The sequence below is a fragment of the Neovison vison genome, chromosome 2, assembly GCF_020171115.1.
Source record: "Neovison vison isolate M4711 chromosome 2, ASM_NN_V1, whole genome shotgun sequence".
In the NCBI taxonomy this organism is placed as follows: domain Eukaryota; kingdom Metazoa; phylum Chordata; class Mammalia; order Carnivora; family Mustelidae; genus Neogale; species Neogale vison.
Window position 1 is genome coordinate 182,643,446 of NC_058092.1, and position 121,572 is coordinate 182,765,017.

The 121,572-nt window shown below is 39.6% G+C and overlaps 2 protein-coding genes across 2 annotated transcripts; one reads left to right on the forward strand and one right to left on the reverse strand.

Moving 5' to 3' along the window:
• Positions 1-605: 605 nt before the first annotated feature.
• Positions 606-86,397, forward strand: MYPN (myopalladin). The gene is made up of 19 exons (XM_044236564.1): positions 606-1,513; positions 27,434-27,609; positions 30,231-30,282; positions 34,047-34,161; positions 35,264-35,335; positions 43,455-43,596; positions 46,210-46,233; positions 48,946-49,062; positions 49,432-49,804; positions 57,637-58,221; positions 58,569-58,707; positions 73,031-73,252; positions 74,467-74,616; positions 75,891-75,973; positions 77,182-77,308; positions 78,499-78,706; positions 80,406-80,571; positions 82,968-83,101; positions 85,987-86,397. The coding sequence occupies exons 1-19, from the start codon at positions 612-614 to the stop codon at positions 86,154-86,156; spliced, it is 3,957 nt and encodes a 1,318-aa protein (XP_044092499.1). The 5' UTR covers positions 606-611; the 3' UTR covers positions 86,157-86,397.
• Positions 86,398-98,468: 12,071 nt separating this feature from the next.
• ATOH7 (atonal bHLH transcription factor 7) lies at positions 98,469-98,927 on the reverse strand. The gene has a single exon (XM_044236565.1). The coding sequence runs from the start codon at positions 98,925-98,927 to the stop codon at positions 98,469-98,471; it is 459 nt and encodes a 152-aa protein (XP_044092500.1).
• Positions 98,928-121,572: the final 22,645 nt, after the last annotated feature.

Below are 121,572 nucleotides of genomic sequence, written 5' to 3' on the forward strand. Positions count from 1 at the left end.
AAGAATGCTCCAGGTACAGGCAACAGCAAGCAAGTCAAATGTTCTGAGGCATTTCAGATGTAACTTTAGAATATTTCAGAAATAATAAGAAACCAGTGTGGGTGAAGTTGAGTGAAAAAGTCTTGAAACCATAGGAGATAATGTCAGTTTATTTAGAGCTTTTAATGAATGAAACAGAAAACTGTTGTTGTCCGTATTTTTTAATGCCCATTGTTTTATTGCATTCAAGGTAATGGGGAGAGTATGGACAGAAAATCTCTGTGTAGGAAAGGTCTTTATAACAAAAAGTCCTTTATAGATATCATCAATTAGAAATTGTATTTACTATCACTATGGTTACATCATAGCTTTCACAATTGAACTTGTATTAAAGAACTTAATAGAGTGGTAATTACCCATGTTTTTATTTTATATTTCAGGGCAGTCTCATTCAGTTCATCTTCATTTTATAATTTGAGGTTCGTCTTTAATGTAAATTTTGTAGAAGTATCAAAATTAGGCAACTTTTTATTTTAAGCTTTAAGATCTTAAGACTCCATCATGCTTGTAGACCTATTATTCTTCAGAAATGATCAAACTTTTTGTTATTATTATTATTATTTTGTGACAGCATGCAAGACGACAGCATAGAAGCTTCTACTTCCATATCTCAGCTTCTAAGAGAGAGCTATTTAGCAGAAACTAGACACCGGGGAAACAATGAGAGAAGTCGAGCAGAACCGTCCTCCAACCCTTTCCATTTTGGCAATCCTTCTGGAGCTGCTGAAGGAGGAGGAGGCCAAGATGACCTTCCAGATCTTTCAGCCTTCCTGAGCCAAGAAGAATTAGATGAAAGTGTCAATCTGGCAAGACTGGCCATCAATCACGACCCTTTGGAGAAAGCAGATGAAGCTCAAGCCAGAAAACGTCTTTCATCTGATCAAATGAAACATTCATCTAAATCAAGTTTTGACCCCAACTTCTGTCAGGATAACTCTCGAGGTCCTACCAGCTCTAAAGAGAGACCTCATGAGGCAAAAAGGCCACAGTATAGCTCTGAAACCCAGTCCAAAAAAGTATTCTTAAATAAAGCTGCCGATTTCATTGAAGAGCTGTCCTCCCTTTTCAAAGCCCATAGCTCCAAAAGGATTAGACCTCGTGCCTGCAAAAACCACAAGAGTAAACTGGAATCTCAAAACAAACTTACGCAGGAAAATAGCTCCAGTTTGTCAGATATCTCAGAAAGAAGAGAAAGATCTTCTGTTCCCATCCCTATCCCTGCAGATACTAGGGATAATGAAGTGAATCACGCCCTTGAAAGGCAGGAAGCTAAGAGGCGCGAAGCTGAGCAGGCTGCCAGCGAGGCCGCTGGTGGAGACACCACCCCAGGCTCTTCACCTTCATCTTTGTACTATGAAGAACCTCTGGGGCAACCTCCTCGGTTCACTCAAAAGTTACGGAGCAGAGAAGTTCCAGAAGGAACCAGAGTACAGTTGGATTGCATAGTGGTAGGAATTCCACCACCCCAAGTAAGGTAAAAAATATCCCATTAGTAATGCTTGGTAACTGCTTTCCATCTACCCTGATCCTCTCACATATTTGTCTTTTAAGTATGTGGTTTCAAAAACTATGTACTCTTTTTGAGAAAAAGTCAGAGTCTAATGTAGCACTCTCCAATAGAAATATAATATTAGCCAAATTATGTAATTGAAATTTTTCAAGCAGTCACATTTTCTTTTTTTTTTAAGATTCTATTTTATTTATTTGACAGAGAGAGAGATCACAAGCAGGCAGTGAGGCAGGCAGAGAGAGCGGGAGAAGCAGGCTCCCCGCTGAGTAGAGAGCCCGAAGTGGATCTTGATTCCAGGACCCCGAGATCATGACCTGAGCCGAAGGCAGAGGCTTAACAAACTGAGCCACCCAGGCACCCCTTCAAGTAGTCACATTTTTGAAAAGTAAAAAGAACTGGGTGAGATAAGCTTTTAAAATATGTATTATTTTATCAATATATTAAAATATTATTATTTCAACAGGTAATCAATATAAACTATTAATAAGATATCCAGTGTGAATTCTACATTTAGAAAGTAGCTTAACATACTCAACTTGTTCCAAACATACCTCAAAATTTCATAACAGCAAAATTATCAGTTTTTAAATTTAAATTAATTAAAATTAAATGTAATTTGAAATTCAGGTCCTAGGTTGCACCAGCCACATTTCAAGTGCCCAATACCACATGTGGTCAGTGACTAAGTATTGGACAGCATAAGTCTACAGCCTGAAGATTAAGACAAGAAAGTATTTAAGACTTATACTCAATGAATACCTGAGGTATTTTTTCAGTTTTAAAGAAAGCCAAATGATAGAATAAAGACAATAGAATAAAGATAGAATAAGTTCGTAGCTAAGTAAAATCAATTTAAAGATTCATTTTACATGTATTATATTTATTATAAACTTTTTATAACAGCATAATGAATACTATTCTCCCTAATGCCCAAGTCTTTCCCTAATATGACTAATGAGTAGAGAGGATATCAATTTTTTTTTTAAGATCTTATTTTTGTTTATTTGACAGAGAGAGACACAGCGAGAGAGAGAGAACACAAGCAGGGGGACTGGGAAAGGGAAAAGGAGGCTTCTCACTGAGCAGGGAGCACAACACGGGGCTCCATCCCAGGACCCCTGGGTTCACGACCTGAGCCAAAGGCAGCCGCTTCACTATTGAGCCACCCAGGTGCCCCTGATATCAATTTTTTATGTGCCTACCAGTTATCTTTTCTTTGAAGCAAATGAAGCTTAAGCCTCGGGGTTCCTCATTTGCATAAACTATGCCTAATTTTGTGGTCTTATTTTATTTCATTTTTTAATATCCTTCCACATATCTGAGCTTCAGGTCCCACAGCCTGGACCTGACCACAGCCCCATGGTGACATTTGCACACTCTAATATTACAATGTAATAATATGTGAATAAAGAGCTTTAAGTGTGTTGCTTATGTAGAGAATTACTGGTATTTAGAGTCCTGTAACAATCACTTTGCCTTCCTAACAATTTATTTACTAGTAGAATGACTTCATTACTATTTAACATTTATTCTAGGTGTGTAAATAGGGGCTTGTCTTTTTCTCACACAGTATTCATATTATAGGACAGTAATACTATTAATAATAATAGTTTTATTTATATTTACCTATTGATTCAAGAGATTTTAACCCAAAGACGTACTCATATATTGAATTTTGGTTTTCAAAGGCAACAGAATGCAATGTTAAATATTATTTCTACAATGTCATATACACTACTATCCAGTTATGCAAATGAGCTCCTTGAGGGTAGGGGTTCTCCTTTGTATCCTGAACACCTTCATATCTCCTTTGTTTATTTCTGGCTCATAGTAATCACTAAGAAATGTTAAGTAAACTAATGCATAAAGAAACAGGAAAACAAGAAACTCAATCAGTTTAAATCAGGATTCGGTCATATGGCATAAGATATGACAAAGGGTTGAAACTGTATGACACAAGTCAGTATCTAACCTTCTATTCTAAGCATGCCTGATGACACTCCCGGGGAGTATTGTTGGTAATGCTGGTGAGATGTCATCACAGAACCATGATGGAAATCACCCAGTGACATTTGGGCAGTCTAAGTAAGCTGGTGAGTACTCAAGTTATAATACACACACAACTTACTTAGATTAGTCTTGTCCAACCTATGTTAATTTCTAAACATATCATGGACCCAAAAAACCCAGAAAAACTAGACCAGATTGTTCAGGACTGATTCTCCCCATTTCTTGACTGTGACAATCTCAGATATGAAAAAGAATTCAGTATTCCTGTGAGAAAAATGAGCCAGGAAGAATTATAAGATACCGATCCCCCCCCAACACAAAGTAATCTAGTGGTCCCTCAAAAACTACTTAATCAACCAAATACAAATTTATACATTTTAAAGTGGAAAAAATATACACAGCTTCTATGTAGCAATACTAATTTTACCTGGAAGAATTTCTTTCCTGATAGAATTCATGCCTGTATTCCAACCATTGGTTTGGTGCCAGAAAATTTCTAGGTATTCATTAATTATTTTCTGGATGAACTAGTATTTAATTTATGGCAGCAATTATATTCCAAAAAGTTTAGAATTTTCTATTAGCTGTCATTATTGTCTTAAGCCCAGAGTTTACATAACTCTAATTAATTGGACAGCAAATATATTTTTACTATGTGCTCTGCACTTTGATTATTGCAGTGATAGAGACCATATAAGATGTGTTCCTGTCCTCAAGGAGCTTGTGATTCAATTAAAGAAATCATCCAAGTTTATATAGTACAAAACCATAAGAACTATCAGGCTTCAGAGAAGGGATGGAGGACTAGAAAGATCAAAGAAGACTTCAGACATGTAGGATGAGAAAGATTGAGAGGATTTAGGATTTAGGATTTATTCATTCAATCATTCAACAAATACCTGTTGAATTACTAAAGTGACTTACTGGGAGTACGAAACAACTGTGAGCTATTGGAGGTCAGGGACCTTGTTTTGAAACCAAGTCTAACACTGTTCTGAGAGGGTAGCTCTCATAATCTAAAAGGCAATCAGACAGGAATGTAGTCAAAACGGTGCAATATTGTATAAGGGCTATAACAGAAGTAGATCTAGAACACAACAGCAGCTCAAAGGAAGATGTGATTATTTTGCCTCGAGTGCAGGAGGAAGGAAGCATTCACAAAGGAGGTGACTCTAGTTTGAAGAGACCAGGGGTGGAGGAGGAAGCAAGTGCAAAAGTCTTAAGACAAGTGTTTTTTTTCAAGGAACTGCAAGTTCCTTGGCTGTGTGAAGAACATGGGGTAACAGGTGAGCCAAGACAAGAGAAAAGCTTTTGGGTCAGGTCAATTTAACATGTTCATATAAAGGCACAGACGCTGGGAGAGGAATATTTTTATATGACAGGGAGGAGACTGGCCTAACCTGAAAAGATAGTAGAGCCAAATGATTTTGCAGAGCCTTGAAAGCAAAACAGAATAGTTCAGACTTGGTTTCAAAACCGCCTAGAAGCCACTTACAAGGTTGTGTATCGAGAAGTACCAAGATGAAAGGGAGCATTTAAGGAGAATTAGTGTGGAAGGAGGAGTTCGACTTGAAAAGAATGAAGAGTGTAGGCCACTTAGGAAGCTGAGGGAGATATCCCAGGCGTCAGATACTCTGATCAGATTTGAATGGGGGCAGTGGGAGCAAAATTTAGAAGAAAAGAAATCAAGCCAAACATGGTGGCTGACTGGATAGGAAGGATGAGTAAAAAATCGTTACTCTGCACGTTTGAAGCTGGGTGCCTGAGAGAATATTGCGGCCACTGCCAAGGACTAAGAAAATGGAAGAGGTGACGGACGAATGTCGGAGTTGATGATTTGAGTCTGAGGAGACCAAGGGATGATTTCCAATAAGCAGTTGGAAATGCACGACTGAAGGTCAAATGAGAGGGTAGTGGAACTGGAGACATTCCAAGGAATGACCTGGACAGTAGGAAATCTGGACACAATATCTCTGTAATTACAAAGGGACTATATATAAACTTGGAACTAACTTCTACTAGTGCCCAAAGAAGGTTTTCCAACCTTCTTTTAGCAGTAATTCCCTCCCAGTTTTCTCCCAGCAATGAATCTGTTACATGTTATCCCAACACTCTCTCTCTCTTTCTCTCTCTCTTTCTCACACACACACACATTTTTTAAGGATAAAATTAGAGCTTTTGAGACTGAAGAGCGTTGGAGTGGAAGGAGCCTGAAACTCCTAAGGCATCCCCGTAGAACCCAGGAGTACAGATTTTGATCCAGAGAATACCTTAAAAATACATTAAAATAATGAGATATTTTGGCTTGCCATGTAGGAACGTGGCAGTCAATAAGAAACGTATCCTTTTCACTATTTTTGCAGGAAAATGCAATAAGCCTACCTGGCAACTGAGGTCTAACCTTGGATCTGGGCGCCCCTCTGTGTAATCAGTATGTTATCCATGCTCTTGTAACTCTGGTTTAGCAAATTGAAAAATTGTTTTTGGTGTATTTGTTGATTTCCAAGTTAATTGGGCAGAAATTGCTTTGTTTTGTAGAGGTGAGATCCCACGTCACTGAAGGTAGCCTTTTGAAAAAGCTTGTTAATCTTGGACATAGCTTCATGGGAGGAGGGGCCTTAGAAAATGAAACACATTCACGCATCACCCACAGATGAAAGCGTCTATTGGAATTCACAGCAAATGGCTGTGATCCCGTTTTGTATCCTGACTTCAAATTCTTTTCCCAGGAATGTGCAGCTGGGTCACACTAAGTATGTTTGCTTGTGCACAATCTTCTGAAGCAGCACAAATTTACCCTTTATAGGCATCAATGCCTGCTTTGGCTGCTCGGTTTTGTTTTTGCTGCTTCTGGACAATAGCCTACAAGTGACATGATCAGGAAATAAATTAGTTACAAAAACAGAGGATATTTTAAATGACACAGGGGAATTATAAAATATTATAAAGAATTGTATTTGATGTATACACATTACACATATCATGTATAAAATGTTGTACAAATATTTGAAATATTACATTATTTATGGGCTTTTTCTTCTACCTTTTGGGAAAATCTAGATGCCGTCATTCATTTATCCAACCAATAGTAAGTGCCTACTATGTGCCATGTATTGTTATAGGCACTAAGAGTAAAACAGCAAAAACAAGAAAAATTCCCTGCCTTCATGGAGCTTAGGGTCTAGTAAGGAACACAGATAATAAACAAAAATTCCCCAAATTATTACATAATTATAATTGTGATAAATGTGACAAAGGAGGGTGCATGTAGTAAATGCACCAAACCTTATAGGTAGGCTGAAGAAGGTTGTATTAAAAAGCGGTATTTAAGCTGAGAAATAAAAGATCTCTAGGAGTTAGCCTGGCAAAGTGGGGCTTAGGAAGAAGTGTCTCAGAGTGAGGGAACAGAAGATTCGAAGCTCTTAAGGCTACAAGATCATCATTGACTTTAAGGAACTGAAAGAACTGATGTCACCAGAACATACAGTGAGAAGGTAATGGTTTGAGATTAAGTCCAGAGAGGCAGAGGAGGCTACGTTTTGAGAGGCTCCTAGAACTCGATACTCAAAGTGGGTTCCTGAGCCAGCTGGTCAGCATCATCGGAGACCTTGGTGAATATGCAGATTTGTAGTTCCACCTTATACCTACAGAGCTGGGGTCTCTAAAAATGAGGCCCAAACACCTGTGTTTTAACAAACTGCTGTCTGCTGCCGTGCTGAGAACTTTTGCAATTTCTTCGGAAACTACCTCAGAGGGAGGGACCTTCCCCACACTCTGTTCCTTGATCCAGAGGCTGCAATCTCCAGGTAACACTTTAGGACCTGCTGCTCAGTTCTTACTCCAACAATACACTTCTCACACTCTCTCTGATGGAGTCACCTCAGCCTCGTAGGCGGTTCTTTGAAGCGAGTTCTGTTTTGAGGTGGAACGCCAGGCTAGTTTTTGTGGTGTCCACTGGGTCCCTGGGAAAACTCACATCTTCCTCTCATAAAGTTTGGAAATCGAGGCTCCTTCCATTGAAGCTCTTCCTATTGTCCTTCTCTCTTGGGCAAAACTAAATATCCTGTCATCTTAAAAGTTTCTGAGGCTGGGGGCACCAGGGTGGCTCAGTGGGTTAAGCCTCTGCCTTCAGCTCAGGTTATGATCAACAGGTCCTGGGATTGAGCCCTGCATCAGGCTTTCTGCTCAGCAGGGAGCCTGTTTCCCCCTCTCTTTCTGCCTGCCTACTTGTGATCTCTGTCAAATAAATAAGTAAAATCTTTAAAAAAATAAATAAATAAAATAAAAGTTTCTGAGGTAAGAATTGGGTATAAGCCTCTGTACCCCCACAGACTCCCGAGGCTATAAGTCAAGCTCTCCAAGGGCCTCTACATAAGTTTCTGCGATTGCCTACCAACTTTCTTTAATCAAACTCTTGACTTCACATACACTCCCAAAATGGACACGGATCATCAGACTGAATTGCCTGAATTGTTTTCTAAAGTATATTTTGACTAGATACTAAAGAATATGTGTGTGTGTGTGTGCGCGCGCGCGTGCGTGCGCACACGCACACCCATGCTTATGTTCATGGGATAAAAATGATAGCACAAACATCTGTGTGCCCACATTACCATTGTTTTTAAGACTGCTGTCTTCCTAATCCTGTCCCTTCCTCCCCTTTCAGAAGTAATCACTAGTTCAAATCTTGTGTTTTCTCTTTAAATTTTTCTTAATGATTTTTCTTCATAGTTTTACAACATATTTTTATGTCCCTAAACAATATTGGTATGGAAGCATTTACAGATGAAATAATACAAAATCCTGGACTTACATTAAAATAATTCAAAGTGGGAAAAAGTGGAGAATATAAAAAAATACATATTGTTGATAATTTATTGAAGCTAAGGGATATGTGCATGGTGGCCCATTATACAGAGTCTCTACTTTGTATATGCTTGACAGTTTCCATAATAAAAAGTTTTTTAAAAATTAGTAAAATTTACATATTTAAAAATTTTTATATAAGTAGGATCATGTTTATATTCTTCTACTGCTTGAATTTTTTTCTCCAAAAACTGTATCCATGATGTTGCATGTAACTCTAATTCACTCATTTTCATTTCTATATAGGATTTCACTGTATGGCTAGAGGATTGTATTTGTTGATGTACATTTGGGTTGTTTCTAGGTTTTTTTCTTAAGATGAACAATGTTGTTATAAACATTCTAATATATTCTCCTGGTACATGAGTATGTCTAGGCATGGAATTGCTGATGGAGTTAGTACAACTTCAACTTTATGATAATATCAAATTTTTCCAAAGAAATTATTTCAACTTGCATTCCCATGAACATTTATGAAAGCTCTGGTTGTCCTACATCATTGCCAATATTGATATTACCAGACTTCTAAATTTTTGCCAGTCAGATAGGTATGAAGTGTTAGCTTGTTGTAATTTTAATTTTTCATTTCTGTAATTACTGATGAAGCTGAGAATTTTAAAAATTGTGTTTATTGGCCATTCAGGATTCACTTATATGAAGGACCTCTTTACATCTTTCATTCATTTTTCTGTCATTTTGTTCTTTTCTTATTGAATTGTAAGACTTCTAAAAAATATGATTAAGGTACTGATCATATGACATATTGACATATAGATTATGAAAATATTCTTTCCTACTTTGACTTGCTTTCTTATTTTTTCTATGGTATCTCTAATAATTAAATATTTTTAACTTCAGTATAAAAAATTTTTTTTGTAGTTTTGGTTTCTATAGTGTGTGTCTAGCTTAAGAAATTTTTCCTTACCTCAACATAAAATATTCTTATATATTGTCTTCTAAAAGCTTTGTAATTTTGTCTTTCACATTTAATTTCTTAATCCATTTAAAGCTGATTTTTGTGTATGGTGTAAAGCAGAGGATCCATTTATATTATTTTTAGATTGGGTAATCAACTATTTCAGCTCCTATTGAAAATATATCCCCCCTCAATTGATCTATAATGCCAGCTCCATCATAAGTCTGAATTCCATAAATATGTGGATCTAGCTCTGAGCTTTCTATTCCTTTCCTGTGGTTTATTAATCTCATTGCAATAGAGTTTTCATAATCCTTATTTCCAGCTTTTTCATTTTAAGGAATTTTAGTTCTTCTTGGCCTTTTGCTCTACAATATAAATTTTAGAATCATCTTATCAAATTTCACAAGAATTTTTTAATTTATTAAGATTTTGGAGATTGCATTGAATCTGGAGACCAATTTAGGGGGAATTTGACATCTTTAAAATATTGAGGCTTCAGGGCACCTGGACAGTTGTGCGTCTGACTCTTGATTTTGGCTCAGGTCATGCCCTCAGGGTTGTGAGATCAAACTCCGAGTTGGGGGTCTGCACTCAGCAGGGAGTCAACCTGAGATTCTCTCTTTCCTTCCTACCCCCGCCCCATGCCCTACTCATTCTCTCACTCATTCTCAAAAAATATATCTTTTTAAAAATAAAATACTGAGGTTTCATATTCAGGATCATAATATGTTTCTCTATTTATTTAGATTACCTAAACGGTAAGCTTAAATGATTTTTTTTCTCGGAGTCATACAAATATTTGGCTAGATTTATCCAACAGTATCTCCATTTCACTCTGTATAAATGATAGCTTTTTAAAAAAAATTTCATCCTATGATTGTTACATAGAGAAATGCAATCAACTTTTGTATATTTTTTCTTTAGCTTTTTTAAATTTAAATTCAATTGGCCAACATAGAGTACATCAGATGTACATCAGTACATTAGTTTCAGTTACAGTGTTCAATAATTTATCAGTTACATATAACACCCTGTGCTCATCACATCACATACCCTCCTTAATGCCCATCATCCAGTTTTCCCATCCCCCTACCCACCTGTATATTGGTTTTTCTAACCAACAATGTTGCTATAATCTAGAGATTTTCTATAGATTTTTGGATGGGTGATCTTCCTTTCCAGTCCCGTATCTTATGTTTCATTTTCTTGACTTATTAAACTAGTTAAACCCTCCAGTACAGTGTTAAAAAGAAATGGTGACAGTGGGTATTCTAGTCTTATTTATAATCTTAAAGGGAATGCTTTCCATTTCTCACCCTTACATAAGATTTTGTTGTTGGTTTCTTTTGTTTAGGAAGATTAAGATCTTTTAAATTATGAGTGGATGTTGAATTTTATAAAACATTTTTCTGTATCTGTTGAGATTGTTGTATGAATTTCCCCTTAATTTTTTTGATATGGTAAAGAATATTGATTTTATAATGTTTAGTCAAACTTGAATTCTTGGGATAAACAAAATCAATACCATCAAAGTGGTTCCAAACTGAATGGAGAGAAGAATTTATTCTGAAAGAAAACTAACATAGTGTAACAGAAGTAAAAAATTATACTTTAAAATATCAATATTGCAAAGATTCAAGTACATTGCATCAACAAAACTAAAAAATTTAATATGTTGATTTGTTCATTCACTCAATAAAAATTTATTCAGCACTCACTATGCATCAGGAACTATTCGAGGCACTTGAAATTCATTAGTAAATAAGGCTAAGTTTCCTGCCATATTCTGTTACAGTTGAGGTGAAGGAAATAGATGACAAACCATAAATTTAATAAATAAGTAAATTATGTAGTAATTTAGTAATAAGTACTATGCAAAAAAGAAAATGTAAGAGTTCTAGAAGGAGACAACAGAAAGTTTCTAGTCAGCCCTATCCAAAGTAATGTACTCCTTTAAAAAATTATTTAGGGGGCGACTGGGTGGCTCAGTGAGTTAAAGCCTCTGTCTTCAGTTCAGGTCATGATCCCAGGGTCCTGCGATTGAGCCCCGCAGCAAGGTCTCTGCTCGGCAGGGAACCTGCTTCCTTCTCTCTCTCTGCCTGCCTCTCTGCCTACTTGTGATCTCAGTCTGTCAAATAAATAAGTAAAATCTTTTGAAAAAATAAATAAATATTATTTAGGAATTGTTTTCATTTTCACTTTATTAATCTTCACTCTTAGTATTAAAACTAGCTAGATCTTGTTATCTTGATATTAACCAAGTGCTTATTTATGTTTCTCTTAAGTTTCCAAGAAGTTTCCACCTCAAAGAACTCAGTAAATTTTTTTTAAATATTTTATTCATTCTTTTGACAGACAGAGAACTCAGTAAATTTTAATAAAATTTAAAGCATAGACCTATGCCCTTCCTTGTACTCCCACAACCCCATGATTGAAATACAGCCACTGGTCATGAACACTTGAGTTTGTTAACTCAGTAGCAAACAGGACATACAAAACACCAAATTCTGTTGCAAAAATCCAACATAACTTTGAGTTTTGTTAGAAAATGTCTATTATTATCTTATTGTCCCATAGAGTCCAGAGGCCAGTGCACTCTGCCTAGGGAAGAGTCCCTCCGCGGAAGGGAGAGAGCCGAGGACTCATGAAGTAAACTACTTTCGTCTATTTTAGGCCCTCCACCCTCCACAAAAGAGATCAAGCATTGTTAGACAAAGCTGGTTAAAGGCAATTCAAGGAAAGTTCTTCTTTAGCCACCAAACCTTCCTGAAGAATGAAAACAAAACAGGCTTGAGGCGCTAATAATCCTAATATGAATTCATTCATTTACCATCCATCCAGCAAACATTTTTTGGAGCAGCTCTGATGTGCCATACACTGTGCCAGGAACCAGATAAACAGGTGATAAACAAAACAAACATGATTATCTCCAACCAGTAGTGTTTGCTGTTCTGTCAGAGTGAGAAATACTAAACAAATAAACCTCCAAACCACTGTATAATTATAAGTGATAGATAGGTCAGTAAAGAAAACAAACATGGAGAGGCAGTAATAGGAGGTAGGATAGGGACATTGGAAGGGCTGGGACAGGGCTAAAGAAACGCTCTGAGTAATCGTTCTTTTAATGAGCATTATTGCTGGTGAGTCAGAATAACACATTCAAATTACATTTAGAAGTCGTTAATGTGCTAAAGCAATGAGTCATAACATTTATCCGAGCCATAGTTTTGATAAAATAGTAACCTAACATCAGTAACCAAAAATCCAGTTAAATCTGAAAAATGTGTCTCTTCGGTGTCTTCATTCCCAGGCTTGGTAGCCAGCCAAATTAGCAGATCTGGCAAGCTGTCCTGAGTGCACAAAAGCCAGGTCCTTCTTTTTCATTTGGACCTGCCTTATTTTCCCAGATCACTGACTCATTTCTGCTGAGCCATGAATCATGTCTGGCACCACTGTCGTTCTGTGTCATGAGGCTTTGGCGTCCTAAGACACACACCTTGGGCAGGGCGTCTCTGTGAAAGCATTCCCTAACATGGATAATGTTTGAAGAGAGTGTGTTTTCCTCCTTATCTTCAAAAGTCTTCAGGGAAGCTGGATAACGTTTAATACTTTTTAAGAAGGCAGCCTGACCAGTGTGTTATTTCTGAGTGGGTCACGGTGTTAAAAGTCAGAGTGACGGTTACTGATTTTTTCTTTGGGACTGGCTGAAGCTATCCTTACCATCTGAGTAGCAGCACATAAACGCTTCTGACAGAGAGTTTGGGCATTTGAATCATTCCACTTATCGCCTTCTGGCTGTCCAATTGTTCTCGATGTTTCCACTCCCATTTTGGTAAGGAAGAAAAACATTAAAGAAATGAGGTAACCTCATAACGTTTATGTAAGGGAACGTACTTGTTTATTTGTCTTGAAATAGTTATTTCTGTTTGCTTTATTAAATTAATACAGGTACAGGGCTTAAAAAGTCAAGTAACATTAAAGAACAGACCAATTTCAACTCTTTTTTGCAGTTTCCTATCTATTTACCTCTGTATTTCCAAATCATACTCCAGCAGTTCTGATAATTTTTGTTCTCAGGACACTTTTACAGTCTTAAAAGTTATTGAGGCCCAAAAGAGGTCTTGTCTATGTGAATTACATCTGTAATTATCATATTAGAAATGAAAACTGAGAAATGTTTTATTTTTTTTATTTTTTTTTAAAGATTTTATTTATTTATTTGACAGAGAGAGATCACAAGTAGGCAGAGAGGCAGTCAGAGAGAGAGGAGGAAGCAGGCTCCCTGCTGAGCAGAGAGCCCGATGCGGGACTCGATCCCAGGACACTGAGATCATGACCTGAGCCGAAGGCAGCGGCTTAACCCACTGAGCCACCCAGGTGCCCCTTTTTTTTTCTTTTTTTTTTTTTTCTTTTTTTTTAAAGATTTTATGAAAACTGAGAAATGTTTTAAATAGGCATTCTTATTCATTTTTAAATAACAATAATGAACATGCTAATATAAATAATTTCATGAAAAATAACTATATTTTCAAAAAAATTTAGTGAGAAGAGTGGTACTCTTTTACATTTCTTTTTTTTAAATATTTTATTTATTTATTTAACAGAGAGAGAGAGAGAGAGAGAGAGAGAGATCACAAGTAGGCAGAGAGGCAGGCAGAGAGAGGGGGAAGCAGGCTCCCTGCTGAGCAGAGATCCGGATGTGGGGCTCCATCACAGGACCCTGAGATCATGGCCTGAGCTGAAGGCAGAGGTTTTACCCACTGAGCCACCCAGGTGCCCCCTCTTTTACATTTCTTGTAAATCTCTTTAATGTCTGGCTAAATAGAAGACTGCTAAATTCTCGTGTCTCTGCATTCAGTTTATTATAAATATGTTGTTTGTGTTGAAGCAAATTTTTAAATTCTGGCCTTATAGATATGTAGTTGAAAGAGGAATATTTCAATAGCCTTTTCAGGTAATATGACTATTCCTGTTTGGTACTACATCAAAATTCAGCTAGCAGTGCTTTCTTAAAGGTTAGTTGCAATATGAAATCTGAAACCCTATTAATAAATTTCCATACTCTGCTATACTAAAACCCTTTGTCCATCTTGGACTTTAATTTTTATTTATTTATTTATTTAAGATTTTATTTATTTATTTGACAGAAAGAGAGAGAGAGATCACAAGTAGGCAGAGAGGCAGGAAGAGAGAGGGCAGGGAACAGGCTCCCCACTGAGCAGAGAGCCTGACATGGGGTTCAATCCCAGGACCCTGAGATCATGACCTGACCAGAGGCAAGAGGCTTAACCCTCTGAGCCACTCAGGTGCCCCTGTCTTGGACTTTAAGTGGATAATATCATGCATTGGTAATTCAAAAAATGAGTAAAATGGATTTTCCGAAAGTTGACACATTTTATTACTTAATAGTAAAAAAACACGTGTTAATATCATCATTTGATTTTATCAAAATATCTTTAAGTATTGGGAAGCCCTAAATGCACAGTGGGGAATACAAATTCTCCAAAATTTTAACTTTTCCTTGAAAGCTCGAATTTTTTTTTTCCAATTTATTTATTTTCAGAAAAACAGTATTCATTATTTTTTCACCACACCCAGTGCTCCATGCAAGCTGTGCCCTCTATAATACCCACCACCTGGTACCCCAACCTCCCACCCCCCCGCCACTTCAAACCCCTCAGATTGTTTTTCAGAGTCCATAGTCTCTCATGGTTCATCTCCCCTTCCAATTTACCCAAAAGCACATACCCTCCCCAATGTCCACAACCCCACCCCCCTTCTCCCAACCCCCCTCCCCCCAGCAACCCACAGCTTGCTTCGTGAGACCAAGAGTCACCCATGGTTTGTCTCCCTCCCCATACCATCCTGTCTCATGGATTCCTCTCCTACCCACCTAAGCCCCCATGTTGCATCACCACCTCCTCATATCAGGGAGATCACACGATATTTGTGAAAGCTCGAATTTTTTCATTGACAACAAATATCAGTTATTTTTACTTGAAACAAAAGACTTTTTTCTTTCATTTGCGAAAAAACATCTGCCAGACTCCCAAGTCTGAATAACCATAATTTGTCAGTTCTTTCAAGTTCAAATATTGTTCTATGCATTTAATGCTTAGTTCAACTCAAAAAAAAAAAAAAACCACACAGATGCTCTTTCATATCCTATAGAAATGCTTTGTGCTACTTCCCGTTTGACCACCCAGAATGTGAAAAAGATATAGGCTCAAGGTTGAGGTTTAATAAAAGTAATGATTTGTACTGCTTCACTGGGGACATTTTTAAATGAAACAAAATTTTTTTAACTGTGAGCGTGGAGGTGAGGAACACAACGACCACAAGCCAATTTTTGACAATGCCTTAATTTTTCCGGCTAAAGCAGCTGTAACAGTTTTACCTCCTGTGGCTTTTGTACCAGCAGGGTAAATGTCAACATGGTGAAAAGGCAAATATTTTAATATTATGTAAAAATGCTTTGTCTTCACAGAAAGTGAACTATACTTTGAGAACTATTGTAATATACTTGTACCACTATTGCTTGGCATATTGATGTTAACTATTTTCTATTGACTTTCTGTTCCAGAAGATGGGAGTTCAGCACCTCTTTAACAAACCAGCACTTCTGTTCCTTCACTGCCTCACTATAATAATATCACGAGGTTGTTTAAAAAATATTTTATGTGGGGCATCTCAGAGGCTCAGTTGGTTAAGTGACTGACTCTTGAGATCACTCATGATCTCATCAGGCCCACTCACGTTCTCACTCTATCTATCTCTCTATCAAAAAAAAAATTATTAATATTTACTTTCTTCTTAGTATGTATGTATTATTCAGTGACAATCCAGGTAGGGTAAAATGAATATTTCCTTGCATGTACAACTATTTGTTTGTTTGTTTTGACCTGGAATTGATTATTATCTTTTTTTTAAACTTTTTAAAATTAACATATAGTGTATTATTTGTTTCAGGGGTATAGGTCTGTGAATCACCAGTCTTACACAATTCCTAGCACTCACCATAGCACATAGCCTCCCCAAAGTCCATAACCCAGCCAACCTATACTTCCCCTCCTACCACTCCAGCAACCCTCAGTTTGTTTCGTGAGATTATGGTTTGTCTCCCCTTGATCCCATCTTGTTTCATTTTTTCCCTCCGTACCCCTCACAAACCCCTGCCCTGCCTCTCAAATTCCTCGTATCAGATTGATCATATGATAATTGTCTTTCTCTGACTTATTTCGCTCAGCATAATACCCTCTAGTTCCATCCCCGCCATTGCAAATGGCAAGATTTCATTTCTTGATGGCTGCATAGTATTCCATTGTATGCATATACCACCTCTTCTTTATCCATTCATCTGTTGATGGACATCTAGGTTCTTTACCTGGTTTGACTATTGTGTGCATTGCTGCTATAAACATTGGGGTACACGTGCCTCTTTGGATCACTGTATTTGTATCTTTAGGTCAGATACTCAGTAGTGCAATTGCTGGGTCTTAGGGTAGCTTTATTTTAAACTTTTTGAGGAACCTCCGTACCATTTTTCAGAGTGGTTGCACCAGATTGCATTCCCACCAACAGGGTAGGAGGGTTCCCCTTTCTCCCCATCCACACTAACATCTGTCCTTTCCTGACTTGTTATTTTTAACCATTCTGACTGGTGTTAGGTCTCTCTGTGGTTTTTATTTGTATTCTCTGATGCCCAGTGATGGTGAGCACTTTTTCATGTGTCTGTTGGTCATTTAAATGTCTTCTCTGCAGAAATGTCTGTTCATGTCCTCTGCCTATTTCTTTTTTTTTTTAAAGATTTTATTTATTTGATAGACAGAGATCACAAGTAGGCAGAGAGGAAGGCAGAGAGAGAGGAGGCTCTCTCCGAGCCTCCCCGCCGAGCAGAGAGCCCGATGTGGGGCTCGATCCCAGGTCCCTGAGACCATGACCTGAGCCGAAGGCAGAGGCTCCAACCCACTGAGCCACCCAGGCGCCCCTCTTCTACCCATTTCTTGATTGGATTTTTTGTTCTTTGGGTGTTGAGTTTGATAAGTTCTTTATAGATTTTGGATGCTAGCCCTTTATCTGATATGTCATTTGTAAATATCATTTGTAAATATCTTCTCCCATTCTGTCAGTTGTCTTTTGGTTTTGTTGACTGTTTCCTTTGCTGTGCAATAGCTTTCGATCTTGATGAAGTCCCAGCAGTTCATTTTTGCCCTTGCTTCCCTTGCCTTTGGCAATATGTCTAGGAAGAAGTTGCTGCATCTGAGATCGAAGAGTTTGCTGCCTGTGTTCTCCTCAAGGATTTTGATGGATTCCTGTCTCACATTGAGGTCCTTCATCCATTTTGAGTCTATTTTTGTGTGAGATGTAAGGAAATGGTCCAGTTTCTACATGTGAATGTCCAATTTTCCCAAGACCATTTGTTGAAGAGACTGTCTTTTTTCCACTGGACAGTCTTTCCTGCTTTGTCAAAGATTAGTTGACCATAGTGTTGGGGGCCCATTTCTGGGCTCTCTATTCTGTTCCATCGATCTATGTGTCTATTTTTGTGCCCGAAGCATATTGTCTTGATGATTACAGCTTTGTAATAGAGCTTGAAGTCTGAAATTGTGATGTCACCAGCTTTGGTTTTCTTTTTCAACATTCCTCTGGCTATTCAGGGTCTTTTCTTGTCCCATATAAATTTTAAGATTATTTGTTCCATTTCTTTGGAAAAAATTGATTTTTTTATAAGGATTGCATTAAATGTGTAGATTGTTTTAGGTAGCATAGAAATTTTCACAATATTTGTTCCTCCATCCATGAGCATGGAACGTCTTGCTCGTTCCATGGTTTCTTGGTGACTTCCTCAATTTCTTCCATGAGGACTTTATAGTTTTCTGAGTACAGATTCTTTGCCTCTTGATTAGGTTTATTCCTAGGTATCTTATAGTTTTGGGTGCAATTGTAAATGGGATCAACTCCTTAATTTCTCTTTTTTTTGTCCTCCTGTTGGTGTATAGAAATGCAACTGATTCCTGTGCATTGATTTTACATCCTGACACTTTACCGAATTCTGGTATGAGTTCTAGCAGTTTTGGAATGGAGTCTTTTGGGTTTCCCACATAAATTATCATATCATCCGCAAAGAGTGAGAGTTTGACTTCCTCTGTGCTGAGTCAGATGCCTTTTATTTCCTTTTGTTGTCTGATTGCTGAGGCTAGGACATCTACTACTATGTGGAATGGCAGTGGTGATAGTGGACAGCCCTGATATGTTTCTGACCTTAGGGGAAAAGCTCTCAGTTTTTCCCCATTGAGAATGATATTTGCATGGGTTTTTCTTAGATGATTTGATGATATTGAGGTATATACCCTCCATTCCTACACTATGAAGAGTTTTGATCAAGAAAGGATGCTGTACTCTGTCAAAAGCTTTTTCAGCATCTATTGAGAGTCTCGTATGGTTCTTGTTCTTTCATTTATTAATGTATTGTATCACATTGATTGATTTGCTGATGTTGAACCAACCTTGTGGCCCAGGAATAAATCCCATTTGGTCATGGTGAATAATCCTTTTAATGTACTGTTGGATCCTATTGGCTAGCATTTTTTTTAAGATTTTTTATTTTATTTATTTGACAGAGAGAAATCACAAGTAGACAGAGAGGCAGGAAGAGAGAGAGAGAGGGAAGCAGGCTCCCTGCTGAGCAGAGAGCCTGATGCGGGACTCGATCCCAGGACCCTGAGATCATGACCTGAGCCGAAGGCAGCAGCTTAACCCACTGAGCCACCCAGACGCCCCTTGGCTAGCATTTTGATGAGAATTTTTGCATCCATGTTCATCAAGGATATTGGCCTATAATTCTCCTTTTTGATGGTGTCTTTCTCTGCTTTTGGGATCAAGGTAATGCTGGCCTCATAAAATGTGTTTGGAAATTTTCTTTCCATTTATATTTTTTGAAACAGTTTCAGGAGAATAGGTATTAATTCTTCTTTAAATGTTTGGTAGAATTACCTTGGGAAGCCGTCTGGTCCTGGTCTCTTGTTTGTTGGGAGATTTTTGATGACTACTTCAATTTCCTTACTGGTTATGGGTCTCTTTAGAGTCCCTATTTCTTCCTGGTTCAGTTTTGGTAGTTTATATGTTCCCAGGAATGCATCCATTTCTTCTAGATTGTCCAATTTGCTTGTGTGTAGTTTCTCTTACATTCTTATAATTGTTTGTATTTTTTTGGTATTGATTGTGATCTCTTCTCTTTCATTCATGGTTTTATTTATTTGGGTTCTCTCTCTCTCTCTCTCTCCCTCCCTCTTTTTTTTTTTTTTTTTTTTTTTGATAAGTCTGGCCAGGGCTTTATCAATCTTATTAATTTTTCAAAGAACCAGCTCCTAGTTTCACTGATCTATTTTACTATTCTTTTGGTTTCTATTTCATTGATTTCTGCTCTGATCTTTATTATTTCTCTTCTCCTGCTGGGTTTAGGCTTTCTTTGCTCTTCTTTCTCCAGCTCCTTTAGGTGTAGGGTTAGGTTGTGTTTGAGACCTTTCTTGTTTCTTGAGAAAGGCTTGTATTGCTGTATACTTTCCTCTCAGAATCACCTTTGTTGTGTCCCAAAGATTTTGAACAGTTGTGTTTTTACTTTCATTTGTTTCCATGAATTTTTTCAATTCTTCTTTAATTTCCTGGTTGACCCATTCATTCTTTAGTAGGATGCTTTTTAGCCTCCATGTATTTCAGTTCTTTCCAACTTTTCTCTTGTGATTGAGTTCTAGTTTCAAAGCACTGTGGTCTGAAAATATGCAGGGAATGATCCCAATCTTTTGGTTCTAGTTGAAACCTGATTTGTGACCCAGGATGTGATCTATTCTGGAGAATGTTCCATGTGCACTAGAGAAGAATGTGTATTCTGTTGCTGTGGAATGGAATGTTCTAAATATATCTGTGATGTCCATCTGGTCCAGTGTGTCATTTAAAGCCTTTATTTCCTTACTGATCTTTTGTTTAGATGATCTATCCATTTCAGTGAGGGGGGTTGTTAAAGTCCCCTACTATTATTGCATTATTGTTCTTGTGTTTCTTTGATTTTGTTATTAATTGGTTTCTGTAATTGGCTGCTCCCATGTTAGGGGAATAGATATTTAAAATGTTAGATCTTCTTGTTGAACTGACCCTTTAAGTATAATATAGTGTCCTTCCTCATCTCTTATTATAGTCTTTGGCTTAAAATGTAATTTGTCTGTTATAAGAATTGCCACCCCAGCTTTCTTTTGATGTCCATTAGCGGGTAAATGGTTTTCCACCCCCTGACTTTAAATCTGGAGGTGTCTATGGGTCTATTTTTTTTTAAGATTTTATTTATTTATTTGACAGAGAGAGAGAGATCACAAGCTGGCAGAGAGGCAGTCAGAGAGAGAGGGGGGAAGCAGACTCCCTGCTGAGGAGAGAGCCTGATGTGGGACTCAATCCCAGGACCCTGAGACTGCGACCTGAGCCGAAGGCAGAAGCTTTAACCCACTGAGCCCCCAGGTGCCCCAAAGGTGTCTTTGGGTCTAAAATGAGTTTATTGGGTGCCTGGGTGGCTCAGTTGGTTAAAATGAGTTTCTTGCAGACAGCATGTCAATGGTTCTTGATTTTTAACCGTTCTGATACACTGTGTCTTTTGATTGGGGCATTTAGTCCATTTACATTCAGGGTAACTATTGAAAGATAGGAATTTAGTGCCATTGTATTGTCTGTAAGGTGGTTGTCACTGTATATTGTCTTTGTTCCTTTCTGGTCTGTTACTTTTAGGCTCTCTCTTTGCTTAGCGGACCCCTTTCAATATTTCCCGTAGGGCTCATTTGGTGTTTGCAAATTCTTTTAGTTTTTGTTTTTATCTCCCCTTCTATTTTCAGTGACAGCCTAGCTGGATATAGTATTCTTGGCTGCATATTTTCCTCATTTAGTCTCTGAATATATCGTGTCAGTCCTTTCTGGCCTGCCAGGTCTCTGTGGATAAGTCTGCTGCCAATCTAATATTTCTACCATTTTATGTTACAGACCTCTTGTCCCAAGTTGCTTTCAGGATTTTCTCTTTGTCACTAAGACTTGTCAGTTTTATTCTTAGAGGGAAGGGTATGGACCTATTTTTATTGGTTTTGAGGGGGACTCTCTGTGTCTCCTGGATTTTGATGCTTATTCCCTTCACCAAATTAGGGAAATTCTCTGCTATAATTCATTCCAGTGCACCTTCTGTCCCTCTCTCTCTTTCTTTTTCTTCTGGGATCCCAATTATTCTAATATTGTTTCATCTTATGGTATCACTTATCTCTCAAATTCTCCCTTTGTGGTCCAGTAGTTTTCTTTCTCTCTTTTTCTCAGCTTCTTTATTCTCCATCATTTGGTCTTCTATATCACAAATTCTCTCTTCTTCCTCATTTATCCTGGCAGTTAGAGCTTCCGTTTTTTTATAGCATCTCATTAATAGATTTTTAAATTTCAACTTAGTTAGATTTTGGTTCTTTTATTACTCCAGAAAGGATTCTCTATATCTTCCATGCTTTTTTCAAGCCCAGCTAGCACCTTGATAATTGTCATTCTGAACTCTAGTTCTGACATCTTACTAATGTCTGTATTGATTAGGTCCCTAGCCATCAGTACTACCTCTTGCTCTTTTTTTTTTGTGGTGAGTTTTTCCACCTTGTAATTTTATCCAGATAAGAATAGATGAATGAAAGAATAAAGTACAAAAGGGTAGCAACAACCCAAGAAAAATATACACTAACCAAATCGGAAGAGACCTGAAACCAGGGGAGAAGAAAGGAGGAAAAAAGAAAAAAAATTATATATAGATATAGATATCTGGTGAATAGAACAGAACCACACACTTGATTTGGGATGTATTTTGGTCTGTTAGAAGAAACTACCTCCCAAATTTTTTAAAAAAGAAACACACACACACACACATATGGAAATAAAGGTAAACATGATGAGGGAATGGAATATGACTGTAAAGATGAAAATTTTAAAATATTCTAAAAAAGGAATTGATAAGATAGGAAGTTGGCTGAAGAAAGAAAAAAAAAAAGAGGAAAGAATGTGATCAGCCTGGAGACTAGAACAAAGCCCTGCACTAGGGTACATTTCGATCTATTAGAAGAAACTGTATCCCAAAATTTTAAAGAGAGAAAAACCTTTATGTATACAAAAAATAAGGTTAAATAAGGAATAGAATATGACTATAATAATGAAAATTTAAAAAGGTGTTTAAAAAGATATTGAAAAGATAGAATAGTTAAAAAAACATTAGGGTAAGAAAGTGGAAAATTTTTTTTAAATAGAATAAGAAAAAATAAAATTTAAAAAACTTAACTTTGAAAGACTAAAAAAGTCACGGGGGGAAAAGCCATTAATTCTAGGTGTTGCTTTCCCCCAGCTCTGGAGTTTTGCAGTTTTCATTGATCAGTGAACTTGATATTGGCTGGATGTTCTCCCTAATCTTCTGGGGAATGGGCCTGTTGCTATGATTCTCAAATGTCTTTGCCCGAGCAGGATTTGCACTGCCCTTGCTGGGGGCCAGGCTAAGTAATCTGCTCAGTTTTGCTCTTGGTAGCTTTTGTTCCCTGAATGCTTTCCATACAGCTTTGGAGAATGGGAATGAAAATGGCGGCCTCTTAATCTCCAACCCTGTAGGAGCTGAGAGCTCAGGGCCCCACTCCTCAGTGCACCCTCAGGGAAAAGCCGTCAATCATTCCTGTCTCCCTTGTCTCCAGCTGCTCTCTGTGCTCACCAGGTCTGTTACTGAGCATTTCTATCTCTCTTCTATTTTTTTTTTTTTTTTTTGGAGATTTTTGTTATAAAACATTTAATGTTAACCTACAATACAATGTAAACTTTTATGAAAAAAATTTAAAGTACACTAGATTTCTTCAGTAAATTATCACATAACTATTCAGGTGCAGTACAAGTTAGGGCACTGCATCCTTTGTGGATGGATTTCCTGTTGCTGCATTCCTCACAAGTCCTAAAAAAAACCAGTTGTAAAGTGGAGCTCCTTGTTCAAGCACCAGATAATACTCCCCTGATTTTGCATTCTGGGGGTTATCACTTCTTCCCACAGTCATTTTCTGAAACTCTTTCCTTGGCCTTGGCACCATTAGCAATTTTCATAATGACTGCTCAGTTGAAGATTCTAGGTTCCTTTTTTTTTTTTTTTTTTAAAGAGACAAATATTATCCTCTGCTCATTTTTTATCCAAACTCAGAGTGGAGGAAAGCAAGGACAAAGAAGTATTTGCTGCAGGAAATTCTGTAGAAGTGGAAGAAAAGACCAGAAAGGCCCCACTGAGGCTGCAGAAATTCAACTGACTTTTGGAGTCCCCAAACCCAGGAGATTCCTGCAGTGCAGTTCTGCACCAGTCTTCCCAGAGGAGGAAGGAGAGGATCTCCCCGGATCTGCCACTTGTGGGGTCCCTGCAAAGAGCAGGCGTCCAAGTGTGTCTTGGATCATGGTTTAAGGTAACCCCGAGCTGAGAGCCCATTTCTCAGCTTCATCTCGGAGGCCAGCTTCCCCTATCTGATACCTGGCAGCTCTACCATCCTCAGACACCCCTGGTCTTTTTGTAACCTCGTGGGTCCTGGGACGACACCACAAGGGCTCCACCATCCCCACCCCTCCACACTCACAACCCCCACTTAGCCTCTGGAGTGATGTCCCTCACTCAGGACAGCGGAGTGGAGCAGACTTCTAAAAGTTCTGATTTTGTGCTCCACTGCCCTACTGCTCAGTGGAGCAGACTTCTAAAAGTTCTGATTTTGTCCTCCACTGCCCTACTGCTTGCTGGGAGCCAGCACTTCCCCCAGCAGTCTTTCTTCCCATGCATAGCCTCAGATTCAGTTCTCCACATATCCTACCTTCTAGAAAGTGGTCAATTTTCTGTTCCAAGAATTGCTGCTCTTCTTCTCTTCGATCTCCTGTTGAGTTTGTAGGTGTTCAGAATGGTTTGATAACTATCTAGCTGAACTCCTGGGACCTGATGATATTTAGGTCTCCTATTCCTCCACCATCTTGTGCCTGCGTTTTCTCTCTCTCTCTCTTTATGTGCTTAGTTCTGTGGTCCTATCACAAATTTGTCTCAATTCTCCAATACATTTGTAAAGTGTTTCCTAAATATTTGGTTTCATGCAGGTGAGCCATCAGGCCCATTTGTTTCTTTCTAGAGAATCTCCCCAGAACCCTCTTCCCCTTGTTCTAATATGGAGCAGCTGCTTATGCAGCCAGCAACTCAGTCTTCATCCCAGGGCATCCCCTAACTTTCAGAAGAGAGGATGCCCCTCACTGTGGGGATCTCTATGTGCACTTCCCAAACTTGAAATCGGCTACCCTATTTTAAGTTCTCTTCCCTGTTATTAGCGTGTTTCTACATCCAAACTTGTGTCTCCAAGTTCTGAAGCTTATAGTGTTGTACAGCACAAATTGGCTTCTTTCATTGACATCCACAAACAGACCCTTGATTTTCAGATTTCTTGACTCTCCTGGCTCCTCAATCTACTTTCCACCTTGTAAAAGTTTTCAAGATCTCAGTACTGCTCTCATCTCCCTTCTCAATCTTTTGGTTCTTGTACTTTTATACCTTTTAAAAATATCTTTATTCTCATTTTAGGGGCATTTCAGGAGGGAAGTAAAGGTAAACACATGTGCTTAATACATCATGTTTGACTGGATGTTCACTGTATTTAGAACTACATATGCTCTGAGGGTTTGTTCATATAAGCTCCTCAGGGACTTTTTCTTTTTAATGTTTTATTTATTTATCTTAGAGAGGGAGAGAGAGCATGAGCAGGGGAGGGGCAAAGGAAGAGAGACAAGCAGATGTCCCACTGAGCGGGGAGCCCAATGCACGGCTTGATCCCAAGTCCTTGAGATCATAGCCTGAGCTGAAGGCAGACACTTAGCCAACTGAGCCACCCAGGTGCCCTGTAAATTCCTTGGGGTCTTATTGAGATTTATGCCTTGGGGATTTACAAACCCAGTTCAGTAGCTACATATAGCACTGTCACAACAGATCAAAAACTGGCATAGAATTTGGTGAATTTAATACCAAAATTCTTACAAAATATTAACTATCAATTCTTTCCTCATTTGGTCTTTCAACACATGCAACACATATTTCCTGAGTATCTACCACATGTCAGGGCACTGTTGTAGTTATTGGGATTACATTGAAGAAGAAAAAAACGAATAATGTCTTGTCATGGACACTTTACAATTCAGTGGTGGGGGCCCTCACTAGAGCAAAGTGAACTGATTTCAGATAACAGATTCTGTGAAGATCCCTGCCTCTGCCAACACATGCCATTCCCTCTGTGTGTCTCTGTATTCACATAGGGTTTTCCTCTTCTTAAAGAACCCCATTCATACTGGATTAGGACCCATCCTAGTAATTTCACTGTAACTTGATTGTGTTTGCAAAGACCCTCCTTCCAAGTAAGGTCATACTCCCAAATACTTGCATTTAGGACTTCAACATATCCTTTGGGGAAAGATCATTCAATCCCTAACAACCCACATATTTTAGAAAAACACTCCAAGTTCACTATCCTGTACCTTTCTCTTAAAATTTTAACTATATATCTTGGGATTCTTTCCATATTGATGCATAGTGATCTTTCTCAATCTCTTTCCACAGTTGCAGAGTGTTCCACTATGTGACTGTACCATAGTTTATTTCATAGGACCCCTGGTGTTGGACACTCAAGTTCTTTCTAATATTTCACTATTTAAATGAGTAGCATGTACATTTGTCATTTTGTATGCATGCAAGCGGATTTGTGTGAGAGATTCCCACAAGTGGGATTGTTGGGTCCAAAGATAAACTTGCCTGTAATTTCAGCAGATATTGCCATATTCCTTTCATAAGGGTTGCACCATTTTGCATTTCTACTAAATGTAGATGACACTCATCAAACTTTTAGAGTTTTGTTAGCATGTAATATGAGAAATTGCATTTTTGTACAGTTTTGATGTCTTTTTCTCTTATTATGCACCTCCACATTTTAAACATTATTTTTTAAAAGATTTGTTTATTAGAGAGAGATGGAGAGAGACAACACATGTGTATGAGCAACAGGGAGGTGCAGAAGGAGATGGAAAGGGAAAGAATCTCCAGCAGGCTCCTGGCTGATCATGGAGCCCATTGCAAGATTCTATCTCACAACCCTGAGATCATGATCTAAGCCGAAATAAAGAGGTGGATGCTTGACTGGCTGAGCCACCCAGGCACCCCTAAACATTATTATGTGTATTATTTTATATAAATTTTTGGCCAAAAAACTATAATAAAAATTTCTAACTTCAAGTGTGTGGAATCAAAATAAAATACCATAACCTATGGAAACATACTTGGGTTCTTTGTCAAAGTTGGGCCACTACTGAAGAATATGACCCATCTTCCTTAGTCTGACGACTCAAGTAACCCAACAAAATAATTTTCATTTAGTAGGTCAGATGCAATTTCATAGTAGGGAATGATTGCACTCAACCTCATGAACTTTTAATATCCCTTAGATTATCTCCAGATAACCAAAGGAGTACTTACTAAATGCATAGTATGGAAAGCTGTACATCTTTTTAGGAGAAGCCAAGTTCCACCGCAAAGATCTAGTTCCTTGTGGTTGTCTTTCTCATCCATATGCTTTTAGTTGTATCATTCTTTTTTTTTTTTTTAAGATTTTATTTATTTATTTATTTTAGAGAACGAGAGTACAAGAGGAGAGGGAGGAACAGAGCAAGAGGGACAAACTCCATGTTGAGCATGGAACCTGACTCAGGGCTTGATCTCACGAACTTGAGATCATGACCTGAGCCAAACCAAGAGTCGGGCACTTAACCAACTGAGCATCCCAGGCACCCCACTCAGTTGTATCATTCTTGATAGGAGCCATTTCTCAAATTTCTTGAATAAAGTGTCAATGTAGCTTGAATATAGCCAACTCTCCTTATTGTTACAATCAAATTATACCATTTAATGTTCTGATTCTAAGTTGTCACGGTTTTCCTCTTAGGGAATATCTGGAGCGTTTATGTTATTAATTTTCACACTTTGGTCATGTGCAATATTCCCTTCTTTGCAGGTGGTACTGTGAAGGAAAGGAGCTTGAAAATTCCCCAGACATTCATATTGTCCAGGCAGGAAATCTGCACTCATTGACCATTGCTGAAGCCTTTGAAGAAGACACAGGACGCTATTCCTGCTTTGCTTCTAACATCTATGGGACAGATTCAACCTCTGCTGAGATTTATATAGAAGGTAAAACAAAATACTCTTACAGCATGGCCCTTATTGGTAAGACATATTTATAATAAATATTTAGCAAAGGACTACTATACCATGCATTCTTCTAGGCAGTGGGGATAATAGCAGTGAGCCAAACAGACAAAAGATCATGAACAGATGGAATTTGCACTGTGATGAGAGAGAAAAAAATAAGTGAAATAAATAAATTAAATATATAATATGATAGGTATACGAAATGGTTCTGATCACCAATTCCAACCTGTGTGTGGTATGTGAGGTTGGGTGTCCTACAGTTTAACTCAGTTCTAACATCACTTACCTGGATATAGTGTTAGATCCAACAAGCTAAAGGTTTAGTTCTACAAGATGGCTCCTACCTCACTTCAGATGCCAATCACAAGTATTAGGCCCCCAGATAACCCACAACTTCTGTCTCACTTAGTTACAAATTGGAGGTTTCCACAACCCCCTCCTTGGGTTCAATTAATTTGCTAGAGTGGCTCACAGAACTCAGGGAAAAGGATATGATAAAGAATACAGATGAACAGCCAAATGAAGAGATACATAGAGTGACGTCTTAGGTGGTCTGGGGTGCACGAGCTTCTGTACCTGTAGAATTGGGTTGTGTCACTCTCCCAACGTGAATGCAGTGGTGCATTTGCCAACCTGGAAGCTTTCCATGCTACTGGGATTTTACGGAGGCTTCCTCATGTAGGCATGATCAATTACTGTCTCCATTTCCTGCCTTTCTCCCCTCTTAGGAGGCTGGGGGTGGGGGGGACTGGAAATTCCAAGCTTCTAATCATGGCTTGGTCTTTCTGGAGCCAACCAGAGTCACTTCATTAGAGCCAACCAGAGTCACTTCATTAGAACAAAAGATGCTCTTGTGCTCTTATCACTTAGAAGTTTATAAGTGTTTTAGTTCTATGGGGTTCGAAGACAAATATTAGAACAAGATATGCTCATGACTTGGGAAATTATAAGAGTTTTAGCAGCTCTGTGCTGGGAACTGGGGACAGAGACCAATAGATATGTTTTCTGTATCTCACAGTATAGGTAACAGTACCGAAGAAATAGAAAGCAAGAAAAAGGGATAGGAAATACACATATGTGTGCATATTTGCTTGAGTGCACACATGCATGAGTGTGTGGGTAGGGGAATGGGGGCTGTCATTCTACAGATAGCGTAGTCAGGGAGGACCTCACTATCCAGGTGACATGAGTGAAGACCTGGAGGAAGGGAGGGAGTGAGCCACAATGATATTCAAGGGAAAACTACTCTAAATGGAGAAATCAGTAGTACACTGACCCTGAGGTGGGAGTGACCCTGTGTTTAGGTATAGAGATGAACCAACGTGTCCTGGTTGGAGGAAACAAAGAAAAAAGTAACAGATGAAGTCAGAAGTTCAAGGTGGGGTAAAGTGGGGAGGAGACAGGTAAACAGATCATGTTGGTCTTTGTAGGTCATTGTAAGGACTCTGGCTTTTACTCTAAGGGAGATGGGAAGCTGTAGAGGATTCTGAGCAGAAGTGTGACATAATCTGACAGCTTTTAATGAGGTCACCCTGGCTCCTGATTAAGAATATACCTCAAGGAGTCAAGGGTAGAAGCAGGGAGACCATTTGGGAGAATTGGACAGGCATTTACATCAGCACCAAACTTATATGACTAACTTTATGGAAGAAATCATTTCATGTTCCTTATATATTTACCTAATTTTTTTTCCATTTTATCTCATCTCTGAGTTTTTTCAGAGAATAGACAATAGAAAAGAATAAAGAACTATTCTTTAGCACTTTTATCATCTATAATACCTTATGTATGCCTTGGTTTTAGCACTTAAATATTGTATTATTTTGGTATAAATGCTCATTCACCAACTAGATTATAAAGCTGGAACTGTCTCATTCCTTTTTATATCTTTAATACCGTATGTAATACCAAATATATAGTGAATATTTGATAAACATTTATTGAATAGATGCATGAATAATGATAATAATGAGTAATGCATGATAGATATGTGTTGTATATTTTTATCTGCAAATTTTTTTAAGTATAATAAATACCACCAGATTTAGCTCAGTTATATCTTCCTGGAATTCACTATCTTGAGAAGTAAAGCCGAGATCAAAGCTTTGCTAGCTGTGCTGAGATTGGATTGCTGATTTTTAAAATTTGTGGCAATAGGGCTTCAAACACCCCCACTCCCAAGATGAAGTATGACTTGTTAATATTAGGGTTGGGCGGAAGAGCATCCACCTACACCTACAATGTTCAGAATCCAATGTAATCCCTCCTTTTATTTAATTAGGCCAAAAGCAAGAGGATTTATGGACAGCATAAAAGGTCTACAAAAATGGCTCTGTTAGAGGCATAAGCAGGTGTTTTATATATAAGTACATTTGATATTTAGGCCAGTTAATTTGAACTCTGTCATTAACTGGCCATGTGACCTTGAACAAGTTCTTCAACTACATAGGATCTGTATCTCATCTGTCAAATTAGGTGTTAGTGTAGGAAATCACTGAGTTCATATCTAGGTCTGAAATTCTGTAGGTCTTCAAATGCCTAGGAACTGGTTTAAGAAATTATCGTCTTTAAGATTTCATGTCTTGTTTTCACTTTTCCAGGGGTTTCTTCTTCTGACTCAGAAGGGGACCCTAACAAGGAAGAGATGAATCGGTAATTCTAATTTTCTATCTTATGGCTTTAGCATCCTCAGATCCTAAGAAAGTTTCTATTTGGCTTAGTAGAACTTGAAAAGGGTGGCTCCAGGGTCTGACCTCAAAAAGTAAATATTGAGTGGCTTTAGAGAACTCTCCTTCTTTTGCTTTAAGTCTTTCCTAGAAGAAGAACTTTAATATTGCCAATATTTTAAAAATGAGGCATCACCTGTCATCATACTTATATTATCATGCTATATCAATGGCCCAGTGCTTCAAAAAAATTCATGTTTTGTGACTAGATATTAGCATTCATAAAGACACAAAACCTGGTTACCTTAAATTATATATGTGAGTGATGTAAGTCATAACCTTTTTGTTAGACAATTATACTTAGTACTGTTTTGTTATTTATTTATTTATTATTATATTTAGTATCCATTCTTTACTTTCCCAACCATCAGTTAAGCACCTACTCTACACCAGGCACTTCATTAGACACAATGTGTAATAAGAAAAATAAAGTGCTTCCTACTTTTGAGAGGTTCACAGTCTACTAGAGGGAAATACATAGCAAATATAGCAAGAGATGTATACCAAGCATATAGAAAGCAAGTAATAACGTGTAATGATATAACCATGGGCAGGGTGTATTGGACTTGGCACAAAGGTCTCTTTATTGGTTAGGAAGGGTCTGGAAAGGCTTCACAGAGTTGGTGACCTTGAGCTGAGTCTTTAAAGAGCAGTAGGTGGACACCCCCAAACAAGGAAGGAAAGAGCATTTTCGGGCAGAGGAAACTATAGACAGAAGGCATGGGACCTGAAATGGATGCAAATTCCATTCTCTGAGATTACCTGAAACAACATTTGGAAGACTGGTTAGAGTTGTTGACTTGTTTGCAAATTCTGTCCTCCCCTACAGAGGGAAAGCTCCTGCAGGGCAGAGATCATGTCTTAGTCTTTTCTTTTTTTTTTTTTTTAATTTTATTTTTTTAAAGATTTTATTTATTTATTTGACAGACAGAGATCACAAGTAGGCAGAGAGGCAGGCAGAGAGAGAGGAAGGGAAGCAGGCTTCCCGCCAAGCAAAGAGACTGATGTGGAGCTCTATCCCAGGACCCTGGGATCATGACCTGAGCTGAAGGCATAGGCTTTAACCCACTGAGCTACCCAGGCACCCCATATCTTAGTCTTTAAAATACCTTTGTGTATGCTTGCCTTGGAATAGAAACAATAATTTGCTTTTAGTTTTTTCACAGATATGAAAGTTCATAACCAGAGTAAATGAATTCTCTCTTTTAACTCTTCCTTATTGTTCTCGTGGCTTTTGGTCAATTCCTACTTCTTTCCTGCCTCTTTATGCCAGCCACCTCCTTATGGTTGCTCCAGCTCTTTTCTCCCGCTCATGGCCTCCAAACTACAATCAGACATTTTCTAAATGATAATTCTGATCCTCTCATTTCCCTAACTTAAAAAAAAATGTATTATCAATGGGAAAATAAAAACCAAGCACAAGGGGCGCCTGGATGGCTCAGTCAGTTAAATGTCTGCCTTCAGCTCAGATCATGGTCTGAGGGTCTTCGGATGAACCCATATTGCACTGGGCTCTTTGCTCAGCAGGGAGCCTGCTTCTCCTTCTCCCTTTGCCTGCTGCTCCTCCTGCTTGTATTCACTCTCTCTGTGTCAAATAAGTAAATAAAATCTCAAACAAACAAACACAACATGAACAACATTAAAAAAAATTAACATGACATACAAAACCTGATTGAGTAGAATATCAACCAGGCTTTCCTGCTTCCTCCTCCTCCCTTCTGCAACCTCACGTTCCCTACATGGCTCCTGTCTCATTCAAACAATGTATAGTTTATGTTCATCCCTTTGTTCAAGTCGTTCACTTTGCTAGGAAAGCCCTATCCCCTCTGCCTGGAAAACTATGTATCCTTTAAGACACAGTCAAGTTCTCTAATAAACTCTTCCTCCACCGCACATTCCTAACTTCTTCCTCAAGTCTCTCATAACATGGTTTATAAGCCTCATGGGTAGGAATTTTGATATACAAACTTGAATAAGTAAGAAATATCTCGGTTGATTATTTTCTTTAAATCTACTTTTGGTAGTTAGGATTTAGCTTTAGTTCTGTGTAATACACACCCCAAATGACAGTAATGTAAATAAGAGAGATATTTATTTCTCACTCACATAAACATATGGATTTGGCTGGTAGAATGGCTGTACATTTCACTGGGTTCCAGTGGCTTCCAGCTTCATTTCATTCTAAGGGATAGCCTCATCTTAGTCTCAGATTGCAAATAATGAAGGGCATTCCCCACCCCCTTCTTAAGGTCATTTCCCTTAGATCAACATACATCACTATCCTTCACATCCCATGACTAGAGAGTAGTGATGTGGCCATACCTAGATTAATGAAGGTCAAGAAATGCAGTCTTTATTTAGAATAGCCATATAAAGAAATCAGGAATTCTATTATTGTAGAAGAAGAAGATGGATGCTTTGGGGACACAGACAGCCTCTGCATCATTACATAATTCTGTTTCTGAGACCCCACCCTTCTGGGCTGGGAAAAAAACTTGATCACTCATTATTGGCCATCCCTTTCCTCCTCCACAGCTGTACAAAGATGATAGATATATATATATAGACATGGACATTGCGTTTGATATTAAACACTGCTGTAATCATCTTACATGAATTACCTTTTTTAACCCTCACAAAAAAACCTTTGAAGTAAGAATTATTTCCACATTTTAGAGATAAAGGAGCTGAGGAAGAGGGAGGTAACAACTGGACAAAAGGGAAGCCCATCCTGTCATCAGTCATCTATCCCTATGGGATATGGGAGGGAGTCTTATCTCCTAGACCTCAAGGTCCCTTCAAGTCCAGTGCTTTGTTGCCTCCTGACATGCTGGGGGACTGATATCTTAAGTAAGACTGGGAGCCTTTTAATTAGAGGGGTTGCCATCCCCTCTGAACTCTGGTTCTCCCTCTTGTAAGGCTCTCTGACAAGATCCTCAGACCTCTCTCTTCTTCACAGCAAAACTAAAATAATCTCCCCTCCACAGTCTTCTTGTGACTACTTCCTGGCTCTCTTGCCCTTCAAATAATCTTTTTAATTTAATTTAATTCGCGTAAACTTGAGCTTGTTGACTCAGGCTATTTCTGCTTTATGCCACGCCAAAATGCCAGAAGCCTGGACTTTATCTTGGAATGAAAGGGTAAGGGAAAATACAGAGGAAAATACAACGACAACAAAAATCTCAAGTAATTATCTTCTGTAATTGTCTTGCTTGAATCTCCGTTAGTTATGACTATTCTTAAGTCCCCAGCTGAGGGCAACTAACTCAAGGACAGTAGTGGCATCTTAACATCTTCCTGTTGACATTACCTATCAACATGTATAGTAAAAAGGGGCACCTGGGTGGCTCAGTTGGTTAAGCTTCTGCCTTTGGCTCAGGTTGTGATCTTGGGCTCCTAGGATGGAGTCTTGCAGCTCTCTGCTCAGCAGGAAGTCTGCTTCTCCCTCTCCCTCTCACTCTCTCTCTTACCCTCCCTGTGCACTTTCTCTCCTTCTTTCTCAGATAAATAAATAAAAATATTTTTAAAAAGTGTATATTAAAGAAGTGTAAGCATTTGTGGAATACTGTTGAACAAAAAATTTCAGTACATCTAACTTGTAACAAGTGATGACATTACTAGCTTTTCTGAAAGAATTTTCAAAAACAATGACAGGTCTGTTTTAAAATCTATATTTTAATCATTTCTCAGAATCCAGAAGCCAAAAGAGGTATCATCTACTCCCACTACTTCTGCAGCCATTCCTTCAGCAGCACCCCAAGCCCAGCATGTGGTGGCCCAGCCCAGGGTGTCAGCCGTCCAACAGGTATAGAGACTAAGTGAAACACAGGTGCCATGGACTGTGATGAGCAGGCACTGTGACCATGGCCATCCTGTATGGCATGATTGTATTCTCCTCTGTGGCAACCTCATGACTTTGGGCAACACACTTCCACGATCATGATAATGGTGTTTCTTATTGTTGTGGGAACATATTCTCTAGCTTCATAGGCAGATTTCACGGGAAAAGAAACTCTTTACTAAGTAGTCTTGATATTCCAGTTTAATGAAGGGCATTGGTTAGGTATACAAAGAGCTGCCAGCTCTCACACTGGCCCAGGCAGGACACTATATCATGAAACTCAGTTTCATGGAGCTGCAAATAATTCTACTTTCTAAGATACAACAACCAGGAAATGATTTTTTTAGAAAGCATTTAATGCTCTCATCCTTCAAGTTAATGATGATGATTATGATAATGATGATGATTATAATGCATGCATATTGTAAAAACATTCAAAAGATATAGAAGTATATTCAGTAAAAACCTTAGTCAAGATATGACTCCCATGCCCCAACTCCTCAGAGGTACCTTTTGTTAATAGTTGCTAGCAGATAGTTCTAGGCATTTTCTGTGCATGTATATGAATATATATAATATTTTTAAAATATGAAGTCATACTAATCTAAGTGCATTTGTAATATGTTATTGATATATTTATTTATGTATGAGTAAACACATTAATCTGCAACTTAAAAAAAGTTCAAACAGAGTTTCTTATTTAATCCATTTAATAATGTAGAGGGGTCACATTTTAGTTCTAACCCAGTAGTTTTCAAGCTGTGGTATGTAGAGACTCAGGTTTTATGGAACTTCCTCAGGGGTTTAGGGTTTATTATAACCCGTAGAGCTCTCGCTGTATGTTGAGGCTGTGGGGATAGACAGCACTTATTTATAACCACCATGGCCTAGAAAGAAATACAATCAATTCAGTATCAAATTTGAAGTCTGTGGTTCATAGACTTAGAAAGGTCAGTCTTTTGGTTTTAGAATAATTGCATGTACAAAATGCTATAGACTTGTTTTATCTATCATCTAGGTAGTAACCATGGTGACAATGAATCTATTGTTGGTTCCCTTCTAATAGTGTCAGAGCCCTACCAACTATCTGCAAGGATTGGATGGAAAACCTATCATTGCAGCTCCTGTGTTTACAAAGGTAATCAAAATATTCCTTCTTTCTGTCATGGCTTTAAACAAAGCACAGTACCCCCACAAAATTGTAGGATCCAAGATTTACTGACTTAGCTCAGGATTTTGGTCTTTAATAATTACTATTTAGGGTTTGGGGGGTTTTGGTAGTTGTTACCAGGTCATTTCAAGTCCCAGATTTTTAATACTGGTTTGCATAATGAGAGGAATGTCTTCCACCACTCACCACATTGATCTCTATATGGCCGACTTATTGCTGCTAAATGAAGTAGCCACACCTAAGGGTCAGGTGATAAGTTTCTAGCCACTCCCTACTCCAAAGGTTTCTCTGAACTTTCAGGAGAATCCAGTTGCAGGCACATGTCTCTAGTGTTTAAAGCGATGGAGTTAAATGATCTTAGGAGGCTTAACATAAAGGAACACTCTAGGACAAAGAACTTTCTTCTAATAGTATCAACTATTGTGATGGCATCAAATTCTGAGTCTCACAATCTTTGTATTCAGAACTGGAAAATTTACTCAAGCACTTCATTTACAAATGAAAACACAAGGGAGAGCCAGGGACTTGAGGCAGTTTACCCAAGGTCAGAAAGCGAGTTAGTGGCAGAATCGGGACTAGAAAAAAGTTCTCCCAATTCCCAGTCTATTATTCCTACCTTTATATAACATGCTTTGTTTATGTGTTGCCCGAGACAATAAATTTAAAGGTGAAAATTGAGGCACTTTTTTTTTTTGGTGTTATGAAGACTACATGGATGAAATCCATACCTGGATTTACAGCGTATTGTGTTTATGAATGCCAAAGGGAGGCCCAAAGAGATTTTGTCCTGTCAGAAGTATGCTTTAGTTTAGAGCAGCGGTTCTCAATCAGAGTTAACTTTGCCCCACAGGAGACGTTTGCAATGTTTGTAGATATTGTTGGTGGTCAGCACCAGGAGATCGTGCTGTCGGCATCCAGAGATGCTGCTAATCATCCTGTGATGTACACAATGACAGCCTCTTTGGGGGTGTCCTGATCGGGTGGGGGTCAGTGGGTGTGTGTGGTAAAAAAAAATTCCGCCAAGGCTGAACAAAGGAGATGGAAGTTAACCATGGATGGAAGTTGACTATCCTGCAAGGGAGCTGCGGGCAGGACAGCAAAGAAGAGACTGTCTACGAGACAGTGGTAAGGAGCTATAGTTATAGGGTGGAGTGAGGGTGTATGGAGATATATGGGATTTTCCCTTTTTTGGTAATCTTAGGAAGTATGCCAGGTAGTAAGGAGCCCATTGGTCGGTTAGGAACTATGGTTTAATGAGCCTCTTTGCATTCAGCTAGGTAGGCCCTTCAACCATTGCTCAAGCCTGTGGCCTAAAAGCAGCTTCTACACCTCCCACAATAAAGAATCATCCAGTCCAAATTATCAATTGTTCTGAGGCTGAGAAATCATGGTTTAGAGCAAAATGGCAAAAATGGCATATTGTCCAGAGTATGAACCCCGAAGAAAGAGCTAAATGCACAACTTCCACGGAAACACCAGTTTTAGGAAAGTTCTATTGTATCACCTCATCTCAGATGGTTTTCCAAAGTCAAGCAGAGTCTAGAGTGACGTTTATCCGTATCTGTATCAGTTGGGCAGACATTCTTATGTGAAGCAAGATGCCTCTCCATGTATCAGGTTCATTTCTTGTAATCTGCTTTTGGAATTTCAGCCTTACTATTTTCAAAGATTTGAAGTAGGAAAGCAACATATCTATGACTTAGAGAATACAAGATTTTGAAGAAGAGTTATAAGTAGACCTTTGTATAGATTTGTGTGTGTGTGTGTGTGTGCACGCGCACACATGCAAACATATGGGCATGTACATGTGTGTAATACAGCCAACAGAGCTACCTCTAATTATCTCTTATTTTAATACTAAGTCACCTAGCCTTAAAACAGAGCTTATGTGCCACAGAATCTGGACTTTAAAAAAAGATTTTATTTATTTATTTGAGAGAGAGCAAGAGAACACGAAGAGGGGAGAGGGGCAGGAGAAGAGGGAGATGCAGACTCTCCACTGAGCAGGGAGCCCAACACAGGCCCAATCCCAGGACCCTGAGATCAAGAACTGAGCCAAAGGCAGACAGTTAACTGACTGAGCCATCCAGGCACCCCAAATCGGGACGTTTTAATTTTTCATGCCCTTTTGTCACACCCTAGAGACAGTGCTAACTCTTCAAAAGCAACTAAATCACAGAATAAATAATTTATACCCAGTACCAGCTGAAGTGTCCTCTCTCCTCTTCCTCACCACCACCTGCCCAGCCAGGCACCAGACAGGCATCCTTGTCTCCTGCTCACTTTCAAATCTTCTCAGGTGTTCTGTCTTCCCCACATCTGAATCACCGGGTACATACCTTTGGAACGACAATTAGCACACTAATGAAGCTGTTTGCACACACACAAGCACCTTGAAGGCTATCTCCAATATCTAAATGGAAGTCCATGAAGGAAACAATGGGTCCAAAGCCATATTATTCCAATAAATCCAATAGGACTTTAGCACTTCTTTACATTTAATTTTCATGGGCTGGTTAAATGAACAGGCGTAGTGGCTTTCGTGTGGTGACTCTGATACCTCCTTGCAATTAGATACTCTCATGGGCAGATTCATATTTGCATTGACAAATAAAAATGGGAAAATAAATTAGTCATTAGTTACATCCCAGTAAACCTAGTAAAACTTGAGAATATCATAGGTCCAAATGCATTGAGTACACCTAGCTTTGCCTAGCCTACTTTAAACATGCTCGGAACACTTACATCAGCCTGCAACTGGGCAAAACCATCTAATAGAAAGCCTATTCTATCGTAAAATGTTGCATATCTTGTAGAATTTGTTGAATACTGTACTGAAAGTGAAAAACAGACAGGTTGGATGCTTACAGAATGGTTGTCAGGGTATCGGTTGTTTTCCTTCGTGACGGCATGGCTGACGGAAGGCTGCCACTCAGCCCTCCTATCTGTCATCACAAGAGAGGAGCACACTGCATATCGCTAGGCCAGGAAAAGATAAAAAATTCAAAATCTTTCGCAGTTTCTGCTGAATGTGTATCCCTTAGGCATCATCGTAAATTTGAAAAAATTGTAAGTTGAACCTTATAAAGTCGGGGACCATCCGTGTATGGCGTTTGTTAGATAAATCTCCAAAAACACTAGGAAAACAGTCCTTGATACAAAGACCCAAACTCTGAATAGGCTTTCTCAGCCCTCAGGAGATGTGCTTTTGCCTCCATAAATGGGCTCAGGATTGCTCAGAGGTAGGGCACAGGGATAGGATAGGCTGTGGCTCAGATTCCAGGCAGACTTATCAGCAATGGTGTGCTTGCGTTTGTTTCCACCAGTGAGGGCAGAATTGAGGTCATAGTCACTGCCAGTGTCAGGAAATTTCTGAGTCAGGGCCACCGATGATGGTAATCACATGGCATGGGCCATGAGAGCTGATCATACGTTTGTTTGGGTTATTCCTGCTGTATTTACTTCTTTAGGGACTTCTGGCATTCCAACGCCTATGATTGATTTTCTATACTGCCCAACAAAGCATTTCTTTGCCAGTAATGGCAAGAAGCTATTTTCCTAAAGCAAAAATTAGAGAGCGGAGTTTTATTTAACTCCTTGTGCCTCCTTTGGTGATAGGGAAGTATTAGCATTATCTTCTTTTTAAAGAAGGTTGAAATGAAAAGGAGGGCTGCCCAGCAAAACAGTGGTAGCTTGAGAGACTACCATATCTGGTTCACTGCTCTACTTCTAGGTGATGCCTATATTTTTAAAAAATATTTTATGGAAATAGACTATCCTCCATCTTCTATACAGTATCAAAAGCACTCTCACCTCTATTTATGGGGGAGAAAACAGAGCTCACACTTCTTGAGTGCGAAGGGAGGTAGATGATCAAATTAGATTAGAATCTTACTGCTCCTGCGGCTCCCAGTCCGGCAGCAGCTGCCCTGGCCAGCTTTCAAGGCTCCAGCCGCCCTGGCTCCAGCTGCTTCAGCAGTAATTTGAAGAGTGCAAGGGGGCAGGGGAAGTGAGAATTTGAAGAGCACCTCATTATATAATAGCAGAAGCAGGAAAACCCTGAAATAACTGGGCCGGTGGCCGGATCCAGATTTCTAAAGATTACATGCCTCCCTCCCAACCCTCCCCAGCCCAACAATGCCAGAAAGTTTCTGGCTCAACTGTTGCTCTGGGCGTCTGCACCCACCAAGGGGATAAAAAGGTCTTTCATCAAACACTTCTTTATCCAAACTCCTTTGAACCAACTCCAGCCTAAAGCACTATACACATTCACTTGCAGCCTCTCTCTCCCAAGGTACACAAATATCAACTGGATTAAAAAAGGAATAAACTGGGGTACCTGGGTGGCTCAGTCAGCTAGGCATCCAACTCTTGATTTTGGCTCAGGTCATGATCTCAAGGTTGTGAGATTGGACCCTGTGTGGGGCTCGCACTGGGTGTGGTGCCTGCTTTAGATTTCCTCTCCCTCCCACCTGTATCCTCCCAACCAACTCTTTAAAAAAAAAAAAAAAAGTCGGGGTAGCATCTGGGTAGCTCAGTCAGTTAAGCATCTGCCTTTGGCTCAGGTCATGATCCCAGAGTCCTGGGATCAAGTTCTGCATTGGGCTCCCTGTTTGACAAGAAGCCTGCTTCTCCCTCTCCCACTCCCCCTGCCTGTGTTCCCTCTCTTATTGTCTCTCTCTGTCAAATAATAAATAAAATCTTTAAAAAAAAAAAAAAAGAATAGAATAACAGTATGAACCTTATAGCTGTTATCTTTTAACCAATAAGGAAGATGTCCTTTCTCAAGGTTATCCCTATATTATATTTTTGGGTATAAATCTAAGCACAAACTAACTCCTTTCAGCTCACATTTAAAGCACCTGGCACAGAGCCTGGCACATAGTAATATTGATCCAGTGGTGAATAACTTCCATTTCAACTAAATAAAGAATTATTGCTTTCATTGTTTTTTGGCTTCAGAGTATCTTTAGGAGGAATAGAGAAAAAAAAAAGTATATCAAATGGTTATGGAAGAAATGCTTCTGAAGGCTTTGTGCTGTCAAATCACCCTACAAAGAATGTCTTTCCAGGTGATCAGTGGTGATGACACATAAGACAGATTTGCCCTTTGGATACTGTTTACCTCAGGAGGTTGTAAACCCTCAGTTTAAGAACTTTAGTCCAAATCCATAATTCCTAGTTTAGACTAATTAAATCTTTGTTAGCTGGGGAATATTTCATTTATCTTATTCATTTTCAGTGGAGTCAAAATGATTCTGATCAGGTCTGGTGACATTGCGCCATTAACACCCTAAGACCTACTCGCCTGTTGAATATTGCACCATCTGCACTATGTTCAAATGGTGTGATTGGTTTGGACCCTGGTGTGAGTTTGTTCCTTCTCATGAGACTTTTGTAGAAAAGCAGTCTTCAGCAATAACAACTATCATCGTCCTTCAAACTGTGACTTTCAAAAACTTTTTTTGCGTGGCTTGTAAGATGACCCTTGGCACCTCTCCTACTGAGTATTGATGATGTATCAAATAGAATGAGTTTGCATCTCATATCACAGACACTTAGCAGGCATATTAATGTAGTATCTGAGGTATCTTGGCTGGACTCTCAAATAGAACACAGGTCTTGACCTTCAATGTCAAGTGAGCAATTACAACCAATTAATGTTGGTCTCAACTGTGAGCAACATATTCTCAAGTATATTCTTTTGGTGTAACCTCTGCAGATTGAGAATTGGCTGATGTATCTGAACTGCAAGCCATGTCAGAACATATAGAGTGATCTCATTCTTCTTATATCCACTTAAAAAGGATGCCATATTTAATTTATTCAATCCCTTCTTCCCCCACCACCACTTTTTCCCCCTTGGTCTGTTTTTCTAATTTGTTTGCCTCAAGGAATGAAACTCTATCTCATATGAATCCCAGGGAGATGTCTGACTGCCATTAAAATTTTCACTCAGCCTCAAAGCTGCCATGTTACACAGAATTTGATCAGATGTCAAGGTGGAGGGCATATCCACCAGCTTGCCAGGAGTACCCAAGACTCCTTGATGTTCCCTGCTTACTAAGAACATTCCTTTCTTGTCACTAGAAGTTATTCTTTGGGGTAGATAAAGAATAAGAAGGTATTTTTGGAGAGGGGGTTGTTATTGTTTTTGTTTATCAAATAGTTCCTTATTAATTCAGAGACCCCTCGGTACAAATCTCATCTTGAATTACTTCAGCAAACAAATTTGAGAGTGCAAAAGAACTGAACACTAATGTTGAACTACAGCGCCCCCTGGCTTTCCCAATATCAACTTACATACCTCCGAGGTAAAAGTCATCTACTATGCATAGCTAACTAAGGCTCTGTGGTTATTCCCACCCCTATATTTCTTAGACAAATGTCATAAATATGATGGGGCCATGCCATGAACATACTATAATACTATCATTTATATATCTATAAATAATCACAGAATATTTATAAAACGTGAATGACAAAAGCAAAAAAGTAGCTAAATATCAGCTTTCCCTTTCTCTGATGCAGAAGCCAATATTTCCTTAATGCAGATCTCCAAATAGTAATAATAGAAAGCCTTGCAGCATTTGTTACTAATAGAGCTTGTAGAGGAAGTTAATCATAATATTTCCATGTTTATAATGTTTGCTCCAACATTAAAAACAATAATATGAAAAAAACAGTAATGTGCCCACACACATACCAAAGAAGAATTTCATAATCAAATGAAGTATAAGAGGCACCTGGGCTGCTCAGCAGGTTAAGCATTGGACTCTTGGCTTAGGCTCAGGTTGTGATCTCACGGTTCTGGGTTCAAACCCTGCCTCAGGTTCCATACTTAGCTTGGAGTCAGCTTGAGAAATTCTCTCTCCCTCTATTCCCCCTCTCCCCCCTCCCCTACCCTTTATCTCTCTTTCCCTCTCTTTCTCAAGTCAAATAAAGTACCAACTACACAAAAGAATGTGTGACTTTTTTAAAAAGATTTTTTATTTATTAGAGAGAAAGAGAGAGAGGTGAAGGGCACAAGCAGTGGGGAGGAACCAGGCTCCCTGCTGGGATCATGAACTGAGCCTAAGGCAGACGCTTAACCAACTGAGCCACCCAGGTGCCCCAGAATGTGTGCCTTTAAGCTCACAAATCATGAGTGAAAGACTGGTTGTGAATGGAAACTGTGAGTGCCATTCTCTGGTAGATTCTATTATAGAATATATTGATATGATACAGTTCAAAGTGGTTTTGTAGGGGCATCTGGGTCGCTCAGTGAGTTAAGTGTCCCACTCTTGATCTCATCACAGATCTTGATCTCAGGATCAAGAGTTCAAGCCCCACGCTGGGCTCTGCACTTTCAAGAAACAAACAAACAAAAGCGAAGTGGTTTTGTAAACTTTTTTCATGGATATGCACTAAAACATTTAGTGATACTTTAACAAAATTACAACATATTGTACCATGACATCAGACTCTATTTGTGACTATGATTTTATAGAGATTGTCATTGTTTATACCCCTCAAGAGATCATTGAAGCTATACTTTTAAAAACTCATAAAGAAAACAAGAAAACAAAACAAAAGTCAATTTCCAGGAATATTTGTTAATAAGACAAAGCCAGGAAAATGGAGTCAGTTACTTGAGATACAGGGATATTCCACCTCACGAACAGTGACGGTCTTGTGTGGAGAAATAACATTACTCTGTTGACGATGCCTCGTAGATCCTTTCACAGATTTCTTAAATTGTTATTGTTTCTGGAAACTAAACTCTACTTGGGCATTTAAGAACAGAAGTACTTTACCAAAAGCCAGCATTTTTCCAAAACTTCCAATGTGTCACCTAGTATTTAATAAAGTTGTCTGGCACTGCAACAGAGAAGAAAAAGAAGACGATCATGAGGGAAAAGCTTCATATGGGCTCAGATGATTCTATCTTCAAAAATAATCCACAGAATCGAAACTGCTGGAGATGTAGAAGATTTGGAGAGAATCCAAATATGAAGATGATACTATCTTTTTCTAAAATTTGGCACTGGAACTAAATTCCAAAAATGTATACTTCTAGGTTCTAACAATATTCTTCTCATTACAGATGTTACAGAATTTATCAGCCTCTGAAGGTCAGCTGGTGGTCTTTGAATGCAGAGTAAAAGGAGCTCCATCTCCTAAAGTTGAGTGGTATAGAGAAGGGACCTTGATAGAAGATTCTCCAGATTTCAGAATTTTACAGAAAAGTAAGTTGATGCTTTAAGGTTATTTTTCTGATATTTTTTATAAATATATTGTATTCATTTATTTCTATAACTTTTAACAATCAAGTAAAAATATAATTAAAAGAATTTAAAAATTAAAAATTTTAAAAAGCATTATTCATAATGCTCCAAACTAAAGCCTAATAATACTGTGTTGTCTAGTCTCCAAAAATTTCTCCATGTATGTTTTTCAAATATAAAAATAAATCTAACACTTTTTTGTAAATTGATTTTTTTACTCAGCAGGTCATGAACATCTTTTTGTGTTAATAAATATACTTGAAAAACAAATCAATACAATCAACTTTATGTTTATTTAATCTCCTATTATTGAATATTTCAATTGTTCACAGATTCTTACTTCTGTAAATTGCTTCAATGCATATAAAAGAAAAATAATTTGTGAATATCTACAGGATAAAGAGTATCAGAGGTGCCTGGGAGGCTCAGTCAGTAGAGTATATGACTCTTGATCTCAAGGTTGTGGATTGGAGCCCCACATTGAGTGTAGGGATTACTTACAAATAAATTCTAAAAAAAAAAAAAAAAAAGAGTGCTAGGATTGCTACTATAAATTCACCCATTTTTAGGCTTTCAATATATATTGCCAAAATGCCAGCCCAAAAGTTTGAACTAAATTGAGGATAATCACATAACTGATCATCTAATTTGGGACATTTTGGGACTTTGGGAGTGAAAGAGATTGCCATTAATAATTACACAGAGATCCCAGGAATAAAACAGGACTATCCCAAATGAGGGGATGATACATGTTGTTCTAATTATATTTTATTACAATCACCAATGCATGGGAATGCCCTTTACTCATACCTTCACTAATAAAGGATATGAAAGATTTTTTAAATTTTCACTAATTTTATAGGTCCAAAATTGGAATGCTTGTTTTAATCTGTACTGCACTAAGCAAATGGGGGGGTGGAATTTTTTTCATATTTATTGGGTCTTTGTATTTCCTTATCTCTAAATTACCTGTTCACATCCTTTGCTCATTTTCATACTGAAGATTTTTTCTTTTTTACTGTAAGAATTATTTATACATTCAAGTGGTCAATTCTTCTTTTTCTTATTATGTATTGCTTTCACCTTGACCTATTTCGGTCATAAAATACATTGTAATTTTTTTTGTTGTTGTTGTTAATTTGTCTCTGCTTATCACTGATATATGAGTCAAGCTGCTATCAGGTTTTAACAGTAGCAGCAGCAATAACATAATCTGAATACCATTTAAACTTGAGAAGAAAAAAACTTGAGCAGTTCTAGCAGTGTGGAAGGTTCTAAGTTCCACAACTCTTTTTTTTTTTTTTAAGATTTTATTTATTTATTTATTTGACAGGCAGACATCACAAGGAGGCAGAAAGGCAGGCAGAGAGAAGAGAGAGAGGGAAGCAGGCTCCCTGCTGAGCAGAGAACCTGATGCAAGACTCGATCCCAGGACCCCGAGATCATGACCTGAGCCGAAGGCAGCGGCTTAACCCACTGAGCCACCCAGGCGCCCCTAAGTTCCACAACTCTTACTGAATGCCTGCCATTGAACACCTGTATTCTGTAATCAGTACCATGAAGGCACTTTCAGGAATGTCAGAGAATTTTAAGATAAAGAATCTGCTCCTGGGAACCTGGGTGGCTCAGTGGGTTGAAGTCTTTGCCTTTGGCTCAGGTCATGGTCTCGGGGTCCTGGGATGGAGCCCTGCATTGGGCTCTCTGCTCGACAGGGAGCCTGCTTCCCTCTCTCTCTGTGCCTACCTCTCTGCCTACTTGTGATCTCTGTCTGTCAAATAAATAAATAAAATCTTAAAAAAAAAATCTGCTCCTTTGTTATCTACCCTGAGACTCTCTATGAAAACACTTCATAGGGGCGCCTGGGTGGCTCAGTGGGTTAAGCCGCTGCCTTCGGCTCAGGTCATGATCACAGGGTCCTGGGATCCAGCCCCGCATCAGGCTCTCTGCTCAGCCGGGAGCCTGCTTCCTTCTCTCTCTCTCTGCCTGCTTGTGATCTCTCTCTGTCAAATAAATAAATAAAATCTTTAAAAAGAAAACACTTTATAGCCAGAGAGTTCTTCCTCCATCTTGTATATGCAAATACCCTTTGGAGACAGAATACTTTATCAGGCAGGTACAGTGGAGTGTGAATCAATTACTCAGATCTAGACACTTTAGAGTAGGAGGTAGAGTCTACGTTTTATTAGGATGTGAGAACCCTTGCCAAGAATGAGTCTCAGTCTATACAAACTTTGTTTCAGGTACAGCTGAAAGGGTACCAGTAAAAGCAAGCTGTTCCTGAGTCCCTAACTCAAGTCACTTTTCCTCACCTAAGGCTTTGTGTGTCCAAATGGAATCCAGGTGTATCCCGAGACATGGCAACATTGGTTAGCAGCTCTCTTGCTGCCCTTCTGTGACAACTGTCCTGTCCCCATCAAGGTCATTGGTGCTTTACCTCCACACTTACAGATTAACCTTATCAAATCACTCAAGAGTATAAAAGAGACTGAAATTCCGTAGGAAGCTTCTGATGAAAATATGGCCTCTCGGTAAAAGAAATGCTTAGAATCTTTTAATTTTTTTTTTTTCTTTTAGAACCTCGATCCATGGCAGAACCAGGTAAGGATCATTTTAACTTTAATTTGTTAGCATGGTAACATGTTAGCACCAGTTATTTCACATATATTAAAAACATATATACATAAGTCAGTGATTTTATATATCTTACATAAATAGTAAAACATATTGATGTTACAGTGGTGTCAAGGAAAAAATGAAAAATTAGGTTTTAGAAGCAGGATTCCAACCCACTCTAGCTATTATTGTAGGAAAAGGAAAAGAGGGGAGCACATGCAAATTTGGAATTTATATCCAATTCTGAACATGAATGCAATTAGTTCCTGGTTTTTAAGGGATGTTTCTTAGGAATATTCTCCCTCCTTTTTTTTTTTTTTTTAACCCCAACACATGACCTCCCAAAACTGAGCAGAGCAATATACATGATGCTAGATCAGTTCCAATTCCACGTTTTATGTGTCTTAAAACTTATCCACCAAATTTTGAAATTTGCAGAATCAATAAAACCTCCATGGTGTTATTAGATTTGGTTGGGAAGATACCAAGGTGACATGGGAGTGATGGTAGGTGAAGCTCTAACCTCTAGAAAATGCAAATTACTCACAAACCACAGTGTAAACGTCTGAAAAGACTTCTCTGTGAGCACCCTGGAAAATTAGATTATATTCATGCCCCTGGGTAAGAATGATTATTTGGGATTTCATTATTATAATTCTCTCTTCTGAAAACTGAATGGAAAGGCATTCCAGAAGTAGACACGGACCATCCATACGGCACAGCCCTACCGTAGGGCCTTGGGGATACATAAGTAAAGAACAGAGCAGCCTTATTCTTGCATTGCTTATGGAATGGTATTTTTCCCCTTGAAAATATTTCAGGTTTTGACACTTTTGTCCAGAGCAGGCTTTTCCACTAGGCAATTTCATATAAAGAATCATTTCAGAGGCACTCAAAAGGGGTCTCTTCCCAAAACAAGTACTGCCCTTCCTAGCTCTGTGATCTAATATTTCATAGCCAGAGAGGTCTTCCTCTATCTTGTATATGCAAATACCCTTTGGAGACAGAATACTTTATTTCATCAGACAGGTACGGTGTCGTGTGAATCAATTAATCGGATCATCTTCTGAAAGTGCTTGTTGAAGGCTGAGAGTAGAAACGTTCGGGAACAGAGAGAAGGAAGCACAGTCCAAGGGCTCAGAAAAAGTACAGAGAAGCACCAGACCAAACTTTGCCTCTCTATCATTTAGGGTTCTTGGCAGCAATGAAGAAGACCTCCCTAAAAGAGGCTTAAGTCTTAAGAAAAATGTATTTTCTCACGTAGCAAGATGTCCTGAGAAATGTCTTAAGATGGCATGATTTTACATCTCCAAGATCATCGGGGACCAAGCTTGTTCCCCATTTCCCATTCCACTGTCTTCAGGCTTAGTCTTGTTTTATTCACCTACCTACGACAGCTGCCACAGCTCTGAGTGTTGTACGCAGACAGCACTGCAGAGGCAAAATTCAGGAACAAAACTCTTTTGTTCTCTTCTAAGAGCAAAGAAATCTTTCTCATGGACTCCCCAAAAGACTTTCCTTCCTTCCTTCCAAAAAAGGAGAAAAGGCTTTCCCTCCTATTTCATTGACTGGAGTTGTATGGTGCATGCCATGAATTAGAAAGAACAGAACTTAGCATGTCCAGTCAGGGTTTGCCACCTGAGACCGGGAGAGGGAGAGGCCAAGTAGCCTTGAAGCATGTGACCTCTCCAAGGAGGGTGAACCAAGCCAGAATTCTATTAGGAAGGAGGAAGGAGGGTGAAGCGCTCTGGAGCAGGTACTCAGCACTGTCTGCTGTGGCCTCTGGTCCAGTTTGCCTACAAAGTGGCCAGCTAATTCAATTCAGTTATCGTGAAACAGTGAGATTCCCAAGTCTCTCCTAATACAACAATGCTTTTGTTAATTTTGTTTTTTATGTCAGGTCCACTGAGTGATAATGCTACTGTCCTATACCTCTCTTCATGTCAAGGAATATCTAACTATAATAATGTTAGGCTATAATCACATGGTTTAATCTGGGAATCAATTCCATGATGATGGAATCATTATTTGAATAATGGAAAATAACCCTTATCATTATTCAAATGGGTTTCATGGCTGTCTATTGAAATAATCCATAAGAATTACTATAGTATTGTAAAAGAGAAGATGTTTTTCACTCTTTTTCACCTGAAATTTCAAATTACTCTATCAGCTAATTACTATTAGCACAGCAAAATATTTCTTGCCCAGTTTTAAATTGTGGCCTTCATTTAAAATTACCTCAGTGGAAAAGTTCCCCACAGACATAGTGAAATCCCTAGATTTAAAAATGTTTTATTAATCCTTTTATTTCACACAAATCTCTTTTTGCTTTAACTCCTAATTTGTTTTTGTGATTTTTTAAGTTTACTGTTTCTCAGTTCTATTTTTATCATCTGGACTGATGACATAACAGCAGAAAATGATCCAGGAATTCACAATTTATTAAGATACTTTGTTATCGTAAGATCCTCTTGCCAATAGTCAATGTGGAGTTTTCTGTTGTACATCTTTGATTCATTGAGCCTGCTCATCAGCCAGTCCAATCAGATAATTGTTTAGACTGATTACTTTCAAACAACTCATAGAATCAACTTTTTATATTGACCTTTATAGAATCCTCATCTGATATCAGTAACCTTTATAATTCCATTTCCACAATGAAGTCAGTAACTGTTCTGTTTTACTGGCATTTAGAGGAGATTTGTACTTTGGTCATTGCTGAGGTGTTTGCAGAAGACTCTGGGTGCTTCACATGTACAGCAAGCAACAAATACGGCACGGTGTCAAGCATTGCACAGCTCGATGTAAGAGGTAAGGGTCCTGGAAGGCCAGAACAGTCTAGACTATGGAACAATATCCAATTTTCATTTTCTTGTTGCATTTATGACCACCACCCATGACCCTGCTGCTATCTCTTGTAGTCCTTAAGAAAACATCCCCTTGGTGTTTTATACACTTCTAATATTCTTTCCAAACCAGTACTTGGGTTTTTAGTTTAGATTTTTTCCCCCCTGTATCCTCACCATTCTTTAATGCCCCAGATTATGGTCACTGTTTTTGACAAGCATTCTCCCATTACATACTCATCTGGTTGGCTCCATGGCCCAGCTCTCAGTTATAATCCTGTCTCAGTCTTACTGGGTGAGGCTAACAGCTCAGGTCCTGTTATTGTCCTTTCAGGAAACGAAGACCTCAGAAATAATGGGTCTCTTCACTCGGCCAATTCCACCACCAACCTGGCTGTTACTGAGCAACAGCCATCCCCACCCAACCCAGAGCCCCCTTCTGTGGAACAAGCCCCTAAACCCAAACTTGAAGGAGTTCTGGTGAACCACAATGAGCCCCGGTCCAGCTCCAGGATTGGGCTCCGTGTGCACTTCAACCTGCCTGAAGATGACAAAGGAAGTGAAGCATCTTCTGAGGAAGGTGTGGTGACCACCAAGCAGACCAGGCCCGATTCTTTCCTGGAAAGATTCAATGGACAGGCAGCAAAAATCCCTGAGCCTTCTTCACCCATCAAAGAACCCCCTCCAGTTCTGGCCAAACCCAAACTGTGAGTAAAAATTAAAACAGGACCAAGGGTGCCTCTGCACCTCTCTGAATCTGCCCTTAAGAATAATGGGGCTGATTTGCGACGACGTGGATGGAACTAGAGGGTATTATGCTTAGCGAAATAAGTCAATCGGAGAAAGACAACTGTCATATGATCTCCCTGATATGAGGAAGTTGAGAGGCAATATGGAAGGTTTGGGGAGTAGGAAAAGAATAAATGAAACAAGATGGGATCAGGAGGGAGACAAACCATAAGAGACTCTTAATCTCGCAAACAAACTGAGGGTTGTGGTGGGGGGGGAGGGGTTAGGGAGAAGGTGGTTGGGTTATGGACATTGGGGAAGGTATGTGCTATGGTGAGTGCTGTGAAGTGTGTAAACCGGCAATTCACAGACCTGTACCCCTGGGGCTAATAATACATTTTATGTTTATAAAAAAAATAAAAGAATTATAAAACAAAACGAATGGGGCTGAATGGGATACCTGAGTGGCTCAGTTGGTTAAGAGTCCAGGTCTTGATCTCAGAGTTGTGAGTTCAAGTCCTGCAATGAGCTCCATGCTGGGTGTGGAGCCTACTTTTTAAAAAAAAGGGGGGGGCTGTCTAAAAACAGAAAGAGAAGAAACAATTTAAATGCTTTGCAAACCTTAAATCCTTACACCAACATTAGTGTACTCTCACTAATATCCTTACTGTTAAATATTCTTCCTCTGAAAAATGTTATACCTAATGTTACCCCTAAACTAGTGCATAAAGATGTTTGTCTAACATTAGAGGCTCCAAATGAAGCCCTTCTGTACTCTTCTTATAGAGCCCTTTCTCGAATCTAGTAATCCTTATAATCTATAATTTCATCCTTATGTTTCCCATTTCTGTTTCAGTTAAAGCTCTTGTAGTCATTGTGGAAAACATATCTAGTACTTTTTTGACCGTTCTTTGCTGTGACTAGATACGTTATAATAACACAATAGGTTTCGTATAATATAATGGGGATGAAAGAATGAGGAGTCATAATTTTCAGACTCACCTTGGGGCCTGATGTGATGTCACCCTAACCCCTTAGGGAGCCTCCATCAGAGCCATGTTGCAATGTTTAAAGTTCATCCATAATAAAGCAAACACAGAACATGGAATTACTACTACTGTATTCTGTTGGATCAAAGTTATAAAAATTATATTTATAATTACATAAACCTTTAAAGGTCAAAATTAAAATCTATAGTAACAGTGATCCCATCATGCGTTTCTCAGGGCAGAACACAAGATGTTCAATGGAAGCAGGGGATGCCATTTAGTTTTTTTTTTTTTTTTAGTTATTTTTATTAACATATAATGTATTATTTGCCTCAGGGGTACAGGTCTGTGAATCATCAGTCTTACACATTTCACAGCACTTACCATAGCACATACCCTCCCCACTATCCATAACCCAACCACCCTATCCCCACTCCTTCACCCCCCCAGCGATCCTCAGGTCATTTAGTTTTATATTTGTCTCACTATCACATCAGGCAAAATCCTGGGCATAAAATTAAATGTTATGAGGCATGCCTCTTGGAAAACCACATCCAAAGATGTCTCTGTCCCCTGAAAGTTCTGCTGGTCACAAGAAATAGGAATCCACTGAAGTAAAAAAGTGGTTACTGTAGGGAAATACATAGGAATGGGAACGTGAAGGCAGCCAGGTCCTGCCTGGAGAAAAATACCCCAAGCCTCTGTCCCCTACTCACTCTCTGTCTGGAGCACCTCCTTGTTTCTTCTTTGCATATCCTCTCCACTCTTCCCTCTTTGAAGACTCATCACCTCACACCTGGCCCATCATGGCATGTCCCATTCTACAATTTGTGTCAAGTTCCACTGCTAATTAAATCATTCAGAGCAGCTCAATTCCAAATACCAGCTGGTCAGATGCAGAGGATTTATGTTTGGAGGAAAGAAGAGTCAAATGGATCAAATCAGAACTATGAAGGACGGTGAGGTGGGGGATTTCACAGAAAAGGGAGTTTTGGGAACAGGTAATCCAAAACAATTTTCTTGGGAACTGCCTCCTTTATAAGAGCCTCCTCTTACCCAAGGACTGTTCAGGGATGATTAGGTATATCAGTTAGGATTCAGTTTAGCTTTGTGTTGCAGAAAACCCAAACAAACAGTGGGTTAAACATATGAGGGTTTTTCCTCTTAAATAAAGGAATTAGATGGGCAGTCTGAGGCCATTAGAGTGGCTCCACAGTCAGTTGACAAGAGACAACCCAGTCTCTTGTCTTTCCACTATGCCTCTTTCAGCACTGGCTTCCTCTCCAGGTCCCCTCTTGGTCCGGGTTGGCTGATGGTGGTCTAGTCATCATGTCTGATTTCAAGCTGCTGGACAGGCAAATGGGTGGAAGGTCTGATGTCCGACTCATTTTAAGGAGCCTTCTTGGGTCTTACCCAAAAATCTTGTGTTTGTATCTCATCAGCCAGAACTTAGTCACACGGTATATAATAGCTGCAAAGGAGACGAGGAAGTGTAGTCTTTGGCTGCAGATGTTGCCTCCATGAATAAAATCAAGTTCTTTCACAAAGGGAAGAATTAAGCAGTCAGCCAGCAGCATCCGCCACATCAGACTTTCAATGAATATAATTTTTTGTTATTAAACTATGCAGTGACACGCTCTACAAATCCAGCCCTCAGTGCTATATAATTCTTTAATCTCTTTTGCCTTCCTTAAGTTTTCTCTTAATTGTGTCTATAGGTTGTATTAGTAGAGGGATGAACATATATGTACGTGTGCACATGCACACACACACAACACACACAGCAGTCCTTTGTGAACCCATATGTCTAACAGCCTTTTCTTTTTTTTTTTTAAAGATTTTATTTATTTATTTGACAGAGATCACAAGTAGGCAGAGAGGCAGGCAGAGAGCGAGGAAGGGAAGCAGGCTCCCTGCCGAGCAGAGAGCCCCATGCGGTGCTCAATTCCAGGACCCTGGGATCATGACCTGAGCCGAAGGCAGAGGCTTTAACCCACTGAGCCATCCAGGCGCCCCTTTAACAGCCTTTTCTTACTGGTTTTGACCTCATTGTTTTTAATCTTCTAGGTTTTTCATTACAATATATTGATTCTCTGAATAATCTTCTTGAGGGCACAATTTTCAGCTTATTCTCTCAACTTGCCACTCACATGAAAAATAGACATAATTCTTATAGATCTTAAAACTGCAACAGAAAAAAAAACTGTCATTTTTAAACATTGTATCATCAAAGCCTGGATAATTCAGACTTTGAGATTTTCAATTTGAATTCAAGCTGTCTAGAACAGTGATTCTTCATCTGGCTACACTCTCTAATGAAAGGTAGAGCCTTTAAAAAATATTTATATCTATTTATATCTTCTATCCCAACTGAATCAGAATTCCTCCACAGATATTTTAATATTCATCCAGTTTGGAAACTACTGGTCTAAAGTTGGAAAGTCTGGGTTACCACGATTTATCATTCTGCCCCACCCCATACACACACCCCTCCACACGCAGGGGAACACAATAATTAACATTTAAAGTGGGGAAAATGTCAGATAAAAATCGGCATGTACTGGGAAAGCCTAGGTTTTGGGGACAAGTGTTTCTTTAGAGCAGTGGTTCTCAGTCCCAGGTGCATGCAAAAGCCACCTTGAGCCTTGCTATTCACGGTGCTGGCATCCCCTGGGAGCTTGATAGAAAATGCAGATTCTCAGGCTCCACTCCAGACTTGAATCAGAAGCTGGGGGTAGGGGGCGGGGAGGGCAAAATCTGGGTTTCAATAAGCCCTGCAGAGGCTTCTGAGGCTCACTAAAGTTTAAGAACCACTGACCTACACTTCTAAAAAGAATAATAACTAGGCCTGGATCTTTTCCCGGGCTGCTGGACTCTTTGGGCAATGGTGCCTAAATCACTGAGGTTTGTCTTTGTCTTGTCTTTTATGCTCTGTGAGTGATTCTAATGTGTAGCCAGCATAGTAGCCTCTGCTAAAACCACAGCTAGAAGCCAATTGCAGAGACATATTTACTCAGAATTTGTTATTCTAATTAGTGATGTGCTAGCAGATGTTTTAAAAACGGATAAAGACCGGGAAGCCCTGATTTGTAGCATTTGCCAATTTTCTCCCACCGTGTTCTATTTCAAGCTACTAAAGAAAGGTCATTGAACTGGGAATTGGAATGAGATGTGCACGATCTGCTCTCCAGAGCAATCGAGAACTGGCTCCAGCACACACTGCCCAAAATTTGTGTTGCCAAAACGGCTTTCAAAAGGACTTGATACACTATCCCAAGTTTGTTTTGTTGTTTTTGTCACTAAGCTTTTTCGTCTAAAATCTCTAAGAGATTCCTTTGTTCCCCAGAAACAAAAAGAAGCATCTTTATTATTCTGAAACTCTCAATTTTCATTCTTACAAATCTTGAAATTGACATTTGTGGTTCACAAACTAAAAAATAAAAAGCCACCAGTTATTGAGTACTTATATGTTTTCGGTGATTTGATCAATTCTCACAACAATGTTGAGAGTGTACTTATTCCTATTTTACTTATGAGGCTATCAGGGTCAGAAAAGGTCTAGAAACTACCCCAAGCCACACAGACAATGGATGAGTGGCAGAGCCAGGATGAGGACCTAAGTCGGTCTGTCTGCAGAAACCATATTCTTGAGCATCATGGTTAAATTACGTGTTGTGGCAAAGGAGAAGATATATTCAGGTAACTCAAGAGAGCTGATAAATCTGCCTGGGTAAAAGAAAGCTTGGTGTCAGCTTGAAAGCTGATAAAAGAAAGCTTGGATACAGATCCGACTTCAGAAATCTTCATGGCAACAAGAAAAGAGCAGCTGAGCTTGTAGCAATTTATGACAGGCTGTTACTTTGTTTTAGAGATGTTACTTGGGATTTTAGAGCTAGAATGCCTTTGTAATTTATTTTCCCTTCCTTTATTCTTTCATTGTTCTTTGTACCTTCATTGTTAAAGCAGCAAGTAAGTTCCATGTGTTCTCTTAAATAACCAGTGGTTATTTATGTTGTATGTATGTATAGTAAGATTTTGGAGCCCTGAATAGCTTGTGCTATCTCAGACATGTATATCTCTCCTATAGTGCCTAGCAAAGTTAACACAGAAGATTTAATAAAAGTTCGTCAAATAATGGCATTGATGTAATGAATAAGGGAATCCAAATTGCTCTTTTAAATCCCTTGTGAAACAAGACTAATAAAATGAGAAACAAACAAACAAACAAACAAAAACCAATCTTGTTCAACAAAAAGAGACATTATTCTCAAATGAATTCTTCCAGAATCTTAGATAAGCAAAACAATTTAACACTCTATCTCACATATCATTATGTTTAAGGTTTGTGACCCTCTCTAATCTGATACACTGCATTAAATGATAAGGGCTGACATGCCAAATAAAAAGATAGTTCTTCGTTTTTATTCAATGGGAACTAAAGGAAAATAAGACTCAATCAGTACCAAATGACTTCCTGCCACTTTCGATCATCCTTATCTTTCTGAGATTACTTACGTGTCATATACTACTTTTTCTATTTCTGAAGCCATGAGGAAAGGATTCTGGAAAATCGTAAGACTAAAATTTGTGTAGACTACTCTGTATAGAGATGTCCTGAAAACCATAGAGCATTGTCTTCAGGCTATGGCAACCACAGAATGTGACCTGACAAATATGAAATCCATTAAAAAATCTAAAGATTTTTGTATTTTCATACCATTGGGAAAGTTAACACTAACAGAAACAATATTAATTGTATATATTTTATATTTTCCTAAGGATAACCTAACAAAGATATTTCTGCTTCTCTTGATTGCTGAATCTTTCATCCATGATGAAACTAAAAGGTTTAATTAATCTGTAACTATATTACTTTATTCTCTAAGCTTATATACTTCTAAAAAGTAGAGAGAGAAGAAAGTTACTATAACAAGTGGTTAATGCTTCTGAATTCTTAGTTTAAGTAAAAACAAGAATTTTTATCAACAAACAAGGAAGGATTGCATATTATATAACTATATGACAACATACGGGGCTCTATTTTGTGAAGTTACTTTTCCATATATTGTAATCAGAAATATTACAATTCCTTTGGCTCAGGTCATGATCTCAAGGTCCTGGGATCCAGCCCCACATGGGGCTCTCTGCTCAGCAGGGAGCCTGCTTTCCTCTCTCTCTCTCTCTGAGTGCCTCTCTGCCTACTTGTGATCTCTGTCTGTCAAATGAATAAATTTAAAAAAATTTTCTTAAAAAAAAAAAAAAGAAATGTCAATGAAAGGAAGGAGAAAGGTCTTAAACTCCCAGAATTAAGAAAAATCAAGGTTTGGAGAACCTCCTGGTTCAACTTTATTACCATTCGTGTTGACTTTCCTAATGCTATGAAAATACTGAACATTTCATTTTTAATAGCTCTCATGTTCAGCAGATCACCTTTTATGTTCCAGAAGCAACCTATGTTTCCAAAGAACATAAAACCATGGCAGATTTGAAACACCACAGTTTTCCTTGTGGATCTTCCTGTAGTTACTCATTTGAGAGTAGATTCTTCTAAATAGCAGCCCTTACAACTTTATGCACATACGATTTTTACAGATTTTCATTTTCCATTTTCTTTCTTAAGAAATAGGGGCACTTGGGTGGCTCAGTCCTTAAGTATCTGCCTTCGGCTCGGGCCAGGATCCCAGGGTCCTGGGATCAGGCCCCACCTTGGCCTCCCTGCTCAGCAGAAAGCCTGCTTCTCCCTCTCCCACTCCCTCAGCTTATGTCCCTCTCTTGCTTTCTCTCTCTCTGTGTCAAACAAATAAATAAAGCCTTTTAAAAAAATAATAACTGGGGGCACCGGGGTGGCTCAGTCAGTTGAACATCCAACTCTTGATTTTGGCTGAGGTCGAGATCTTGGGGTCACAGGATTGACCCCCTCATTGGGCTCGCTCTGCACTTAGTAGAGTCTGTTTCTCTCCCTCTTACCTTCTCCCTCTGCCTCTCCCCCCGCCCATGCTCGCCTGCTCTCTCTCTCTCAAATAAATAAATCTTAAAAAAAAAATTACTAGCCATTTTGTTAAGATAAATAAACTGTGGGAAAATCATATAATGCTTCTGTGATTCAGTTTCGTACAAAAGAAGAAAATATTTTCTGTTTGATCTTCTCCTCTTAGGAACAAGAAAAGTCTAAGGCAATGTTTCTAATTAGGATGGCCATATAATCTACGATTCAAATCATGACATTTTTTGAGAGTAAAAAAAGCACCAGGAAAACAGTCATAAACCAAGACTGCCCAGAATGTATTGAGACATGTGGTCACCTTATCTATAACATTTGTTGTCAAGAGGGGATGAGAAACACCAAGACACATCCAGTGGCTTTCTTAAGGTTTTAAACTGAGGCAAAATGAAGCATATAACGCATTCAGTTCCTTACAGCAATACGTAGCTCACCGCTTTCTGTCCCAAAGCTGAGATACAGTCTGCTCCAGTCAGAACTTTGGGCATTCCCAACAGAGGACCGTTGTTTCTATTTCTTCTTCCTAACTTATAAACATTCCAAAATTGTGCTGCCGTGTTTCAAGGTCACCACACAAAGAATACAATGTGAGCGATGCCTTTTGGAGTAGTGCGTTGTGGTAGCTTTTCCCCTTCTTGCCGACAATAAAACAGATTTAGGAAAGAGAAACCGCTCACGAGGAATTGATTAGCTCATTTCTGACTACTCTGGTTGTGTGTTCTGAATCAGCATAGAACTGTAAATAGACTGTCTCGACGTTTTCTGATCGGTGAGGCTGATAGTGACAGATTTCCCTTCTCTCTCCCCGTCTTTTGTGCAGTGATTCCAGTCAGCTACAACAGCTTCACAACCAAGTCCTACTGGAACAACAGCAGCTGCAAAACCTATCTCCTTCCTCTCCTAAGGAGTTTCCTTTCAACATGAGTGCTTTGAACTCCACTGCTTCCCCGGCAGTGACGATGCCCAGCAAGCAGGTGAAGGCTCCTTCATCACAGACATTCAGCTTGGCCCGGCCAAAGCATTTTTTCCCCTCTCCAAACACCACCGCAGCAACCGTGTCCCCTTCCAGCTCGCCAGTCTTCACCCTGAGCAGCACTCCTCAAACCATTCAGAGGACAGTGAGCAAAGAGAGCCTCTTGGTTTCTCAGCCCTCCGTGCCAAACAAATCTCTAGGAGGAGTTTCAGTCCCAAATGAGCCACCCCCTCTAGCTCCAGTAGAGCCAGCACCACTCACGTTTGCCATCTCCAGTGGAAACCAGTTTCAGCCCCGCTGTGTTTCCCCAGCTCCTGTCTCTCCCACCAGCCGGATTCAGAACCCAGTGGCTTTCCTCAGCTCTGTTCTGCCTTCTCTCCCTGCCATCCCTCCCACCAATGCCATGGGGCTGCCCAGAAGTGCACCATCTGTGTAAGTGTCATTTAGATTTCTTGAGTAAAAGATGTCACTTAAGAAAGGACATACAGGGAATAGCTTGGTCTGGGACAGGACTCTCATTTAGTGGATTCTAGATAATCTTATCTCTGAGGCACTAAATGGATATTGAACACCTTAGAGGTTTAATAATTTAAATATTGAAAACACCTCTACAGACACAGAGTCTCTGTGCCGTGCTCAACTTTGGTACCCAAGCTGACCTCCCTAAGTGCCTGGTAACTACTACTGTCTGACCGCCAGTTCAGCCACTCTGATTTCTAGGCTTTCAGACACTGGCAAGGGTTTCTCATGGGTGTGTCAGATGTGAATTTATTTTACAGGCCATCCCAGGGACTAATGAAGAAAAACACAAAGTCTCCCCAACCGGTGAATGATGATTACATTCGTGAAACTAAGAATGCGGTCATTCAAGATTTGGGGAAAAAAATGAATTTCAGTGATGCCAGATCAAACCAGCAGGTAAGATTGTTGCACACAATGGTTTATTGGAATTTCATAATAAGAAATATCATTTCACTTAACTTAGTCCTTGGATGGTCAAGGTACCAGACCTCCGTGAGCCTGACCCTGCACTCGTAAAATTAGAACATAGATTAACCGAGGGTCATATGGGAAACTCATCCACATGGATCTACAGTTCTTGATTACCTTGGTAGTTAATCAGTTTAACTATTTATATGTGTTTACACAGAATAGAATATGTTAAGGAAAGAGAAGGACTAGCTAGTTTGCTGGCCATTCCAGCAATCCTCAACCCAGTATAGGCAAATACCATCACATCTTTGAAATACTGCAATATATGAGAAGATCTAGACTTTAAGGAATGCTGGGATGCCACGTTGTCCTTTATCTGTCTCCTACAATCTAATGTGCTAGAGGTCTGTTCACCAGTTCCTCTCACCCTTTACATTAGCTTGAATCATGTGAAATAGCCATTAATAGGCAATATCCTGTGGTTCAACCCATACAACTCCTTGCTTTCTAGTAAGTGCTCACACTGAAGGAGAAAAAGGAAAGCCATAGGTGAGCATCAAATAAAAGAAAAATAGACTGAGTATTTTGTTATTTGGGCCATTTATTTTTGCATTTCATCATGTGGTTATTTTTTAAATGTAGGTTTACATTTTAATAACCTAACTCTTGGTTAATTTCCCAAGGTGGGAACTGATAAAAATCTATTTTGAAACATAACATAAGATTTCAGGCAAAACTGTATGCCAAATATTGTGGAATTTGTGGCGTAAGTGATCCCTGGAAACAAGGCTCCAGATTTCCCTGCCCATATGCTGTTTTCCTTTGTTTCTATCTTTTACCTCCAGTGGAGCCAGGGATATATAGTATTTTACAGTTGTGCGATATGTTGGGCAATTTTTACTAAGTAGGTTCTTTTGAAAATGTGCTGCTTGAACTGAAGAACACTTAGGCTTGTTATAATTGAGTACACTTTTCATGTATTATTTCACCAAATTAGGTATGTTTCTGGGAGATAAATGCCAAGGCAACTCTTTGTCTCCCTTCCTTCTTCTAGATCGGGAAACAGGGGGCACAGTTGTCAAACTGTCAGTGGTAGAACTAGAACTAGAGCCCTAGACCCCAGGACACTTCACATGTTCCCTAAAACGGTGTAGCCTTTTTCGGTTTTATGACAATTACCTTTAAGCTGCCATAAATGTTGCTCTGTCTGATGCATATTTCCTTTCCTATAATATTGTCATCACATTTGTGGTTGTTAATCCTTCTAAATATCACTGAAATCAGAGCTGTAATCAGCCGACGTCTTTTGCAACTCAGAGAGGGAGCAATTGGGAACCCTGTAAAAATAATACCAGGTTAGCACACAAGCCGTGTGATGTTACTTTCATAGTTGCTCTGTAGGTAGATCCATGCTAATCCCCTGCCCAGTTCATGGCAAAGTAGGGTTTGTCTCCTGAAATACTGAAATGTGAGTATATGTGAACATGAACTTCTATGAATTGAGTGTCCTAAACCTGATAGAGCTCATTATTAACTCCAGGGCCAATAGTGGGGACTAGGAGTAGTTTCAAAAAGCATCCCAATCCTCTTCATTTGAATATCTGTGACATGCATCAGCGTTCCCCTGAGAATCATTATTCTGGGAATCGCTATGGTAGTTTACTTACAGAATTGATTCTAGACTAAGTTCTATGCCATAGGTAAGAACACCAAGCTGCATAAATAAATTGCATAAATGCAATTCAGGAAACTAAGGATCTAAGATGAAAAATTTGCATTAGGTTGGTAGATGCTGATACTGATTAAGTTTTAAGGAATAAAATGATGACCACATTATAATACTGCCTCATCATTGTTGCCTTGGGAGATGATAGTAAAGATGTTGTAAAGAACTCCCTAAAATGTATTGTGGCCTAAAAAAGAAAATTTGCTTGGGAAAGTGGAAAAGCAATCATACAGAAACACTTGCCTGTTGATAGTCATCCATATCTGCAGACTGAGGACACAGGAATCAAAATGATCAGTTTTCTTATTCCTATATTAGGATACCCATATGAAGTGGAAGCAAATGATTTCTTCTGACAATATGCATTTATTTTTGTTTTATTTTGTTTTGAAAACTTCTAAGTCCAAAAGCTGGACTCTCTGGCCCTATTTTATTCCTAGCCAATGAAGAATAGCAACATCTTAGAACATGTGTGTGGTCTAGGGGCGCCTGGGTGGCTCAGTGGGTTGAAGCCTCTGCCTTCAGCTCAGGTCATGATCCCAGCGTCCTGGGATCGAGCCCCGCATCTGGCTCTCTGCTCGGCAGGGAGCCTGCTTCCTCCTCTCTCTCTGTCTGCCTCTCTGCCTCCTTGTGATCTCTGTCTGTTAAATAAATAATTAAAAAAAAAAAGAACATGTGTGTGGTCTAGCCTTATCCCATTGTTCTGAATATGAAAATAAATCAGAGGTCCTTGAACAATGAATATTGATAGTTTCCACCCCCAGAACATAAACTCCTCAGTTAATGTTTTAGAAAATGGGTTTTCTTTGACATATCTACCACTCTGCATTTCCCTTTTGTAATATTTCAGCATTTACCTTCTAATTCATTTTATAAAACATTTCTAAGTAGCAATTAACATTTGCTTATTGATTCTTAGAACATTGTGTGACACAAAGGTATCATCTTTTCAGATGTTCATATTTATTAAAATGGTTAGCTTTCTAAACTGACAGTGAAGTTTCTTTGAGTTAGGGACAAGCTAAGAGAGGTGTCCAGCCTCTAGATTTTAGGCTGTATCATTTCTTATTTTGAAGGGTATCATTCACCACCAGTGGAATTTCGGTGGCTCGAAAAACATAAATGTTTAAGGATAGTAATGTGAATCTGAAAGGTCAAAGGAGTCCAGGATCACAAAATGTAATAATGAACTTTTCATAATGAATGATTGTTTTTAAGTAATTTTTTATTAACATATAATGTATTATTAGCCCTAGGGGTACAGGTCTGTGAATCGCCAGGTTTACACACTTCACAGCACTCACCATAGCACATACCCTCCCCAATGTCCATAACCCCACCCCCATCTCCCTTCCCCCTCCCCCCAGCAACCCTCAGTTTGTTTTGTGAGATTAAGAGTCTCTTATAGTTTGTCTCCCTCCCGATCCCATCTTGTTTCACTTATTCATTTCCTACCTCCTAAACCCCCCACGTTGCATCCCCACTTCCTCATATCAGGGAGATCATATGATAGTTGCATGACCAATGATTTTAATTCACACATGAGTTAACATGATTTTCTGCACCCAGTAAATATTTGCTACAGTTAATTTCTACACACTTGCGCGCGCGTGCGCACACACACACACACACACACACACAAGTCTTATTTCAGCTTTCCTCCTTGACCTCATTTCTCTGGAAACCTTCCCATCTCTTTATTCCTGCTCCTTCCCCCAACATACTTTTTAAAATTAATTCTTCTTTAAAACTGTCTGTGGTTCCCAGATACTGTCATGCATGACAAAGGAAAAAAATATGCACCTAATTATTGCTATGCTTTTTGTTCCTCTAATCTTCTCTAAGCTGTTTAGTTTTTTTCTTCTATCTAAAGCATACCTCTTTCATCTCTTACTATGAACTTTTATGAAAATCCTATTTTGTGAGTCTTGCCATCCATTCCTGTTCTAATAAGAACTCCACACAGCCAATGATCTTATTTTGCTTACCTTGAGCATAGTAGAACCTTGGGATAGTGAAGTGTCCCTATGTCATCTGCCGTGGACCCAACCAGGATGCACCAATCACAGTCTCCCTGGGACCTCGGATTGGTGGACGTCTTAATCATCACTGCACCTCTGTTGTGTCTGGCACAGCATAGGTACTCAGTAAATATTTGCTGAATTAGCACACGGCTATGGGGTTTATATTAGTTTCAGATTAGATAGTGAAACTTTTGACCAAATAGAAAATTTTGGATTTGTGGCCTATCTATGGAAAATACCTCACTTGACTATATAAATTCTGATTATGCCTAATTGTGGATACTACCGTATGACAATAATCCACTTCTATCAATAGATTTAAAAGATGAAAACACTAAAATTAAGCAAAACTCTGGTGCTAACTGGATGTCAGCTTCACAAAGAAAAACATTCTCTCCTTTGAGCACAAACATTACTTATAAGCAGCTAATGCAGAAACTGCTGCTTTTACTCAAAACAGGTTAAGGTAAGGGGAAATGGAGAATGCAACATAAATCCAGTCCTGGAAATTCAAAGCCTATGTCTACCAACAGTGGATCAGTAGTCCAAACTTTGTGCAGAACAGTACAGAAAGCACCTAAATTTAACTTAAATGTACTGCTTTTTTTGCAATTTTTTTTACAAAATCTGAGTCCCATCAGTCATAACTTGGAATGACAATCTTGATTTATGTGTATTCAGGGTAGTTATCCATGGGATAACCAACTCTTAGTTGCAAAGACATCGATTCCTGCTTTGGGGATGGTATACATCTTTGGTAACAGCTCAGAAGTAAAGATTCAGTGCTTTAGCAACAAGCCACATACCCCTGGCTCACAACTTCATAGTTTCCTCATTCTTGTTTCCAATTTCCCAGATATTTTATGAAATCTTTCATGGAAATTCCTTGATCTACAGTATTCTTATTTTGTTGCTTATTTGCAGTTTATACATTGTATACCTAGTACCTTAAACATATATGTCTAAAAAGAAAATTTTTTCTTCCGATATCCCTTTGAATTTATTCCATGGGATTATTTCTTTTCCTGCTCCTGGCAATCTCAAATATAAGGCAATCTCAAAATAGTTTTGGTAACATTTAGTTCATTTAAGGTTTTATGGTAACTTTGTTGCAAAATGCAGTTTTGATCCAGTAGTACAAAATTTCCAGTCCTTGTAGTAACCAACACGCCAATCCTTATTCAGAAATAAGATCCCACACACAAACACCCCTATCCACACCCTACACCGCAAGAACTGTTACAAGTGGTGAACCTAAAACCAGGGAGGGAAGTGTGGCGAGCCGCTCTCTTTTTTGCTCCCTCTTCCCCCACTTTACTAACTGCCGTTTCTCACTCCCTTTCCCAGCCATGGAGAGACGAAAGCTGACTCCACAGTGGCTTTGTCTTGTATGGGGCCTAAGTGTGCATGACGGGACCCATCACAGGTCCTCTGCCCTGACACAATGCAGGAGTGAATGCTTAGTCTTAGTAGTCTTAGTAGTCTTAGCTTTCCCACCGACGAGAAGCTGCCTCACTCCTCACTCTAGCTTTTTGAGGCAGGAGTCAGAACCTAACGCACTGTGGAAAATGAAACAAGCTCTCCTATTGGGTCCATTCATTTTTTATTTTTATTTTTATTTTTATTTTATTAACATATAATGTATTATTTGCTTCCGGGGTACAGGTGAGTCATCAATCTTACACAATTCACAGCATTCACCATTAGAATGTACTCTCCCCAGTGTCCATAACCCAGCCACCCTATCCCTCTCTTGCCACCCTTCAGTAACCCTCAGTTTGTTTCTGGAGATTAAGAATCTCTTATGGTCTGTCTCCCTCCTGATTCCACCTTATTTCATTGTTTTCCTCCCTATCCCCTCACAACCCCCAGCCCTGCCTCTCAAATCCCTTATATCAGAGAGATCATATGATAATTGTCTTTCTCTGATTGACTTATTTAGCTCAGCATAATAGTCTCTAGTTTCATCCACATCATTGCAAATGGTGAGATTTCATTTTTGATGACTGCATAATATTCCATTTTACTTATATACCACATCTTCTTTATCCATTCGTCTGTTGATGGACATCTAGGTTCTTTCCATAGTTTGGCTATTGTGGACATTGCTGCTATAAACATTCGGGTGCACATGGCCCTTTGGATCCCTACATTTGTATCTTTAGGGTAAATACCCAGTAGTGCAATTGTTGGGTCTTAGGGTAACTCTATTTTCAACTTTTTAAGGAACCTCCATACTGTTTTCCAGAGTGGCTGAACCATCTTGCATTCCTGCCTACAGTGTAGGAGGGTCCCCTTTCCTCTCAGGGCCACCTACGCTGCATTCCAAAGATTTTGAAAAGTTGTGTTTTCATTTTCATTTGTTTCCATGGATTTTTTCAATTCTTCTTTAATTTCCTGGTTGACCCATTCATTCCTTAGTAGGATGTTCTTTAACCTCCATGTATTGCAGTTCTTTCCAACTTTCCTCTTGTAGGTTGAGTTCTAGTTTCAAAGCATTGTGGTCTGAAAATATGCGGGGAATGATCCCAATCTTTTGGTACTTGTTGAGACCTGATCTGTGACCCAGGATGTATCTCTTCTGGAGAATGTTCCATGTGCACTAGAGAAGAATGTGTTCTTTGGGATGGAATGTTGTTTTGGGATGGAATGTTCTGAATATATCTGAGTGATATATTCAGTTACTGGTCCAGTGTGTAATTTAAAGCTTTTATTTCCTTATTGATCTTTTGCTTAGATGATCTGTCCATTTCAGTGAGGGAGGGGTGTTAAAGTCTCCTACAATTATTGTATTATTATTGATGTGTTTCTTTGATTTTGTTATTAGTTGGTTTATAAAATTGGCTGCTCTCATATTAGAGGCATAGATATTTAAAATTCTTAGATCTTCTTGTTGGACTGACCCTTTAAGTATGACATAGTGTCCTTTTGCATTTCTTATTATAGTCTTTGGCTTAAATCTAATTTGTCTGGTATAAGGATTACCACCTCAGCTTTCTTTTGATGTTCATTAGCATGGTAAATTGTTTTCCTCTCCCTGACTTTAAATCTGGAGGTGTCTTTGGGTCTAAAATGAGTTTCTTGCAGACAGCATATCCCTGGGTCTTGCTTTTTTTTTTTTTATCCATTCTGATACACTGTGTCTTTTGATTGGGGCATTTAGCCCATTTACATTCAGGGTAACTATTGAAAGATAGGAATTTAGTGTCATTGTATTGTCTGTAAGGTGGTTGTCACTGTATATTGTCTCTGTTCCTTTCTGGTCTGTTACTTTTAGGCTCTCTCTTTGCTTAGAGGACCCCTTTCAATATTTCCCATAGGGCTGGTTTGGTGTTTGCAAATTCTTTTAATTTTTTGTTTGTCCCAGAAGCTTTTTATCTCTCTTTCTATTTTCACTGATAGCCTAGCTGGATATAGTATTCTTGGCTGCATATTTTCCTCGTCTAGTCTCTGAATCTATCACACCAGTTCTTTCTGGCCTGCCAGGTCTCTGTGGATAAGTCTGCTGCCAATCTAATATTTCTACTGTTTTATGTTACAGACCTCTTGTCCCAAGCTGCTTTCAGAATTTTCTCTTTGTCACTAAGACTTGTCAGTTTTACTATTAGAGGACAGGGTATGGACCTTTTTTATTGGTTTTGAGGGGGGTTCTCTGTGTCTCCTGGATTTTATGCGTATTTCCTTCACCAAGTTAGGGAAATTCTCTGCTATATGTCACTCCAATATACCTTCTGCCCCCCTCTCTCTTTCTTTTTCTTCTGGGATCCCAATTATTCTAATATTGTTTCATCTTATGGTATCATTTATCTCTCAAATTCTCCCTTTGTGGTCCAGTAGTTGTTTATCTCTCTTTTTCTCAGCTTCTTTATTCTCCATCATTTGGTCTTCTATAAAACTAATTCTCTCTTCTACTCATTTATCCTGGCAGTAAGAGCTTCTGTTTTTTATGGCATCTCATTAATAGCTTTTTTGATTTCTACTTGGTTAGATTTTAGTTCTTTTATTTCTCCATAAAGGGATTCTCTTGTACCTTCCATGCTTTTTTCAGGCCCAGCTAGCACCTTGATAATTCTCATTCTGAACTCTATTTCTGACATCTTACTAATGTCCATATTGATTAGGTCCTTGCCATTGGTACTGCCTCTTGTTCTTTTCTTTCTTTTTTTTTTTGTGGTAAGTTTTTCCACCTTGTCATTTTATCCAGATAAGAATAGATGAATAAAAGAATAACATACTTAAAGGTAACAATAACCCCAGAAAAATATATACTAACCAAATTGGAAGAGACCTGAAACTGGGAGGGAGAAGAAAGAGGGGGAGAAATATATACATATATATACATGTATATATATGTGTGTATATATGTATATATACACATACGTGTGTGAATATATATACAAATATACACATCAGTCTAATATATATGTGTGTATATATGTATATATATACGTACATGTGTGTATATATATGCATATATACATATATACACACACATGTACGTATATATATACATATATACACACATATATATTAGACTGATGACTAGAACAGAGCCACACACTTGATTTTGGGTGTATTTTGATCTGTTAGAAGAAACTGCCTTTCAAAATTTTAAAGAAAGAAAAACTTACATATATAAAAAAATAAGGGTAAACATGATGAAGGAATGGCATATGACTGTAAAAATGAAAATTTAAAAATATTCTAAAAAAGGAATTGATAAGAAATAGGTTGAAAAAGAAAAAAAAAAAGAGGAAAGAATGTGATCAGACTGGAAACTAGAACAAAGCCATGTGCTAGATTTAGGGTAAATTTTGATCTGTTAGAAGAAAGTGTATCCCAAAATTTTAAAGAAAGAAAAACCTATATGTACACAAAAAATAAGGTTAAATACAATAAAGGGGTGGAATATGACTATAACAATGAAAATTTTAAAAGATTTTTTAAAAAAGGTATTGACAAGATAAGATAATTAAAAAGGGTAAAATAGGAAAGAGGAAAAATTAAAAGAAAATAGAATAAGAAAATATAAAATTTTAAAAATTTAACTTTGAAAAACTAAAAATCATAGGAAAAGAGCCATGAATTCTATGTGTTGCTTTCCCCTAGCTCTGGAGTTCCACAGTTCTCACTTATTAGTGAACTTGGTCTTGGCTGGATGTTCTTGCTAATCTTCTGGGGGAAGTTTTGCTCTTGGTAGCTTTTGTTCCCTGAACACTTTCTGTAGAACTTTGGAGGACAATAATGAAAATCGTGACCTCCCAATCTCCAGCCCCAGAGGAGTTGAGAGCTCAGGGCCCCACTCCTCAGTGTGCCCTCAGAGAAAAGCAGTTAATCACTCCCATCTCCCTGGTCTTCGGCCTCACTCTGTGCTCACCCAGCCTGTGACCGAGCATTTCTATCTCTGGTGCACGGCCCCACTTGGAGTCTCCAAACCCAGCAGATTCCTGCAGTGTGCTCCTGTGCTGCTCCTCCCAGAGGAAGAAGAAGGGGGTCTTCCAGGATTTGTCACTTGTGGGGTCCCTGTTTGAAGAGCAGTAGCCCAGCTGTGCCTGAGATCATGGTTTAAGATAACCCCAAGCTAAAAGCCCTCTCCTCAGCTCCACCTCTGCAGCCGGCTTCCCCACTCTGATGCCTGGCAGCTCTGCCACACTCAAACACGCCTGATCTTTTTGTGACACGGCAGATCCTGAGACCACACTGTCCCTGCAAGGACTCCACCCCCTGCTTAACCTCTGGAGCAATGTCCCTCAGTGGAACAAACTTCTAAATTTCCAATTTTGTGCTCTGCTGCTCTATCACTTGCCACAAGCCAACCCCCCTCCCCACGGTCTATATATAGGAAGTATATTGCCTCAGATTCACTTCTCCACATATCCTACCTTCCAGAAAGTGTTCAGTTTTCTGTTCCTAGAATTGCTGCTCTTCTTCTCTTTGATCTCTGTTGAGCTTATAGGGGTTCAGAGTGGTTTGATAACTACCTAGCTGAACTCCAGTGACCTGAGGGTATTTAGGTCTCTTACTCCTCCACCATCTTGCTTGTAGCTCCTAATGGGCCCATTTAATCTTCCTCATGAACTTGAAGTGAAGGCAGGTACTCTTGGGTTAGAGGGGGAGGTAGGAGATGCAGAGATAAAGTAACTCTCTCCAAAGTCCTCTCACTGGATTGTTTCCCCTCTGACTCCTTTGTTTCTCTGGCAGAGGTGGGGGCTTTAAATGGTCTACCCTGTCTGTAAGCAACTGCTTTAAAATTTCTGAAGAATAGTTTGTCTGTCAGCTCACTTGTTTTCTGATACCTAGCCCATCTTGGACTTCAATAAAAACTTCCAATTAAGAGGCGCCTGGGTGGCTCAGTTGGTTGGGCATCTGCCTTTGTCTCAGGTCATGATCCCAGGGTCCTGGGATCGAGCCCAACATAGGGCTCCTTGCTCAGTGGGAAGCCTGCTTCTCCCTCTCCCTCTCCCTCTGCCTGCCACTCTGTCTACTTTGTTCTCTCTCTCTGTGTGTGTCAAATAATAAATAAATAAAATCTTTAAATTTAAAAAAACCTTCCAATTAAGATCTGGTTGCAACCTTATCCTCAGTACATAGTTATCAGTAGTATTTTTTAAATAACTCATTGAATGTTCTGTTTCTATCATCTCCCAATTAGTCATACTGATAAAATAGTAAATATATAACCAACATGCATACATTCATAGTGAAACAAAGTGTGCATATTTTCATCATATTGCTTCTGTAGTTCCTTGGATCAAATCAATTCAAACATTTATAAATTCTGTAAAATCAGACCCCAAGTTGGTAAAATCAAGTTTGTAGTACACGGAGACAATGTGATATTGATATTGTCAGGTAGGCACTTCCAGCCTCATATATATCACCCACTGTGTTCCTGAAGGTTAGGAGTAATCATAACTTAGAACTATGTACAGAACACTTCTTTGGGAAAATTACTTGATACTTTCAAAATAGAATTTCAGGAATTTATCTCTCCCTATAATAACTCTGACAATGTATTTAACCAGGAAGCTACCATCCCTTACAGGTCAGGCGATAGGAAAAGCGTGAGGAAAGACTCTTTAATTTAGAGCAAGGACTCCATTAAAACAATGGCTAGAGTTGGTATGGAATGACTAGGAGTTTGGGGCCTTAAATGAAACAAGATGAGAAGCTGTAAAAGGCTAAGACCTCCTGCCACCCTCACAAAAACTGCTGTTTCCTGAACCCTAGGATCTGTGTATGAGGTTTGAAAATGATGTGAATTATTCTGTTTGGATGTAGTTTTTAAAATAATAAAACTTCTATTTAATACCTACCTCATATGGTAAGGGAATAAAATGACTCATTTATTTTACTCCTAAATATCCCAGAAAATAAACAAATGTGTTAAAAAGAAAAATAATATATATTCAGAATCATAAATGCAATTTAAGAAAGAAGAAATACATATTCTTCATGTGATTTTAAACTGGAAAACTAAGAAATATTTTAAATTTGGCAGAACATTTATTGTCTTTATGGAAAATATAGTCATTGTGAAGTATTAGATTGAATCTATGAAATTCTACACTTTTGACCTACAAAAATGTCAGTTTCATATTATTCAACCTAATAGGTAGAAAGTTGGAAGCTTTCATGATTAACTTTTTAAAAACTCTTATAATGTAGAAAATAGTCTTAATACTTTTAAACTAGGTTTCTTAATACTTTTATACTAGGTTTCAAATTAATAGATGTGAACAATTTTTTGCTTTAGCTGTTTTGAATTATCTGATTAAAAATTAATAAACTAACTTGAGATTAATCACTTTCTCTACCATGAAAGAGCTGTGGATTTATTTTGCTTACCCAGTGTGAGATGTGGCCAAAAGAGGAGGATTTAAAATTGGTTTCAAGAAATTGAAACCAAGGAACCTCTGATTTCTGTATTTCTGTGTTTCATAAGCTCCAATTCTACACAAATTTAGGTGATAATATGTATAAAACAATAGCTAAGGGACAAGAGTAATGTGACTTGATAACTTGAGAATACAGCTTATGAGTCTTAAACTCAATCACTCTGCCTAAGACTGGGGGCAGATGTATATCAGTCATGTGCTTCCAAATTTTATTTCAGGAACATCCTAATGCCATCTCCATGGAGCTCACCTAAATTATGAAATTGTGGTTAACTAGAGTCACAAGCTTACAGAAGGTCTTACCCTCAGCCCAAAGCCAGGGCTCTGGACTCCTCAGAGATGCAGTTGGAACAAGAGATTGCCCCCATGTCATCCCTGTCTTTGCTCATTATTCAGATACTCATTCAGCACCTGCCATGAAACAGACACTATTCCAGGTGCTGTTGATAACAGTGAGAAGCAAGATAAACAAAATTCTGTTCTTGTGGAGCTAAGATATTCAATCACTCAATCAATAAACAAACAAGAAATATACTGGATAGCAACCAGTACTATGGAGAGTATTAAAATGGGGAGTTCATTTACATGAAGTGGACTGGGAAGGCTGCTTTGGGAGGTGACATATAATCTTGATAGAATTCAGCAGGGAGAGGGAGTGACTGGAATTCAGGATAAGTCTTAGATTTAGGGTTTAACTTGGTAACTCCAAGTGTGGTCTGAGGATGTGTGGCAATCTGAAGGCTATCATGTCTCCACCTTGGCATAAGCACAGAAACTGAGAGTAACCTTTAAGAAATTTTTATAGCAATTTGACAGAAAAGCTTTATGCCTATGAATATAATAATTTTACATGCCTTATAAATTTCATTTTGCTACTCGTTCATTTTTATTTCACTTTATAAAATTATGCATTGGACATTTTTAAAAACCTGGTTTTCAAATGGAATATTACGCAGCCATCAAAACCCCAAAATCTTGCCACTTGCAACGATGTGGATGGAATTAGAGGGCATTATGCTAAGCGAAATAAGTCAATCAGAGAAAGACAATTATCATATGATCCCACTGATACAAGGAATTTGAGAAACAAGACAGAAGATCACAGAGAAAGGGAGGGAAAAAATGAAATAAGACAAAACCAGGGAGGGAGACAAACCATAAGAGACTTTTAATCTCAGGAAACAAGTTGAGGGTTGCTGGAGTGGAGAGGGTGGGAAGGATGGGGTGGCTGGGTGATGGATATTGGGGAGGGTTTGTGCTATGGTGAGTGCTAGGAATTGTGTAAGACTGATGAATCACAGACCTGTACCCCTGAAACAAATAATACATTATATGTTAATTTTTTAAAATCTGGTTTTCACCAAAGATAGTGCAAGAAGCACTGGCTTAACTATTTAACCAAGTAGGTGAGTCATGGCACCATTTCCTGAGATGGGAAAGAGTAGGGTAGAAGCATCTCTGGGAGACAGAAATCAAGTATGCTAAGTTTGAGATGCCCCTTGGGCACCCAAGCCATGATATAGAATCAGTTGCTGGGTATATGACTCTTATGATGTACAATAGATCATCGGGTATATGAATTTTGTGGAAAGATCAGGCTGGAAGATATGAATTTGGACTCATCAGCATATAGAAATGAGATATGATGAGACCACCTACCTAGGTCTAGGAGCTAGCAAAGGAGACTGATAAGGAGCAACAAAAGAAAAAGAAGGAAAACCAATAAGGTGTCATGAAAGCAAACAGAAGAAAATATTTCAAGAAAGAGAAAGCAGTCATCCTTGAGAGATCAGGTAAGGTAAGAACAGATAAGTGACAACTGGATTTGGTGAATTTGGAGACCCTGACAATAGTAATCTCAGTTGGGCGCCTGGGTGGCTCAGTGGGTTAAGCCACTGCCTTCGGCTCAGGTCATGATCTCGGGGTCCTGGGATCGAGTCCCGCATCGGGCTCTCTGCTCAGCAGGGAGCCTGCTTCCCTCTATCTCCCTCTATGCCTGCCTCTCTGTCTGCTTGTGATCTCTCTCTGTCAAATGGATAAATAAAATCTTAAAAAAAAAATAGTAATCTCAGTGGAACAGTGAGAACACAAGCTTAATTGGAGTGCATTAGTGAAAGACTGGGTGACAAGCAAATGATCCTGTAAAACTACAAAATTATTTCAGCTGGTTTTGTTGTGGTGAGAGTAGAGAGATGCATATGGAGTCAAGGGAGATTTATTCAAGACAGGTTTCATCAAGTATGCAGATGGAAGTGTCCAGTAGAGACAGGAAGCTGGTGATGCAGGCATGTCTCCAAATGCAATTCAGGATAGTTTTGCCATATTACCAGATAGGAAGTTCTACATATTGAAATGGACATTAGTAGTAGTAATGGAAATTACATTCCATCTTCATTTCTCTACAGGATGCTACTGGGGCTCCATACTCAAGGTGAGGAATCAGGACTCACTAAGGCAGTTTGGGATTATAGTACAGACACTGGCATCTCCTTTAGTGCTCTGTGGTGAAGAACTGGAAATGGAACATGCCTGGTTTATTGGGTTTCCATGATATATATTTACCATCTGAATCTAAAAAGTTCTATCCTCAAATTATACTGATAGACACCTTCTTTCTCACCCCTAGAATTGAAACTGAAACATGTTTTCCATCTTGACAGGAGTACAAAATTTCAAGCTTTGAGCAGAGGCTGATGAATGAAATAGAGTTTCGCTTGGAACGTACCCCTGTTGATGAATCAGATGATGAAATCCAACATGACGAGATCCCCACGGGCAAGTGTATTGCTCCCATCTTTGACAAAAGACTAAAGCATTTCCGGGTTACAGAAGGCTCTCCAGTGACATTTACCTGCAAAATTGTTGGAATACCTGTTCCAAAGGTAGGAGAAGTTGACCAGCTGGTGGGCCAACCAGCACAGAACCGCAGACAGTGCCTTCCAGAAAGTCTAACCAGATTCTAGGGAAGTATCTACAGAGGGAATAAAAACCACTACCAGAAAAACTAACAAAGCCCAGATAATTTCACTAAAATGAGACAGTCAAGGATAAGATCATTAAATAATTAGACCCCAAATAAATTAGACTTATGGGTAAGTTAGAATTTAAATAAAAGTTTAAAATAAGCTTCTTAGTCATAATCCTCCACTTTGGGCTATTGATTCTCTCAACCACCAAACTCACTAAATTGATATTTTTCTTTTTATTTAACACTTACTGAATACCCACAAAGGACCTGTTGTTGCACAAAGTAGCTATATTTGTATCATTACTGTCAGGTTGGTAAATGCTGAAAATGTCGTATCATTATCACTGACTGCAGAAAAATCTTATGAGTCACCAGATTTTTTTGGCAGTCAGCTGAAAGAAGGATTTACACCCGGTATGGCTGTGGTAGGGGATCTCTCCGCTCTACTTGCACAAACATTAGCATGGTGTTATCATGTATGGTTAGGTAACTAGGAAATGTGGAGGAGAACAGCTGCAGCCAGTACTCTAACCCCCCTGTCTTTGAGAGATCTCCTTGATACATGCAGAACTCAACATGAAAAATTATTTATTTAAATGTTTGCCAGATGAGAAATTTAGCCAGTGAGTCCTGGCCTCCTTCCACTTGGTATAAAAAACCATACTATCCTTTCAGGTAGAGTAAGCTATTGTAGACCTGGAGATCTGTGACTGCAGAAGACTTGAGCTTTTAGATAGGATAAAAGCTATCCTATCTAACCCTTTTAGATAGGATAAAAGCTATCCTATCTATATGGGGGGAGGAGGTTCATGCTCCTGGTTTTCATCATTTTGTTTATGAAGACATGTGTATTCCTTGGGGTGACTTTTTAAGTAATTATGAAGTACAATAAAAAGAGTCAAAAGCTTTATCTCAATCTTAAATCATACAGAATTTTAACTTAAGTATTGTATATGTATAATTGCAGGAGCCTATTACACAGACATTTTTAAAAATATTTTTTTCAAAGTGCTTTATAAGGGATGGGGCTCTTGCAGAGACGCCGTTGCCTCACCCTACTCCCTACTTCATTATCCTCAAAAGATGTGCAGAACAGTGTATGTTCTCCTCGATTATCTTTCATTGCAGGTTTACTGGTTCAAAGATGGGAAGCAGATTTCAAAGAGAAATGAGCACTGCAAAATGAGACGAGAAGGAGATGGGACGTGCTCTCTGCACATCGACTCCACCACCGGTGATGATGATGGCAACTACACTATCATGGCTGCCAACCCCCAGGTGGAGAAGCAGGGTTCTGCGCTGTGCTGCACTGAGGAAGGAGCACTTGATGTCATTGTGAATGAGACCTTGAGAAGTGCCAGTTACTAAGGATTGCTGAGGAAAATGAATGAGGAGCATTGTGATTGTGTGTAACTAGAGCACAGCTTAAAAGACCAGTTAGCCATGGATGGGTCACTCAAGTCTTGAGCCTTTGTCAAAGGACATTAGAAATATCTGTTCACTATGTCCCAGAGCTATGTCCCAGGGCTAAATCTTTTGTTTATCAATTCATTGACTCTCTTAAAGAGTCTATAAATCATTCTATCAAAGAATGATTTTTTTTTTTTTTGGTAAAAGTTAGAAAGCCATAATCTCTCACTTTTCTTTTCTTAATGTGATTTAGGATCAAGACTTAAAATTCCTCTAAAAGATATGACAGAATACATATCTTCAGCTACTACTAGAATACAAAGTGTAGAGCTATAATTTCTACTCACCCACTCTCCTTATTAAAATGTTAGTTTTGGGACACCTAAGTGGCTCAGTGGTTTAAGCCTCTGCCTTTGGCTCAGGTCATGATCTCAGGGTCCTGGAATCGAGCCCCGCATCAGGCTCTCTGCTCAGCAGGGAGCCTGCTTCCCCCTCTCTCTCTGCCTGTCTCTCTGCTTATTTGTGATCTCTCCCTCTCTGTGTCAAGTAAATATATAAAATCTTTTTAAAAAAATAAAATAAAATGTTAGTCTTGAGGATAAATCTCTATTAAGAAAAGTATAAAATACTTGACCATAGTCTCTGCATGTGGTCGCAGATAATGTTCATGGACAAGAATTCTAATTTTTTTACATTTGTGTTCTGTTCATTTCTCAGCTCAAAATAAAAGTCATCACAATGTTCTTTGAATTTTTTCCCTGGACTATTTTTTAAAAATATTTTATTTATTTATTTGACAGAAAGAGAGATCACAAGCAGGCAGAGCAGTAGGCAGAGAGAGAGGGAGAAGCAGGCTCCCTGCTGAGCAGAGAGACCAATGCAGGACTTGATCCCAGGACCCTGGGACCATGACCAGAGCTGAAGGCAGAGACTTAACCCTCTGAGCCACCAAGGTGCCCCTCTCCCCTGGACTATTAACAGTGATTTGAGGAGTCATATTTTATTGTTTTCATCCCCCACCCCCAAGTTTTCTTGTTCATAATAGTTGGCCAAAAGTTTCAAAATGGTTCCAGTCCAGAAAAATTTATATAAATTGAAAAAAAATGGGGAATTCTCTTATTTTAAATTCATTTTTGTTTCAGGGACGAATCAGCTGTTCTGGCCACTTGATGGTACAAAGTTTGCCCATTCGCAGTCGACTAACATCTGCTGGTCAGTCTCACAGGTAAAGACAGTAAGAATCTCCCTTCTCGAGCCCCTCCCAAGCACCCACCTACCACAATGAGCATCAAAGTGTTGGGTCTACAAATTGTTACTTAAAATGTAGTCCTGTACCTGCAGCATCATATCCCTTGGGAGACTGTTGCAAATGTGGAATCCCAAGCACCGTCCCCCAGACCTACTGAATCAGAAACTACATTTTAATAAGATCCCTAGGTGACTTATAAGCACATTAACTTTGAGACCCACAGATCTGTCACACACTCTTGACGGCTTAAAATTTGTGACCATCCATAGCACCTGTGCAGATAATATATAAACCAGAGTCTTGAATTAAATGACCATATTTTCTTTAAAAAAAAAGAAACTGCTAATGGTTATGTCTGTAGATTGAATATTTTTGTTGCTATTGTCCCCAGTATGACAATTGACTCTAACACAGCAATTGGCTTTCTCTCTCTCTGATTTTTACTAACCACTAAGAATTTAGACCCTGGCTTCCCCTTGAGTCTGATGGTGCCACAGAGTCTTAGCAAAGCATTCCATAGTTGCTGACATGGGTGAATTATATTTGACTTACCAAAGGAGCAAAAATAGTGACCCATGTTTCAGATACAGTATTTCATCACTGCTGCAACTATACCTTCTTCTTCGTTTTTTTTTTCCCCCCTTCAAGAACAGCTGTTACTGTTGGTCAGTCTTAAGCAGTTTAAGTTCCTGATCATCTTTAATAGTCTGCCATAATTTATAGCCAGGTTAAATTTTATTACTCAGAGACACAGGGATTGCAGCTGCCTTGTTCTGGGTAATAAACAGGACTTGTCTGTTGGCTCTCATTTGAGATTCGGCTTGAATACTGATTTATTTGTTTATTTTGAAACTTTTGAACAACTGGTCAAAGCCCAGTCAAGGGGAGCTGAGCCACTTAACCCAGAATGACTTCAGAGAGAAAGAAGCTAAAGCCTGTTTATTTAATTACAGATCTCATAAGATAATCCTACAGGGTATGAGATGCTTACCACCTTGCTTTTTACATAAGCGTCACACCATTATTTATTATTTTATCATTTGTTTACAGTCCAGCAGCCTCCTTCCCTACCCCACCCCCAAAATACCAGTTCTCCACAGTCTATTGCCATGCGTAAATGCTTGCTGTTGTAGGTTTATAGATTGGTTTCTGTGCTTAATGCCTGACCTTGCTTGTTTTTGTAGAGGAAGGTCCCGAGCACAAGAGAGAGACAAAGAGCCCCTACAGGAACGCTTTTTCCGACCACATTTCCTGCAGGCTCCTGGGGATATGGTAGCTCACGAGGGGCGCCTCTGTCGTCTGGACTGTAAGGTAGACTCTAATCCACCTCCTTGGTTCCAGATCTGTTCACATTTTGCATTTGTTTGACTTATTTTTTTTGTATTTGTTTTATGTTTTGTTTAGAGAAAGAGGGACTGGGGAAGCGAAAGAGATCACTTCTTTTCTCACAAAGCTTTTTCAGAACATTTAATCCCAGACCAAAAAAAAATTTTTTTAATGAAATTTTTAAGTCTTTATACCTTAATAAAATTACATTGGTGTTGTATCAAGTTGACCCTGCATTTGTAAAAGACAACCAAGGAACTGATGTAATTCAGACATTTTCCATGTAGTGCTGGGAAAGTCTTCATTACTATAAAGCCAAAAGTGTGGTTTTTGCATCCTTGAAGTGAGTGTCTGTGACATATAGGCTTTGAAAAAATTATAGTCAGGAAAAGATGGCTCTGAGGTGGTTTATGAAAACAGAAGTTGGTTTCTCATACAAACCAACACCCAGCAGCTTTAGCTATTCTGCATTCTAATTCTTCAGCCAGAAACTGTTCAGCTGAGCAGCGTGGCTATCCCTCAGTATGAAGAGAAACTTAGGTCACCTCTTGCCCTCCAGAAAAAGATTCAGAATGCTATGGAATTTTTAGATGCTAAGTGGTAAAGGCTTGAGGTTAATCATTCGTAGAGGTGGTTCTTACTCTGCCAATGGCTGCCTAAATAATATTTGGGATTGATTGTTACTTCTTCCACCCTAACCCCTGAAAGATTCCCATCCCGGTCCCATTTCTAGAGATTCTGACTTAAGAGAGTAAGTGGACATTGGCATTTTCAAATGCTCCCCAAGTGATTGTAACACAGAGAAAGGTCTGAGAACTCTAATGTCTGCCCTTTCCTTGGCTGCCTCTCGCTGATTCTCAGGTATGTGAGCAACATATCGTCTGTGAAACTGACTCTGCAGACCTATTTTATCTATCCATTTAGTTTTTATTTCTTACTTATTCTAATCTAAAATATAATCATCCCCTGAATCTGGGGTCAAACTACTATACAATTTAAATTAATACGGCCACTCACCCAGCCCCTCTTGTCCTGATGCCCCTACAGAGAGGTTTCTCTCCACCCCATGTTTTTTCTCACTACTTGGTGCCAGACAAGGATGAAAAATTCAGCCACCAAATAAATCTGCTTGTCATCAGTCTGTCATTTGCCTCAGCTGTCCTGTTATTTATTAGGTGAGTGGCTTACCACCCCCAGAGCTGACGTGGCTACTCAATGGCCAACCGGTGCTACCAGACGCCTCCCACAAGATGTTGGTCAGAGAGACTGGAGTCCACTCTCTGCTCATTGACCCGCTCACTCAACGTGATGCAGGGACCTATACATGCATTGCTACCAACAAAACCGGACAGAATTCCTTTAGTCTGGAGCTCACCGTAGTAGGTAAGGTTGGCTTCCGGGACCCCCAAGCATAACTCCCTTTAAAGTTATTGCCCAAATAAGCACAACCTCTGGCAGAATTCCTTAGTCCTTTGCCCTATCAAGTTTCATCTCCGTTTCTCCTTCACTGTAGTAAGGGCCATACTTCCTACCTTGCTTACGAAGACCTATCAGTAAAAACATAATATGGTATCTTATGCATATATGCATGCAATATATGGGAGCCATTGTAATAGTTAATCAATTAATTAGTATATTGACTACACGAAATTCAAGTCACTTGCCCTACCGTTCATCACTACTGGAACACACCAGATTCTTGTACCTACTCCAAGTTTCTATGCCTTTGCTTCACTGATCCTTCTACATAGAATATACCCTTCTTTGCCTAGGAACTTCCTCATCCTTTGAATTAAGCCTTAGAGAAGGCGTAATTCAAATGTCACCACCAAGGCATATCCTCCTCCGTTTCCTTAGCACTTAGAAAAGGAGAGACTCCTCAGAGCATTTGCAGCCTTCCATGTAACTATGATCTCCTAACTCAGACATTCTGACTTTTTCTGTGTCTCTCTAATGTCCGACTCAGCGCCTGGAACATGCACAGTGCTCAGCAAATGTTGAGTTGATAACTAAACAAATGAACCTTTACCTTTAAGGCGACATGAACAAAACACTGTAATGCCTACAAAAAAGGACAACAAGTCATCATCACTAGCTTGATACCTGCTCTTGGGGCAGGAGTCCAACCAGAACTAGATTTCAGAATATACGAATTCTAGTGCTGAGCTTCCTCCCATGTGTGGCCCTTACTGGAAATCAGGGGACTTCAGCATACTATCTTCTCTATAGGCTTGTAACTGCTCGCTCCATCTATCTTTTTCTTTTTCTCACTCTTAATTTTCTCTTACCCAACAGAGTAGGAAAAGCTCTTCCTGCAAGGATATATTGATTGCAAGCTTTTATTTTTCCCCCTAATATTTTGCAAATATTGACTCTGGAATCCTGAAATATGAGGTATCTTTGCCTTATCTGGTTCTGGCCCTCTGCCCCCCAAAAAGGCTTCCTTAGGAAGCATACTTAGTGGGTTTTTTTGTTTTGTTTTTAAGTAGTGTACTTCTGGGGCACCTGGCTGGCTCAGAGGAGAGTGCAACTCTTGATCTCAGATCTCAGATCTCAATCTCTTGAGTTCAAGCCCCATGTCAGGTGTAGAGATTACTTGAATAAATAAAACCTTTTAAAAAAAAGTGTATTTTTTTTCCTGTAGCTATAAACTTATTCAAAATAAAAGTTGAGGGAAAATGAAAACACCTTTTACAAAATCATCTCCTCTAGAAAAGAAAAAGGATAGATTCAGTACATAAAATCTGTTGTTTCTCAAAATTTACTGTTGGGAATAAAAAAGACTCCTTAAATTCCACAACCAACATTTGCACCCCCCCACACCACCTGCCCAGTGGGCCACCCAGACCCTGGAGTGTTGTCTCTCACACAATATGCAAAAGAGAGTCCCTCATTCCTATTTTCATCCCTTCCAGAGCTTTTATAAAAGCAATGATATTCACTTCGGGGTGTGAGAAGTTTGCTGAAGAGGAGGTGAGGTGGGGGGGGGTCCCCTCTGCTAAGTTCCAGAACTGTAATGAGTTTGAAGCATGAACCTCAAGGCACTTACTATTCAAACAAGAATGGCCCTTCTCTCATTCAGCCAAAGAAGTGAAGAAAGCACCTGTGATCCTGGAGAAACTGCAGAACAGTGGAGTTCCCGAAGGCCACCCAGTGAGGCTGGAGTGCCGGGTGATAGGCATGCCTCCACCTGTGTTCTTCTGGAAGAAGGACAACGAGACCATCCCTTTCACCCGAGAAAGGATCAGGTACAGGCTCGTTCCCAAGTTCAAAGGGACTTCCAAGCTTGGTGGGACATCCTAGGTACCCAAATAAGTCTGTCGTCTTTTGAATCTTGCTTCTTTCACTTAGCATGATGCCTTTGAGTTTTGTCCATGTTATTGTGCATATCAAGAATTTATTCTTTTTTGTTCCTGAAAGGCAGGCCATGGTATAGAGATCCTACAGTTTTAAACCTTAATTTTTTTAAAACCTTTAATTTTTTTCAGGATTAATTAGCAGGGCTTTTTTTTTTTTAACTCAGTTTTGTTAACATACAATGTTACATTAGTTTCAGGTGTACAATATAGTGATTCAACAATTCTGTATGTTACTAAGTGTTCATCACAATAAGTATACTCTTAATTCCCCTCACCTGTTTCACCCATTCCCCCATCCACCTTCGCTCTGGTGACCATCTGTTTCTTCTCTATAGTTAAGAGTCTGGTTTTTGGATTGTCTTTTTCTCTTGTTCCTTTGTTTTTTCTTAAATTCCACATATTGGTGAAATTATATGATATGTGTCTTTCTCTGACTTACTGACTTCTTTCAGCATTATACTCTCTAAATCCATCCGTGTTGTTGCAAATGGTAAGGTTTCATTCTTTATGGCTGAGTAATATTCCTCTGTGTATACACACACACACATGCATACACACACATGCATACATGCACACACACACGCATATACATACATTCTTTATCCATTCATCGATGTATACTTGGGTTGCTTCCATATTTTGTTAGTTTCTTTCTTTCTTACATGCCTTTATCTGGTTTTGGTATCAGGGTAATGCTGGCCTCATAGAATGAATTTGGAAGTCTTCCTTCCTCTTCTGTTTTTTGGAATATTTTGAAAAGAATAGATATTACCTCTTCTTTAAAATTTTGGTAGAATTCATTTGTGAAGCCATTTGGTCCTGGAGTTTTATTTGTTGGCATATTTTTTATTACTGATTCTATTTCATTGCTGGTAATCAGTCTGTTCAAATTTTCCATTTCTTCCTGATTCAGTATTGGGAGGTTATATGTTTCTAGGAATTTATCCATTTCTTCTAAGTTGTCCAATATCGGCATTTAATATTTTATAATATTCCTTTATAATCCTTTGTATTTCTATGGTATTGGTTGTTATTTCTCCTCTTTCATTTCTGATTTTGTTAACACTTCAATTTTTAAGTTTAAAATGTATAAGGAATTTGTGAGGATCCTGCATATTTTTTGTTACATATCTTCATATTAGTACCCAGGAAATCCCTTTGACAGTAAAAAGCTAAAATAAAATAAAGCAAAACAAAACATTAAGGCAGTAACTCCTTTTCTATCCATCACAACAGGGTTACTTTCAAAATAACTCAGGATCCAGTTTCCAACAATGGGTCCCTTGCTAGATTTCCTCTAATCAACCTTATCCTTGCCATTTTGGTTTTATGCCACGAGGGGGCAAGCAAACAAAAGCAGCTTATGTACAAAAGTTTCTACTGAGATTTATTTCTTCACAGTAAACTGAATTTGTTCCAGAGGATGTTGTAGCTGTCAAACTTTACAGGATTTTGGCATCTAAGAACTCTACATATATATAGGTCGAGAATTTTTTCTGGTAAAACTCACGCAAGCACAGAAAATATTCTTGAGTTAATGCTTCCTTCTAAATTAATGTAACGTGTTGGGGTGCCTGGCTGGCTCAGTCAGTACAACATGCCACTCTTGATCTTGGGGTCATGATTTCAAACCCTATGTTGGGCGTTAATAATAATAATAATTAACATAGCAAGTTAAACACAGCCTGAAGTTCTAGTGTAATTATCCAAGACTGCAATATGCAGCCAAGGGTAAGAACTACTGATGTGGATGAAACGGAAGGAATTTGCTCCTGAACTGTATTAAACTAAATCCTACACGTGCCCAATTGGTTACATTAAGAAATAACCCCTCCATGATAACAATACATCTATGCCTGTGTCCAATCTGGTTTGGAAAAGAGATTTTTCTGGACTTTGGTTGTGACAAATGGGGGCCCTTCTGGTGAGGAGAACAACTCCAAGAGTGGTAGAGCCGTGGGGAGGGCAAGAATGAGTCTCTGCCTGGGTTGTCAACCCTCCTCTGGGCCTCACTGAGTTAACTTCTGCTCTTTTGTAATTCCATTCCATTGTTCAGTTTGCCTTTGATAACTGCTTTATTTTTTTATTTTTATTTTCTATAAACATATAATATATTTTTTGATAATTGCTTTAAACTGACTTGCCCATCCCTCTCCTTAGGGTCAGGGAGGAGAGGAGATGCACTGTACTGCTGGATTTTCCCCAAGAGTTTCCCTGAACCCTGAACTGCTCAAGGCCTTCTCTGCCCCCAGGTACAATGCAGATATGTTCTCTTTTTTCTCCAGTATGCACCAGGACACAACAGGGTATGTCTGCCTCCTCATTCAGCCAGCCAAGAAATCCGACGCTGGATGGTACACGTTGTCAGCCAAGAATGAAGCTGGCATTGTGTCGTGCACTGCGAGGCTGGATATATATGGTAGGTGTAATGTCCTCAGTTAAACATCTGTGTGTGATAGACAGCTTAAAGCAATTTTTTTAAGGATAGGTATGGTATTTTTCCATAACTGAACTCGTTAGACTATATTTTAGTGCTTAAGCGATGGATTTTTAAAATAATTTCATCGTAGTCGCCTCAGGGCTTTTGTACACTTTTACATTTTACTTTGAGTTTAAGCTTCTTCAAAAAAAATGTCCTATAATGTTAGGAATTACAATTATTTCAGAGTTTAACTGTGTTTATGTTTTTGATCATCCAACATCTCCTGTTGTCTCCTTAATACCATGGGCCACCCACTGGAACTCCATCCCCACTGCCTGTCATTCCTCCCAAGCATACCTCCACCCTGCAGAATTTTCCTGTCCCCATTCATCTGTTAATTCATTCCGCAAATACTTATGGTGCCAATCCCACAACCAGACTAATAATAGAGAGCTGTCCCAATAATAATATCAAATGATGTTTGTATAATGACTTATAATTTACAAAATGGTATCCTTAGACCCTCCCAATTATTGCAACTGTTGTCACCCTCCTCTAAATGCTAAAGAAACTGAGACTCAGGGAGGTTATGTGTCTGTAGCCAGGAGGCAAATGCCGGCTTTTGTATCATTCCTTTGAGCTATGTTTCTAATTTTCAAAAGAATTTAACAAGCTAATCTTTATTAATGTAATATAATGTACTCTGCTCTTCTTCTCTATACTTTTGACATTAACTGGTATTTTTTTAAAGGCACATTCCTTAATCCAAAAGGGTGATTCTTTTTCTTCCTCTCCTTTAAAAAATTTTTAAAAGTAAATTAATAATTAATAAATTTCTTAATCACTACTGGCTCAACATGAGCAACCAGAATAACAAATAAGTCACTGTGTGTAGAACCTGAGGTCCCAACTCTTCATAGGTACATACTAGAAATTCCCTTTTCTTAGTACCATACAGGAAGAGCCTTGGCCTGCTATTTTTTCCCTAGGTCTAATATTTGGAGGCAATATATAGTCCTTCGTTTATTTTCCCTTATCTTTGGACTTGAAAAGAAATTCAACTGTGAGGGACGCTGACTCTAACGTACTTCCCCTGGTGAGGGGGTGGGAAGAGAAAGGCCATCGATATATTTAACCTAGGCGAAGTCCCCTATCCATTTCATCCATTTCCCTATGTCCGAGGGAGATAGCTCTCCAACTAAGAAACTCAGTATCAGTAAGTCCTGAAACTGATAAATCTTGTCCCAATCCTGCTTTCCACGTCCCAGTTCAGTTTTCCAGGCTCACCTCTCCCAGGCTCCTGTCTTGATTGAGCAGCACCAACAACAGGGGGTGCTGTCTCCTTGATTAGAACTTGGGAATGGAGGAGGGGATGGAGGACTTGGGCTGAAATCACTCCCCTACCCTCTCACCACCACCACCACTTCCTGCCTGTCTAAGGAATGGGGGAAAGCAGGTGGGCTCCCCTCTCTCACCTAAAGTAGAGCTTCTGATAGAAGCAACTGTAATAGTCTGGTTAAGAGGTTTGGAGCAGAGACTTAACTATTCACCGTGGCCTCATTGAGGGCCTGCTCTTCAGTGGAATCGCTGTAAGTTTTGTCCTCATTTCGGTAGCTTTCAAAACTTGATTTATCCACCCATTCAGAGGTATTTCTAAAAAACTGATTATTATCTAAAAAAAACTGATTCAAAATAATGAAATCAACAAAGGTCCAGTTTGTAAACAAACGTATGCTCAACAGGTCCATAGCTTTCTAGGATCCAGAGTACTCAGTCTCCCCACCTGGTGCTCCCCCTTCTCCACACCAAGGTCCCTGGAAACCTAATCAGAAGACTGCTTCAAAATTTCCGAATCAGACACAACAGGAGGGACAAAGCAATTTGGATGGATATTTCATTCAGGCGTGTTCAAGCCTCAGGATCATCTCTTTTAGACAATGTTTGCTGAACATGGAAATTTTGATATGTTCTTTTGTCCCTGAATCATGGTTGATTGCACATAAGTTACTTTTCAGTCTTCTTGCTATAAACTCATTTGAACCTGAATAAGGGGTGGATGGGTAGTGGCTGATTAGTGATTAGGGTGTGGGACAGGTACTTTTGGAGGTCTGGACCTATCTTTCGGCTTCCATTACCTCAGGTTTCTTGTCTCAGCCTTCTGAAGTACCTGCCCTTGAGAGTCTACAGCTCTTTCTACGCTGCCCCTGGGAGACTCCATGCTAGATCAGTGAGAGGGGACGTAAGAGGAGATATTTTGATAAATCACCCTACACATTTACTCTTTTTATTTTTTAAGATTATTTATTTATTTATTTGAGAGAAAGAGTGAGGCAGAGAGAGAACACAGGCAGGGGGAGCAGCAAAGGGAGAAGCAGGTTCCCCACTGAGCTGGAAGCCTGATACGGGGCTCAATCCTAGGACCCTGAGATCATGACCTGAGCCAAAGGCAGAACTGACTGAACCACCCATGTGCCCCACCTTTTTTTTAAGATTTTATTTATTTATTTGTCAGAGAGAGAGAAAAAGGGCACAAGCAGGGGGAGGGGCAGGCAGAGGAAGAAGCAGGCTCCCAGGACCCTGGCATCATGACCCAAGCTGAAGGCAGATGCTTAACCAACTGAGCCACCCAGGCGTTCCCCATACAACTACTCTTATAGTCCCAGATCGTGGGATTTGGAATTAGGAGCATAAGAGGTTCACGAGCCCAGTTTGCCTATTCCTGGCAGGGAAGGAGAGATTTTTTTTGTTCTTTGCAAATGACGCTTTTCAGACCCAGATATATTTCACAGAAAGTGTTTGAATGAGGACAGAATACACCCCTGCCCTGTACACACTCGACTGCATTCCCTTGATTGTAACATATTATTTGGTCCATTTTCCAGCTCAGTGGCACCAGCAGATCCCACCGCCCATGTCGGTCCGGCCCACTGGCAGTCGCTATGGATCTCTCACCAGTAAAGGACTTGACATTTTCTCTGCCTTCTCCTCCATGGAAAGCACAATGGTGTATTCATGTTCTTCTCGGAGTGTAGTGGAGAGTGATGAACTTTAGGAATGTCTGGGTGCCGGCTGTGTAAGGGGGCAGACTGTGGAGGGGGAAGGAGGACAAGCCAGACACAGCGGTTTCCAAGCAACTGGATTTGAGTGAGTTCCCATGCTGCTGGACCCGTGGCAAGAAGTGCTTCGAATAAGTCAGCTGGGAACTCTTGCTATCTCAGCTAGGGGAAAGATGTAGGGCTGTGCCTTTTAAAGATTCCAGCAAAAATGTGAGAAGATGATAACAGATGAACCAAAGATGTCATGAAGTCATCCACTGCTTTGGGAAAAAGCTAGCATGCTCCCCTGTCCCCTGCTATGTTAGGGATATTTATGTCCTATTAGGAGTAATGAGGGGCCATATGTTTGGACTGAAAGGAGTTAAACAGTAGTGACCTTAGGAATCACTAACTCACCAAACAATTAAAGGGAAAAGGTGGGGAGGTCTCCATTACCTTTCATCAGTTAAATCCGTAGCAGTAGTTTTAATGGATTCATTTAATCAGCTTCTACTTAGCCTTAAGAGATCGTGCCATACGACTCACAGATGTGGAGAAGCACTTTTGATTTACTTATCCTGAGTGTACTGAGCCACGTATTAAGGTGCCAAAATGTGCTTGAGATACCAAAAAATTCACTGAAACCCTCAATATTGCACAACACACTTGTTCGATAGCCAAAACAAGGCCCCATTAGCCTGTCTGCATCATTTTCTTTTGGATATAATGGTGAGTGGTTTTGCTTTCTGACTTTATACATCCCCAAATTCTAGAACTAAAAGGTTGCTAGTAAACCAACCAAAAAGAAAGCTTCCATGGGGTCACTTTTAAAGCTACTAGCTTCATTGCCGCTTGCAAAATATGCAAGAGTCGTCATCATCTGCCCCTCTTGTCTCCCCAAAAGGCTGGAAGTGTATGAGGCAGTGAGGGAGGAAGAGATGCCAACAAGGAAAGGAAGTGATGGGAGAGTGTTGTTTTTCACTTGCCCTAGAAGAGCAGTGGGTGTGGAAGGAGACATCTCTAATAGGTATGAACTGTGTTTCAGATAATTTGCATTTTCTATATGGAAAACATCATGCTAAAAAAAAAAAAATCATGCTAACCAGGAAAGTGGGAGGAAAGGGGAGTATGCATCTTTGTTCTAACCCACCTATTCAAAACCTGCCTCTTAAGTAATTTTTAGAACTAAATTCACTGTGATTATCCCCAGTGCCTAGAAGAGTGCTTAGCACCACGTAGATATTCAATAGATATTTGTTGGATAAATGAATCTTATATTAGATAGAGAAATCTGCAATTCACACAGCAGTCCAAAACTGCCCTGGGAATGGTCCTCACAGCACAGCTTGTTCCAGACTCCCCTGTGAAATGAATTGGAGGTGTCTGTTACCAATTCCTGGTGCGCAGGTGTCTGGTGTTCTCTGAGCCAGGCACCCTCAGCTAGTATCTAACTCCCATGAACAAAGAGTAGTTGTTTAGAAAGGTTTGAAATTTTCTTCACTTCAAGGCAAGGACTTACAGTATAAAAATAAATTCATTCACTCAAAAAAAGCATTTGTGTGTCTACTCTGTATAAGATGCTATGCTAGAGACTTATGAATAAGACACAGTCCCTGACCTCAGGGAGCTTACAATCTAGTAGGGGAGGTAAGATGTAAGGCATAAAGAGTGCTGCTTTGGGGGGGGGAAATCTATTCTTTATCAAATAGAAGTTTCTAATTCTCTTCACGCTATTTTTTATGACTTTGAAATCATCTTAATATTTTCAATCTTTATTTCTTAATGAAACAAATGCCACAGATTACATCATTAAGAAATAAAGGTTTCAGTCAATTATTCAGTGATATTATTAGATTTTTGTTTTCTTTTTTCATGTATTCAGGAGCAATACTAAAAATACAGGCAACTGTAATGACAACATACGTTTCATGCAGAATGCATCCTATAAAATATTCTGTTTCCGGGTGGGCTTCTATTATGAAATCTCTTCTACCCAAAGAGGACTTTCTAACTCCAGGATTGTTCCTTCTAGGTCATTCACCTGACCTTCCTATCACATCTATTTCTGTAGACCCTAAGTAGTTCTCCTATGAAAGGATATTTTCCACCTCTGTATGTCTTAGCTTTCTAAATACTTGTTATCTGTTGCCTTTTAGTGTTCACCAGAGAATTAGGATGAGTATTATTCTTGACCACTGGATGGCGCTGTCTAACCTAAAATATAAGAAACCTAAAAATTCCTGAAATTGGAGACACTGGATTTTGTCAATGCAGGGTTTCTGAACCTCAGAATTATTGACCTTGTGGGGTGGATCGTTCTTCATTGCAGGGGCTGTCCTGAAAAGTGCAGGATGTTCGGTAACATCACTGGCCTCTAACTGGATGTCAGTAGTATTAGCAGCTGATCCCCACGTTGTGGCTACCCAAAATGTCTCCAGACAATGCCATATGCTTCCTATGAAGCAGAGTCCTTCACTGTGTTGAATAAATCAGTTCCCTGCTTTGGGAATTCCATTAGAAGTCAATTATAATGAGGGATACGTATATAAGAAATTTTGGTTCGGCTGGATATGTTTGGTCTCAACATGTCCCAAATCAGATTCATCATCTTCCCTTTCATAAATCATTCTTCAGCCTCGCTTAATGATTTCTACTAATGGCTCCATCACATTCCTAGCGATCCAGATAAAAAGCATCCAAGTCACTTTTGCTTCCTCTCGCCAATCCATCAACAGATCCCATTAATTCTATTATTTCTTCTACATTCAGCCCTTCCTTTCCATCTCCCTGCAGTTCTCCAGTTCAGACTTGCATTACTTTATTAATTTCCCTCAATATTTCTGATTTCAACCATAACAAAGGACCTCTAAGTGCCCTTTCTGCCTCTGTTCCTGCCATTGCTCCCATTCAAATCCAGCCCAGATCTCAGTGTCAGCTCTTTCTTCCTGAAGTACTGCTCTATTCATACTCTTCCCCAATTTCAAACCCCCCAGTGGCTCCCTGGAGCCCATCAGGTACCCTCTCTTCTGCCCTGTTGTATTCAAGGCTTGTTCCAATATGATGCCAAAACTTTTCAACCCATTCCTCAGAAAACACACCCAATATGGCAGCAAACCTAACACAGGCCCCTGCTTTCCAGTTCCTTGTCTCTCTGTCACTTCTGCCTTGGAAGACTCTCTCTCCCCAGCCTCTACCCATGGCAATCTTAGCTGTTCCTTAAAGTCCATCTAAAAATGCCACTGCCTCTGGGAACTATTTTCTGATCCCCCAGGCCCCACCCAAATACATTCTACTTTCTTAGAAAACTTATAGCAAGTTTCTTGAATCTAGAAGAAGAAAAGATGGCCTTGTATAGTATTTTATATAAAATATAGCCTCTCTATACCTGCCTGTCCCCTCTGCTTGCACTAGCCAGTCTTGCCCACACTAGGTTTTAGCTATTGTTGGGATGGACTGTGTCGAAGTTTGTCATGTACCTTATATAGAGTAGGCACTCGATAAATATTCATTGACCTAAACTGAACTTCAAATTTCTAGGTACGTCAGTATGTTCCCATACAAAGTGAACTGAGACTAGAGAAATGGTTCTTAACCTGGGCTGCATATTGGAATCTCCTGAAGAGCTTTTAAAAATCTTGATACCCAGGCCACAACCCCAAATCAGTTAAGTCATAAGCTCCGGAATTGTGGCATAAGCATCAGGATTTATGAAAGCTTCCCAGGTGATTCCAAAGAGCAGCCGCATCTACGGAGAGTAATTTCAGAACTTACCCAGAAAGGTCCAAGGGGATGCAGAGAGCATAAAGCTGTAGTTTGGGCACCTGGTGAAGAATATACTCCCCTCTGTGGTACATGCATGCATGCCTAGACAGTAGGAATAAACACACACTTTGGCCTTATTGGACCCTCCTATTTTGTGCAACACTCATTAGACATGTAGCATTCATAAAGCCCCCAGAGGAAGCTCAAAAACCTGCAAAAATGGACCAGGGAAGGAGAGAAAGTTGATGCAATTTGTCTGGTCCTTTGTTTCTAAAAGTCACACTGGTCCCATAAGCACTCTCCTCTCCAAACAATTTGAAGGGCTTTTCATAATTTGATTAGTTGTGGAAATGGGGATCAATGTACCCTTCTCTTTTTATTCCTCACTTAATTTTTGTAAGCATTCAATGAGAAATTGAATAGTTGAGAGACCAGCAGTAGATAGAGCTAGAGCTCTGGATGAAACGAACCACGGAGAGTAATACCTATAGGAGTCAAAAGCTGACTTTTATAGGGACAGGTTAGTTTGAATAATCTTCAAACAACAAATGGGTTGCTTTCCAGATGTTCACTTGTAAATTGGTTGTTTAAAACTCAGAATATATTTCCTTACACCCAAAACACAATGCTAGATTCCCAAGTGAACTCAGTAAACCCAATTTAATTCGTGACTGAGTTATAATATCTATTACATCTGATTGGGTGATGGTCCCAAGAACAGGATCCAGGCAAAGCAGCCCATAACGTAAGAGGAGAAGAGAAACTACTTCCTCCTTTTTTGTGTCTATCATGTGGTCTAAGGTCCTTTGCATCTATCCCCCATTCTGTGTTTTTCTTCCCAGATGCCCTGTGCTCCATGTCCTATAACCCCGCTCTGTGGTAACCCATCCCATCTCAGCCTGTCAGCATGCTGCTTGCTCCAAAATGACCTAACTCCAGTTCCAGGCATCTCAGGCCGATGGTCAGAAGAAAGCAGTCCAACTGAATGAATTCTGATTACCTGAGAGTCTTTTAACTTCATAGAGGGGCTGCATTCTTTTTAAGCAGTTGCCTTCTTACTCCCATCAACTTCTAATTGACAGAATTGCTAACGAAGTAAAAAAAAAAAAAAATCAGGTTGGGAGGGGGAGGTCTAGAATACTAACTGGGTCAGACATCCAAATTCTTGTTGATCAAAACCTCCTCCTGTCTTCTTCCTCCCCACACATTCCCAAAGTACCTTCCAAGCTGAGATCCTGGCCTGAGTCTGTTTGTATTTGGGCTATTTATGAATTGGTTGTAAACTCAAAGGCAAAGTTCCTAATAATGACCTTTATTCAAGGTCCCTTCCAGGGTCCTTGGGTAACCTGGCCTCAAAGTATTTCTGCTTATGGTTGAGTAGAAAATCAATGTGCCTTACCAGTCAGACGAACAGTTACTTCAATTACAAGAAGCTTTTTGAAGTCCTTTTCACCACTAATCGCCTTTTCTTGTTTTACGTGGATCAAGATTTTAGAAAGTTAATTACTGAAACACTGCTTGAAGAATGCCAAACATCTTCTAAACTTTGACAATGCAGTGGTCATCAGTATGCTAAAAAAAAAAGTTGCTAATACCATGTTTTTAAAAATCTGTACAGTGCAAAAAAAATGCATATTTGTTGAAATTATGTTTGCCTCCTATTTCTAATTATATTAGCTAGCACACTTGGTATTATAGAATGATAAACAGGCCGCCTTTTGTTAATATGTAAACAATGGCCACCTCAAACTCCAAAAAGCAGTAGCCTTGAAATTGCAAGAAGTAGAGAAAGAACACACTTGCAGTCCTCTGAGAATTGAGCCCAAAATGCTAAGAGTAAGCATAAAGAGAATGGCGGTAGTGTAGAGGCATAAAAATACTAATTTACTAGAAGATTTTAACATAGGAGTAATAGAAAATGTTTCCCTAACAATAAAAACTAAAAGAGTTCAACACTATTTGACAACAAATATTCTAAGGCCGAAGTAAATGTATATTTTTCTTTTTAAAATGAAGAAAACAGTTCTCGTTTCCAGGTTTAAACTTTTTGATGGTGATTCAACCAATTTTTTAATGTATATTTGACACTTGGAAGTGATTTTGCAAAAATATTCTTATTCAAATTGTATGTTACAACACGAATTACAAGCTGATTAAATATCAACAGAGCAACAGAAAGATAACTAGGTTTTAATCTTCCTAAAATATCCAGCAAATCCAGTAGACTTCTTATAGAATGTTAAATCTCTTAGATAAAAATTCATTCTGCCTCCTAACTGAAAACAGACACATTAAAAAATGAGACTTAAAGATGAGAAAGATGGAGGTGGAGAAGCTTGACCAGTATGGACTGAAAATTAATGAAGATAAAATAAAAAGGGGTTTGGGGGTACATGGCTGGCTCAGTTAGTAGCACATGAAACTCTTGATCTCAGAGTTGTGACTGTGAGCCCAACATTGGTTGTGGAGATTACTTAAAAGTAAAGTCTTAAAAAAAAAAGTGCTTTTATACCCATAAGAAACATGAGTTATTTTCATATAGTATGGTAAGAGTGAATTATTCGACGTTCCGAAATTCCAAAGAATGTGATGCTTTTCACAGATTCAGTGAGTTATCTGCAAACTAGCAGATTCTTGTAATTTTCCCACAATTAATAGTGCAAGAATTCAGTGAATCATATGCTAATATTGACTACAGCAGTTACTACCAAAAGATTACTAAATGTGTATGTGTACAGAGTATAAACAGTTTTACTGTGTTAAGGGAGAGTTAAACCTCTCAAATAATACAAATGAAATCATTTTCATGCAACTGCATTTTTTTAATGCACATGGGTAAATTAAATTTTACTTTTTCAGTATTGTTATTTCAGAGACACTTTATCTTCTTTTCTGATTCTCACTTACTTTTCCAATCTTCGGCATTAAGTTTCTTAACCTACTCTTCTCCATTTGTTACCTTTCTGTTGAGACTGAAAAATCTGTAAAATACTTAGCAGTATTAGGGAAGTTCTTTATTTCTAGGCATTCTTAGGTGAATTCTTAGGAATTCAAGAGGGATTTTAATAATTCAGATGAATATCAGACACATTCTCTGATTTTTCTGTAACTCTGAGGTCTCTTGTTTCTTTATCTGTAAACAAAATATTTGATTTCACCTTTTCCAGGATGGAGGCTAGGATAAACAAACATTTATGAAGAATTTACTTGGAGACCCTAAAAAAAGTAATAGCGGGTTTTTTATTCCAAAGGAAACATTTAAAATAATTTTCTCCAAAGTAAGTAGTTAAATTTGCTTTAAAGGTTCGCATTTCTTTCCCTGTCCCATTACTTTGTTTCTCTTTAGAAGGGTAGTACATAATGGTGGAATTTTCTTCTAGATGGTATGCAGTTAAAAGAAGAATCTAGAGAAAAACCAAATGAATTAAAAAAATATTCTATCAGCTTTCTGCAGGCAGATTCCAGGAAAATTTATTTTGGCATAGGTAGAATAGCCGACAGGAACTCTGACTCCTGTGTCCCCGAATGAAGTTAGTGGAAATGACTCTGCAGACCACAGAGAAAGAGAAAAAGAGTTTCTGTATTCCTTTCTGGCTTAAGCAGTTCAGGACAACTTCATTGTACTATTCCAGACCCCAGTGAAAAAACGTTCCATGCTAGCATGTCAATGACCTTATGTTGAAATGAATCAACTTAGGATAACAGATAGATAAAGACCCACAAAAATGAGCATAGCCTTCGGCCACTGTTTTTGCATTCTCAGCTACATCAAGTCCGAATTTAACCCCAATGATTCATTTCAACCATGAGGACTGACAAAGGATGTACATATACCCACAGGCATGTACACACATGTACATGAACACACACACACAGACTTCAGTTGAGGCGTGGAGCACCCACAGCTAACATAATTCAATCAGAATCAAGAGTTGCCTCTAACAAACATGGTACGCTTCCATCTTAGGAAGCTCGAGTCAACTTATTTTCTAAAGTACTTTTTTGTTTATTGGAATCCTAATAGAAAAACCATTATAGCAGTCATTTTGAAATGTGCGAATTACATAAACTGTAGGTTTTGCTTCCATTACTAAAAAGCACTTAATGGATCTTGGCTTTTATTCCTGTTCTTCTGGATCATGCATGTTAGATAACCTGTGGAACTGAAAACAAGTGATCACTTAAGCCCAAATGTCTGTGAGCATAAACTGTGTCTTTCTTCAAAAGGTATGTGGTACTATATTCCAGTAGACCAGTCATCTCCATGATATTGTTACTGTTTCTTAGTCGTGTTTTCTTAAAGATTTATTAGGGGTTGTGCTTTGTTTGGAAACTTTGCAATTAGAAGAAAAAATAAAAATTAAGAACCAGTATTTAATTCAACCTGGATATTTTAAAAGAGAAATTTAGAGGATGTGATGGACTGTTTATGCATTAAATAAAATTTTATTTATTCTCAATTAATTGTTGGGTTTGTTTTGCTTTGTAGCTTGGTTCCAGACTATGTATGTGAGATAGGTAAATTCTTGCTTTCAGTGGTTTTCTTTCAGCTCAGGTATTTTTTGGACACACTGCCAGTTTAAAATAGCAACCTTAAAGACCAGTCAGTGTTACTTCTATACAACAATTATCAAAGCTTGTACCCACTTGTATTCATGACCTAAGAAGGGAATGGGTGTATACCCATGTAAAAGGACAAGTCATATATTTATGGTTTTATATGCACTTTGAAGTTGTTTTCACTGTAGTTAGCAAAAAGAGGTATCTCTAAGCAGAGCAGAGGGTAAGTCAAATTCAGTCCAAAACAGCACTTTGCTTTTCCTGGAAGATGGCAAAATTTAAGTTTAACTGAGCCTTAATTGTTGAATCCTACAGTTCTACCAACCACAACCGAAATACATTCTATCTGGCTCATATCTAACAAAAATTTTAGATCTTCATTAATATAAAGGCCACCTCATTAACTAAGAAACTGGCTGTATTGGATGTTAAAAAAGATAGTCAGATTCTCTTAACATCTGCAAATACCCAAAGTTGGAAGTCAATATAATCAGTTTTGGGTAATGAGTTTAATGGTGTCATAGTACATATTGTTCAGTTAAGTGGTTTTTAATACTGACAGCCCATTAGAATCACCTAGGGAGAATTTCAAACTATGCCCAAGCCTCACCTTGGAGAAGTTAAATCAGTTCTTGAGCTGGGGGTCCCAGACTTGGTATTTTTTCAAGACTCCTAGGTGTGATTCTAATGAGCAGTGAGGGTTGAAAACCACTGGCTTGGATGGTTTTTCCCCTCATCATAGGCCTGCTCATTTGTATATGGTTCTTCAAGACTTCTGACCCTGGTGTTTGCAGATATGGCCTCCAGTTAGCACCTAGGAAGAGCCCAGATATAATAACTAATCAAACTGACAACCTACCCAGGGGAGTCTTCTTTTATTTTAATGCCCCTTCTTTTTTTTTTTTTTAAAGATTTTATTTATTTATTTGACAGGCAGAGATCACAAGTAGGCAGAGAGGCAGGCAGAAAGAGAGGAGGAAGCAGGCTCCCTGCTGAGCAGAGAGCCCCATGCGGGGCTCGATCCCAGGACCCTGGGATCATGACCTGAGCCGAAGGCAAAGGCTTTAACCCACTGAGCCACCCAGGTGCCCCTTAATGCCCCTTCTTAAAGGATTCTTTTGGCATATGTTACTGAAGTATTCAGCAATACTGAATACTTCACCACTGAAGTATTCAGCAATACTCTGTTTAGGACTGCTTATTCATTAGTACGTGTATTCATCTTGGCTGCATATCCAAGGATAAGGGTGGTGTTGAGTAAGCCTGGGTGTGGGTAGGTGCTTGATAATATTTGATTTTTTTTTAAAGGGAGCCCAGGTAAAAGAATATTTTTGAATTTCAATATGCCTTGTTGTCAAACTAGAAAGAACACAGATTTTTCAAATGTGTACAGTATAGAATACTGTAGCAACGCTTAAGTGTTTTGATAATCCACAATCTATTATGTATAATATCCATAATATATTATGTATATATGAATCTTAACTTCAAAAAGATTTTATACTTGTGCTATCCAAGCTCCTAATCCATAAATCAAAACAGATTTCCCAATGTACAGTTTTTGGAGTTTTATCCAAGACTGGATTTGATCACTAAGACCCATTTACTTTCCCCTCAAATGTCTCCCAGGAAAAAACAGTACATCAAGTGGGGTGGATAGCTTAGGGATTTGGTAAGAGCTAAATTGCTTCCAGAGATTTCAAAAACACAGAAAAGGAAACTACAGGCAAAATATTTAACCGACAGATTACCATTCTTTCAGAGAATGGGATGGGGAAGAAGAGACATGGAATTAGGATCTTATCTATTTATCTATTAATTATTACTAATGAATTATTAATTATTTATCTATTTATCTATTAGATAATAGATAGCTATTTATCTATTAATATATTTATCTATAATAATATAATATTTATCTATTAATATCTATCAATTAATTTATTCAATCTCATTATGAAACTATTGTTTATAATTTAAAAAGAAATGTTTATTGAGAGTTTATTCTGTCTATCCCTCTATACTAAAAGCCATTAGAGATCAAATGAAAAGCACAGCTCTCTCTTACAAGGTAATTTACAGTCTAGAGAATGGGATATGAAGCCTACTGGGAAAAGGACTCCATCTTAACACATCTTTATTAACATATCTTTTAGTACTGATTTTATTCATTCTTAAACTCTACAAACTTACTGGGGTTATTAATGAAGCTTTGCGAGTCTAAATAATAAACTACCGTGCCCAAATAGTGAGAAAGACAGAAGCCCAGAGCCTCGTCATTAGTTCAAGTACACACTGCAGTGTGGAGTGTGGCCAGAAAGAGGACATGATATCATCTCTTCTAGAGTTGTGTAGTGTAAACTATAGTATCTTCTAAGCCTAAACATTTTACCCTCTAATTTGCAGTGAGGAAGCAAAGTCCTGAGCCCTCCTCAGTTTCTTATTAACGGATATCAGAAGGAAAGAGAAATTCAGCAATTGTTTCTCCAAGCTTTCTAGGGATTCACTTGCGATTTTGTAAGTTTAAGTTTATGCCCCGGGGAAGATACTTTCATTCCTTATATACCAAATGGATTTTGCTAATTAGGGTTAACTAAGAAAGTAAAAATTCTACGGAGACTTTCTATAGAAATAATATAAATTGCAAGTAGGTGGCTGCATCTGATATTAGGTGTTGGAATCCATAATATGTTTGGGGGATGTCATTGCTGTTTCTGCTAACTTGTGAAAAATGCCAAATGCACACATAACTTAGAGTCCTGCTTTTTCTAATTATTATTTCTAATTGCTATTTCTAATAATGCATGCAGTGCTATTGATCACCAAGTTACTGTTTACATTAAGGGTTTGGTTTACGCATCCAGTGGTTAAGCAAATTTATGAAAGTAATTCAAACAAATACCATGCATATTATTTTGCTCTAATCTTGATTAGCTTTGATGGTAGTGATGCCCCTTTTGCTTGCTTGTACTGATTAAAAGGAAATAACTTACAAAAGCAACATTTTAAAATTTCTCAGTATTAGTTACATTTATATATGTAATATTAACATATATGTATTCCTATATAGGAACAAATATATATATTTGGGTACTTTTAAGGAATTAGTAATAATTGGCCTCAATAAAATATTGAGGAATTGTATATCTACTTAAAAGCTAAATGTTATTTCGATTAATTTAACCTTTAAAAAAACCATGAAAAATAATACATCTATAGTTCCAAGTTACAGAGAAAGCTTTCAGTTTAATTATTTGTATTCTCATCAGCTTGTCTTTTTTAGTATTAGAAAAGAGCACAGCTGCCAATTGGTGCAATTAGATTTAAACATTTCACATCTTCACTCAGGGAAGCACTCAATATCTTCGCCCCCAATAGGCCTTTATTGCCATCAGGAAACTAGCAGGGCACTTAGCATAAAAAACAAACTCACATTTTTATTTCTATATTACAAAATCTATATTTTAATAATGTATACATTTAAAAATACAGAGCACTCACGCCATGTACTCTAGCAAAAAAAAAAAAAAGTATGACTACTTCATGCATACACACACAATGCAGTAAGCATAAATGTATTTACACGACGGGTAGGTAGCTGTCTTAAGCATACACACGTAATGAATACTGTAACTTCACCCGAACAGGTCAAACTTATAAAGTTTAAGAAAGTGACTGTTTCTCTGAGGACTAACACTGCAGTATAGCCTAATCCTATTTTTTCTTAAGATTGTTTTCCCTTAAAGTCGTCCCCCAAAAGGGAGACGGGGCATTATTTTCACAGGAATCAAAACCATTCACAAGTTCCATTAATGTAGTCTACAAAATACTGATAAGGAGGAAGAGAAAGGCAATAAAATCGTGTCCATAAAACCAGTGACGCGAATAAAAGTGACCTGAAGGTTTGCTATTTTAATCTAAGAACGCATCCTTGTCCACCTCCAGGGGAAAGGGCTACGGTTCCGGAGCTCGATCACTGGGCATCTCCCCCTGGCAGGGGGCGCGCCCTAACTGGCCATCTGGAAGGGCTCCGGCTGGAAGCCGAAGAGCCTCTGGCCGTAGGGCTCGCCCTCACCCGGCAGCTTCGCGCTCGCAAACGGAAGGTAGTGGTCGCGGCCAAAGTGCTCACAGTGGAGACTGACCCAGTCCCGCTCCGAGCCGAATCGCTCGGCCTCGGCCAGGATACGGGTCAGCGCCATGATGTAGCTCAGTGCCATCTGCAGGGTCTCATACTTGGACAGCTTTTTATCCTGGCCCCACTGGGGCACCACCCTACGCAGGCGGTCGAACGCGGTGTTGAGCCCCTGCATTCGCCGGCGCTCGCGCGCGTTGGCCGCCAGGCGCCTGCGCGCCGCGCTCTCCAGCCGCCCAGCCCCGGCGCACGCACCCGCGCACTCCGCGCCGCCTGCGCACGCGGGCGCCGCGCGCGCTCCGGCCGCGGGGTTGCTGGGCTTGCAGGACTTCATCCCAGGCCGGAAGGAGGGCGGCTCTGAGCTCCCTCGCCCGCTCAGGACCTGCGCGCGAGCCGGTCTCTGGAGCCGCTCCGCAACGTGGCTCTTCTGAGCGAGTAAGTCATACACAAAGCAACTCGCGTGGAATCAGAGTTTACAGTGGGGAGTACGGGACCCCGCCTTCCGTCCTACTGGATAACCAGACTGCTGTCTCTTCACTTGCTCAAATTTAGGGGAAACTGAGGTGCTGAAGAGAAAGTCATTTTCCCAACGTGAGGTTGGAAAAGAGAAGGGAACCTTCTTGCTGCAGAATTTGGTGTGGCTGGTTTGGGGAAGATCTTTCAAGTCCTCTGGGAAAGCCCGAGACTTCTTTTTCAGGAAGACGAAATCTTTTCCAGATGCTCAGAGAGAGAAGGAGCGCTTTTTCCGCAGTAGCTGTCGGAGAGTGCTGGATGAATCTTTGAAGGAGGAGAATTTATAGCAGAGGGCTGAGGGAGGAAACAGGTGGTGGCAGGTGGGCGGGCGTCCCTCAGCTTCCATCTCAGCACCTTCCTACCCTGGGAACTGCAGGGGGGAAGGGGGACGACGCACAGCAAAATCCTGACATTACAGCCTTCGTCTGTTGAAGTTTCTCCAAAGCTATGTCGAACAGTAACACACCATCTGGAGTGGCCTGGCTGTCCCCAAAAGAATAACAGGGTGGGGGTGGGGAAAGAGCTTGGTCCATCTTTTCCCATATCAAGTAGCCGCTTATGTATCAAAAACTTAACCGAGGTTTTACATTTATTAGAAATTATTTGTGTGAACATGTTGGTCTTGGAATTAAGAGATATGTTAGAAGTTTAAGGAGAGTTAGCTTTGTCAAGATGTATGACATTTTTGGTTAATGCCGATCTGATATACTGACATTTTAATCTTAGCTATTAAGGAAGTTGGGACAAATTAGTAGGTCCTAATATTACAGACCTGAAATTCTACTGTCCAAATAATTTGGCTGTGTTCTGCAGAATAATTTATTGTAACATATCAAAAGATATTAATGGTATATCAAAAATATTCTAACTACATAGTTGGATTGCATGAGTTTGGTTACTTTGGATACTCAAAATTTATACTCTATTTCCCCTGAAAAAGGTTCATAAATGTTTTGGGAACATATATCGAGATGATAATCATCTAATTTGACATTTAAATCTCATAAAACTAATCATAATGCGCATGTATGTGCAAAATGAAAACAGCTAAGTAATTTGTGAGATTTTTAAAAATAATTCCTAATGGAAGTTTTTTTCCCCCATCCCATAAAGCCATAAATATTTCATACTACATGGATGTTTCAGTTGTATCAGCTGTCCTCAGGAACAATAACGAAGCACCATTTCCACTATTGATAATGATATGATTTATACAGAGAACCCGTTAATTTGATTCTCTCATCACAGCTTTTTTCTAGCTCTTAAGGAAAAGTAAAGTGGCAAAGACCAGCTCCGAATAGATTCAAGCCAGGATCATTTCTGGATTCTTCAGGAATACCAAGTACATTCTTTCTTCTTTTGAAATATGAATGATGTCAGCATTGTTCTCAGATATTTTTGTTTAATTCAGTTTTCAACAAACTCTAACAAAGCAGGAGTCTTTTTACTATAACTTTCTTCCCCCACCGTAGCCTCAGACTGAAACCCCATTGTGAATGTCCTGACTCTCCAAGTCCAGTCTTCCCATAAATAGTTGATTAATCCCCAGCTGAAGCAATGACAGTGAAATGAAGTTGAGTAGCAGGAAGACAATAGGATGCAATTGAACTTTAATGATCTCCAGGGTGACAGATGTTGAACACAGACTTTTGCACAGAGCCACTCAGCTCTGTTACTCTGAGTCCTAATAGTCTTGGTCAGGAATGGTAATTCTGTGACAGGAAAGACCACAGTATTTCATCATCAAAATGTCAAATATATTTTTTGAATTCTTATGGAAATCTGCTTTATTAATCCTATTATTTGTCATGTTCACATATCTCATCCCTTTCCCCAAGAAGTCTCCTCTGTGACACTCTTGGGAATGTTGCCCCACAAAACATACTGTGTGCTTCTCCTGGACTCTACTGATCAAAGTGCTAATAAGGTGTGATTTTGCAGGCCATATATTCATGTTTGGAGAGATTATAGCCTGTGTACTAAGAGAAGCAAAAGCACAACTTTTCCAAAAAGGAAAAATAGCAATATGCACAGAGCACATAAGAACATAAACTAGCAGATATCTATGACATGAATTGATCTAAGATAGAGATACATAGAGAACATTGCTATAATAAAGGGCCTTAGGAGTATACAGTGTGTAAAGTAAGACATTTCCTAAATGTATTCTGAAGGACAATTTATTAGTACTACAGAGAGGCCTTAGGGGAAAAGGATTTCATTGTTAAGCAAGTTTGGGAAACATATTTGCTATCTCCTGCTTGGAGAGACATGAAGCAAAATTAGTATAGTAAAGTTTCTGAGAAGTCCTAAGATAAAGAAACCTCCTGACTCCAGCATTTCTTAGACCTTTTTGAACACAGACCTTTTTTTCCCAGAAAAGCCTGTTCACAAAGATCCTTGGAATACACTTTTCAAACCTGCTCTAGTACCTCCCATTTATTTTATAGAGGAGAAGGTGTGTCATAGAAGCTAAACAGTATGCTCAGAGGTATTGAGCAACTTTATGACCGTATTAAAATATCCTGTGTCCTTTGATTTTAGAGGGTTTCAAATTATACGATCACTTAATATGAGCCATTCAGTTTATGGTAGGCAACTGAGATCCACCAGTGACTTCCCAAAGTCAGACAAGTCACTAGTGAAGGTTTCAGAAATAAAGTTAGAAATTGTGTACTTAAAGGACAGTGTTACTTATTTTATAACTCTAATGTCTAGCAGAGCACTTAGACATTGAAGGTTAATACACAAACTGAATGGCTAGAAAAATAAATTAGGTAAATGAGAGATAGATGCTACAGAATGAGTGCGTTCCTAGTGAATAACCCATATGAATGATTTGCATTCCTTCACCTCATAAAGAACATACACATTAGCTCCACATTTTGAATGCAAAATTAATTCTTACCAGAAAATACCACCAATTGAGCCAGAAGAACATGCATCTCAGAAATTCCCACTTTGTTTCTGTACTGAAGGGAACTGGCAGTTACTTTATATCTCGGGGTTGGCCAGAAATCAAAACTAGCAGATGGAGATGGGAGGAGAGGGAGACATAGAAGGAGTTTACACCTGTAGGAGTAGAAAAATAGGAGCAATATTATTTTAAAGATAGTTGACAAGGATGCAGGGGTTCCCATCCCAGGCCCCAGAAGTGATCACTCATCTCCAGAAAGTATGGGCTTACCACAGTGCCCCAGGTGATTCTCCAACCCCCATCGCTTCACACACTGCTTGAAAATTCTGACTTGACAGTCTGATTTAGTTTCTCCTCACCATGAGCGAGACTGACTTGCATGGTTTAGACTCTGCATTCACTCTTCTCCATAGTGGATCTTAGCCTCCTCTGAGAGGAGGAGGAGGGTCTTAGCCTCCTCCTCTGGGTTAAGCACCATCTTTGGAGTCAGTTTTGAGTCCTGTATCTCCTGTCAGCTAGCCGTGTGCCCTTACACAGATCACTTCTATTTTTCCATCTGCAAAGTGGAATCATAATACCTACCTCAAAGGGCAGTAGAGAGCATTAGATGAGACTGTAGCTGTAAAGAACCTGCCTGGTCCCTAAGGAAGTCACTCTTTAAATGACAACTAATGCTTCATGTTGTGAGTAGATTTTACAAATGATAATGAAAATGAACTTAATGAATCATTGTTTGAATCTTTTATACATAAAGCTACAGTTAGTCATGATGTGAATCCCAGCTGTGCAATCTTAGGCAACTTACTTAACTTCCGTATGCCTCTTAACTTAATCTGTTAAAGAGAGGGATAATAATAGAACCAATTTACAGATTTGGTATGAGGATTAGATAGTTAATTTTTGTAAACACTTAGGTCTGTGTTTGGCATACAGGTAAATGTGGTACAGGTGCTTATTTGGGTACATAAAATGACCTGTGGCAATTGTTCAAGATGTAGATTAGCCTCCCCTCCTTTCTGCTCACTTTTGCTTTATTTTCCTTCTCTTCCATAGGAGCAGGAACAGGGAGAGAGGAGTAAATTGAAAGGAGTTCCTTTTCCCTTTTGCTGCTCAGGGACTTACTGGCTAGTAAATTTGGGGATTGTATTATAGTTTGAGGTTCAATTTTGTAGTTACAGACACATATTTTAAAGTGTTAATTTCAGGGGATGCTCTATTTTTCCAGTGACTGGAATATTTGCATTCACCATCCAGGGCCTTCCTTTCCTGGTACTGAGGTCTTTTTGAGAAGACAAATCAGTTATGATTTCTTTTCATGAGTCTAGAAGCAGAACAAAGGGAATCAATCCAAGGGATGGGCTGCACTGTTCTATGGTAAATTTGGACCAGAAGCTGTTTTTCAGAATGCCTTTCCCTGTGTCATTCTGGATTTGAGGTGGGCCAAAGGAAGTTACATGAGCTTTGGGAAGCAGAAGTGAAGTCAACATGTTCTGAACATTATTGCAGGTTAGAGGCCATGAAAAACAGACATAAGTGTGCACCTAAATTCCTGTTTGTTCTTGAACTTTTTCACTGTGTTCCTACTCCTCCCTCCCGACTGCCAGCTCTACTGCACACCTCCCCACCTAGTCTTATTTCAGCCCCTGGAAATACATGCCTCCCAGACCCAACTGCAAGCTCTTCCTCATTCACTCAAGCCAGGGTTGCTTAGTGACTATTCCTTGATGCTTCAACAACCCCTTCTAGACCCTTGCACTCTCAGCCCCTTGCCCTATTGTGTAAGTCATCATACTTATAATAAATTCCTTCTTCCATAGTCCACACAGTGGCCCCATTTCACTGGTTGAACCCTGGACTGGTACAAGGAATCTTTTCTCCAGGCAACAGCAAAATCACAGGACCCATCCCTGCCTCCCAGCGAAGACCCTATACAAAGGTGTCTCCTCGTCTGTGTATCCACCAGTAATTATTGTTTCCATCTGTTCAACCCTGTGCCAGACAACATCAGGGATGACAGCCTTTAGCCTAATGGAATTCACAATTCAGTTGTGGAGATAAGACCCTACACCCATCAAAAAACTAACCCTGAGTCATAAACCAGTGTTATAGTCCCCAAACAGCACACAAGACGTCCATTAGAGTATGTGAGAAGATTAGAAATTCTGCTGATATTTATTTTATCTCATTTTTAAAATTTCTATCTTGGGGCATATTTATGGCACACAAAATATAAAAACGTATATTTATATATGAGTATATACCAGTGTTGTTGGTTTTTTTCTCTGATAGGAGCGTATGATCAGAAAAGCTGGGACCACTGTCCTAGGCATGAGACAGTATGTGATTAGTACCATTAGGGGCTCAGAGCAGAGAGATTTTACTGTGGCTCTGGAGGAAGAAGGATTTTGGCTGGTGACCCCAGCCTTCTGACATCATCTCTTACTGCTGCCCTCTCAAAAGGCTGTTCCTCCTCCACATCCCATGCTTTCCCCCACCTTGAAGCTTCTTCTCTGGTTGCTCCCTTGGCCTCAAATACAGTTTCCCCAGATCTCCCCCAGATTTCTCCCCACTCCCAGGTGGCTTCGTCATGTCATTCAACTCCTGTTCTATCTGATGCTTTATGTCCTTCGCTCTTTGGCAAATCCAGGGGTTTCGTCTGTACTATTCCTAGCTGTATCTTTAGTATGTAGAATTGTGTCTAGCTCATAACAGATGCTCAAAAAATTTTGTTGAGGGATGCCTGGGTGGTTCAGTTGGTTAAGCCGCTGCCTTCGGCTCAGGTCATGATCCCAGGGTCCTGGGATCAAGTCCCACATTGGGCTCCTTGCTCAGCGGGGAGCCTTCTTCTCTCTCTGCCTCTGCCTGCCACACTGCCTGCTTGTGTTCTCCCTCCCTCTCTCTTTCTCTGACAAATAAATAAATAAAATATTAAAAAAAAAAAAAGAAATTTGGTTGAAAAAAAAAAAAAGAAAGGAGGAAGAAAAGGTAGATGAAGGGACGCCACACACAAAGGGAGAGTAGACACTGTTCCACTAGGAACACAGCTCTTTTTTTCCTGCTCAAATGGACTCTTTTGGGGGAAATTGTGCCCTCCAAAGCAGTGGCAATAGACCTGCTGCTTTTGTTTCTGCTCTGAAATTGTGGTATTCGCTGTTTCACAGTGAGCAGGTGGCTGACTTCCCCAAAGGTGGCTCTTATTACAATCCAGGTTTCAGGCAGTACCTGAGTCAGCTCACAGTTAAAGCCCAGAGGCCTTGCTGGCCCAGGCCAGCCGCTGATACCCACTCCCTGCCCCAGGGGGAAGTGGTTTTCTCTCTATTTTAGTTGATGTTGCTTTTTAGTTTCTTTGTGCAATTTCAGCAGCTTGGCTGAACAAGTTTTTCTAAATGTCCGAAGACTTGGGTCTTTTAATTCCTGTGTTCCTGTTCCGCCTTACCATCATGGTGAGTCTTACTTTCCTGTCTGTGCCCCAGCCTCCTACTGACCTTCACTGAGCAGGGAGCAAAAAGAGGTCATGCCTAGCTCACTAGATATCTATACCAGTCAGATTCCTGGCTGTCTCCAAGTGGTATCCAGCATTGGTAGTCGTAGGAGTATATGTGCTATCCTATTCCTTTGGCAACATATACCAATTTGTTTCATTGTTTCAAACTTTCATTTATTCAGATATTTAGTGAAATTACTATGTGCCAGGTGCTAGAAATAGAGTTGACCACAGTGCAAAAATCTCTACCCTCAAACTGGTATTGTTGGTATCTTCTTATGAATTCATTTCCTATTTCTCCAAATAAGTTATAAGTTCTTTGAGGGAAGGGGCAAATTTCAGAATACCTGGGTCTTGCTAGAGTGTTTGATAAATATGGGTTAGCTGCTTGGTTGACTGAAGTTTTTATTCAGGCTGACCTTAAGCTAAAGAAACCAATGTCATCACCATAAATAAAGTAATGCCTTCAGGTAACACTAAATGGTTACCAGGCATTAATTCCTATCTTGCTGTTTACCTCACAATACCATTTGCGTAGGGGTTGTTAGAATCTTCATTTTGTGACCAAGACAATTCAAAGCCCTGATTAAACCAAACTGCATAGCCAGTGAGTAGATTTGAAACCCAGTTCTCTTTCTCCCTAGAGCGCACGCTCTGTGCTGCACTAGGTCTTGTGATGTTAGGGACAGGGCCTTAGTGCACCCCAGTGCCTAGTATTATGGCCGGCACATAGCGGATGTTCATTAAAGGTGCTGAGACTTATGTGCACCACTGTGTCAGTTCCAACCTGTCTTAGCCCTCCTTAAGCGTAGGCAGCGAGACTGGTAGCTTGCAGGCACAGATTAGCCTATTTCCGTGAACCAAATCTTAGGTTTCCTTGGAGCTCCATCTCCTACTAAAATTTAGAATTAGTACCTCGCCCTGAGCTTGGTATCTGATGTACCTGGGAGAGAATCAAAGGTTCCTGAGGACTTACTGAGTTTACCCTTCCTCTTCAGACCCTCCTGCAATTACATCTTTTCGCACACACACACACACACACACGCAGTATGCCCTCCTCCTTAGATTCCTAAAGGCCTGTCCTGACCCTCAGTGTGGTTAATGAGATCCCTCATTTACCACGATCTCTCTCTTCCCAGGACGTGGACACTTGCTGTTCTCACAGCAGAGGACTCATGGCCTGCTTCAACCCACATACACCTCCCTAGCCCCAGGACTTGTCATCTCCACATCTCACCATACCTATAGCTTCTTGCTTCTGCATCTCCTCACATATCAGATTCTTGGATGTCAATACCAAAAGAGAGAGAGCCTAAGTTTTCAATACCTCTCTGACCTTGGGCTTCTGACCATCCCCCTCATAAGCCAAGTTCACCAGAGTCAGCTCTTCCAACCCTGGTCTTGCTGTTTACCTCTCACCACTGCCTCTTCTTGAGGCTTCAGGGACCCAGACAGCTGAGCACCTTGTGCTTTACCAGTTATGCAACCACTGCCGGCTGTATTGCTCTAATGCCAAGTGATGCCCATAGCCCCCTTCCTCCAGCACATCCATCGTATTCCCCAGGAGCTAAAGCCCACTTTCCATATAATCTGTCACTCTAAGTCACATGAATCACTAAGCAGATTTGCTTTGCTACTAACTGATGAATATTTATTTGGGGCCTATGAAACATAGGTTTGTGCCTCCATGCCCCATGATGGTATGCAGGATACAGGTAAGTCATCTCAGATGGAAGCCAAAAGTTTACTTTAATACTTGATGACTTGGGGCGCCTGGGTGGCTCAGTGGATTAAGCCGCTGCCTTCGGCTCAGGTCATGATCTCAGGGTCCTGGGATCGAGTCCCGCATTGGGCTCTCTGCTCAGCAGGGAGCCTGCTTCCTCCCTCTCTCTCTGCCTGCCTCTCTGCCTACTTGTGATCTCTCTCTGTCAAATAAATAAATAAAATCTTAAAAAAAAATACTTGATGACTTTAGGCCAAGCAATACGCCTAGAACACAACTTTTCTGCAAAAGCCCATTATGAGAACCTCTTATCAATTCAATCTCCTCAGTATCCCCAGACTCGAGTGGGTCAAAGAAATTCCAAAGTGCTGATTCTAGCTCCCAGTGCCCTCTTTCTCTCATGACTCACTTTACCCAGAAGATAAGCTTTATTGGTTTCCCAAAGAGGATTCTGAAACTGTTACCCTTCAACAAAGAAAAGAAAATTCTGGTTTTAACAAAACTATACAGGCTTTTTACTGTAGGACTTTTCAGACCTTTTACTATGATCATGGTCCTTCTCAGGATGAGATATATGGAGTTTCCCAAATTATGTGGCCATAGAAACTCTTCATCTTGGAGGATATCCAGAGAGCAGTATCCAAGCACAATCCATAATCTTACATTTCAGGAAGAGACTATCTTAAAACATTTTAGCATTTGATTTTTTAAAAAAATATCTGTATATTTTGGGGTACCTGGGTGGCTCAGTCAATTAAGGATCTGCCTTCAGCTCAGGTCATGATCTCAGAGTCCCTGCTCAGTGGGAAGTCTGCTTCTCCCTCTCCCTCTGGTCCTCCCCCAGCTTGTACACTCATATGCTTTCTCCATCTCTCTCAAATAAAAATCTTTTAAAAATATGTGTATCTTTATACTCAAAAGTCTAACTTGCAGTTCTGAAATTAATGAACTAATTCCTTCTCCACTGCATTCTAGTCATTCTTTTGAGTCCTGAAGATATCTCTTACAAAGTTACTTGAAGCATGCAAATTCTCTGGTAATTCCAATGGTTAGATGGCTGTGCTGGGAGATGTTGAGGCTGGAAAAATTTTCAGGGCAAAAAACTAGCTGTCAAGGAGGGTGATCAGAGGTTCGCTGCTCAGTCAGGACAGATTTTGAATGAATATAAAGGGACCCAGAAAGGAAGGAAGTGCCAGTAGAGAGAAGGGCATTGGTGGCAGGGTCAGATTCAAACTTTCCCAACCCACAGTTTATTGCCCAAGTCCTCCTGGTGGACCTGTGCCTGCAAATAACCCACCTCTGTTATTTGAGTGCTTCTAATTACTGTTCAGTTAACCCACTAGAAAGAGTTAAGAGACAGAAGCAAATACTGTACCTCCTGATGGAAAAACACAACATTACTAGTATACCTACTAAAAATTTGTACCTGAATGTTATTAGTCCTCTATATCTAACAATTTGCCTAACATTTAGAAGACAGACATGTTAAGAGATACTGTAGGGAGGCAATCAGCAGAATCCTCCAGAAGCGTGGAGAAAGTTTTGGTGAATCATGTGGTCTATGGGAAGCTAAAATAGTACCACTCATATTCTGAGTGGCTCCTACAGAAGTGAAGTTGGATTGTGCCAAAGGTAGCCATCTGGAAGTAATCTGATCATGGCCATGGGGAGAGAATGAACTCCATTGCCAGAAAAGAGAAGAAATTGAAGGGGACTTGTGTCTTTAGCTGTGCTGTGGAGTTAACCAACCCTTGGTGATATCATATGGGAAGTCTCCCTATTTGAGGGAGCTGGGAGACTTTGATCTCTTGCTCTGGAATATTACCTATCTTCAGAGTTGTCATTGATAAAAGGACCCAACCTCACATTTGGATCCTCAGAGGAAGCTCTTTGGAGAAGATGGGGCTAGAGCCTTCCCAGTCTGAATCAGCATCTGAACATGGACTAGAAGGATGGATCCTTTGGAAGAAGCCATTTCTAGTAGTAACGGAAGGAAACCCTTGGCCTGCTCACTGGATGATTGGCATAACTGAGGCTGTTCCAATTAATCACTGAAGGTAATATTGTAGTTCATAATGAATAAAATGGGGGCACCTAGCTGGCTCAGTCAGAAGAGCATGCAACCTTGAGCTCAGGGTCGTGAATTTGGGTCCCATGTGGGGTATAGAGATTACTTAAATAAAACTTAAAAAAAAAATTTAGGGGGACGCCTGGGTGGCTCAGTTGGTTAAGCAGCTGCCTTCGGCTCAGGTCATGATCGCAGTGTTCTGGGATCGAGTCCCACATCGGGCTCCTTGCTCGGCAGGGAGCCTGCTTCTCCCTCTGCCTCTGTCTGCTTGTGCTCGCGCTCTCTCTCCCTCTCTCTCTGACAAATAAATAAATAAAACCTTTAAAAAAAAAAAATTTAGGTATGCCTGGGTGGCTTAGTTGTTAAGCGTCTGCCTTCAGCTTAGGTGATGCTACCAGGGTCCTGGGATTGAGCCCCACATTGGGCCCTTGCTCGGCGGGCAGTCTGCTTCTCCTTCTCCCATTCCCCTGGCTTGTGTTCCCTCTCTTGCTCGCTCTCTCTCTCTGTCAACTCTCTGCCAAGTAAATAAAATTAAAAAAAAAATTTTTTTAGTGTACTTGGCTTCATGCATCTGTGTGGCTTAGATGAGCCCAAGACCCTTTTTCAGAGACCTTTGACATTTGAAGGAATAGCACTGTAATGTCACCTATTCTTGAGGAAGCCAACTTGGTCATTTTGTGGAGGCCTAGCCTTCCAGACACAGATGTAAATCACTTAGCCAAGGAACAAGTCCAGCTGGCTAGCCACCTGGTACATGCATCTCCAGGTAGTCTTATAGGTCTCATGGTTGAAGATGCCTTTTATGAGGGAAATTTTAAGTTAAGAATGATATTCTCAAGGTTGGAAAACCCAAAAGTTTTCCATTAAACCACTTGCAAACATCATAAACCTACTGTACAAAATTCACCACTCTCTACCTCTTTTTAAAAAGTTTTCAGTAGGAAACAGTATCACTTAAGGTTATTGCAGAAGGAAAAAGGAAAACAGAACCAGTCTTTAAGCAAAATGGAGACAAGAAATGATGTGAGGAGTAGCTGACCAAATCAAAAGAAGCTTAACGTATTCTCTGGCAGGTGAATGAATGAAGGTGACCTGGGACCTGAGGAGCCCTTGCTCTTGGTCCTAGAGCACTATCATGAGATGACTGCCCAGCCCAGTCAAGTTTTCAAATACCCGGGAGAGAGAATTGGACTGACCAGCCTGTCAGGTGTCTCTAGCTTTGGCTAGGGAACAACAATGGAGTCATCAGGGGCTTGGTTGTGACCAGAAGCCACTGCAGTTTGTGTCTGTTAGAGAAAGGGGTACCCTTTCATCCTGCCCCAGTGATGGGGATTCAGCTGAAGCTGCAGATAAGGGAGAAAGTAACCAGGCGTCTCAGGGAAGCTGCAGTTTGGGCTGTAGCACAGTTTCTATGAGCACTGCTGCTCTCTGTTCATCTGAGAGAACTGGCCCTTCTTCCCCTGTCCTCTTCCCCCAGCCGCACCCAGAAGCGGGGCTCCTTGCCCCTGTTTGTTCCCTTGGTGTCCGTTGCAATGAAACTGTCTTTGATGGGGGAAAGGAAGCCTTGTGGTACATATGGCCAGGCATGCCCACCTCCAGCAGAGTTTTGGCCCTGAAGAAAGCAACCCCATCCCCAGCTACACAAAAGTTTTTCTCCCTTAAGTCATCACTAGATCCTGATTACCCAGCTCTCTCGGGGGAGTGACCTACCTAAGGAATGTGACAGAAGCTGTTACATGACTCTGCTGGGTTCCCTGGAGTTCTGGTTCTGATTGGACCAGAGACTGGCATGAAGTCCTCCTAACACAAGAACCCATTCATTACAGGGTAAATCAAAATATGTGCCTGGATCTTCATCTCTTTGTTGAAAAACAAGAAAGACTAGTGAGTCCAAACAGGGGAGAAATGAGCAACTTGAAGACTTCCCATACAGCTTTAAGACTATGGACTTCCATTGTAAAAATGTTAACATTCAAGATTTTAAAACCAGCACTACTCACTTGGTTCCTGCATATTTATTTAACATGTCTATCTTACTCATATTTGGCTAGAATTTTCATTAATGTCTTTTTTTGCCATTTTTAGTACCTGAGATTTATGAGGAAAATGAGGCTTAGAGGGGTTAGAAACTTGTCCCAAGTTCCTTCTGCTGGTGAGTGATGGAACCTGAATTTGTCTGACTGCAGAACATAGCGTCTTAACCACTCTAAAATCTATGTCAGCCCAGGGCGCCTGGGTGGCTCAGTGGGTTAAAGCCTCTGCCTTTGGCTTGGGTCATGATCCCAGGGTCCTGGGATTGAACCCTGCATCGGGCTCTCTCCTCTGCGGGAGCCTGCTTCCTCTTCTCTCTCTCTCTCTCTCTGCCTGCCTCTCTGCCTACTTGTGATCTCTGTTTGTCAAATAGATAAATAAAAATAAAATCTTTAAAAAAATAAAATAAAATCTATGTCAGTCCAGAGAATACTGGCTTACTTAACATGGCATCAGAACATTGAACATAATGATCCAATTTTGCCACATGCAGAGGAGCCCACATGTCTCCCTCAGGCTGGAGATGATGTGGTAGGCTTTGGGAGCTTACATGTATTGCATTTGTGGTCAGACCTCCAGGCCTTGGATAAATAGTGGCTAACCCCACCATTACTATAGTCTGGCTTAGCCTGAAACCAGGCTCCAACCCTAGCCTCTACAAAACAAAACTCTTTAATTCAATTTATCGATGGGCTGTGAAGACATCAGACTCCATTGGAACAATCCTGGGAGGCTGCTCTGAGCTCTGCCCTTCCCATTAGGGGCTGTAAGTTTGTGCAAACAACCATAAAATTAAACCCACCCAGGGAGGGACATTGATTTCCAATTGGCATAGTTTGCCAGATGCTGTTTGGTCTAAGAACTGCTTGACCTCTACTAGTGACGCCACCTGCCCTTGGCTTTACAGGGTGTGTTCCCAGCAGGGAAGGCCTCTCCACTAATGCTTGCCACTGGAACTTGGGCTGAAGGCATGGTGGGTTCCCCATATGTTGCAGGGGAGAGGCCAGCCACACCCGGATTTGGATTCACCCTCTTATCCAATCCTGGGACTAAAGCTGCCCCCAGGAGATTACAGACGCTCCCACCCCCAACTAATTAAATAGGTGGCCTCCTGCTGCTAAAAGGGAATGAGGGCGGAAAGACAGAGGATGCCTGATTTAACTACGACCTGGGTAAGGAGCTCAGCCGCTGGACCCAGAAATCACCCATGCGTGCCTAAACAGTCTCTAATGGGTTAGGGTGGTTCCTATGCCTGAGACCTAGAGTTCTGTTTATTCTCAGCGTGCTTTGTAGTTTTCAAATCTCATAGTCCAAAACGTTTATTACAGAAGCTTTCCATGTTATTAAAAACAAAATTACCTATTAATGAGTGTATCTTACAATTGATACTACACACTAATCCTTGTGTTAAAGCACTGGAATAAAAGTGACTATACAAAGACACTATTTTTTTCTCCTGGGACAACCTGAAGATGATTCTTCCACTTCATACCCACACACACGCGTGCGTGCACACACACATACACAAAGAGCAGGCTTCTGGGTTCAAAGCTAACTGTCTACCTAAATTACTAGTGCTACATCTAAATGTCCATGCAATTATGTTTATTTAGAAGCTAAAATCATGGCTTGGATTAAGGAAAGAAACCTTTTAGAGCTTCTCGGGAGTTCAGCCTACAAGTGAGTTGTTAGTTGCTCTGTTTTCCATTCTGTTTTTGCTACAAATCAGTTAAAAGGAAAGAGGACCTGAGAGGCAAAGAGGAAGACAGTTGTGATAATAGGAAATTGGTCTAAATTAAAATGATACTAAGTCACAGCACAACTTGGCCTCTTAGCCACCAACTTTTGACATTCTAATTAGGGTAAATGGTTATGCAAATCTAGTCTGTCACTCATGTCCCCCCTAGCCAGAGTGCCTGTGATTGTTTAAGTGAGGACTGTTGATGGCATAATTAAAGCTCTCCTAAAAATTAATTGGGAATTGGAGGACAACCTCCAAAGATGCCCTAATTTGTGATCAGCCCGGCACAGCTGTCCTTTTGTCCTGCCCGCCACTAGGACGCCTTGAGTTTCCCCATCAAGTGTAATAGAATGTGACACTCGAGGTGTTCTCAAGCCTTGGTCCACAAAATGGAGTGGAAGACAGACCAACAGGAGTCTGCAGCACCCAGGGTCACCTCCTGGATAGGTTCAACTGGGGAAACAGGGTTTCAGGTGAATCCAAACACAGAACACAAAACACTTGGGGTTGGGGGTGTATGCGAAACAAAATTGGTCATGAGTTGATAAACATCAAAGCTGCATAATGAATATAGAGTGGAAGGGACTGGGAGGAGTAATTATGGTATTTCTTTGCTTTTGTGCACTTTTTAAATTTTCCATAATACAAAAAATTTAATGCATACACTACTTTTAAATTACTTAAACAAGGAGGCTACAAGACTGAGGTGGTTCTAATGCCTTAGCCCCTGTATAAGCAAATCAAGACCTAAGCCTGTAAATGCCTCGAGGTTAAGAAACCAAAACCTAAGGACAACCAGTCATAAACAGCCAACTAGACTTTCACAAATAATGCAGCTCCTTAAGCTATAGCCAATCAAATAATTTACTTGCTCTGCTTCCAAGTCTTTTCTATAAACGTTTGGCCCATAGCTCCTGTTGGTGGAGCATTTCTAACCACTTTCTGGTTTAGCACTGCCAGACTGGAATTGATTTTTGCTCAAACTCATGAAATTTTTAATATGCCTCAGTTTATCGTTTAAATATCATGTGTAAATGCCATCATGAGGAGGAAGTTCTTGGTAGCCAAAATCAACTTCTGGTTTTACTTTTTTTTTTTAAAGATTTTATTTATTTATTTGACAGAGATCACAAGTAGGCAGACAAGCAGGCATAGAGAAAGGCGGAAGCAGGCTCTCCGCAATCCCAGGACCCCGGGATCATGACCTGAGCCGAAGGCAGAGGCTTTAACCCACTGAGCCACCCAGGCACCCCATGGTTTTACTCTTAAAGGAGAAGAGTCAAAGTAACGAATCCTAAAAATGGGTATGCTGTTCTAGTACTTTTTTTTTTTTTCCAAGATTTTACTTATTTATTAAGAGACAGAGAGGGAGAGTGTGGGGAGGAGCAGAGAAGGAGGGAAAGAGAATCTCAGGCAGACTCAGGGCTCAATCTCATGACCTTGAGGTCATGACATGAGCTGCCACCCAGGTGCCCCTGTTCTGGTATTTCTTATCAAATCCAGCACATCCCCACATCCAGCCCTGACTCTTCCCAGCTTTGCCCTAGCTGGGAATGAAGAGCAAAGACTGAGGAAAGACTAGGAGAGAAATGGGGCCAGATGAGAGATGGACAAGGGGAAGCTGGCTGAGTGGGTGTCAAGAGTGAGATCCCCAGGGGAGCCTGGATGGCACAGTAGGTTAGGTGTCTGACTCTTGATTTTGGCTCAGGTCATAGTCTCAGGGTCATGAGATTGAGCTCCACTTCAGTCTCCAAGCCCTGCTTAAGATCCTCTCCCTTTAAAAAAGAAAGAAAATGGGCACCTGGGTGGCTCAGTGGGTTAAGCCTCTGCCTTCAGCTCAGGTCATAGTCCCATGGTCCTGGGATGGAGCCCCGCATCAGGCTTTCTGCTCAGCAGGGAGCCTGCTTCCTCCCTCTCTCTCTGCCTGCCTCTCTGCCTACTTGTGATCTCTGTCTGTCAAAAAAATGAATAAAATCTTTAAAAAAAAAATAAATCCCCCCCCCAAAAAAAAAATAAAGAAAAAAAGGGAGGGGCTCCTGGGTGACTCAGTCATTAAGCGTCTGCCTTCAGCTAAGGTCATGATCCCAGCGCCCTGGGATCCAGCCCCATATCAGGCTCCCTGCTTGGCGGGAAGCCCGCTGCTTCTTCTCCCGCTCCTCCTGCTTGTGTTCCCTCTCTTGCTGTCTCTCTCTCTCTCAAATCTTTTTAAAAAGGGGTAGGGGGAAGTGAGATCCCCAGATAATCTACCCAAAGGAGAATTGAGAGTTGGTTATGAAATTAATTCTGTGTCATAAACAAAACAAAACAAACACAATCCCATTTGACTTTAAAAAAAAAACTTGGAGTGCCTGGCTGGCTCAGTCAGTTGAGCATCTGACTCTTGGTTTTGGCTCAGGTCATGATCTCAGGGTTGTGAGATTGAGCCCCACAAAGGGCTCTGCACTTACCAAGAGTCTTCTTGGAATTCTCTCTGTCCCTTTTCCTCTGTCTCTCCTCCCCCCAAATACATGAATATATCTTAAAAAAAAAAAAAAAGAAAAAGAAAAGAAAAGAAAAAAGGAAAGAAAAGAAAGAAAGAAAAAGAAAATAAGGAAATTTTAAAAATAAAAAGTGCCTCATAGTCAAGGGCAAATTCTCTCATGATTAACAAGCCTGCCTTGGCTTCCATGACTTAAGATGCAACGGGAAAAGCAGTTGGTAGCTTCAGTCCTAACAGTGGAGGTTTCTGAAAGACAAGAGCCCCTTGGCTACAGGAATTATAGTGCAGGATAGCTGCAGGCTTTGGAGATCCCCCATCTACCCCCATACAAAATGATGCTCTTTTCTTTATCTTTTATAAAAATATCCACATCTGGGGTGACAGTAATTAATGAGCTAGTAAAAAGTTGTCCCGGCCAGTGTTTCCTAGCTTTGTTAGGAAAACTGGAGAGAACTAGCTTTGTTAGGAAAACTGGAGAGAACCAGTGTGGGCTAATTAATTGGTCTTCAGGTAGTAACTAAATCAAAGGTGTCTTGGGTACCCCGGGAAGCCAGAGTCTCCTCTTGCCTGAAAATCAATCAGGGAAAGATTGATGAAGGGCTGCTAAGGTCAGGCTTAGAAACACAAAACCATCTGCCAACTCTCTAGGGCTGGTACCTGCAGTCGAGCAATTTTAGAAGAACAGGTGTTCACATTTAACTTACCTCTTCTTTTCTTTTATGCTGAAATCATGATTTTAGCTAGAAAGAGCCTCCAGTTGGTTAGTGAAATTCACAAACTGTCTATTGTAACTTAAAATAACCTGGCCCAGAGGTATTGTGATAACCTCAACTGCCTCTTGCACAAAGTCATAAACCACTCAACTCTTGACAGTAGCTGCTCTGGCCTCTCTAAAAGCATTTGAGAGTATCAAGAAACAGTGATTCAAGGTATTGCCTTAAAAGGGCTGATATAGCCACTCTGGAAAACAGTATAGGGGTTCCTCAGAAAGTTGAAAATAGAGTTGCGAGATTGAGCCCCACAAAGGGCTCTGCACCACTTACCAAGAGTCTTCTTGGGATTCTCTCTGTCTCTTTTCCTCTGTCTCTCCTCCCCCCAAATACATGAATATATCTTAAAAAAAAAAAAAAAAGAAAAGAAAGAAAGAAAAGGAAAATAAGGTCATACCCTATGACCCAGCAATTGCACTACTGGATATTTACTCCAGATACAACTATAGTGATCTGAAGGGGCACGTGCACCCCAATATTTATAGCAGTAATGTCCACAATAGCCAAATGATGGAAAGAGCCCAGATGTCTATCAACAGATGAATGGATTAAGAAGATGTGGCATATATATACAATGGAATATTATGCAGCCATCAAAAAACCAAAATCTTGCCATTTGCAATGACATGGATAGAACTAGAGGGTATTATACTAAGCGAAATAAGTCAATCAGAGAAAGACAATTATCATATAATCTCACCGATACGAGGAATTTGAGAAACAAGACAGAGGATCATAAAGGAAGGGAAGGAAAATTCAAACAAGATGAAACCAGAGAGGGAGACAAACCGTAAGAGACTCTTAATCTCAGGAAACAAGCTGAGGGTTGCTGGAGTGGAAGGGGGTGGGAGGGATGAGATGGCTGGGTGATGGACTTTGGGGAGTGCTATGGTGAGTGCTGGGAATTGTGTAAGACTGATGAATCACAGACCTGTACCCCTGAAACAAATAATACATTATATGTTAATTTTTTAAAAGGGCTGCTATAGACTGAATATTTGTGTCTCCCCAAAATTTATATGTTGAAACTTTATCTCAAATGTGATACTATTTGGAGATGAGGACTTTGGGAGATAATTAAACCATGAGGACAGAGCCCTCATGAATGAGATTAGTGCCTTTATAAAAGAGACGTTAAAGATCTCCCTTGTTCCTCCCACCATGTGAGGACACAGTGAGAAGAACACCATCCATGAACCAGGAAGCAGGCTCTTAGCAGACATCAAATCTACCCTCATCTTGGACTCCAGAACTATGAGAAATAAATGTTTGCTGTTTGTAAGCCTCCTAGTCTATGGCATTTTGTTGCAGCAGTCCAAACAAACGAAGACAAAGAGCTAAGCCAAGGAACACTGCTTTGCTCTGTAAGTGTGGTACAAATTCAGTGGCCCATCCACTTTGCAAAGTATGCTTGTGAGCCCCCATGTCTTTAAAAGCTGACACTTTAATGTTTCTTTCTGGTTCATGGAAAGTCTCTTCTGGTTCTAGGCTAAGAACATTTTCAAAAGTTTTTGATAATGATCTATAAGCACATCCATTATGTTAGTTGATGACAGTCCAGTGACGGGAGTTGCCCTTCCTCTATATATAAAAAAAATTTTTAAGACTCAGGATTTACACCAAACTTCATTCTTTTTTTTTTTAAAGATTTTTTTATTTACTTGACAGAGAGAGGTCACAAGTAGGCAGAGGAAGGCAGAGAGAGAGGAGGAAGCAGGCTCCCCACTGAGCAGAGAGCCTGATGCGGGGCTCGATCCCAGGACCCTGGGACTATGACCTGAGCCGAAGGCAGAGGCTTAACCCGCTGAGCTACCCAGGCGCCCCCCAAATTTTATTCTTTTAAATAAAGGTATTCCTTGTTCCTGCTAACCATTTATGTCCCAATTTCCCCAAGAATATGGGAATTATTTTTCCAAGTATGGCTGTAGTCTCATAGGCTTTTATTATAATGTGACATTAATAATCCTCCATCAAGGGGTGGGATTTGTGTTCCTGCCCCAGGAGCAAAAGTAAAACTATGTGACTAATGTGGTCATAAAAGGGAATGCAAGTTCCACTTGACTCTCTTGAGGCCTTGGGGACCAAGCTGGCATGGAGGAAGTCCAGCTATCCCTGAGGAGGGGAAGGGTAAACTAGTAAGGATCAGAGGTGGAAGGAAAATTTATTATTCAGAACTCCTACAGATCAATAAGTAAAATGCCCAATAGAAAAATGGACAATGAATTTTAAAAGATGTTTCACAATAAAAGAATTAGAAATTGCCAATAAACTAAAATATGTTCAACTTCACTAATAAACTAGACATGGAAATTAAAACCTCAATGAGGTATATGTAGCCCACCTACCAACCAGACTGGCAAAAAATGTTAAAAATCTGACCATACTAGGGGTTGGTGAGGATGTGACACAATGGGAACTGTTGTATGGGAGAGAGGATTGTCTGTAAATTGAAACAACTGCTTTGGAAGCCAGTTAGTAGGTATCTACAAAAGCTGAAGATATGCAGAGCCTGTGACCCAGCAAGCCTGACACTGGGTACATACCATAGAGAAAATTTTGCATGTGTACATTGTAACAAAGAAGAATTCATAGCAGCATTTTTGACAAAAACTAAAGCAAGGAATAACTAAATACATAGGTTGTGATATGTTCTTTCAAATGGCATGCTATACAGCAAGACAAATGAACAAATTTTGGCTGCACATAAAAATGTAGATGATTCTCACAAACATATTATGGAGCAAAGAAGATACAAAAGAACACATACAGAATGATTTCGTTTGTGTAAAGCCTGAAAATAAACCATTTTGGAATAATACAGATACAGGTGAGACGCCTGGGTGGCTTCGTCAGTTAAGCATCTGCCTTCAGCTCAGGTCATGATTCTGGGGGCCTGGGACTGAGTCTCACATCGGGCTCCCCTTCTCCCTCTGCCTACTGCTACTCCTGCTCCTTCTCCCCCCACCCCAAATAAACAAACAAAATCTTTAAAAAAATTGTCTGATGAAAATCACTCAGATAAAATACTGGGGGAAATATTTCCATACCTGTGACAGGTAAAATCGTAATATATGAAGTGTTTTTACAAACTGATAACAAAATGCAATTGAAAATAGGCAAAATATATTAATAGAGAGTTCAGAGAAGAGAAGGTGCAAATGGCAAGTATATATCAAAAGATGCTTAACTTCCCTAATCAGGTAAATGCAAATTAAATAACAATGAGCTATCACTTATCAGATTAGCAAAATTCTGACAATGGGCTTGTGGTAAAAAGGATGCAGTGTTAGTGGCAATGTGAACAGCTGCGTTTTTTTGGAAAGCTACCTGAATATCTACTAAAATGAAAAATACATACGTTCCTCAAACCGGAATTGCCTCTCTCATCCTACCCTCAAGAAATAAAAGTACCAGAACATTAAAAAATAAAATAAATTTTCTCTCTGTAGTACAGCTTGTAATGGTAAAAATCTGGAAATAAAGGAAAAGTCTTCAATAGGAGATTGAGAGGACTGATGATCAAATAAATTGTGGAACAGTTAGTATGTGGAAAAATGTTCAACCATTAGAAAGAATAGGCTGGAGAATGAGCTAAAAGATCTAAAACGGTTGACTGTTGCATGAAAAAAGATGTAGAGAGGTATAGACACTATTATTTTGAGACAAACATACAAAACCAAAATTATATGTCTCCATGTGTATAAGCTGATGGATTATATCATCATGGAGAAAAGCATGGAAGAATATACCAGGTTATCAATAACAATTTCCTGTGGTGGGGAATGGGGAAGAAGAAGTACTAGTTGGGAAAGGAAGGAGTGACAGTTGGAGAGAAAAGGAAGAAGACTCAGCTGAGAGCGCTGACCGCACTGACTCCATCTTTGGCCCTCCATTTTGGGCTCCCTCTGGCGCATAGATGGCACCACTTTAGCTAACTAGTAGAAATCCCCTCTGGGTCACAGATGGCGCCACTTTAGATAACTACCCTGTGACCTTACCACCAAGCCTCTCACTCCATAAAAACTGGATAGCTTCAGAGTGCCCTCAGTCGTCCATCTGCTCCCTCTATTGCCTCGTCACTAAGTTATCCTGAATAAAACTCTTTGTCAATGGTAAGGAGTGGCTTCCTTCATTTTTCAGTATTAAAATGACTTCTCAGTCTGGAGGATCCATTATTGACCTTCCTCCACCTTCTAACAACTCAGTATTTATCAGTACATGAGAAAAAAACTAAGCGCTCAGCACTCCGTAAAAGCCCTGAGGTAAGAAAGAGGTAAATTTATACAAGGGGGTGACATATACCTAATGTAGGGCACACAGATACTGATGGGAACCAGGGTTCAGAATGCAAGCAAGGGAAGGAGAGTATCCATGTAATAACAGTGGTAACCTGAAATGGGAATCAGAGTCCAAGCAGGGAGAACAGAACTTCCCTGCAGGGTCCGGGGTGGAGAGATAGGAGTGGTTACAAACAGGGGCACTGACTGAATAAGTAAACATAATGAGGATAATGAAGGCAACTTTTCAGCTGGTGAAGGGAGTTACAAATACAGAAAGGACTGGTGATGTTGGACTAGAATTGGAGGTATTCATTTGAATGCATGATTGTCAACATATATAGATACAGAAATAAATATGTGTGTATAAGCATATATTCCTTAATCATTTCACAATATGTGTAAATCAAATCATCAAGCTATACACTTAAGATTTATACAGTGATTTATGTAAATTATTTCTCAATAAAACTGGGGGAAAAACATTTATTCCCTAACTCTGTCTACTGAGAGAGGCTAGAACAGCAATACCCAGTAGGCCTAACAACTAGATCCTGGCTTCTAAATGTAATTTTGCACTAGAAGGAACCAGGGCTCTTTGGAGAAATGGCTGATTCCAAATCTGGGGCAGAGAAAGTACAAAATGAACTGAAATATCTTATTGTGCCAAAAAGCAAGGAAATGCTCAAAGAGTGATATGGACAAAAGCCAGCTTGAGTGGACTCTCTCCCAAATTCCAGACTTGGGATGTTTGAGCAACAACACAAATACCAACAGTAATAAATTATAGTCCATTATATAATGTAGAAAAGCATGAATCCATAGAAATATTTTAAAAATGAATGAATAAGTTGAAAGTTTTGTTGAGAAACAGGATATTTAAATGGTTTTAAAGTATTACCCCACAAAATTCTTTATTTTTTTTTTAAGATTTTTAATTTATTTATCTGACAGAGAGACAGATCACAAGTAGGCG

Bases quoted from the DNA above. Each gene is read 5' to 3' on its own strand.
- MYPN (XM_044236564.1), top strand. From the start codon at position 612: ATGCAAGACGACAGCATAGAAGCTTCTACTTCCATATCTCAGCTTCTA. The intron at 58,222-58,568 runs GTAAGTGTCATT...TTTATTTTACAG, and splicing joins CCCAGAAGTGCACCATCTGT to GCCATCCCAGGGACTAATGA. The intron at 74,617-75,890 runs GTGGAGAAGCAG...TTTTTGTTTCAG, and splicing joins TCATGGCTGCCAACCCCCAG to GGACGAATCAGCTGTTCTGG.
- ATOH7 (XM_044236565.1), bottom strand. From the start codon at position 98,927: ATGAAGTCCTGCAAGCCCAGCAACCCCGCGGCCGGAGCGCGCGCGGCG.